Genomic DNA, 111,518 nt, shown 5'->3' with positions numbered 1-111,518 from the left:
GAGATAACAGAACCAATCACAGGATACATGGTCCAGAAAGCGAACCTTCCATGTGTCCGAGCTGTCATGTAAGTAAGAAGAAGAGTGCTGGATGTACGTGTTAAAAAGAAAACATATGATGTTCATAATTTGGTACCTCTACAACAGAAATATAGTCTGGAAAAGTGATTGTTGAAGATTAAAAATGCTTTTATTGGCCTGTTAACAACATACCAGGTCAGGCCAGCTTGTACTTTTACCACAAAGAGTTTGAAAGTACTAATGATGCATTTGTTTGTCATTCCTGCAGCTTCCAAACAGAAAAAGGTCTTTTCTGCAGTCAGGTGAACGCTCCCTGGGTTCACCGCAAGATTATTGCATTCGAGTGAGTTTTTAAGACTGTTGATTTACTCAAATGTTTTCTCATTCACTTTATTCTTCAGTGCTGAATTTATCTCTCAAATGTTTTTGTCTTTTATCATCTTTCCCACAGAAAAGCAAAGGCTCAGGCCACCCCGTCATCTGTGGCCCCCTCGTCTACCGTCTCCCTGCTCTCTATCATCACATCCACTGCCTCCCCGACTTCATCCTCCACTCCTCTTTCCTCCTCATCTGTTCCTCCCTCCTCATCCCCTCTTCCTACTTCTTTCTCCTCTCCTCCTTCCTTCGCCTCCACATCTGAGATGCCTGCTGGTGAAACCTTTTCAGAAACAGATGATGAGTAGGCCTGCAGGCCTGCATCCTGTCCACCTCCACCAAAGACTGAATTTGTCAAGACGTTAACAAAACAAAAACATTTAAAATAGCACTTGAAGATTTTAAGTATGTTAAATTATTAATTTATGTTGAGTATTTAGTTTCTTTCAGTGCCTCCTTCTCTCAATGAGTGACATTATTTATTAGTTTAATTTAATTGATCAGTGCTGACAGAAGTATTTATGTATTTATTGGCAATTTTATTTATGGATGTTCACAAGTTACTGCATAGAACTTAATGATCGATGTAATGTATTTTATTGTTGCTACGCATCCTAAAGTTAAGTCTTAATTTCATGAAATTGTTCTGAGAAAATGTCTTAATGTCTTGAGATGTCTATTTATTTGAAAGCTTGTGATAACCTAAGGAGAAGAAGGAGAAGTTGTGTAACCATGAAACACTGGTCAGAAATAAACCTTACACATCAAATGTTTATGTGTTTGACTGTCTGCATCCTGTCTGACTTCTTTCTGACATGAAAAAAGAAGAAGCTATAAGGGGCGAGAGCCGTATTCCGATAAAAGATAAAAAACTAAACATGCTAGGTGGCAGCTGTGGTTAGTGGTTGGAAGATCAAATTAACCACAATGGAAGAAAGTTGGTGAACATCTTCACACACGTCTACGCACAGGAAAAAAGCATAGTCATTTTTATTTTATCATCCTGCAGTCTTGTCATTCATTTTCCATCGTAGCTGTCCGTTCACACTTGGCAGCTGTTTTTCTCCCCCGAAATTCACAAGCTCAGATGGGTGGACGCAAACTGCTCTCTTCTCTGACTGTCTGTGTCAATACAGTAAATGCCACGGTAAAGGTGACATCATTGACATGTCTCTCTGCTTCCGTTGTCAAGCACCTGCACAAATATTGTATAAACAGTTATTCTAATACTGGTCTTAAATGGTATGTGGTACCTCTGGCTAACAGCAACTCCTGGCCTGCTGTTCTGTGTGGTGACCCTTTATGAAATGGCCGCTTACGAAATTGTCCCCTTTACAGGAAATCGAATTGGGGAGGCTTTGTTCAATAATTTCTGGAACTCTTTGTTATCACAATCCATCTAGCATACAGCATCTAGCATACAGCATCTAGCATACAGCTTCTAGCATACAGCTTCTAGCATACAGCATCTAGCATACAGCTTCTAGCATACAGCTTCTAGCATACAGCATCTAGCATACAGCTTCTAGCATACAGCTTCTAGCATACAGCTTCGAGCATACAGCTTCTAGCATACAGCTTCTAGCATGCAGCAGTTGGTCAGGTGTGTGGGAGTGAGTTGATGCAGCAGTCACATGACTGCAAAACCCAGTAAGCACTGATTCAGTGATTTCAAGGACCGAGAGACATCTAGATGTCAAGGTTAGCACAGGTTTAATTATGGCTGTAGAAGGTTGAGTTGGTCATATCGACATGATGTAAGGCTGTTGAAGCAACCTAATACAAGCTTCACTCATCAACCTTTCCTTTGACATAAAAACATTCTGCATATCTGGTGGGATCACTGGACTCTTCACAGATATATCAGTCTGCTTGGTTAGTCCCCACCTCTCTGCCTCTGTTTTATCATCATAACATCCCATCACCTCTTCATTCACCAGCATCATCCCACACACATTCTCTGTCTGACTTGCAGTCAGTGGCGGGTGTTTCACTGTTCCTGTCTAATAAAGTCTGACATCAGTTTGCTGAGTCACAGAAAAAAACATTTTTCTCTGTGATGTAAATCACATGATTTAAACTACAAAGTCCCAAGTTGCTGCCTCTTTAAATTTGAGCGCGCACATGTGAGCAGTGGAGTCTTCAAGGATACCAGTGGCATTTGAGGTTTGTGTCAGTCATTCAGGGTCATGCCCCCTTTCCAGTAATCTTGCTGGCGTAAGCAGAGTTAAGAGACACTTTTCCGTATTCAGATGAAGCTTCTGTTTCACTTTTGTCTTTGAAGGATTTCTTTCTTTGTTCACTTGACTGGAGCCGTCTCACGTCTCGACCAAGTCCAGAGAGGGTTTTATCTCTCTTCTGTCCTACTATTGTTCTGACCGACCAGCTGTTCTGAGTTTGCCTCATGTATAAAACTGTTTATTAGTTTGATGTAAACTGACCTGCATGTTCTATTCTAGTCCTGTTATTTCATGTCAGTGTTACTTTCTTATAAACTTTTTCATATGGTAGGTCTAGAATAAACTTTTTTCTTTTTTTTTTACATTTGATGTTAATATGTCATTAAGTCTCTATCTCCAGGTGTGTTTACATTCTGTTTATTTCCTCCACAGCAGAGTGTGTGCAAAGCTTATCTCATACGATCATGCCTAATGAAATGCAAATTCAAGGCCCTAAATGAGATGGGCTGCTGTTGTCAATTGCATTTTAGTTTTCACCAGCTGACAGCTTAACATAGACTCAGGATCATTTTGTTTTTAACATTTAGTATAATAAATGAAAAAAAATAAACTTAAAACAATGTCAGGAAATATTCTTACACCTATTTTCCCTATCAAACAAAAAAACATAACCATAAATTTTCTGAATTCAAGTTTTTCTCATTTGCCAAACTGAGACAGCATGATTGCCTTCTTCGTAATACGCTTCATTCAAATTCAACCGAAAATAAATAAAACTCCCCACAACAGTCTTGCTTTGTTTTCCACTGTTCCAACAATAACCAACTCTGGTTTGGCCGAATGAACCCTTACTCACCGAGTTAGATGTGAAAATATTCTGGATCTACACACTGGTGATGACCGATCGTCGTCCTTCCTCTCACACCTCTTCGGTCTCCACCTGCATTGTCTTCATCGTCCCCAGAGTCAGAGTCCTGGTTGGAGCCACTGTCAATCACCTTGGCATGGTTTTCCCTGTTGTCAAATTGGCCTCCTTCAGTCTCGGAGGCTGTGTCTGGTTGCGCCCACACCATAAACACCATCACTCGCTCCAATCTCCCGGTCGGGGCAGTCTAACAAGCTGTCAGGCTAACTGTGTGACTTGCTAATGGCAGCTAGTAGCTTCAGCCATAGATAGTGAGAAGCAGTTAGCGGTTTCCCTGGCAATATGCTGCGCCCTGTTTGTTTGGAGTGACCTTTGACGGTTAGCCACATCTTACATACCGTATCTCTTAGGTCGGAAAACACAAAATCATATTGAGGAGCATAAGAAGCATTTGAGCCCAACTTTGGTCCACTAAGGATCAAACTAAGGTGCTTTGTCTACATTTAATCAAAACACATTTCACTCTTTAAGGTGAGTGTATCACGGTGCTGCAGAATGTTGGTCACTGTCAACCGGAGTTGAGAGATGATTTTAAGAGGAACAATAATGCAATAAGGAATATCTTTAAATATATTTCTTTGTGCGTAATTACTTCCAGTGAAGTCATGAATAATTACAGCCTTTGTGCATGTTTAATTACGAAAAATAAACTGAAAACATAAATGTTGTCTACGTGTTATTTATGACAATGCAAGTAGCATCAACGACCACGATGTGAATCTTGTTCACACCTTGTGTTTGCTTGTGTGTACTGCATAGGTGTGAGTGTATGAGCAAATGTGTCAGGATGTTTCTCAGAAAGAAGTTACCAGATTTGCTGATGGTTTAAATTTGCACAGAGGGGTAGAAACATTTTCTGGTGAGGGGTGGAGGTGTGATAGTATCATGACCACAAGACACATAAACAGCAGCATATACACATACAGGCACGTCATCAGCACAGCCAACAACCAAACCCACCCTAAGGTGATCATTCTGCACTTACTGATAAATAGCCCAACGTCCATCAGCTTGTGTAGTTGCAGCCTGATCAGTCAACCGTTCCACCAGCCAGTCCACTGGTCAAAATGTCCACGAGGATCCTGTCCATCACTCTCCTGCTCTGTGTGTGTCTGTGCTTCCAGTCCTGTGCAGGAAACTGTAAGTGACAAATGATTACAACACATTACACTGAGCCAGGTTTCATTACTTACTGATAACAGATATAGATTTTTTTTTGTTTAATCACTGTAATTGTTATTAATGGCCTCCACTACACCCAGCCGTTTGTGGAGTCTGGGAAATGCTCTGCAGGTTTCTCTTAAATTCTTGTATTTTAACATTTCAGAAGTTTTCTTTTGAATGTGGCGAGACGATTTCATTGCATGTTGCTCTGTGTGTGTCATGTTTAGTGTCATTAGTGTATTTAGTACCCCCTGTACTGACTGTTGTCTCGATGAGGCTCCTGTCGATAATGGCACAATGTTTGGGATTTTCTTGTTTAAGATCAATTCCATTTATTAACTTGATTTTTGTCAGGGAAGGAAAAAAATAATCTGTAAATATCTGTCATTCCTAACAAATTATGACATAAAAGTCAACCCAACAGTTCAATTTTAAGGCCAAATTACTTCAACTTAAACACATCTGTTTATTTGAAAATGTCATTAATAGTTTAATTAATAATCAATTACCTCAATGCAGGATTATATCTGATAACTTTTATTATACAATTTCATCAGACTCTCACATTTTAAATTGCGACACATCACATGATTTCACAGTTTGAAAGGAGCACGTCTTCCTCTAAATTCAGATCAATTCCACATGCTTTTTTGAAAATAACAATATTCAAAATAATGCAAATGGAAAAGAATCAACATCTCAAAAAACTTAACTCAAGCAATGTTTTTTCATCAAACATTGTTGTCCGACTCCCGGACCAGACTTAGTTAATTAACCACCTGCCTTTGTTTGAACTGACTATTCTAATCTTCTTAGATCATCAAAATAAATCTGCTTTATTTCTTCACGTGGAAAAAAGGCGACAAAATGAGGCAGAATGATCCCAACCTGGCCTCAGCGTGTCAGGACATTTCATACGTTCACTGAGTTATGAACTATCTCATTTTCCACAACATGGATATAGATACAGTCAAACAAGACTGTAGTTCAAAGTCTGCTGGTATTGTGTTTTTTACTTTACCTCTGGCTAGATATCTATTTGATCCAGCGCCCATCCTATTGGTCTCTTTGTTTTGTCTTTCTAATGTGACTTTCTGATTCGCTTACATATACTTTATCAATCTTCCACTTTCTGTCATTTTCAGTGCGCCATGCTTACCGAAGGTTTCCACCTCCATGCTGCGTTAATGTCTCCACTGCTAACATCAGCCACTTTGTGACTGGGCACACATATCGTGAACAGTCTGCCCAACCTCCCTGTGTGAAGGCTATACTGTAAGTTTATACATGTCTTTCAACACTGGAACACAAGCATGTACAAACTCCATCACTCTATTAATTAATTTCCTTTTTTTTAGTTTTAACACAAAACAGGGACAGGTCTGTGCTGATCCCAAAGTTGAATGGGTCCAGAAACGTAAGTCGCATCAACACACACACACAAACACAACAGCCTAAACACAGAAACGCTGACGTTTTCTCTCTCTGGTCTGTAGTTGCTGCCAATATGACGAAGCTGTGAAACCTCGTCGCCTCCTGCTGCTGTTTCGAAACCCCCACCACACACACAGAGCAACATGTTTATACACCCTCATATTTCACAGTATTACTCCCCCTGAATGCGCTTCCAGCTGAGCTCAAACATATGTGCAGAAATAGTAATATGAAGCAATAAATATATTTTGCGTCCCAAACCATAAAGTCCTCTTTTTTTTGTTTGTTTTCTCAATTCATGTTTAATTCACAATGATACATTTTGTTGATCATGGGCTTCTCAAAGGTCACGTCAAGTAACTTGATTTCTTAAATGAAACCTAACCCTAGAAATTTACTGCTATCTTGACAAAGAAAGACCCTGCAAATAAAGACGAAGAGATAGATCAGTTCAGACACTTTGGGAGGGATCAACACAGAGTCAGTGGAAAGAGGAAAAACACAGTTCTTTGGAACTGGGTTTTTTTTAAGTCGATTACTTCTTTAGAAGTTGACTTATCATACTCTAATCCTATAATAGCACTTATCACTGTGGGTTTTAAGTGAATCAATAGGAATGGACGTAATGTAACGAAGCAAAAATAGCCAAAAGGTGAACACATTGTCTGTGGAACTTTTTTAAAGCAAGCAAGTTCTTCCAAAGGAGGAAAATGAGCCACCATTTCTGCAACTGTGCCGACTGTGAGCATAAAGCACCAAGAAATCTTCTTCTTCCACTGCGACTCACAATGTTTCCTCTGAAGGTTCTTTCTTTGCTCTCAAAGCTTATTCCACCGCTGCTGTTGCACAGCTGAATGCTTATTGAATAAATATCTACAAAAATTTGTGCTATAGTTATTGAGTTCCTTTGGAAATAGAACATTAAAGTTTACATTACAGTCTGTATATGCACTTTTAAACTCTACTTGAGCTTGAATAATATTTGCATGGTGCTCTGCCCGAGTAGGTGGGGAATAAAGCACTGACATGTTTAACCTTGAATTTTCAACTGGACTTTCGTGCCATCTAGTGGCCGTTTCAGGTGCAAAGCAATTGTGAAATACAAAACTAGAACGTTCTGTGCGTTTACACACTCAGTTGCCAGTTTATTAGGTACATAACTAATGCAGCTCTGCAATACAGCAACCCTTCATTAATTTTCTAAAGTTCATTTTTTGTGATTTTGCTGTTTTAGAGAGGCGTTCATTCAACTGTATGATCATTTTGGAGGCTGTGGTTTGGGGTGCTGTTGAACTGTGTTGCATTATACTGACACGTGTTTCTATCATATTGTTTAATCCATCTATATCAATGGCAGTGGGCTAAATTACACCTCCATAAATCCACCTCCAGCACCTACATACATCCTTGATAAATTCAAATATGCATATAAAAACAGGCAGATGCAAACAGTGCCATAAAGAAACACAATAAATCTGACTTAGTGTATCAGCTGGATCCAGTGTGACCTTTGACATGACGACCTTTGACAACCTGAGAGCAATGAGAGAGACAAAGAAAATAGTTATTACCTCACATTTCTCAGTCATACTGTAAGTATGTTCTCATACACACACAATGATGCATAATGAACATATGCAGAGCAGGCAGACCCACACTGACACACAGATGTGGTGGCAGACAGTGAGCTGTGCTGTGTTTAAGGCCGAACCCACGCAGAGAAAGGAATTCAAATGGAATTAGAGCAGAGAGACGGTGAGGAGATTTGTCTTGTAGCGTGCATATGTACACCTCTCTCTCTGTCTGTGTTAGGTAAACTATTTAGTAACTTTGTCTGTTTATCCAGTTTCACAGGGATGACTCATGTCAAACCAGTAATCCAGTATACTTTGTGTGATGATAAGATGTGTTAAATTCCAGACATTCTCATACTAGAAAGAAAAAAAAAACTCATCTCATAATAGACAAAAACAGGTCTGACATCAAAAGCAGGTATGGCGTCAGAGATGAACACTATCTAGGAATTTGTTAACATTAACTGTGGTGACCCATTTTCACAGTTGAGAAAAGGTATCATATGTAGATTGGTATGTTCAGTATGATCCAAACTCAAATAAAACTTGCAACTCCAATATTTGCCAGGAAGTTTCCGTTTGTCGCTCAACTCGTGACCAATTTAGGCAAACACTGCTGAGTTAGATGCAGGTATCACATTGACTAAAGTATAACAAATTTATTTCTTTACTGAAGCAAAGTTTTTAGAACCAGGACAGCTGAAATAAATGAAACAGTAGTTTAGCTACTACTCTGCACCATCGATAGGAGGCTACCATTCAATATCTATTAATTCAGCTGTTAACTAGTACGTCAAAGCTACATAACTCTCGGCAAGGTAGGCAAATACCAGCCAACTTAACCGAACAGGAAGCTTCCTGTGATCTAATTCTTGCCAAACACACAAAAACAATGCTTCTCTTGAAGGAAAACTTCCAGCTTGTGGCATGTCTTGTTTACGTACAAAATTGGCCTGATCACAAGTTCACCTTGTGATGCTGCTGCACAGACACTCGAGAATCTGAAGCAAACTGTGCCTCTTCTGGAGGTCAGACGATGATGGAAAGATGGATGGAAGGTCAAGAGAGAGGAGAGCAGATACTTGGGGAGGAATAATAAGAGAGTGCAGATTGTTAGATGGATGAAAAAAGCAGATGAAGGCCCTCAGGAGGACAAACATGAAGGTGAAGAAGAAGAGGAGGACAGCTGTCTGTTTATTGTTTCTGGTGAGTAGATGAGTGTGTGTGCTCTTGTACTTGTAGCTTAAATTGACTTCTAGTCCTTCAGAAGGTGAAAACATTACATGCAGACTTCTTCAAAGAGCCATCTGAGACTTTAGATTTTTTTATTATATAAGCATTTTATTTTTTACCATAACGATAAATTGTGCTCATTTTTGGCGGTTTTCTCAGTGTTTTTTTACTTGTAGACTAGTCTAAGCTTAAACTTCTGTTAAAACGTCAGGGAAATCAGTCATTGGGAACATCCCATGTTGTGACATACATTACGTTTTATTTAGTAGGTAGAAAGACAATTAAAAGCAGAAAATGCTAAATCAGTAATCAATTTTTGAAACTGAAATAAAGCAACTTCCATTTTGATGGTCAATCACCACGATACAGTATCCTCCCTATGGTTGAAAAGTGAATATCAAGATCCCAGTATTTCCCAACATGATTGTGGTAGGTAAAGTACTATAGTTCGACTCTTATTATTTTTGAGAAGTAGTATGAAAAAAAGCAGGGACAAATTCTAAATCAGGCATGTCCAAACTGTTCCATAAAGGGCTGTGTGGCTGCAGGTTTTCATTCCAACCAAGGAGGATCACACCAGGCAGGACTCATTTAATCATCTGATTACCAGCTGATTATCAGCTGGTGATAGTTATCACCAGCTGATAACTATCAGCTGATAGTTAGGTGACCCCTTGAAAGGTTGCAACAAAAACCTGCAGCCACAGGCCCTTTATGGAAGAGGTTGGACATGTCTGCTGTAAATGAAAACACAGACCATTCAGCTTTTGGCTTAATCAGACATGCAGGCATCCATCAGCACAACAGCAGCACCGAACAGGTTCACAGCTTACAACCAAATGTTCAGAAGGAGTGCCCTCATTTCTCAAGCCATCAAACAACACACATGTGGATTATATGTCTCTGAAACTGCACACAGAAACAGCACTGTAAATACTGAGATACACGTTCTGTATATTTTTCCAGGTCAGAGACTGACTGCTTGCACAGATGTGCTGTACTCCAACTATTCCGGCCAAATCTAGCATGTGTAGGAAAAACATGCGAACATGTCATTTTATGATTACTTGCAGCTGTTTCAAATCACATTAATTCCTGGCAAGAAATGAAGAAAGCAGACTTTTAAAACACTTCCAAAATTCATGGGAAACCATTTAAAGCCACATATATAAGCTACAGTAGTATATAGATTAAACATAAGCTACTAAACTTCTCAAGTCAAATATGCGACCTCAGGCGTTTCATTTTAAATATTTAAGCTAGCGGTTAGCTAGTGCTAGCAAACAAGTGAACGTGTTTTAGTTGTATTAGCATATAACGCTAGCTAACGTTTTTTAACAGTTATACTATTCTTCAGGTAAACAGTTTTAAGGTCACTGAAGATAATGTTGACATAGGTTAATGATTAATAGATGAACATGGGCGGGACATTCATATTAACCAAATAATGATTTATAAGGCATTTTCTTACCATAATCGATGTACGAAATTGTAGGAAAGTAACGTTGAACTTCTGCGATTAGCACAAAAACTTTGAACTGATTGGTCGGCAAAGCGGCAGTTGGTTAAGGTTGTCCAATGAGGTACCTTGTAGGCGGGACAACAGGAAGTTAACCGAGTAACTATGCAAGCGTTATGAGCTAATTGTATTATGATTATGCAGAAAAATGATCCCTGTAAGTGTTTTACTTAAATATATATGATGTTTTGCATATAGTTAGTGGTGGAAGCATTACATTTTACTTTAAATAAGTAAAAGCAGACCACTGTTAAAATACTCAATACTTAACATGCACTTATCAGAAAATTAAAATTAAAGGTAAAACAAAAGTACAGTCAAGTACTCATTCTGCAGTAAAATGTTCCCTGTCAGTATTTTACTGTTATATCTGATGTTTCTGGGTTAATATTACTGCTGCATTAATAGTCAGAAAAAAAAATTGTGCTTAGGCGCAGTACTTGAGTAAATGTACTTCGTTAGTTGTTCTTTAATGTAAATATTTAACTTTCCTTCCCACCATCGATCAACATTCTGCCTAACATTTAACACAGATCACACAGGCTACATGAATTTTTAAAACCTTTTACAGCAGGAAACGTTTATAATATTTCTTAAACAAAAAGCTGCTTTGGAGGAGAGATTGTTTACAATTTATAATCTTACAATGCAGACGCAAAGCTGATCTGAAACCACTGATAAAGGTAATATGAAAAGGAGTAAAAGAGGGGGAAGCTCAGCCTGACAGATCCAGCCCAGAAAGCATTTCAATCAAGCTTTATAACAGATGATAGCATTTCATCACTCAGGATGAACTCTTTCTGCATCTGTTTGGATAAATGCTCACCTCTCTGAGCTGCCATTAGTCTGTGCCTTAGAAATGTACTTGCCATTTTAATGTATATGTTCCAGGTTATGTCAGTTGGCCAAGTATCAATCTTGCTTGTCTTTGGCTCTGCTGAGTTTCACATTTACCAACAACAGATAATGTCCTCCTCTCAGAAATGTTTGCATAACTCCAATCTGCTGAAAAGCTTCACAATCCAAAGTAAATACGACCCGTCCCACAGGGAAAATAATGTCTCGCAATGATAGATAAGTTTCACACTTGAGTTTGTTTTGGTCTATTTACCCGTGAAGCAACATGCTCGTTTCCTCATTGACCTCTGACCTCTGATAGCGCGGGTCATTGTGGGCTGTCAAGTCCAGATAAACACACACAGCAGCGATGGCTTTGCTCTTGGCCAATGGAAACGTAAACACTAGTGAAAGACAGAGAAGTGTCTGCAGATACAGAGTCTGATCCAGCGGATTTCTAGTTTGTGGCAGGAGTTAAAAATATATATCTCACTCCAGTAAAGAGAAAAATAAAGCCCTGCTGCTTTACACCCTGATGAACTCAAAACATGGCGCCTTTTTGGTAAAATGCCTGAGAGAAAAAAAAAAATATTTTTCTCTCTCAGGATGTAGTCCACCCTGAATGTTGACAACGAAATATTTCAGTTTATCTCAGCATCATAGAGAAAGCCCCCATAAATTTCATAAAACACCTCAACCTGAAAACTACCTTCATGAGGGTAGACTGTATTGCAGGGTTGTTATATTAGACTGTATTATTTTTATCAAAATGTACCTAATAAACGCTTCTTTTTTGGCTATTTTCTGGAGTATAGACGAGGGCGCAGAGTCTATTATTTTCCTGAATAGTACACCTCAGAGTGCACTATGGTCCTCATGTCACTGCCACTAAAACAGGAGAAAAGGTGAGTGTGTTTGTCAGTGTAACTGCTTAGATTAGTTTCACCAGGAAGATTTAACTGATACCGTTACACGTTCGGTATTGTCTGGGTACGTGGTTTCCATGGATACATGCAGTTTGATTTACCTTATGCACAGTGATGGAATGTAACTAAGTGTATTTACTTAAGTACAAATTTGAGGTACTTGTACTTTGAATCTTTTCATTCACTTCGTACTTCTCTGCTACACCTCAGAGGGAAATATTCCGCTTTTTACTTGACTAGAATCTGACAGCTTCAGTTATTTTGCAGAATTTTAAGAATTGTGCTCACAAAACCTATTAAATTTTATTAAACTATTAAGCTTTGTCATAAATCAAACTACCAAACAGTTAATACAAGTACAAGATACAATTAGTTGATTAATTAGTTTAAGCAATTGATAGAAAATTGGGACCTATTTTGTCATTTGTCAAGTAAAACATTTCATAGCTTCGCAAATGTGAAGATTTGCTGCTTTTCCTTTTAATTATTTCACTTTATTTAATAAGGTTTTTGAGGTTTGGACTGTTGGTTGGACCAAACAAACACTATGACGGTGTCACTTTGGGATCTGGCCCATTGCATTGACATTTTTCACTATTTTAAGAATTTTTCACAAAACAAACAATCAATTGATTAATGGAGAAAATAATCAGCAGACTCATCCATGATCAGACCAACAGAATAATGAACAAACATGACTCAGTCTGTGATAAAAGCTTTATACATAAAACACACAGAGTCACAGGTTTCACAGCTGTAAGCTTTCAAATGCGTACAAATGTCCCTCGACCTCACGCACATACAAAACCATCAAGGCAAGAGCGGCTTTTGGCTGTTCAAAAGCAGAACTGAAATCCTGCTTGTCTTACTGTGACTCAACACACGTGTCCAGAGTACTGCACTTCAATACACCGAATTTCACACGATCAGTTTCCATTCCAGGATCCTGATGTGATGGACGAGCCTCCCTGATAACAGTATGGAAAATCTCATTCAGTATCATCAATAATTCTCTTGTGTTGAATACTTTTAGTCATACCGACTGTTTGTAGATGAGCAAGATTCTGGTGGAAAACACTTAAATCCAAGATGGTTGAATTCAAAGACATCAGTATAAGAATAATAACAGAGAAGTACACTGTCAAACCCTCAATTTAGCACAAACATATAGATGAAAATAAATAAACATAAAAATAAATGGATAATCATGATTTACATGAGCCACAGTGACCTGTATGTTTCCTGAACTCCCAGCTGTAAACCGCTCCTGTTCTCAACATGTGGGTCTGGACCCCCAACAAGGGGCTGCAAGATAAATCCGAGAGGTTGTGAGATGATTGAACTTATTTTCAGATTCCCTATGAGCTTTTTTCTTGTGTGCATCTGGATAATTTCATCTGAACCGGGGGGTCGCAGGTAGAGGCTGCTTCATTTGAAGGAGTCACAAGCCAAACGAGCTGGGGGCCGCTGGGGCCGCGTCTGACTTAAAACGAAAGGAGACAGCAGTTTAGATTTCAGATGGACGTCACATGAAGTGAACGTGGCATCAGGCCAGCGGCTCCCTAAAACTCACTCTAATCCAAAAAAACAGTGATAAATTCATGATTTTCAAAATAAGTAACTTTCCACCACATTTAATTGTTTGGTTATTAATAAAGTAAAATAACATAGTTTACTTGTTTTTGGTTAATGTTTCGTGTTTTGAAGCATCTTCTTCCAAACAAAAAAAACAAAATTACATGTAGCCACCAAACAGAACTTATATCTCCCAGCTGAGAATATGTGTGTTGTTTATTTGAGATTCTTTACTTGCAACTTGTTTACTTTTCAGAAAGTTTAATGACATGAAACTAATCGTAATTAGCTGATGCATGTGTGATTTCAGCAGGCGCTGGTTCATGTGTGTCGTCAACCGAAGACCACTGTGAAGAAAGAGAACGCAGTCCGACCAGGACTCGTTCACCTCGGAAACGCCTGCAGGCCCCAGGTTCAGTCCCTGCAGGCCCCAGGTTCAGTCCCTGCAGGAGCAAACGATATGTGAATACGAGCTTCAGTCCTGTGCGTCAGTCCCTGGTCAGAGCACGGTGGTCTCAGTCTGCAGGATGGACTGGGCTCTGGAGTTCCTGGGACACTGGGCGGAGTTTTCGGTTCCGTTTCGGCTGACTGACGTGGCGTGCAGCCTGTAGTCCCGCCCCACGTAACGCTTGAGAGACAGACTCCTCCACGTCCTCCTCAGCTCGCTCTGGACCTTTTCACACACAAACGAAGGAGAGTTCAGCGTCTGTGAAGCTGATAATTTACTGATCAGAATAACGTTTGGACGGCTGTGTGTGGACTCACCTCGCTGTTGAGGAAGCAATAGAGGACAGCGACAATTAGACCCTGAACACAACACACACATACACAACTGTGACTGATTTAGCATCATCTTAAAAATAAAAAACAAGGATCTGATATAAAGACAAAAATGAATGTTATTAAGCTGAATATCTTCACAAAACCTGAATATTTTAGAGGCCATCTGCACTCGAAAACATTAGGTCTGAAGTCAAGCCTAAGTTAAACCAAAATCCCAAACTTCAGTAAACCCAACATTTGACTTAGGACCAAATTTTAAGGAGCTGAAGACAAATAAATAAGAAAGCAAGGTCTATTTAAGAAATTTTGTTTATCTTAGAAGATGCATGGGTATATATTTATCAATTTACCAAATACTAAGGGGGCTCTGCTGTGGTTACGTCGAAGGTCCTGGGGACAGCCGCCACAACACTGCATCAGACAAAAATGTACCTTCACAGGTGAGAAGTGACACCTGTCACATGTTACCTGGAAGGATCCGAGGCCGAGATCAAAGAAGATCTTGATGTGACTCATGCTTTTGTCGGACGGCTCCATCAGGTAGACGAACACCACATAGTTTACCCCGAACAGGGGGATCAGCAGGAGGGTGGACTTCGCCAGACGTCTAGAGAACACACACACACACACACACACACACACACACACACACACACACACACAACCTAAAATGTAAAAATCAACAGAAGGTCAGAGGTGAACTATGTCCTGGAGTTGTGGGAGGGTACCTGTACTGTGATTGGTCGTTTCCTCCGACGTTGGTGCAGCGCAGTTTCTGCAGCAGGATGCGGATGATGCTGATGAACATAATGAAGTTGATCTTGTAGAGAAGCACAAAGCAGGGAGACAGTCAAGATGTGAATCTGTGAAACTGCCAAACACGACAACTAAAATGGTCTTGGTGATCGTAAAAAAAACAAACAAAAACAATTAGTCATTTAATTAACAACAGTGATAAGATGATGGTGCAAAACTCACGATGACGGATGCTACGATGGGCCAGTTGATCAGTCTGTTGGGGAGAGGGTTCTCATTCATCTCCCAACACCTGAAAATAAGAAAATAAATCAGACTTCTTTGTATTTTTAAACCACATTGACTCATAAGCAAACTAACCAGCTGCTATAAGGCCTTCAACACCAAATTATAAACCTTCTATTGTAAATGTTTTTCTTTTTGAAGTCCTGGCATCATCCTGGCTGCAGTGCTGATAAAGGCCACTAGAGGCCGACAGTCTTCTTGTTCATTAAAATGCTACACAAACACTTTGTAGATGGCAGAACAGGACATGCAGACTCGCCATGTGTCCTCCAGGTTTATCCTGCATATGATCCACGCAACCATGAAAACAAAAGGGATTCCTGAGAGACGGGGAGAGAGGAGAGAAAGTCTGTTTAGATTCTCAGTCTGCCAGACACAGAACGTCCTCACGAGGTGCCAGCAGGAAATATGACGTCTGCACACACGCGTACATGAAACAGCTGGAGCTAAATGGTGATGCATTAGGGAGGAAGTGTTGGTAAAGTGGTGATGGATGTTGGAAGGAGGTGTCAGATGGCAGCAGCTGAGACAGAACTGAGCGAACACAGAGGCCAGATGAGTGTTTACGAGCTGAGCTTTCATCAGTTACGCTGGTCCACTTCAACAGCATGAAGCACTGTCTGTCTGTCTGTCTGCCTGTCTGTCTGTCTGTCTGTCTGTCTGCCTGTCTGCCTGCCTGTCTGTCTGCCTGTCTGTCTGCCTGTCTGTCTCTATGCGAGAGTGTTTTTGCAAGACATTTTGCAATAGATTTGGTCTTGTGAGACAAAGTGGGAGTTAGATGAGAGGATGGATGCCACGTTCAAGTGCAGCAAAAGCAGCTACGCCCAGCACGAAGTTACAGAAAGAAAACAGCTGCATTTTTTACACTTTGTTTTTGTGTGAATCAAACAAATGGAATATAATGTGTTGATTATGAGTGAGCTTTAGAGGTGTTGGTAGAAGGGCTGCAAGAAATGATTAAACTACGTTCACACGACAGACTAAACATTTAGCGTTTTCAGGGTTGTTAGCACTGAAATGCGAAAACAGTAATAAAACAGCTAAATCTCTTCGCAAACAACAAAATTGTTCATTACAGCCAACATATGGCGTGCAGTGTGTTTCTGTGGTAGTGTGCAATGCTGCCTGCCACAGTTTCTTTTTTAATGTTGCCACTGAGGGGCGCCAAAGTCAGAAATTTACAGTTTCTACACATAATGGCTTTCATATTTCCAGTATGTACTGAAATAATAAGTAAATATACGGTCCTAATACTGTGATATCTTTGTGAAAATTATCTGTGGATAATTCCCATGAATTCAATTATATTCAGACAGGTTGTTCTAATTTCCAGATTTCATGAATTAACTCTGTTGTCAGAACAAACTAAGAAGGACCAAGTTGTGAAAAACAAAAAAATACTAGACGCTCCTGTTGAGGTGCAGCCTACCCCAGCCGATGAGCATGTAGATGGAGAGGCGGGTGGAGTAGTTGTGGATGACGAGCAGCAGGGTGTGCAGGTACAGACCCTCCACCAGCAGCCAGAAGAAGTTGGCCATGATGAAGTAGTTGAAGAACACCAGGCTGGCCTTACAGCCCACCTACGGCAACAACAGCAGCACCGATGAAGCAAGACGACGACTCGCTCAAAGCAGTATTTGATTCAGACATTTAGGAAATGATTTCGTCCAATGATTGTCCAAATGATTTGGCTTCTTGTGCTTCTTGTACAGGTGACAGTAAAACTTCTCACACACCACCTGCTCACACACAAAAGGCAGCTGTTTGAAAAGGCTTTTGAACCTCAGTTCTCGGCTGCAATTTAAGACATGTCTGTGTTTTGTGTTGAAGTGGTTTGTTTTGTGCTGACTGCAAGCATTGACGACGTTCTACCACTGACCACAGTAACATCTGGAGGATTCAAACCTGAAAGTTTACCTGAAAGTCCAGATTACCTGGACTTTCAGATCAACTTGTTCTCAAAGCTCAGACGCTATAGCAACTTAACCTGCACCTGCATCCCTGTGAGCCTGCACCATAAACACCATAGATTTCAAGCTATGTAAACCAAGCTAACTGATAACAAACACGGATTATCCAGTAATCAATCAATGTAGTGTTACACCTGCAATCAATGAAGAATTAACCTTTTCCCGTCAACCGTTACCACTATTCAGCACTTTTGAGGATGGCTCGTCACGGTCACAGGTTGTCATTTGTCATTTGTGATTGGTTTCCAAGCTTCACATAATATTGGCTGGATGCCACAGAGAGGAAGGTGCGGCGTGATGTTAATCAAGTTCATTGTAGTTCAGGTAGTTCAGTTCTTCTCCTGCTGACTGGCCACCAAAGCGTTAGCAGCTGGTGCACCCATAGAGCTCATTTTACAGGTACCACCTGTGCCATCAAACCACTAGCATGAAAATGACTGAGGTCAATCGGAGAAAGAACACACAGGTGTAAAAATAAACCAGGTAAAATGTAACACAGGGTATGAAATGTACATATACATGCATATGTATGTATGTATATACATATAAAGTATATACACATTTATAAAACGGAAAGGTGAATTCTGGCAATCTGATTGGCTGTTAACTGTGATATAATGAGCATATATCACGCCTACCGTTCTAAAAAGCCTTATCACAGCAGATCACTCCGCTTCGGGGAAGCAACAATGTTTCCATGACGACAATCAATCGCGTGAATCGCGGACCACGGACAGCTCCCTTAGGCTATAATGACAGTCACAGGATCAGCACCTTGACAGCGACTGAGTGCTCTACAGGCTGATCGGTCACTGATTGAACAGCCTCACGGAATTGATAGTTTACGATTCTTCACTATTCGTTGAGGCAAGTCATCTGGCGCTTTTAAAGTCATGATATTCATTGAGGTTTTGGATGGATTCTTCCGGACCACTCACTCATAGTTAACTGCGGGGGGGCCTCGCATGTTTACGTTACGGGGCTGATTGACAGAGAAGCAACAGCGTCTCCATGACAACAAACTGTTAGACAGCAAAAAGTTGCTGCGGCGTTTTGACAACGTTAACAAATAGACAAAATTAGTTGAATTCACATGTTAAAGGTTAACTTTCACCTGCAGATAGGGTTGACAAGGGTAGAGTTGATTGAGCAGTGACTTTCTCTGAAAAAAAGGCGAGGAATAGACGACAAGCAGGGCTAACGTACGGAGAGGTGGGACTATTTTTTTCACAGAGGGGCCATTTTATTAAATAATATGTAATTCTGTTTAATTAAAAATGACATGAGAATTATTGTGTATTCTTCTTCCATATTGCCATTATTGGTAACCGTTTTATAAAAGCAATACATCACTCCAGTCCGTGATATGTGCTCATTATATCACAGCTAAGGGGCGTTCTTCGGCCCGACGAATATGTTGCACAATATGTGCAATATCACTGTAATATGCAAGTGTCTCTACAGGGTGGGGGTTAAAGGGTTCAGACAAACTGTGTTAGATTATATTAGAAGGCAAATTGTCATATTAGAGTTGGAAATCAACAACAATGGAAATGTTGACATGACAGGTTCTCTGTAGAGAAGTCAAATCACTGAGCACACGTCTCACCAGCGAAGGCTGGATGCTGCAGTCTGCGGTTTCCTCTTCTGAGAAGAGCAGCGTGTCTTTGGTCAGCACGGCCACGGCTCGCAGCATGAACGATACAAACAAGTTCAGATGGATGTAGTTCCTCGTACAGTGGAGCTTCCTGCACGCACGCACACACACACACACACACACACACACACACAGAAGAATGCTGAGAAGTGTGTTTATAGAGGGTGTCGGGGTGTGAATCCAGTGAAGGATGTGGTATCTAAACATGCTGATAGCAGCCGAGTGCACAGCTGGAGCTGATCCAGACTGAGCTGCAGCGTCCATCGATCTCACACACTTCTACAACAAGCTGTTATCAACCGCAGAGGAAGAACCAGGAAGAACTACTCCGGATAAATTCTAAGGTTGAGGCGTTTGCACACCGAATGTTGGCGCCACGCACACATGCTTGACTATAACTGTCGACCATCAGCTTAAATGTTTATTGAAATAATCCTAATTTTCTGTATTTGGTTGCAAAGAAAAGAAACTCTGCATTTATGAACGAACTTCACCTGGAGGAGCAGCATGCGTGGTATCTAGTTTACACTGCGAAAAATATATTTTGAGAACTTATTTACCTGATCAGCTGTTATCCATCAGAAAATGGTTTACAGCAACTGGTTCAGGACAAAAATTAAAAAAAGAATTCTAAAAACAAAAGCTTCAGGTATAAAAAATGCCATAAAGGAGTCGGTCTTGTCTCAGTTTGAACACCTTGTCTCACTGGTTTAACTGGTGTGTGTGACTGGTGGACAGATAAGCGTGTGTGTGTGTGTGTGTGTGTGTGTGTTTACCGGAACAAGCAGATGATGATGCTGCTGGTGAGCAGAGTGATGAGGGACAGGCTGTGGCCCAGAGCAGACAGTATCTTCACCACCCTGTAGAACACCAGCTGCACACACAAACACAGAAAACACAATCATGGTGCGCTGAATGAGGAGAAGCTGTCAAACGTAACCACGTGAAGCGGAGAGGGGGGCTGAACCGCAGCGCAGATTCTGTGTTAAAACTGCGTCTCTGGGTGAGTGAAGCAGCCGCAATCAAAGCACACCACTACCAGCTGATTCCCCCGCTCAAAGAGAGGCCATTTAAATGTCAAAGAGGATCGTTTCACTGCATCCTTTCACTTTATTCAAGCCTTGTTTGTCGATTGAAGGCCGCTGATCTTCGTGGTGATGACCAGAGAAGGTCCTTGAATGCATCAATCTAATATAAACATACATTCTAATTAGATAAGCACTTTAATTAAAGATTAAGTTAAAATGGTTCATGGTTTCTGACAGTGGCAGAAGAGCTACTTAGATCTTTTACTTCATTACAAGCAGCAATACCACAGTGTGAAAATACTCCGCTTTCTCTTCAGGAAAAGTACAAAAGTATGACTATCAATACAAATTTAAAGTATTAGAAAGTAAAAGAACTGCTTTTACTACAAATGCTACCAAATAAATGCAGTGGAGTACAGTGGAGAATATTTGCCTCCATAGTGTAGTGGAGGAGAAGCAGAAAGTAGCATAAAACCTCAAAATTACAGTACTTGAGTAAATGTACTCGGCTGCTTTCCACCACTGGTTGCACTGTAGGTAAAGGCAGACAATTAGAGCCACTAGGGGGCGCTGCTCTCAGTTTCTTTATCTACACATTAAATAAGGAAACGACTGTGTGAATAATTCTTGTTTACTCCTCCAACAAGCCGACAAAGCTGCAGCCTGATAACTGACAGGATCTGGAGGAGCCTCATGCGGTCATTTAGAGAATAATAAACACCCGGCAGCCAATCAGAAACAAGGATTCTCAGTGCACCTGAAGCTGCTTTATACCTTTGATAAAGCACAAACAGATCTACTTGGGAGTTTTTTTTAAATGCTTGGCCAAAGACGTGTTTGTGTTTGATTGATTGTGGATGAGTTTTGCTTTACTCCCTTTTTAAAATAAAATCTCATCGCTGCCATAAAGGCAGTTCAGTGATTTCCAGGCTCTTTTTCCCACACCGCCCAACAGCGCAGACACTGACGGATGCACAGGACAGGACCAGCAGCCGTCGCCGAGCTCCTGGAGCCTCCTGTGTCTTTTCACAGAGGGGAGAGGCCCTTTCACAATAAGAGCAGGATCAGGATGAGAACCTGGTCCGTCTCAAAACGGCACAAACTCTTTAGGCCGTCACCCAGAGATGGATCTGGACTACAAGGTTGTGTGTTCACTGTGTGTGTGTGTGTGTGTGTGTGTGTGTGTCGGTGCCTGGCGTTCAGCGCTCTCGTCATCTATAAACAACATTCCCCGTGTCTGACACACCATCTGGCCATTAAGTGGACATTGGCACTCACATACACTGTCTGTATGTACATTCAGGCATGCACGAGCACGTGCACGTCAACACACATCAACCGTGAGCCTCTGCACTGAAACACACACGCAAATTAACGCAGTCGGACAAGAAAGAATCTTAAATGTTTGTGCTTGTGACGACCCCGTCCTCATCCATCACACCTGGACGTCAGCTCTGAATCTAAACTGAAGCTTAAACGAACTTTAACCCTGAAACCAGATCTTACCCGAGACAAAGCGTCTCGCTTTGCAATGAGATAAGAGGAAACTCTACACACACACAGACTTATTACTTTCCTTCTCTTCCTACATTTATCCCTCTTTCCGTCTCTTCCTGTTGTTTGTTTATCCTTTCATTCTCTTCCTACTTCTTTCCTTCTTTTCTCGCTACTTTCTTCTTGATTTCCTTTTTTCATCCTTCTTTCCCTCTCTTCCTACATCCATCCTTCTTAGCTTTTTTCTACTTTTCATGCTTTCTTCTTCTTCTTTTTCCTCCTTTAGCTTTCATCCTTTCCTTCCTGCTTTGATCCACCTTTCTTTTTCTTATTTTCATCCTTCTTTGCTTTTGTTCCTACTTTTCATTTTTCTTTCCTTCTTTTCTTCCTACTTTTCATCTTTCTGTCCTTCCTTCTTTCATTGTTGATGTTTTAAAGTCTCGGCTACATATATTTTTTGTACTTTTGTATAGTAAAACTCTAAAGCGATGTACTGATAGATCTTCTGTTGGAAGTATTTTTCTCCCTGTATCATTGGTACTTTCAGTGAAGTGGAGGGTCTCAGCACTTCTTCCTCCAGCCTCCACAGAAGCAGACGGATATCTGAGGCTACACAGACCGTCACAGCCTGGCATCAGCGTCTCATTCCTGGGGTTGATTCTCAGGCCGTCTGGCTGGGAGCTGATGACCTGCTGGCTCTGGTCTCACTGCCTTCTATGTCCAAACAAACTTCATCTATAAACTCTGGCTCGCTCGCCCTTTCTGTCTTCCTCGCTGACACCAGAGAATTAAAGCCATGCTGAACTTTAGGTTGAACGGCTTCCTGGTCTCGGTCTGGTGGACTGTCTTTATCTTCAGCTCCTGTGTGCTGCGAGGTGTTTTAAATTAAGGCCGAGTCAGAGGAATATGAAGACCATCGCTGTAGTTGTTTTAGTGTGGCATCACAGCCAGGGCTAAACATGTTTTCTTCATTCTATAGACAAAGTGACTGTTAACCCCTAAACCACAGAGGAAGGCCTGATATGGTTCAAAGTAATACCCAAAGTAATTCATTCCATTGTGCTGCTGCATGCAGAAAAAGGTCTGGCATGAGTCCTGCATGCTGGATTCAAGCCGATGTTGGGTCGAGTCATTTTGGCTACCTGAGAAGTTTTTCTCTATCAACATTTTCATAAACTGCACTGACGAATGTCAGAGAGGAACAGGTGGATCTTCCAGGGTGCCGCAGACGTTATGAGAGAGGTTTGTTATAGGAACAGATGTGTTGTGTAAAGAAGAAAAGACAAATGATGTGTTCAGGGACTCTCCTGTCTCCCACAGGTCTGAAGCGTGCAGGTGTGTTTAGCACAGAGCGAATAATTTACATTCTCGGCTCTGAAAGGGCAGATTCTTCCTCACTAAACTGGTGCACAACTAATCTAATTCATTTCCTGGACGATGTCTTCAGGTGCTGTCACACCTTTCACACTAACCTAAAGTTGGACTAGTGCAGTGCAGTGCTTTGTATCTGGACCCTGGACCTCCTTCAGGACCTTCCTCCTGCGTTTAAGTTCCTGCTGAAGCCCCAGAAACATCTGACCAATGAGTGAACGTTCTCACATGACTCACTTGGATTTTTCTCTGAGTGAAACCAAACCAAAGCCAAAACGCTCCAAGTTCACCAACTCATCAACCGATTCAGGCCAGAGCAAACGAGCTACAGGCGCGAAAATGTCCCTCAAGTGAGCACATCTTTACAGTTTCATCAGCTGTTGACCGAGTGGAGCCGAAAGCTGTCCTTTTCATTGAGGGAATCAAAAGAAACGTGATTGGTTGACACTTCGGTGTGTTAAAGGTGCTTTCAGGGCCAACGTCATCCCGTCCAGTCTCCAGCGTCGATGTGTGAACGGGACAGTAAAGCTTGTCGAAGACTCGTCCAGCGCGAGTTGAAGATCTATTCTGTCTGGCAGTGAGAGCGTTCAGAGATGAAGATCGGCTGCGTTTGATGTATTGAGGTGTGAACGCCTGCGAGTGCCGGCGGTGACATCTGGTCCCTGCTGAACGCTTTCCAGACGGAAAACCTCCGTCTCTTCAACAGGAAACAAATAGAGGCTTCGCTGAGAGTCAAAGAGCAGGAATCCCACACCTGAGGGCTCTGGAGAGGATCACAGTCCAGCTGAGTGTGTGTGAAATTCATCTTACTGCTCGACTGTTTTCTGTCACACAGCTCAGATGTGTGTACACTACATTTGTTTCTGTTTATTAGCGGACTGTTAGAATAACTAACTCGCCTCCTCATAGCTCTTTGTTTTTCTCCACTTTTATCAGTTGGCTGCTTCTTTTCACACTTTGCAGTTCAACAAAAACAATCAAAACCATCAGTCGGCTAAATAAACCGAAGAGGTCGCTCATCCTGCAGCTGTGCGTTCAGCACGGGCTGGAGACCCGACGCTGCTCGACCAAAAGCAGAATTCATGCTCACGAGATTAAAGCGTCGCCGCTTCCAAACGCTTGGTGATGTCTTCTGCAGCCTGTTCATCAATTATTAAAGATTTAAGCCTAAAATTGTGTTTGATTTGTGTGCTCCAGTGAGTTTTAACACACACACACACGTCCACCATCCTGTTCTTCACACAGTAAGACACAGTATGAGCGGCCGCTGCACCGCTTTGTTCACTGACAGTTCCAAAAAAGTTTATTCAAACAAGCCAGATGCATCCAAGAAGAGTGAAAGGCAGCGTTTCTTTGTGCGTCTTGACTTGTAAAATGTGTCACAGCAGCCTCAACATGTAAAAACCTGCTCCATCGATAATAAGACAAGCTCAATACAAAGGTTAATAGAAATGTTTGCAGATCTTTCGGCAGCAGCCATGAGGGAAACCCACTCAACAAAATTTCTGACATGCCAGAAATCCAAAGCAACGTCCAAAAACCACATTGTTTGCGAATTCATCCGGTGTCACGACCTCAAACGAAAACCGATGGGGCAGAAATTCATCCTGATCCTGAAATTAGACGGGGCCGACCATTGGCCCGTTTTTTTTTTCAACACAGCAGCACTCGTCAACATCCGCTATGCGGGCCATCTTTTGTCATGGGAAATGACAAAAACTGTCAAACAAAGCTCGATCCATAACATATAAATAGTCACAGCTGTGTGTAATGACAGCTGCTGTGGTGCTGCTGGAGACCCTCATTGATGCGACAAAGCATGCAAAATTTTTACCATTCTTTTCATAAACAGGGAAGAAGAAGAAGAAGCAGAAGAAGCAGAAGAAGAAGAACTGTGGCAGTGGAAACTGATGTGTTTGCATAGTTTTATGCAACTGAAATAAAAAATGCTGCATTCAGTGTTCGGTCCCATGCCGCAGCAGAGCCGAACTCACATTCCAGCACTTGTCATTATAGTTTATGTAAGAAGGCTCATTTGTTTTCTTTGCACAACAGTCTAATGGAACACTGGCACATTTTTCTATACAAGGAAGCATCACACAAACAGCGTCCCGATCGGCTGTCTGATCGGCACAATATCAGCGGTTTCACGTTAATGATGCAGGTTCGGAGGCTGAGCTCCATCTCAGCATCATTTCAGCTGTAATTAGAGTGAACCGAGACATGAAATCGTTATCTGAACTATTGGACATGTGAGCGATTATGAAAGCAAGATTACAGGATGCACGCGTCCTGTTTGAAAACTGCAGCAAGCGCTGGGTGGAGGAGGATCTTCAGTGTTTATAGACACGGAGTCCAGCAGCGATGAGAGAGAAAGACGCTGTAAACAGAGAAAAACAGGGATGTGACAGAGACGTGAAAAAGAAAGATGGTTCTCGAAAGGAAAATACACAGCGAGATGTTTGAGATGCTTGCTGAGCAGCGACGTGGAGCTGATGAATGCTGGATATTTGTCTTATGTCAGATGAGTTGGTGTTGAACTGGAAAGTTATCACAGCCTTCATTTGTCTTAAATTTTACAAGTCGGAGGCACTTTGTGACTCAAATGATTGGAAGATTTTGTTCTCAGTTTTCAGAAAAACTCATTCGTACCTCACTTATCACAGTGATCCAGTTTTGCTGCATCATCAGCTATTTTGCAATAACGACATTGATGAAAGATGATAAAATACTGACGAGTTAGCTGTTAATTGCAGCAACAGATAAAACCACACTGGGTCTCGGGTGAGGTTTAGATTTTTCTTATGTCTGAAAATGAAAAAACTTGTCTTCATGATACTAATTTGTCACAAAAACAAGAGATCTGCTTCTCCTTGGTCTGAAGTGTAATTCTATGGGGTGTCACGAGACATTAAGACGTCATACAGAGACAGACCACCAGGCCTTACAGACAAATATGAGTGTGTGGGATGAATCAAGGCACAATAATGGGGCCGGATATTCTCTTAAACCTGGATGTTACTTGGTTGTTTAAAGCTCAGTATAAACCAAAGGCTCCTGGAATGCAGCCGCGACTACAAGCAATAAGAGGGAAGGTAAGAAAATAAGCTCTGTGGCATCACAGCGGACGCCTCGGGGCGATAACCCAGATTCGCTGCTCTTTTTTATTTCCACAACCACCTGCAACATTCACAGGGCCGCACGTTCAGCTGTGTCATCCTGCTTCATAATCCTCTGAGGAGTCGGCTGCAGTTTGACTTCAACTTGTGTCGACGCAGATATGGGAACAGACGAGGGCGGATTAGAGAGCAGAGAGCGCCAAGACCAGGAGCTGAACCCAAGACCAGGAACTGAACCCCACAGCTCAGCTGGAGGAGTCGAGAGCTTAAGCCAGTGTCTCGCCACAACAGATACCGCGTGCAGGCCCAGCTGTTCTCCTCTCAGCTCTGGATCCTCAGACCTGCTCCGGCAGGAGAGCCCAGTGGACTCTCTGTGTGGCTAACGTTAACATGCTAACATGCCTAGAATCAGAACCAGCTTTACTGGTACACCTTTCTCACCTCTGTGCACGCCCACGATCTCTTAAAACTTAAACAAACGAAAACAAAAACCTGCGCAGGGCGAGACGCGACTAGACGTCAGTGAGTTTTTCTTTGTCATGTCAGCGGCCTGAATCTCAGACAAACACAAACACAGTGAGGCCGGTCTGCAGAGAGAAAGAGGAGCTGAGTCGAGCGATCGGAGGTCAAAGGTCTGTCAGCCAAAATCTCTCCGTCCTGTCTTCGCTCACGTGCGATCTGCCCTCCTCACCCTGAGCTTCCTGTTCGTTTATCTCTGTCAGAGCGTCGTCTTTGAGCAGATAAACGTGTGCAGGGATGCTGACACGCGACGCCGATCTGAAATCAGGTCGCCTGCTTCACCGCAGCGTGCGAGCGTTCCGCTGACTGGAAGCTGTGCGGATACGAACGTTAATCTGATGATCAGAAGTGACAAAATGAGCTTCGCAAAGGCGATAAATGCCTCAGTTTTTAAGGACAGGTTCGCATTTTGTGCACAAAGTGTAAAAGTTGTGCAAACTGCGATCACGCCTCCTGTTTATGCTGCTCATTAAATGTGTTTCCACTGGAAGCGACGGGGACAAAACCCACAGTCCTGAAGTCAATATGATGCTGCAGCGCTTTTTTAGGACCAGCGAGCAAAACCTGTTTCAGCAAAACCCTGTTCACTTGCCTATACTTGATACTGCACAGCGGCTATGTGCCACTTCTCATGCATAACCATGCTGATGAAATAACTGACTCATGATATCGACGCCTTAATATCAATTATTTTGTTATCTCCAGATAACAAAGCTCAGTCTCCTGTGATAAAATATTCATTTATCTTGTTATCTTGAGAAAACAAATGGCCCATTTCTCTAGATAGCGAGATCATTTACCACGAGAAAACAACGTCATAGGCTTCATAAGAGCGGACCTCAGGCACACACTGCTCTTTGGGATCGGTCTGAGAGTTTCAAAGCCTGTGAACCACTGTAAGCATGCTTAAACCGATGCATCGGTCAATCATGACAGTCGAAATAAACTGCTCTGGTTGTCACTTCACCATCTACGCCCTGATGGATGGCCCTGATCTCTGAGAAACATGAAACAAGAGGAGACAACTCTGTGTTTTCCAGGTATCGCATCAAGTTAGCAATAATAAATATGCAACGTCCTGTTACACTTTCAAAATAAAGCTTGCTGAGAATCATTTCAGGGGGCGTTGCAGTGTGGTTGGGTTTACACGGTTAAGGTTTGGCTCAAAATAACTGGTTTCACACCTGGACCTGGACTCTGGTCTCTTATGTGCGCTTGTTTTTCGTTCTGAACCTTCCATCCCGCCTGTGAGAGCAAACTAAATTTCACTCGGAGAAATCTGCTGGATTGAAGTTCGGCTCAGCAGTCGGGGAAACAAACATGCTGCATTATTTTGAAAGCAGGAGCTGAGGAGGGCTGCAGGTCACGTTCACCACACTGACCCCTCATTATTCTCTAATACCGACATGAGCTGAAGGACGCGTAGGAACAAAGTTTCACACTGAAACTTGTCCTCGGTTGACTTTTGAGAATCAAATACTAGCCAGTCTGGAAACTGGGTCTGTGGTCGGTTTGCTTGCCGTCGAACAAATAATTCAAAGTGGGTCAAGACGGAGATTTGATCTTCTAACGCGTCTCAACCACAAACTGAAAATGAAGTCTGTGATTTTTGCACGTTTTACCCTCTGTATTGATCTTGTGACTCAGAGTCAGTCAGACACACACACACACGCACAAGCACACACACACACACACACACACACTCACCTCGTTGGGCTCGACTGTGTTGTCTGACCAGCAGGCAGTGGTGATGGTGGGGTAGACGACAGACCAACCTTCCTCTGTACAGTTCCTGCTGAGTTTACCTGAGACACACACACACACACACACACACACACACACACGCACGCACGCACGCACGCACACAGATTTTAGACACTTCCAGAGCTACAATTACAAGCAAACAATTAGTCAATTCAGTCATTGGTTGAAATTTCTTTAAGTTAAGACAATTTTATTATATTATTATTATTTTATAATATATTAATTTCAGGCAGGTGTTTCATTAACAAGCACTTGAGACTACATTTCCCATGAGTCCTTTCTTTTTAAACCTTCATATTAAAGTCAGAGTGTGAAGAATTATTACATCTGAAAAATCTTTCTGCATCATCCTGAATACATTTACTCGAGTACTTCACTTTAGTACAAATTTGATGTACTTGTACTTGAGTCCACATCCGTCCATTTCTAAAAATGTTTCCGATGAGAACAAAGCTGTGGATGTTCATTAACTTTAAAAACTATGATGTAAGGTTAAATATCTTGTTTTTGCAGGATTCACACAGACAGCGACAACCAATCAGCTGTCTGAACTCAGCATACGACAAACAGCATGAAAACATATTTAAATCTGAACTCATTAAACATATTTACAATCTCAGTGTAAATAAAGTGGAAGTATCAGGGGACTGGAGACGGTCGGCCATACTGGAGGTCCTCAGCTGTTGGCAGCAGCTGCAGCAGATTTCTTAACTGTCTTATTGTAAATACAGTTGAATTGTGCTCTACGGCAGCGTGTTTGTTAAGGCGGCTGCAGGCCAGCTAACAGTCTGTCCACCTTAAGTGAGCTGAAGCCCAACAGCCAAGAAGACTCAAATCACTGGAGAACTTCCGACTGCAAACATCCACAAGTTATTATTATTATCTCTGTGGACGATTTCTTCTCTTTTACTCCTACTCTGACATGTCAACAAGTTTAAGTAAAGTTTTTATATCAATAAAAAGCGACAGCTCCCATTCACAAAGAAACTGTCCATTAAGCACTGAGCTGCATTCACTGAGGCTCATTTTATAGCTCAGTTTACAGCAGTTCATCCGAGGTTTTCTCTTTCTCTTCCTGAAAACTGATCAGCAACTGAGCTATGTGGAAATCTCCACCTCACAAACCACAAGATACAAGATCACATCAGATACACCAATCTGCACGTTTCCCAACATCCTGTTGTTAAGACTCACTCACACAGAACTACCCAAAATGAACACGTCCCGTTCTCACGAGAGAACGTGGAAGGTGGATTTTCTAATCTCTGAGCAGAGACAGGCTAGCTGCTTCCCCCTGCTTCCAGTCTTTACGCTAAGCTAAGCTAACGGGCTGCCGCCTGTAGCTTCATATTAAGCAGCTGCAGTTCAAGTGGCCACTGACAGACAGGACGGTGATTTTTGATGTGTGTGGTGCTGATGACCTCCGTCTCTGGGGGGGGGGGGGGGGGGGGGGGGGGCAGAGAGGTGGATGGAAGAGCCTGCTGACAGATGGGGGAAATCACAAGGAAAGTCGTCCAGCCCAGATGTTGTCAGCAGCCCCGCGAATAATTAGACCCATTAAGTGAATGAGCCCGAGCGGCGCAGCAGGGAGGAGAGGAAAACACGGCGATGAGGAGGTGGACTCATATCACAATATGATTTTAGCAAATGGCTAAAGAACAGAGACAGTGAGGGATGACGGGAGAGGAAAGGGAAGCAGGAGGAAGCAGAGAAGAAGAGGTGGAGGCCTGTAGCGTGCGCTGGTTACAGAGGAAGGAGAGGATCAAAGCTGGAGGGACGAGAGCCAATCAGCATGATGGATGAAGCAGAAAGAGGCGACTGAAAGTCGAGAGCTTGTGAAATTAGCTGTGAAAAGAGCAGCTGGGAGGAGGGAACCCGGCTGAGGTCACGACTGTCCAGACAGATTCGGTCCGAGACCGAAAAGCTGCAGCAAAACCGCATAAAAAACAAAGCAGGAAGGATGTTTTTTCAAAATAAAAGTCTGATTTGAGCATCATTCTCCAACATTCCCAAACTTCCTGAACCCCAAATGTCTTCAACTTCCTGCTCACGTTTACCCGTTAAAGACACAATTTTGCATATTCCCCAATAGTCCACTAATGTCCACTGGTGTCCACTAATGTCCACTAATGTCCACTGGTGTCCACTGGTGTCCACTGGTGTCCACTGGTGTCCAGATGTGAACAGTTGCATCAGATATGACAGGGATGCTGGAAGGAGGGGAGGAAGACTCACCGTGTTTTCCAAACAGGTGCAGGAAGGGGGAGGGGCAGGGGAGGGTCATCACCTCGCCGACCGCCGCGCTCTGCCAACAAGACACATTGTCCCACTCGCCGCGGCATCCTGACACACACACACACATTAGAGATATAAATTAGACTGCTCACGACTTCCTGTTTGGCCCAGCCATTTGCTTCAGACTCACTGATCCTGTGCCTGCTGCTGAACAAACAGTCGGCATATAAATCAACATAAAAGCACTCTCGTAACCCTCTGAAGTTCTGACATCAGACATCAGATTCATTTAGCACCTGAACACCCCCTCACTATAACTTTGTCTCAGAGTTACAATGAAATTCAGATTAGTTTGAACAACTATTTATTCTTAAAAGACCAAAGTGCAGCTGTAGATGTTGGTATTACATAAATACTTCAAAAGTCAAAGTACTAGTTATGCAGTAAGGCTTATTTTAAAATTATCGGATTCTAATTGTTGATGCGTTGATTCTTAACGTGTACATCACATTAATGTTGCAGCGAGTGAAGCTGGAGCTTATTTTAATGACTTTTTATCTTAACTAATAATAATATAGTTATTTGTTGATTATATTTTACATTATTGTATATTTGTATTAAATTAGTGGAAGTATAAAGTAGCAGAAAATGGAAAAACTCAAGTAAAGTACAAGTACCTCAGAATCGTACTTCAGTACAGTACTTGAGTAAATGTACTTAGTTACTTTCCACCACTGATGAGGATAAGCTGCTGCATCGTAAACATGAGCTGATGACGTCTGACAGGAGAATCTAACACACACACACACACATACGCACGCACGCACGCACGCACGCACGCACGCACGCACACGCACACACGCACACACACACAGGCGTGAGAAAAACCTCACAGTCCACAAGCTGCAGACAACAAATATAAAACGCTTTGTATTATCACTGTGGTGAAACATTCAAACACACATGACCTTTGTGCGTGTGTGTGTGCGTGTGTGTGTGTGTGTGTGTACCTGTGATAGCAGGCGTCTGTTGCTGTAGTTGTGTCTGACACTCTCTCCTGGCTCTCTGCATCTCCCAATAGAACTGGCAGTGAGGAAACTTTCCATTAACCTGTCGGGACGAGAGGAAATAAATATTATGAATATTATCTCCAGCATGAACAAACCTCCCGCGTCAGTCAAAAGTTCAGCCCGGCTCTACGTGTCTCAGGCCACATGCTGCTATTTGATAAACGTGCTTCAGTTTTCTGGATCAAAGTCCACGTGTCTGCGTCTGTAAGTTAGTCCTGGAGCCTTCGGGAGGGGACCGAAGATGAATTATTCCTTCACATCAGAAACTCGCACCCCTGCGCACTCCCTGCGCACTCCCTGCGTTTAACTCATTCCCTTTTTTGGATTTTTTTGAAATTAATTATGTGTCCCATGTAGCCACCGACAACACGCCGTATCGCCATCCCAGAGAGAACATGAGAGATACCTTCAAATCTCAGACAGAGGCTGAAATCAAATGTTTTAAATCCCCCCCCCACACACACACACAAAATCAAGACAATTCCTCCATCTCTTAGTAAACAATGAGTATATTGATGCCGTGGAGTCCGTTAGTTGGCTGTGACCTACAGTGTTTAACCCTCGTATTGTCTTCCCATTTACTCTGCACCTTTTGTCTTCCCGGGTCAAAATTGACCCGGTCTGGTTTGACTGCTTGTAAAACATGAAGTATAAAATAATCATCAAATTCTGTGTTGAACCTTTTTAGTGAACTTGTTTCCAACACATCAACATATATTTTACACTTATTTTTCTAATGTATGATATATTAGATGCAATTTGTAAAAAAATACGCTTCATTTTTGATTAAAAAACACCATAAATTCTGATTATTTTGACTATGGTTATGATCTGAGGCACATAAATTGATGTATTATCACAGACTGGTATATGTCAAAGTTTAGTCAGGACACTGTTTTGAAATAACGTAAATTTTTCAATGGCAGAAAATAGTCACAACTGTTGTCCTCCTGGGTCAAAATTGACCCGGTGTGGTTTCACTGTTTATAAAGCATGAAGTACAAATGTGTGTGTGTGTGTGTGTGCGTGCTTGTGCGTGTGTGTGTGTGTGTGTGTGTGTGTTTGTACTGGAAAGCACAATAGTTTGATCCATTATACCACTTACACTGGCCGGGTCAAATTTGACCGGGAAGACCACAGATGCTATAAATTTTAATAAAACACACATAATTCAAAGAATATAGTCATAATTAATTTTACTTGCAAAGAGCGGAACCATCCATGTCATTTTCAAGAAATTATATGAGAGAAAACCATAGTTATGATATGCAAACACTTAAAAACGGGTCAAAATTGACCCGAAGACAACAGGAGGGTTAAGCCTGTTTTTGCTTATTTTTGTAAATTTGCACCATTAAAAGTAAGCTGAATCAGCTGTTAGAGGTTCCTGTTTACAGTCCACACGTGGACGTGCTTGAATGGAGATAAGGTGACACATGACAACGATGACCAATTTCACACCCTCACTTTTAAAAACTTGACTCAAGACTGGCTCGTTGTTGAGCTTTGGACTGCACCACATGGTCTTCACCAGCGGACTGAGTTTGTCGCGGGTCTGCAGATCTCCAGGACTTGCTCTGACGGACAGTCTGGTCTGTCTCCTGTTGCTGAGGACAGTTCAGAGCAGCCAAACAACAGCCAGAATCTGACACATCTCATGTTCCCATCAGATATAACTAACAGGATAAGTTTCAGATTTTTGTTCCCGCTCTGCAGCTGTTTGGCTTCACAACACTTTTTTCTACAGGAGCTGTTTGTTGAAATTTAATGAACATCTTACTGGAGCTACAGGCGTGACCTCAGTGTGTTTGCTTTTCTACCGACTTTAATAAAGTTTATGTGACGTTTGAGAGCAGACAATGAATTTTTTCATTTCGGGGTGAAAAAATTCCCGAACAGTTTTCATTTTGCCTCTCAGGCTGCTGAACTTCATTAACTGTTAGATGTAATCTAAATATTTTCTGATCACAAAAACACATTTTTCAAGGCGTCGGGTTAATAAACACAGACTAAACTCCAGCTCTGACTTCTGGTGCTGATGCTGACCTCAAGTCCCGAGCCAAAAGTCCTGGCAAGCTCTTTGTGTCGAGCAGCGGCAGAGCCGAGCGAGCCGAACAAAGTGAAGAGAACTGTTAATTGGCCTCGCCTCGTTAGCAGCTTCTGGACCGATGCTGCTGCTGCGGGACAAACCTGCTAACTGAACTTTCGTGCTGCTGATGCACGATAACGTGGAGGGTGTGTGTGCGTGTCCTGGTACAGCTGACGGCAACCAGGGACACACACTCAAACAGAGTGTAAATCAAGGGCGGCAGAAACCATCTGCACAAAGAGAAACACACTCAAACAGCATGAGTGCACGCGTCAAGTTGACTTCATTGATATACTGCGAGTGGGCGTGTGCAGGGAGGTCTGTTTACACTGAGATACACTGCCACTCTCACAGCATGTCAGACCTGCCAGTGTGTTTATAACACACACACACACACACACACACACATGCATACACACACAGCACAGTAAGTTTACGTTACTTCCTGTTCATCGTTCGGCTTTAACCTATATTGTTCTCATTGCAACCAAACTAAACAAAAACCAACAATTTGTTTGTACGTCTCTTAATACTTTCTGACTTCTTGTCTGTGGCTCTCACCTCCAAGCCCATAAAAAAATCATAAAAATCTTTAACAGGAGCTTGCAGATATAAGGTTTAGTAGAAAAGAGATTATTTCTACAGCTGGTCCAACCATGTAGTTTTTGGGACTATTTTTGGTGGCGGATTAATCCACATTTGGGGCCGTAGTGAGTATTGGGATGAGAACGTGTTAGTGTACCAGTGCGGCTCATTGATGGATTTTTATGAATGGAGCTCTATGGCACGACACACTAGTACTTCGATACATTCACTGGTTTTGGAGACGTTTTCCCCTCAGGGAGCCTTTTCCTCCTTGTAATTGTTCCCAGTGCATGTTGGACTCCGGCAGGGCTGCCCTTTGTCACCGGTTCTGTTCATTATTTTTATGGACAGAATTTCTAGGCGCAGCCAAGGGCCGGAGGGAGTCTGGTTTGGGGACCGCATGATCTCATCTCTGCTTTTTGCGGATGATGTTGTCCTGTTGGCTTCTTCGAACCAGGACCTCCAGCATGTGTTGGGGCGGTTTGCAGCCGAGTGCGAAGCGGCTGGGATGAGAATCAGCACCTCCAAGTCCGAGGCCATGGCTCTCGACCGGAAAAGGGTGGCTTGTCCCCTCTGGGTTGGAGGAGAGCTCCTGCCTCAAGTGGAGGAGTTCAAGTATCTTGGGGTCTTGTTCACAAGTGAGGGAAGGATGGAGCGTGAGATTGACAGGCGGATCGGTGTGGAGGCAGCAGTAATGCGGTCGTTGTACCGGTCCGTCGTGGTGAAGAAGGAGCTGAGCCGAAAGGCAAAGCTCTTGATTTACCAGTCAATCTACGTTCCTACCCTCACCTATGGTCATGAACTTTGGGTCATGACCGAAAGAACGAGATCTCGAATACTTAAATGAGTTTCCTCCGCAGGGTGGCGGGGCGCTCCCTTAGAGATAGGGTGAGGAGCTCTGTCACTCGGGAGGAGCTCAGAGTAGAGCCGCTGCTCCTCCACGTCGAGAGGAGCCAGCTGAGGTGGCTCAGGCACCTTTATCGGATGCCTCCTGGACGCCTTCCTGGGAGGGTGTTCCGGGCATGCCCCACCGGGAAGAGGCCGGGACACGCTGGAGGGACTATGTCGCTCGGCTGGCCTGGGAACGCCTCAGGGTCCCCGCGGAAGAGCTGGAGGAAATGTCTGGGGAGAGGGAAGTCTGGGCATCCCTGCTTAGACTGCTGCCCCCGCGACCCGGCCCCGGATAAGCGGAAGAAAATGGATGGATGGATGGAATTTGATCTAACGTCATCATGCATGAACGCATTTTTCTAAAAAGATATTTCATAGTTGAAAAGTTTGGTGGTGATCTGGTGCGTTCAAGTGCTGGTAGGAAAAACTTCAATCCAGGGCAGCAGCACAAGCTGTTCAGTCAGAAAATCAAAGTCTGACAATAAATCAACAAACATTACCGTTAACAGAGATAATACAGCAGAAAACAAGGTAAGTTTGACACCTTTTAGTCCCAGTCAGCAGTTGCCTGTCTAATAATTTCAATTTCTCTACAGGAAATGTTTTCTTAATATTGAATGAACATTTTATCCTTCAGTGGTTTTCAGCCAATTTTAATGTGTGAGATGATAAATTTAAAGGTTTATTTTAAGATGGAGGCTTTGGATTGTAATTTCATTTCCTCTCTGAGGCTGCCAAACTTCAATAAGCGTCACAAAAAAAAAGGCTCCACAACTTTGTTCCAGCTCCAGGATGATGACTACTGATGTAAGGTCCAGGTGTGCCTCAAGGGGGCGCCGTGATCTTCACTGGTCTTACAAATTTCTGATTTGGATTCATGTATTTCTGCTTTCTGCTTCTCAGAACAAAAACTATAAATAGAACGTGGCAAAGGATAAACCGTTTGATCTTATTTAATCCACCGCCGTCTAACAAACAACGTAATCTCTGTGGTCTAATGAGCTCTAATACACACAAATACACACAGATCCATTACGGACAAAATGTTACGGATTAAATTTAGAAGAAGAATATATCTGTTTTTTTCCAGTTTGTAATCCTGAATCTCGTCTTCATCCAAAAACCACCAATTAGACGTGATATGTTTACAGAGAACAGTAAAAGCACCACAGTTTGTCTCAGTCGCTGATGCTGTTCTAAAATACAAAATTAAAAAGTACAATCTGTCTTTATCAGGATGAATCGACGGCATAAAAAAAGCTAATCTATTGTGCAACATAAGATATATTAATAGATTTGTCACATTTACCATTATTCTTGTTCTATTTGGTGAAATCATGCTGTACGTTTTGGAACTACAGCACCAATAATGCTTTGGGGGATGTAAACAGGAAGCATAATGTTGCCATGGAGTCAGCGTTTTGTTTAGCCTTTATTTTTTTCACGTTTTGGGAAAGTGGCACACTTAAAGCATGCCGAATTAGCTGTTAGCAGTTCTTGCTTGTAATGCACCCATAGATGCACACACAACTATCACTGAATTACTTTGATACTGAAGAAAAGGTAAAAACGTGATGATTCTCAGGCAAATTCTGCAGTTTTAAGGAGTGTCTCTTTCTGTATGACTTGCAAGCAGATTCATGGATGAAGATATCGCTGGGCAGTGTAAGTCACGCTGAATCTACAAATATGCTTCTCATGTCTGTTCAGATTTGACTGAGTTATGTTATAAACCAACAAATCAAAGTCCACTGGTCACTGAGAAAGCAGAGAAATGCTTCCTTAATGTAGCAGCCTGAAATTTGGTTATTTCACAAGTCAGAGGCACCAGTCAGAAGCAACAAATCAATGCATCCCATTTATGTGATTATTATCCCGTTCAATGTGGTGGAACATATCCCAGCATGCATTGGGTGAGAGCTGGGCAGTCCCACAGATGCTGAAAGCTGCTTATGCCCTGAAGAGCCAAACACGAGTGAAAACCAAACCAAACTTGGTTTAAAAATGAACGTTTTTTTAGTAGCCTCTCAATGACTATATTTCAGTGTGTGGTTTAAATGTGTGCCGACTTTTGCATCTTTATCTACCTGCATGTCACTAAATCACACATTTAAACCCCACAAAGGAAGAATCCACGTAAAAATTCTTATCAGCTGAGCTCAAACAGGAATAACTGAGCTGCAGTCACGGCCCAACTTGAGCAAATCCGATTGCTTCACTCCTCGGTGTCGACGTGCACAGAGTGATGCAGGCGTCTCCTGACCGGCAGCCAGCTGAGCGACTCGCTAGCATCAGGTTTTCCTCATCCCTCTCCTCTTTAAATGCCTTTAAATGTGAATCGGCCCAGTTGTTCAACATGGGAGCAGTTTACTGACGTCACTCTGCAGGATTCAGCAGTCGGTCTGCAGAGTGAAACATCTAAAACTTTAAAAACAAGGATTAAATCAGCGCCTCAGAGCTCAGCTTCAACCATCGCAGTAAGGATGAATAACTCAATGATTTTATAAATGTTTGTGAACGTGTGTATAAAAGTCACAGAGAGCAGAGTCCTGCACACAGATCGATTTACAGTAGAAGTCACTCACCTTTAGCAACAGTACACACACACACACACACACAGAGAGAACATTTACACCTGTTGTCCAGCAGAGGTAATAAAAAAAACATGTTAAACATTGTACAGTTTATAATCTTATACACAGATACATAAAACAGAAGGGAGGAACATTTGCAATCATTTACAGCTGTTCTGCTGTACACTTATTTACCACTTCCACCCTGTCTGGTCCTGCTCTGCTCCAGTCCTGGTCTCCTCAGCCCTGCCCCCCCCTCCTCCTCAGACCTCCCCTCAGCTTCTCCCCTGATCCTCCCTGCTCCCTCTGTTTGGTCCCGGCTCGTATTACAAATCATTTGCCCTGTGATTGAATACCTCTGATCTCATACCTGCCTCTGTGGCTGCACCTGGGTTCACAAGTTTGGCCCCTTTAAAAACTCACTGGCGCTTCACTAAATCTTCCTTTATTTCTAATGGAGATGCAGACCCAATGTGCCGGGCTGAATTTTGGGTAATTTTGTACAAAATGAATTCAACAAAATACTTTTTCAACCTTGAAGCTACGTAAGGGGGGAAGTGGAAGCGGCTGTCACTGTTGAAACATGCAGCATTCTTTAAAGGTGAACCGAAGCTTTTAAATGTCTGTTTACGTCTGTGACGTTTGTAAATCCAGTAAAACAGCACAGAAAGGCCTAAATGTCAAATTATCAGTCACACAATTTAGGTTTTCCAGCTCCAGCTGACACCTCTGTTGTGTATGTGCACACACAGCAGGATCTGGGGTTAAAAGTCGCAGGTGATACAGGATACTGATGGTCTTTATTCTTATGTGCAGCGGTGAAAATCTGTTTTTTCATATCAGGAAGCTCTTCAATGAGCCACTGTTCCTCTGACTTGAGTAGATTTTTTGACGTCACCTTTACAACATTTCCACAGAGGTAACATTTGAGTTAATCATCCACTGGAGTCAGACTTGTCTGCTGTTGCATAAAGGATCAGTCCGGGATTTTAAGCTTCTCCAAAACACGATAACTAAATATAGAGCCGAGCCAACGGCGTGAATCAGACCAGAACATTAAAAATGAACCAGCAGCAGCCAGAAAGTGAATCTATAATTCATGTTTTCACACAGTGAATGAACAGCAAACTTTCTCACTGGTGAGAGTTTACAGGCTGCAGTTTGAGCTGATTTACAGTCCAGTCAGTGTCAAAGGAAAGACGCTGAGAGCAGCAGAGTGCACGTGGAGCTGATAGAAAGAAAATATGAAAAAAGCTGCAGAAACCTTCAAGAAATACACTTCAAATGGTTCAAATATACCAGTTTATACCAGTATCAGAGGAAATAAGAATAAATGTAGAGTGATAATTACAGAAATACTTTTAAACAACCTGTAAACTCACACTGAACACCAACAGAAACACTTTGTCAAGGTCTCACATGTCGTTTTAATCCATATTTAAAGACTAATAACAGTATTTTAACAGAATAATCACACTGAGCCTGGTGATAATGGTGATAAGAACGGGACTGACCGTGTGGATGAAGGTGAAGGCCAGCAGGAGCAGGGCGAGCCGGTGCGTAAAGGACATGGTCGCATCTCATCCAGCGGAGGGTTGAAGCCACCTGAGCAGCAGCTCAGCGCTCATCTGACCGCCATCCTGAGCAGGAAACACGTGAGGTGAAACGGCACCAAGTCCGCCAGATGTGTGGTTTTAATGCGCAAAAGTGACGCCTGTTTCTCCGCTTTTGATCCGCGGCTTTACGCACTGCTTCATTCAGCGAATCAGAGACCAAACAGCGTCAAATGCGTCCCCAAAGTACGAACAATCAGCCAACAGCAACAATAAAACACCGAATTCACACCTGAAACAGTCCAAAGTGACACCAGTTGGCTCCCGTCTTTAGAACTGATCCAGGAACGACACTGCGGGGCGACGAGTCCAGCGTGCGCAGCTCCACTGAGGCGGCGGTCCGGCTCAGTCCACTTTCTAACAAGTGCGCGTCCCCGTCACACGCGTCTTTCTGGAGACACCCCGGACCCATGCGCGCTCCCGCCGACAGACCTGAAGGAGCTCGTGAGTTTTTTTAATATGAAAAGACAGCAGCGACACCGTGTGGCTGGAACCAGAACTCCAGACAGGATCTGAAGTTCAAACCCTGGTCCAGAGGCCCTCGAGCTTGGCTCCAGTGGTCCCAGACTCTGATAAACACGTGAGAATGAAAGAAATGACTTTACTCAGTCAGATATGCACAGTGGTGGAGGAGGTGTTCAGATTCTTTACTACTGTAAAAGTACTAATACCACACTGTACAAATACTCTGTTACAAGTAAAAGTCCTGCATGGAAAACGTACTTCAAGTATTCCTTCAGTAAAAGAGCTGAGTCCTTCCTCCACCACTGAAACCAGCTGCTGTTTTTAACTCAACTCTTTTGTTTTGCCTGCTTGTGTAACCTCAGACTGAAATAAACCAGAAACCGTTTACTGAGTTTACTGAAAGTGATTCGAGGCAGATGAAAGGACGGAGCTCAGAAAAGAGAGGAAACTCCATCCATCACCTGAAACCAGCGTCTGACCCCACAGATCATTCAGTCGTTTATGACTTCAGGTGCGTAAATCAGTTTTACTGCAGAGTTTCCGTCTGATCAGGAGATCAGAAACAGATGAAACAGAGAGAAAGTCTCTTCATCAGAGAGGAAGAGAAGGGACTTCATGTAGGAGCTGCCAACATTTGTATGAATCATCTTGTCTGTTTTATTTACTCGCCAAATTCTTGAAAAGTGCTGCATAAATAAATCTGGCCAGTCACCTGGAGGTCCATTTAGTGACTCTTCCTGAGCTTTTCGTTCTCATCAGCTGACCAAGTTTGCTTAACTGTCATGAAACTGAAGATATTAGAAACATACTTTAAAAATCTTTGACAAATAAGTTCGTCAGCTGATTTCATCTGAAATAAGTATCATCATATTCTGTGTTTTCATGCTTTAATGCTTGAATAAATGATTTTTAGAAACTGATAACGGCAATTAAAAAAAACTCAAGATCACAAGTTTGTTATCTAACTAAGAAAAACAACAATAACAATGATGATAATAACAATGATGATGATGATGATGATGATGATGATGATGATGCAAAGCTCACTGCTTTGGTATCCTGAGCTGAGAGGATTGTGGTTTTTAAGGATTTGGTATCACTGAATGACAGAACTGTTCTGTAGGAGTTTGTGTTGCAGAAACACACTCACTGATGTGGCTCTGTGTGTGTGTGTGTGTGAGACGCTGTCAGCTGATCAGATGAAGGTCTCACCTGTTTGTGTTGGACAGAAAGAGGAAGAGGCTGAGGAGCAGAGCTTCGTCCAGGGATGAAGGTCAGAGGGTGTTTCTGTGATGTTTCAGCATGTTTCCACGTGTCACGTGATGAACACTAGACGACATGTGACCACAATGGATCACATGTGAGCACATCAGATCACAGATTACACTGAATTTACCAGCAGTAATGTTTAAGAGTTCAGTTAAAGTAGTTAAAGTTTAGAGAGCAGCTCACTTTGACTTTGAAGATTGAATTTAATTAGATTTAATATAAAGTGAACAGTAACGCTGAGGTAGAAGGTTTCCTGCAAATGAAGGCCGAATCGTGTATTTTAATAGAAGCTGTGACTTCAAATGTGATGTCATTTATAGTTTTTTTACTCGCTAGCATGCTAACAAACATCAGCTCGTTAGCATTGTCCCTGTAAGCATTTAGCTCAAAGTGCCACAGAGCTGAACCCTAGTTATGTCTAATAATGTCGAAATGTAGTTTTTGGTCATAATACAGGATTTATAGAGAAGACGTTCTGATAAATTAAAGTCAATTAAAGATTTTAAATCACAGCAGCAGTTTTCTTTGTGTTCTGTATCATCAGTGTTTGTGTAGAACATCCTGGTAAAAATGTGTCACCATAAGTTTCCAGAAGCATCAAGACAAACTTCTCACATATAAAAATAATAATAATAATAAACTAGTCTGAGTTTTAGCCAATCAAAGCACTTTATTGCACTGTATAGTGTGACGGTGAGCCAATAGCAGGCTCTTATAAAAGTGTCATTTAATCTTTTTATCATGTGTACAAAACAAGTCACACACACTTGTACCGTACAAAATCAACACTATTTACATACAATATACACACACACATACACACATGTAACACACACACACACACACACCATGCAGTCTCTCTCCCATCCAGCCCTGAACACACAGACGAGTTCTGCGGGTCTCTGATGGGATTTCCTTCTTATCGAACATCCTCCACCTCACACTCTCTCACACTCACACTCACACTCACACACACACACACACACACACACACACACACACACACACACACACAGGGACTTAAACATGACCGCTACGGTGCTACCGACAAACCCAAACCGCTATGTTAGCCAAACAAGCGCTAAGCAACTTCTGATATGCATAAAGTTTTTCTTTTCTTCTGATAAAAAGATGCTCAAAGACGATGAGACAAACAAACAGAGAAGAAGAGCGATGAGGTGATGTCATCAGATACTTTATCCACAGGGATGTAAACGAATGATGCTGAATTCCTCTAAATAACGTCGACACTCTGAATAAAAGTCTCTATATAACCTGCAGCGTCACAGGTTCCAACAGTGCTGATAATTCCCATAATTCACGGCGAGCCAAGAGTCTGGGGATAAACGGATATTTTTGTTGTATTTTAGTTGAATATTTATCTGTAATCGTACGTATCTTCACTACACGTGAGGACTGGTTTGAGGCAGTGCACATCAGCTGGTAACTGTTGTACCGAAGCCCAGAGGAGATTCTTCACTGAGGATTCCTGTCAAACAGAAAAAAGCCTGTTTTTGTTGGTTTGGTGTGAAAAAGATGAGAAGGAGAGATTTTTCCTTCTGACTGTGAGCTGATAAAAAGACATTTCCGGATTATTTCTGACCTTTGCAGTGAATTTTCCTGCATCACACTGCTGCATCTTCTCTGGGCCAAAAGCAAACATGGAACAAATGTGGGATTTCAGATTCAGATGACGTATAAAGTCTCATGTGAAACACTCGAATCGCTGCAGTGAAGAAAGTCCTGCCGCGCGTTATTGCTACAGTATATGAGCTTTTTCCTATAAACTTCATCCTCAGTTCTTTTCTCTCACCGGCCTCTAGATGTCGCTGCAGTTCATCAGCGTTTACGTGCATCTGGATTGGAACTGTGTCACATCTGGCCTCGCTTTCACCCTCTGATTGAAATGAATAAATAAAGGCTGCTGAACGTTCAGCTCCCTTTGATTTCCCCATAAACTCCCTTTAAATATTTCTTTTATATTCACACAGTGCACTTTGCTTGACGAGATGCTTTGGATGGGCTGAATTTCACAGGTTTACTGAAGGTTGACCGGTGCCATGAAAAATGATGATTATTGTTATAGTTTTGCTGCACTTCTTCTTTAAATTAACTTTATTTAAAGACATTGCACTTACATCGTACTTAAAATTGTGGTGGTTTTTTGCCTTAAAATAGTCCCGACAGGCCACAGGAGAGAAAAGCTGTTTCTGTCCTTCAACCGCCCAAACCTTAAACCAACAGATTTCTTTCTGAGACGCTTCGGACGCTGAAAACACATCGAGTTGTTGTTGTTTTTTTTGTTTTTTTTTTTTGGATGTTTTCAGTTTAAAATTTTACTGTCTCATAAAAAAATGTTTCTTATCTGTTCGTCTAAGGATAAAATCTGTTGCGTGAATCACATTAAAACTATGTAAAATGTCCCTGCCACACATTAACACAGAGATATGAACACACTCACAGACAGAGACACACACTCTGCACGCGCACACACACACACACACACACACAGGGTGCAGGTGGAGAGAGCTGCATATAGGGGCTACTATACCTCATTGTGTTTTAGGTACCTCTCCATATAGATTATTATGTCTATGTACAATATTTATATTTTTACAATAATCTGGCTGCCCCTTTTCTAATTGAAATAATACCACAAATCTGGGATTTTTTGATTCGACCAGTAAAACGAGATGACAGATACAGTCTCTAGTATTTCTCTCTCTACTTTTACCTCCTGAAAGCTCTGAAAAGCGACACGCGGCGCCCCGTACACAGTGTTCCCCTAAGGCTTTCTACAGTGACGAGCTCCTGGTAACGGTCACGAGATTGAACGGGGGTGTAAAAATGATCATACCACCACTAAGCAATCAATCAGCCAATCAACCAACCGGCACAACACGACTTGAAAGAAAACGGACGATTTAAGACCACACCATATGCAGGTTCAAAAATACAGTACATCTTGATTTTGGGAAATAAATGAACAACAACGGCGATATGCACGGCATACAAACGCATGCTAGCTCCCTCTCTCTCTCTCTCTCTCTCTCTCACACGCACACGCACACACACACACACACACACACACACACACACTCAGGCTACATGTTGTAGGCCACATAGATGGGGTCTAGCTGGTCTTGTAAGAAGCCGTCGCGGAGGTGCATGCGCTGTTTCTCGCCACGGGAGTTGATGGGGATGACGCCGATGTCCGTCACCACGACGACGCCCACAATCAGGTAGTGCTCCTCCAGCACCGCCTTGGTCACCATGGGAACCAGGTCCAGGGCTTCCTGCTCGGAGCCCTCCAGCTCCACCACCACCACCAGCAGGTTGGTCCAGGGGAAGACCGCACTGAGGAGGACACACAGTGATGTTTTTAGCCACCAGGGGGCAGCATGATACAGCTGATATATGATCACCTTGAGGTTAATAAATATTCAAGAACTCCATGTACTCAGTTACTGCGCTTTCTGCTCCACTGCATTTACCTGACAGCTGCAGACTGAGATTTTTCATCAGCATATAAACATGATGCATTGTTAAAGAGAAACAACCTGACAGCATACGACCAACATATAAATACTGATTACACGTGAATGCACCAGCAATAATAAAATCATACACAATATATATAACAGCAACAGGGTCCACTGACCTGCATTAACACTTATGTAAGATGCTGAATGCAGGATTTCTGTTTGTCTGTGTTTTTATATTGTGATGTTGCTACTTGTAGTTTAAAGGTTGTATTGTTTAAAGAGTAATTAAATAAGTTATCATTATATATACAGTATACAGTATGTACAATAGAGAATTCCATCAATAGCAGAAATGTTGTTAGATAAAATCTTTCAGGAGATCTATAATGATGGAGTAAAACACCTCTTTTTTTAAAAAATACTTTCTCAAATAAAGTTTCAGGAAATTGACTATAGTTGTGTCAATATGTCTCTATATAGTGTTTATTAGTCTTTGAGCGTGTTTTGTGTTTTACTCTCCTTTAACGAGACCTACCACTCCATGATGCTCTTGTGGGCGCGGATGACGGAGGTCTCGATGTCGATGGGGTGGTACCTCATCCCTCTCAGCTCCATGGCCTCCTCCAGAGCTCCCACCACGAACAGAGCATCGTGTCTCTCTGTTGGAAATCAGACAGAGACGAACAGAGCGGCCATGTTGGTGCCGGTGTAGCAGGCGGAGGCAGCGAGCTGAGGAGATGTGGTCAGACAGGAAACTAACCTCCGTTGGCGTCGGTGAGCTCGGTGCGGCGGAGGAAGCCCAGGTAGCCGGTCCTGGCCCAGACCGTCTGAGTGTCTCCAAAACTGAGTCTGGAGTTGAAGTGGTCGGACTGGAGGACCTCCTCGCCGTAACCGCTGTAGTAACCGCTGCCGTTATGAGCGCTGTGGACCCAGATCTGCAGGAGGAACAGAGGACAGTCCAGATAACGTCCCGCTGGCACAGACAACATCCTGGAACTGTTAGATTTGACACTGTGTGTTCACGATGCTGCAGGAATCCTAAAAACATCTGGAGCTCAATGACGGTCCAGCTTACATCTAAACGAAGACCAGAAGACCAGAATCTAAACAGGATCTAAGACGCTCTCAGATCATAAATATGAAAATCTTTCATTCAATCAATGACAAACTGTTTTTATTCTGTTTAAAACCTCGATAAAGCAGGTGACTGCAAATAAATAATAAAACTACAAATTGGGAGAGAAATAAAGGTTCAGGGTGCAGCTCAATTAAACTTTAAACTCTCACGAGAGGAGAGAGATGTTTGCCTGAACTCTTCCTCCATCTCTGATTGGTTCTAAAAGCATCACCTGAAGCAGGTGAGCGGGTCTGATGGACAGCCGGGAGCTGAATGTGCTCGCTGTGAGTCGCTTTGGATGAAAGTGTCAACTAAATACGAATAATGGAAAGTAATGGAAGGAAGGAGGGAACGAAGAGCCAAAAGGCAACAGGAAAGATATGAGAAGAAAAAATAAAGGGTTAAGAAAAGGAAAACAAGAAAAGAAAGAACAAAAAGAAATGAATAAAGACAGAAAAGATAAGAAAGGAAAGAAGGAAAAGAAAGACATGAAGAGGCAGACAGGAATAAAAGAAAAAGACAAAACAAAGACGGAAGGACAGAAGAAGAGGACGGAGAAGAAAAGCAGGCAGGAAAAACCAAAGAAGAAGAAAAGCAGTTCATATCTGTGACCTCTCCGAGGTGCGAGTCTCCCAGCGGGCCTTTGGTCTCTGGGTTGGCGATGATGATACGAACTCCAGGGAGGATCTGAAAAATAAAAAGTTGCCATGGTTACCGCTTCTCTCTGAGTCACGTCTTTGATTCCAGCATGAACACAACGAAAAGAGGAGACCAGCTGTTTACATTTAACACACAGTTACACTTTAAATTCACCTCCCCAGCGTTGATTCCTTCATTAAAGAAGACGGGAGACAGCGAACACAACACGGCCGCAGGTTATTAGATTGAATCCACTGAGATGTCTCCACATACACAACCAGCAGAACCACAGTGAAACACCGTGTTCAAGAAGCTTTACAAGAAAAGATGGAGTGGCTGGTAAACACGACGTTCTTTTCCTCCCTCCTCCCACATACAGTGAGTCAAAGTAAACAGCGAGCTGATCGATGACCAGCCTGAAACATGACGTCCTCTCTTTGTGTGTCGGTGTGGGGGAAGAAGAGACACGGACGTCTCATCGAGCTCCAGGAAAAGATCCATCAGTCGCTTTCATGTTGCTTCAGGCAGCGACAAAGAATCACGTCCCTCACAGATCAGGACTGGTTTTAAACCGGTACAGCCCCGCGTCCTCCATCAAACAGGAAACTTCATCTGTTGAACACGAGGCTCTGCCATCTCTTCAGCATCACGTCTAAGCTTTGTTAACTGACGTCCAGTCGCTCGGCCTGAGGAGGAAACTGACGCCACTAAAAGGTCAAATTAGTAGAATTCAGACTGCGTCAGTGAAGCTGCACTTCTGGATCTAAACAACACGGCCGGACCGGCAGCTGTGAGGCCGAACTAATACACAGACGTGATGTGAGCTCACTGGAACAAGTACTCAGATCTTCTACTTAAGTAAAAGTACCACAAATACAACAGTGTACAAATACTTTGTTACAGTGTACAACACTTAGTGCTCATCACTTTAATGTTGCAGCTGGTGTAGGTGAAGGTACTGCATGTACTGCTAGCTGCTGAATTATATTCTTATATTAATCTAAAACATGACATCACATTTAATTTGTTGTTTATTGTTTGTGCTAATGTGAGGCTGCAAAGTAAATAGTAACTAAATACAGTGAAATATAAAGTACAAAATTTGCCTGTGAACTGCAGTGCAGCAGAAGTATAAAGTACCTGAAAATGAAAATACTCAAGTACCTTAAAGCTGTACTTAGCTACACTTGAATACTTGAGTAAATGTACTTAGTTACTTTCCACCACTGTGTGAGCTAAATGCTAAAACGCTCACAATGGCAATGCTAACATGCTGGTGCTGAGCAGGTACAATTTTCACCATCTTAATTTAACATTTTAAGTTAGCATGCTAACTTTTGCTAGTTAGCTCTAAATGCGGAGCAGAGCCGAGGCTGATGGGATTGTTTGCAGGTGTCAAAGCAATCCAACAGATCTCATGTCAGTCGATCCAACAGCTGACTGTCGGCCTCATGGTGGCGCTGAAGGTAAAGCTGAAGCTTTTCAGGGGACTTTAATGCTTTTCTGGCAGCTTTCATGTATGTAGCATCATGTAGCATCATGTAGCATCATGTCCCGTTTTCATTACTGAGATGTAGTTTTCTGTTTCACGTCAGAAAATGTTGTTCTAAAATCTATGAACACAAACTGCCTCCTGCTTTCTCTCAGGTTGCCTCTCGTGTGTTCAGACTTTGTGCAGTGCTGTCAGGTCTCCTCAAGACCTCGCTGATGGGAGTTCACTTAGTTGCTAAGAGATCTGTGATGAAACTGAAACAAGTGCTGCTCAGCGATCAGATGAGTGCGATGTAATTTGCTCCTGGATTAAAGCAGCAGATCTGAAGAGCCGCAGGAGGACGCGGTGTTTAGTGAAGCGGAACTTCGCTGCAGAAAGATGATTTTTTAAAAAGGCATTTAAGACACTTCTTGTCTTGTGTGACGACAGAAACGAACAGAAACAAACAGTACGAGCTGCGACCGCACGTTAACCTGGACGCTGCCGCAGTTTGAAAAAGAGCTCTATAAATAAACAGACTGCTTCTACTGAATGTGGGCGAGTCGCATTCTGCAGGTTATGATATTTTCTTCCTTCGCCATCTGTCAGGATGTAATGAGTGGTCCATCCTTTATCTGCCTATCCTCTGGAGGGTTGGGGGGGGGGGGGGGCTGGACCTGATCCCAGCTGACGTACAGTGAGAGGCGGGGTCATGGACAGCTCGCCAGTTCACACCTGCCATTAACATGAGTGATCTGATCACGAGTGCACAGCAGAGACACGTCGCTGTTCACACACATGCTAACAGCTAGCATCAGGACACATTAGCATTTATACCGCCAAAAATATGCGGTCACATGTGTCCCAGACCACCTCAGCAAGTGGTTTGAATGATCAGGTCAATGGGTGTTGTCCTCAGAGCTGTTCACTTGTGATTGGATGCTGATGTCAGGTGTAAACAATCGATTAACTTGCATGTCTCTGGAGTGTGTGAGGAGGTCTGAGAACCCAAAGGGAGCCACAGACAGAAGAATAAGTGGACGGAGCTTCCAGGCCTGAAAGCGAGGCCAATGTGGAACCACCTTGAACCTGCATCCTTTCTAATGGCCAGCAGGGGGCGACTCCACTGGCTGCAACTAGAAGACAGTTCGTATGCAAGCTTAGGAGAAAATTATTCTAATTACCATTTGATTTATAAAGTTTCCTTTTACCTAATGAGTCACTTCTTCAATTAGCTTCAGCCTCGTCATGTGAAAATAATGCTGTTAGTCCGACACAATGACAAACTTAAAGAGCAACTCAACAGCAGCTGAGCGGTTTGTTTTAGCTGATCTCGCTGCAGTGATGTTGAAGTGGGCTTTACGGTGTGGCGGGACACTGCGACACTGTGTGTGGACACTGTGTGTTTTTACCAGTGAAAGAGGGCAACCATCTGATGAAAGTGACGCGATCCTTTCTTCACCCACATATCTGCAGGCAGACAGGGAGGGTGGATGTTTCGGGGCTCGTCGTGGACTCAGACCTGCTGTCTGGTTTGACTCACTGAACGTGGGAGGACGCAGAAATAGTCCAATCTTCTGTCATTCAATCTGCTGCCATTTTAGTTTTAGTTTCTTCACTGTGAGCATGAATTTCAGCAAAAGTTACATTTCACCAAAATCAAAGTTGAATTTTGGTCTGATCCTCCTCAGGTCGTACACATGATATCTTGCGCTGATCTCAGATGAAATCTGATTAAAAAGATGTTTAACTGTGTCAGTTTTGGGCTTTCTGACATTGTGGGAACTCCTGAATCACTCACCTTGCCGGACTCCATTAGCGGCAGACTGTGAGGAGAACCCCTCTCCACCAACCGAACCCTGAAACACACACAGGTGGAGGCGTCACGGTTTGGAAAATGACACGGCGAAAGCCGACGGGACAGACTGCGTTACCTGTCGTGCCGCAGCGCCCTCATGTCCACGTACACGGTCGTGGGGTCTGGTCCTGAAGTGCCCTGCAGCCGATCACAACACAGACACAGTGAGCATGCGATCATCACAGAGTGACAGCACACCAGTTTCATCAGAGATATAAAATCTACCAGTTCATTTTAGCACTGAAGTGTTTTCTGATTTTGAAGCGTTTCGTTGCAGCGGTCCGTTTAAAGTGCGTCAGGTTTCTGCAGCGTTCGCAGGTCGGCGTGCAGCAGCTGCAGCAGCAGCTCCGTCTGTTTTTACCTGCAGGCAGATGGCCAGGTTGACCCTGCAGCCGAAGGCCGTGCTGACAGATCGCGGGTGAAGGCCGAGGTCTTTGAAGAGCTTCGAGAAGGAGTGCGTGAGCGACATCCTGGGCCTCTCCTCCGCCACCACAACGCAGGCCCGGACCCGGGACAAATCCAGACCCCGAGCCTGGACCAGAGGGGGAAAAGAAAATCTTCACAACTCTAATCTGCTCGGTTAAAATGTCTGATTCTTTGTAGCCGCTCAAAAGGCAGTTTGGACATGATTTTAGGGTTAAGTTAAGAAAGAGAAACACAAAGGTGTGTACTGTGAAAAAAACAAAGCCAGTAACTAAAGAAGCATTTGTACTTTTCACTCCATGTTCAGCCTTCAGTCTCCATGGAGACTTAAAGACAGATAATCACTAAAATTAACTCTGCAGCCTCAATGAGTGACCAATCAGAGGCGTCGGTGACTTTGGCGCTCAGACGTGGCCTCGGGCTGAGCAGACAGAGACAGATGTGAGTTTATTACCGCTGAGCCAGAGGACGGAGGATGGAGGATGGCCGCAGTCAGACAGACTCAGGCCGTGGCTGAGGTACTAAGAGGAACAAGGTTCAGGACTTCAGGAACTACGAGGCCACAGGAACTCAACTCAGGTTCTGAACTTTTCTGCATTAAATTAGACTGATGGCATGAAAACATGTAGAGTAATAAACAGATGCAAAGCAGAAGAAGAATCTGCTGAGTGGTTTCTGGTTATTTTTATTTCTGCTTCAGCAAAGTAGGTTTTGTTGCTCCTGTTCGGTCTCTTGTTCGCTCCTCTCGGTTCAAAAGTCTCTGTCTGTCTTTTTTTGGACTGATGGAGCCGACAACATCCCATCAATGCACTTCAAAAGAGCTCCTTATCCTAACACTGGCACTGGAGTGGCACTCGTACCATCAGGACTCAGTGTCACTGAGTCCTGATGGTTCCTCCACTGGAAAGTAGCTCCCCCCGAAAAGAGACTGTTTAAAATTTAGGCCTGGAAAAAGTTTCTTTGTTCGAAACGTTTCACAAAGAACTACAAGACTCAGGCAGACCAGACTGATGGCCTGGTGTGAGACCACGTCAGCAGCAGGGAGCTCAGGATCCAAAACCCGAGCTGGGTTCCTCCAGTCAAAAGAGGGAAATAAATATCTGCGTTCCTAGAAATGTTCCTGGCTTCCTATAAAACTTCCTGTGGTTGAAATGTGAAACATGAGATCGGACATGTCGGTGGCATCTGTGTCTCGCTGACCTTGAGCGCCTCGGTCTGCAGGCCGAGTCCTTTGGTGCAGAGCTCCATGACGCTGTAGGAGCAGAAGGTGTCTCGCACCCTCAGCTGGCTGACGGCCAGCAGCCACAGCGCCGGGTTGGACTCCAGCTCCACCGGGGGGATCAGGATGGACTGGTGGCCTGAATACACACTGCAGACAACACAACACACGCTGGCTGTTTTAACGCTCACACACAATAACTGTTTGTCTAATTAACGGCCGGCCCGTCGGATCGCGATGCCGCCGTTCATTCTAACGATCAGGTGTAAATGTGAGTTATCGTTGCTTTAAAGTCACTGAGGAGACCAGATATTCTCATACTGAAGGTGATTTGCAGTCTGTTTTATTTATAAGACATTCAGCAGCAGAAATCTGCTCTCGCCAAGTTCAGAATTTATGAGCTGAGGATTTAAAGCTCAGCAGACCTGCGATCTGGAACAGGAGTGAAAAGATTTTCACAGATAAACATCATATAAACACGACAGTGGTTCTTCTCATTAAAGGACGGATGATTTGGGGGGGAACACGTTCCGGATATTCCACAATAACAAACGACTGACATTTGCATCCTTGTGGCGATTTTAAAGAGCGTGCACCAGATGGCCAAAAGTAAATAGACACCAGGGTTGAGGTCGGGGCTCTGTGACGGTCAATCTGGGAAAATCTTTTCTTTATGAAGCTGGCTCGGTGCATGTTAAAACAGAAAAGCTGCAAAATGCTGCACTGAGTTCACCAGCTCGTCTCTCACTGTGTGTGTCTGCTGTTTGCTGCTGAGCAGGTGGTGCTCAAAGGCTTTTTACAGCTTTTCTCTGATAAACAACGAGCTGAAAGTCACCATGAAGCTCCGTAAAGCTGCAGATTGAGATGATAATTCTCATTAACACCTTTAATTGGAGACTTGGCTATTATAAAAATACTGATTACAATTTCCACTTTAAAAAGGCACAACAAGTAAACTACATTTGAGTGGTGTGTAAGACGATGAGACGCCAACCTGCAGAGACACCAGAGGACAAAGCCGAGGCCGCAGTACGGGTCCAGACAGATGGCCACCTCTCTGGACGGGTACAACTCACACTGCAGCTTCACCGACCGGCAGAAGGCCCCAACTGCATTATGGGACATCTGGAGAGAGCGAGGGAAGGACAGAGAGACACAACAACACACACAAACACACACACACACAGACAAACGAGGAACAGAGTGGAAAGACGGGAAGTTAATCTCAGGGAATTCCTCTCTTGAAACAGGTGGATGTGGTAGATGCAGTTTTTCACTCTCATCCTTTATTAGACTTTGTCTTCTCTCCCCAAACACTTTATGCTCTGTATGTAAATACATGCATCTGCTGGCTGGTGTTTACTTCACACACTGATATGAAAAACGCTCTGAGGTCTCCACAGCGAGCTTTTACTCTGCTCTCTCCCGCTGTATGAACTGTACACTGTGTGTCGACTGGTGCCGTAATGAATAAATGGAACGAGGAGGAAGTCTGTCCGGGCGACGCGACGCGAGGCTGTGAGCGGTTTGTTCGGGCGTCGAGGATTAACGCTGAGCTGACCTGAACTCCGGCCAGCATGCCGGTCGTGGACACGCTGAAGTCCAGATAGGCCAGGCCGTCAGGGTTGGTGGGCTTATAGAGAGCTGGAGGCTTCTTCTTTGGCAGGTCATCTGCAGCACACACACACACACATTTTGTTTTAAGACGACAGTCTGAGTTACATTCATTTCAGAGACGCAGAGCTCACGCTGAAGCCACAGTGCAGCTACAGCAGCAAAATGTCCTGTTCGTCATAGATGTTTTAGATTTCTGAACATCTCGTGCATGGACACAAACAGTAGCCCCATTAAAATGAGTCTAAAACGTATATTTTCAAACATTGTTCAATGTAATTTTTGACTAAACGGTCACATTTTTATCCCCTCGTTTCTTCTGGAGGGTTACACATCACATGACCAACAATACAGGAAGTAAATCTGAGTGCAAGCCAGCCTCTGCTGACCCGTGTGTGGGTCGACAGAGAAAAAGTCTCTGGTTTGCTGTGCAGGTTTGTGAGGGTAGAGGAGGTTTCTGTGAGCCGTACCGGTGTCGAGGACAGGCGGCCAGTTCCTGATGTCCACGGTGGCCGTGGCCTCCTTAGAACGCAGCAGCTTACAGATGACCGCCGTGGTCATCACACAGGCCGAGTGACTGACCTGCAGGGAGAGACAGGAAGCATCTTTAGGCTACGGATATGATAATCATTTCATTTCACTTGTTAAACTTTAATATTGGACAAAAAACTTCTTAATGCAAACAAGGAAAGTCAAAGAAGGAAGACGGCGTTTGACAAAAAGGTTTGATGTGATTAGTAGCAGCAAAGTCAGCAGAAGCTGATGCTGAAAGCAACGTTAGCGAAAAAACTCTCGACCTCAACGATCATCTTGACGGTGGGCAGGGTGGTGGAGATGTTCTGAGGGTGAGGCGGTCGCACCGTGATGGGGACGCAGCCGGCGTACAGGCTGCCGTAGAAGGCTGCAATCAGGTCTATGCCTGCAGGACACACACACACACACACACACACACACACACAGAGGCGGAGAGGTGTGGACGATCAGTTATCAGTTCAGCTTCAAACCAACATCTTCATCGTGCATCATCCTGACCTGGTGGGTAGACCAGAGCCACGTGGTCTCCTTCCTGCAGACCTCCTCTCTCCATCAGCAGAGCCGCCACTCGCTCCGCCCTCTTATGGAGCTGCAGGCAGGTGAGAGAGCTGGACACCGCCCCCTGGAGGAGGGGAGGGAGGGAGGGAAGACTGTCTTGTTACAAGTCAACATTTTATTGGATTTCAGGTCATATTTGTACGTCGAGAAACTGATCTTCTGTAACATGAGCTGAAGTGGGTGTTGTTACCCGGGAGCTGAGCAGGGTGTAGAGGACGTGGTCTGGTGTGGTCTGGGCTCTCCACTGTAAAACCTCTGACAGGAACAGGAACTGAGGAACACAATCAGAGGTGCGTTATCACAAACACCCTGCGTTGTCTTTTTCTGTACCGCAGATCCAGATCTACATTCACCGTGAATTAAAAATATGCATCAAACAGCAGCACGTCACGTAAAACTACACGCAACACGTACGTACGTACACAGTGGAAGTTTGGCTAATCCACGTGTAAATAAATCTTTAGTTTTATTCATCATATCGAGCGACGCTGCTGATGGTGCATGACTTCTTTCTACTGCAGCATCTGCTGTCAGTGCATTAAAGGAGTTTAATCGATGTCACAGACAAGTGGAATTTCAAAGCAGGTGAGAAACGACCTGTCGATGTGCCGGAGAAGAGCCGGTTTACTGCCGCAGTGACGGAAACCTTTTCTTTATCGCGCTGTTGGAACAGTGATTGGCCTGTTCAGAAGGTTTATCGGCCGTTTGTGATAAATTAATATGAACTCCTGATGAAGTGAAGACAGTAGTAGTCTAAAACTTCAACTTTTCAATCAGTGACTGATTAATCGTGACAATTACATCATCTATGAAAAGTGCTATAGTATTCACTTGTCTGTGTGTGTGTGTGTGTGTGTGTGTGTGTGTGTGTCACCTGGTCATTGTCGTCAGTCTGTCCCAGATCTCTGCCGCTGGCCTGTGCGATCCTCTTCCCTGACACCAGATTCCCCACCATCACAGAGGCAGGTCCGATCTCTGCACACACACACACACACACACACACACACGCACACACACACACACACACAGCATCAACTGCCAGTCACAGACACACTGGCAGACGTATAAAGACTTGTTCGTACTGAAATAACAACGCTCCCACCTGGTTGTTTCTGCCGGGGTTTGGGTAGGTTGGTGACGCAGGTGTGGGGGCACATGAGGACGTTGCAGGGGTGCAGCCCCCCCTCCAGGTACAGCTGCTTGATCTCTGACAGGTGGATGCCGCCCAGAGGAGTCTTGGGCAGAGTGTTGGCCGGGACCAGAGCCAGGCAGAACACACCCACCCCGTGGATACTGTCAATGGCCTGAGAGAGAGGGGACAGAGGACAATAAAAGGACAGTTTAGAGGGACAGGCAAAGGACAGTTAGAGGGTGGACAGAGGACAGTCAGAGGACAATAAGAGGACAGTTTAGATGGACAAACAAAGGACAGTTAGAGGGTGGACAGAGGACAGTCAGAGGACAATAAGAGGACAGTTTAGATGGACAAACAAAGGACAGTTAGAGGGTGGACAGAGGACAGTCAGAGGACAATCAGAGGAAAGACAGAGGGACACACAGACAGAGGACAGTTAGAGGACAGATGACAGACAGATGACAGTCAGAGGACAGTTAGAGGACAGTTAGAGGACAGTTAGAGGACAGATGACAGACAGATGACAATCAGAGGACAGTTAGAGGACAGTTAGAGGACAGATGACAGACAGATGACAATCAGAGGACAGTTAGAGGACAGATGACAGTCAGAGGACAGTTAGAGGGACAGTCACTAGGACAGACAGATGACAATCAGAGGACAATCAGAGGGACAGACAGATGACAATCAGAGGACAGTTAGAGGACAGTTGACAGACAGATGACAGTCAGAGGACAGTCAGAGGACAGTTAGAGGACAGACAGATCAATAATCAATCTTTCTGTACATTGTGACACGTTTCAGCTCTCAGTGTCTCTGCTGTGGTAAATAAACAGTTTGAGCAGAAATTGGACCTAAAGATGAAGTAAAACTTGAATCCTAAACTTCTCAAACAGCTGCAGTGAGTGTACCGACTTGTCCTTCCTCCTGTTGACGCAGCGGTAACACAAGATGCTACAGCAAATGCCAGATTGTTACCATGGAAACCCTTTGGTTCACAGAGAGTTTGCGTTGGCCTGTTTTAATCCTGCTGGAAAAGAAGCAATCAGGCACAGAGATGCAGCCACAGTGTGAGAGGTGGAGTACCTGCAGCACGCGGCTCATCCACTGGAAGCTGTCCTCCTCTGTGGAGTCGGGCCTCTGCTCCGCCACCACCACGATCCTCTCGTCCCTCAGCACCGTCACGGAGAACACCGCTATCCTGCGGGGGCGCGGGAGGAGAACATCTCAGAAACCCTCATTTTCAGCCAACTGTAGCTGCTCCTGACTGTAACACTAGCTCATGTGCCGGCTGACTGTTAAATGATACCACATCCTCACCTCGACAGCATGAGGCGAGTCAACCAGTCACACACTGACATTATAACGCCGGGGAGTGCAAAGACTTAGACTTGACCATAATGAATATAAAAAATAGCATCAATAATTCAAAACCTATTCATCAAAACACTGCGAGATCTGAGATTTTAGATTTTTAACTTCGTCTTTGATTAAACTGTGACGGTTACACGTGGAGAAAATAAGTGGACATCGGCAATGAGCGAGAAGACGAGCGGCGGGAACAGTTTGCGAGGACACAAAGAGCCTCAAACATCTGATTTACAGCGAGATCCTTTCAGATCCTCAGCTTTGAAGCGTCACATCAGAGAAGAGCAGCGGGGGCCGGTCGCTTTCAGACGGGGGCTCCACCTCCACCCACGGAGAGTGTCAGTCTGCTCCACTGCACCTTTACAGCAGATGTTAATGCAGGTTCAGCAGTGTACAGGTGTGTGTGTGTGTGTGTGTGTGTGTGTGTGTGTGTGCGTGTGTGTGTGTGAACACCCGGCTGATTTGATCCGAGCTTCCTGTCAGCAAACAGACGCCACTTCAGCGCCGGCAGTAATAAAACATATAGACAAACAAAGAAAGGATGGACACACACACACACACACACACACACACACACACACACACACACACACGTTTTTCCTGCTTGCAGTTAAAATGTTGAAATTAAAAAGTGTGATTTCTTGTGGATAAGTTGAACAAAGTGATTCCTTCTTCGTGAACTTCGGCGTCGACGTGAGCTGGAACTGAAATAGCTCCAGGAAACGTCGTCAGACTCTGTCATCTCGAAGATGGATTTCCTCCTCGGTGGCCGTGGACGTAATTAAGCTGCACTTTATGACTTTCTGGATTCATCCACTATTGCTCGACTTTATTAGATTTATTATGTGCGGGGGTGCTGCTCATTCATCAGGGTGACAGTCAATGTGCCGGTATTGGACATCTGGCTGGATGTCAACCGCTGTCGATGTTAGAAACTCTCCACGTGACTCTCGCCGTGACTTCTAAACGCTCCTCCGGGTGAGCGTATAAACTCCACGGTCTCTCGCCCACAGGCCCCTCCCACCTCCCGCTCACCTGCCCCTGTAGACGAACTTCATCGGCTCCACCGCCAGCGCCGTGGCAACGATGTCGTCGGCGTTGTGCCTCCGCCCGCTCACCATGATGAGTCCGTCCATCTTGCCGGTGATGAAGACGAGGCCGCCGGGGCCGACGAAGCCCAGCAGGCCGGTCCGCACGAAGGCATACTCGCTGATCAGCCCGCCGCTGGAGCTCACCGGATAAACCTGCAAACACGCGACCAATCAGGTTTCAGAGAATTTCTGACCAAGTGGCCGAGCAGGTTGTGCAGAGGCTTCAACTCTTCATCTCATTCGACTACAACAAGTTCAGGAAACGTCTCCAACAACGATAAAACTAAACATGTGAGACAGTTTAAAATACCACAGGTAGAAACACCAAACGTCCATTTTTAATTCAGGAAAAAGTCGTTTTTCCCAAAACAAAGTGAAGCCGTCTGTTAATTAGAGGAGAAAACTAAAATGTTTTCTGCTGCGAAACACGAGACGATGCTCTGAAACAGAACGAGGACGGCGTCCTCCAGAAAAAGTCAAATCAACATGAACGACTGGAGATGTTAGCAGTGCTTCAGAGAGAAAGCAATAAGAGCGATTAGCTTCTCATCCTCTTCGCCAATTTTCTAAATTAGAGAGAATAAAAGACTAAAATATTCTCCAGTCAGTCAGGAACTGGAGGAGCACAAGGTTTGAAGCCCACAGGGATTTATTCCTCGCTTATTGTGCTTCACTTTAATGGATCATAACATGTCGGGTTGGGATAAATCTGCAGATTCACTAAACTTTATGTGCATGTCAGCTTCCGAGCAACAACAAAGGCTAGAATGTGGCCTTCAACAGAGGAGGACAGCCTGCTCACTGCTAGCCCTGCTCACTGATGCTAGTGGAAACATGACACACACACACACACACACACACTGTACACACACCTCAAAGGTGTTCTTGGTCATGCCGGTGAGGCCGTAGTAGGAGGTGCCGGTGGCGATGGAGCAGACGCAGAGCTCACCGATCTCGTCTGTCTGACAGAGCTGAGGGACGCCTTCTGGTTTTACCACACATGCCAGGCCTGGGGGGGGGGGGCAGAGACAAACAGAGAAAGAGAGAGACAGAGAGACAGACAGAGTTAACACCTTCTCTTTCCTCTGTTTCCTTGTGACGATGCTCACAGAGTCCCACCTGGACCAGCATCCAGTCTGAATGCACCTGATTGTGGGAAAGAGCCCGTCGACATCACAGCCCGAGCTTAAAGTAGGTTGTTCTAACCCAGTTATGGCGTCTGCTCATGTCTGTGTCAACCCAAAACCAGGTTACTTGAGGATCTGGATCTGGGTTAAGAAGAGAATCTAAAGCAGTGGAAACAGTGCTACCCTGTGAATTCAGCTGTGTGGTGGAGTGAGAGGGTGGCTGATCAGTGACTCACAGATCAATCTGTTCAGTTTCTACATTTCAAATCTCATTTCGAGTTCACCGAAGCTAACAGATTACCGGCTCCCTCCTCCAGCCCTCGTGTTGGCGTGGGTGTAGTTCCCGTAGTGAACACTGGGCGGTGTGAGCTGGCAGCGACAGGAAGTGAGTGTTGAGCTCAGAGTGTGTGACGGAGCTGTTTGATTGGCTGTGGCAGCCCCTGTGATTGATCAGCACGTCCCTTTCTGCAGGTTTCTGCCTTCTTTGTGGATTATAAGAGACAGATCTTCACTTCCTCACCTGTGAATTCTGTTTGGGTTTGGACGTTGGTATAAATTAATTTACATTACATATTTTAAGCAAAGATTTACTGTTTCAAGCTCCTGAAATATGAACATTTCAGTCTTTTTCTGACACTTAACTGAATGTCTGTTGGACGGACTGTTTTATTGATCTACAATGAATTGAGAACATAATCTGCAGACTCACTGATGATGAAAATAAACGTTAGTTGCTTGCCTAATAAAAATAAATGGAAGCTAAAGGCTCTAAGGTCACCGGTGTCCGTGGCGTCTTCATCAGGACGTGAACAGATGATTTATTACGTCCTGAAAGCTTTTTTATGCTCTGTGTGACTTTGTCCCCAGAGACAAACCTCAGGTGATTAGAACAGACTGCAGCACATTAAAAACTCTGTTCTTCTGGTTTCAACGCTGACGGCTTTGAAAGCAGAAAGCAGAGCTCACTTCACTGGTGCAGTCGTGAGGAGAGGAAGCGCTCCCCAAGTTGGACACTGATGAAAAGGAGACGCTGCACATTCACACTCCCTTAAAACTAATTTTACGATTTAATGGACTTAATGGATTTTTTGCCATCCGGTGCATGACGACGCTGAAGGCCGAAAGTTTAACTCTTCAGAGGAGCAGAGGGAACAGGTGCTCATGTACTTACAGTACACGAGAAAACCTGAACCACGAACACACCGCAAACACTCAGCCAGTAAACAGGACTATTATTATCTGTTAAATGAGCCTGAATGTCACTGCAATGTCAGAAACATGACCTCGTTCACCTCGTTTGCTGATTCAATTTTTAATTTTTGATGCTTTCCACACATTTAAGTTGGTCCCAAAAGAGCTTCGAGGCTCCTATTTTACATGTTTTAGTGTCTATTTAATCTGAAATTAAAATAAATAAATAAAAAGCCAAATACAAAACATAAAAACCACATAAAAGACAAATGTAACTTTAAGAAGATGAACATGTGGCAGCGAGTTTCCCGTCGTCCTAACACACTGTGACTGCATCCAGCTGGCTGTAATTTATTTATTATGAAGAATCATTATTCATGTCGGAGCTTTGTAACAGTGTTCACCCTCTGCCTCTCCAACAAAGAGCCGCTTCAACCCTCAACATGTGCATTAACAAATACCCCCCCCCCCCCACACACACACACACACAGCGCGTACCTCCCGGTGCGACCGTGCCAACGTCCTGCACGGTGAGCACTGACAGACGCTCCTCCGTGTCCACCCTGACGACCCCGTAGGTCAGACCCTGCATGGAGAGGACGCCTCGCCCTGGAGGCTGGCTGCTGTCCTCCACCGGCCTGAACACAAAACACACACACACTGGACTGTCACTGACACACATCACACACACACACGCAGCGACAACGAGCCTGCTGTGCAGACATGTGCGCACATGCAGTGTGTGTGTGTTATGTGTGTGTGTGTGTGTGCGTACCTCCTGATGGCCACCGTCAGGGCCTCGGGGGAGCTGGCGCAGGGACAGATGACGTCGGCTCTCAGGCCTTTGGTCTGAAAGACGTTGAGGAAGGCATCGCAGGAGGAGATGGACCCTGACGGACAGAAACAGACGCAAACCGTCAGACAACGTCGGCGCAGGTGTCGAACCGCTTTCGTCAAACTCCTGACGAGGTGACAGAAACCAAACGGACGTTAGCCGAGCTTCTAAACAGCTGCGTTTCATTAAATGAACTGGCTCCCCGAATGACATTAAAATCACTCAGAGGAACATTTTGTACAGACGGTTTCCAGCATTTTATCCGAAACCGCTTCTGCTGCAGACTTCTTTCTTTCGCTCGCTGCTCTCCAGAAATCCAGCGGCTCCTGGTTCAGGTTACATCAGGGCCGCAGTGCAGTCACAAGCAGAGGCCATCCAGAAAAACTCTCACTGGCAGTGGTGAAGTGTGATGTAAGAAGAACTCAAATGTCATGCTTTGATAAAAAAAATATATATATATAAAAATGTAAAAATCCTACTTAAGCAAAAGCAAAATGTGCTTAAAATATCAAAGACCTGCTTGTCTGCAGTGTCTCAGAGCTTCAGGTATTATTTTATGCGACATTATGCATTAATGTGTGAGCAGCATCTTACTGTTGAGCCGGTTATGGTGGAGCTAGTTTTAACAACTTCATACACAGTTACTGTAACTACTTTAGTCCAGTGATTCCCAACCCAGGGCCTGGGCCCCTCCAGAGGGTCACCAGATAAGTCTGAGGGGTCTCTCATCTATAATCTCCTTTCTGTGAAATATTGGACAGTTTTGCCTCTTTGAGCCTCGAAATGTTATTCAAATGAAAACATGTGAGGGGACAGAGGGGAAATCTCTGTTTGGTGGAGCTACTAACAACTTACAGACACCTGAAACGTGACGAGGGCCCAGACGTGCACACGTGTTCACTGTCAGAGGTCACAGGGCTGGAAACCACTGTTTTAATCTTTGTTATTGTGTTCATTATCCATATATTCATCAAACTAATTAATCACTGCGATGGATTATCAACATCAAGCAAGTGTCTGCAGGCTGATGCAGCGCTGCAGTGCAACCAGCAGGCGGCCTCGAGCGTAGAAAGGAACTTGTTGTGGTGCAGAGAAGTAAACAACATGTAATTTGCAGTTAACGGGCTAAAAAATGGAAAACTGTCAGTGTAACTATAATTTCCTGGTTTCTTGCTGTTATATTTCTAACTGCAGTCGGACTGAAAACCATTTATTGTACCAAGCGCGCGTAGTCGGACACATTCTGCTCTATTCCTGTAAAGTGACCCAGTTTCCTGACTTCCCAAGAGAGTTTATCCATCTCCCTGACATTCTCCATCTCAAACACTCCTCGCTAAACTCCCCCGTTAGTGAAAGAGCTCTGCTGCGGGGGCCGAGTGTGACCTTACAAGGGTTTGATCCGTCGGCCACCAGCAGCATGCGCAGCGAGCTCAGGTTGATGTCCTTCTGGTCTTTGTGGGCCACCAGAGCCCAGTGCATGTCTCTGGACTTCACACACGCTACCTTGGCTGCAGGGGAGACACACACACACACACACACACACACACACACACACACACACACACACACACACACACACACACACACACACACACACGGACAGAACATTAGCATTTAATCCGTCTGACAGGCAGGTGAATGGAGTGAGCTAACTGAGCTGAGTGGCAGGTGGAGTGTGTGTCTGACCTTTGTACTGGCAGACTTTCTGGATCCATGACAGAGGGTTGACCTTCATCAGCGAGTAGGGGACGCTGATCACGTGCATCATGTTCATCACGCTCTGCAGGACACGCACGCACACACACGCACACACAGGATGGCACATTAACATTTAAAGCTGAAAGCGTTTTTGTCCGTTCTTTAACTCATTCAATTATTCGTTCAGATTTTAAACTGAACATGTTTCTGACTCTACTCCAGCGAGTCCAGAGCTAAGAGCAGCTACGAAGCTTTAAAAAGTTAGATTTGTACTACTCTTATCGTTTTCACTGCAAAGACTAAATGGATTGTCAAGCTGCCTTCAGGTGAGGCTGAGAAACAAACAGGAAATGAAGGTCATGGCCTCTAACCTGGCGGCAGGTCTTACCGTCAGGATGCCGTGCCACAGGCCCACATCTTTCTTAAAGTCTAGGACGTTTACTATGGTCTCCGCTGCAGGGAGAGAGGGAGAGGAAAGGGTTAAATGACTGAAGGCTGTGTGTGTGTGTGTGTGTGTGTGTGTGTGTGTGTGTGTGTGTGCACGTGCCTACCCTCGGTGTAGCTGCAGGACTGGGTGAGAGCCTGGCAGTGTGTGAGCAGAGCGATCCTCGTCACAGTGACTCCCAGCACGCTGCCGTCTTTACAGGTTTTATACTGAGAGACAAACAACAGACGGATCAGCGGCGTCAGAGCTGAGCGAGGCGACGCGATTGGTTCATCTTCAGCTTCTTAAAATACGTCACGGAGGGGGCTTTGATCATTTCAAAATGTCAGCAAGTCGTTAAGATGTGGACACAAGAAGTTACCTGTTAAAATGTTAATCTAACCAAACTAAGTTAAGGTGAGTGTAAACTCGCCTAAAGTAAGATTAACTGTGTAAAACTGAGATCAACTAAACCAAAATTAACTCAACCTGGTCCTTGATGATGTCATCAGATTTCTTCTTCTGTCCATAATGCAAAAATGTTTAATTTAACAAAGATTTAGAAGCTGCAGTTACCAAAAACCTGACGATTAGTTTTCTGTCGATCCATCAACTAGCCGCCCAGCTCCTGTGCATCAGGGCTTTCTTTAATCTGGGGATTATTTTCATGAATTACGTTTTTTACATTTGAAAAGAATGATATTAAAATATAAAGAAATAAAAAAAAACAAGTTGAAACTGAACTTCAACAGCTGTCAAAACTAATGTTTAGATTTCTGTTAATCGTATAATTGCTTCATGGCCTGATAATGTCAGCCGGTTTGTACATTAAAGCCTTTCAAGCAGTATTTTTATGCTTTATTTAACTAAATTAAAATTAGGTGAGATAAAGCTGAACAGAAGCTTTGAAACCAGGTGAAGTTTTGGTTGATTTTCACAGTGACGAGTCAGTTTAAACAACTTATATTAAAACAGATCTCTTTGTATTGCTTCATAGGCAAATTGTGATCCACGTACAGATTCAGGTTTAATGCATAAAACATAACTACTTCAGTTCTTAAATGCAGCACAGAACGTCAACAGCCGGGCTGAAGTCCAGCGACGCGTTCTCGTCGTGTGTGTCACTCGGCCTGTTTTTCGCTCACCTCGATGTACGCTGTGTCGTTGTTCGCATCTTTGATGTGAGGGAACCAGTCTCTGGGCGGTTTGGAAAGGTGCTTCGACTCTGTTACGAACCACAGCAGCTTGGGCCAACCTGCGGCGAGCGTGTGAGACACGGAGGGAACAAGTTTATTCACGTGAATCAATCCATCGACATCTCTCTCCGTCCCCTGAGCGTCCCCTGACCGAAGGGATGAAATACTGTTAGCGGGTATGCTGACCTTACAGCAGGTGGCTCTCTTTTAACCTGGCGACATCGCCATGGTAACTGATGTTGACACACCTCTCCTGCTCTGGAGGAGGTTCTGTTCAGAGTTTCTGATTTTAACCAGCTATAAAAAGCTCCCCCCTTTCACTAAGTCTTCTCATGACGATATTCTCTCTGAGAAAACGTCACATATGCAAACTGCTGAGCTGTATGTTAGTGTATCACTGAATGAAGCCGTGTTATTACAGCAGAGGAACTGGATGGAACCTTCAGGAACATTCAGCTGGTGATGCAGGAAATCATCTTTTCTGTTTGCTTCAGGTGATATTAACACAGCAGATCATCCAGACGCTACAAACTAGAGACCACTTTGGATTCTGTTTTAATGCAGTTTAAATACGCAGTATGAAGTCTGTGCAGGCCGTGACAGTGACGCAGTGGTTAAACACTTACTGTTTACTACCTAACAAATGGACCCGATCAGAAGCTTTCTGCCATCATTCCTGCCAGTGTTCCTTTATGCCAGTCATGTCCAAACTATTCCATAAAGGGCCGTGTGGCTGCAGGTTTTCGTTCCAACCAAGGAGGAGCACACCAGGCCAACCAATCAACATCAAGGGATCCCTTAGTTATCAGCTGAAAAGTGAGATCAGCTGATTAAATGAGTCCAGCCTGGTGCTCCTCCTTGGTTGGAACGAAAACCTGCAGCCACACGGCCCTTTATGGAATAGTTTGGACATGACTGCTTTATGCTGTTCATATTCTTCATTGTGCTCCATTAGACGACCTTGTGCCTGAAGTCGGTCCATTTTTTGGGGAACTTGACTTTTTATAGGAACGCACAAAGAGCCTGATGAAGAAAACCCGCGTTAACAAAGAAAGTTGATCACCACCGTCGTGATGCCACGTCTACTGCACATGTGTCCAGACTAAGAGTGGGATCCCTCCTCTGTGCTCATCCTGCGGCCTCCTCCATTGTGCCCTCTGACAGGAGTGTTCCTCGCCCGGCCGACAGTCTGAGGACAGAGGATGTAGTTTGCTGTACAAACTCTCAAATCCCCTGAGGCGCATTTTTGATTTGGGATATGAGGCCGTATAAATAAAATTGAATTGACTTGACTTTGTTAAGCGTCGTCGTTCTTGTCCTGCTGTGTGTCTATTAGTGTGCAAGTTCATTGAGAGAAACAAAAACCAGATTCACATTCCTTGTACGTGTTCACATGCCCAGCCAATAAAGCTGATGCTGATGGAACACGAAGCTGGAGCCATGAGAGTAAGCAACGCTTCCACTGTGGAAGAAAGACGCTAGAAACTGTAAAATATGGATGCTTCGCACATATGATGACCCAACAATCAGCACAGTTTCAAGGTGGACGCCCAAGATTAGAGTCACCAGCTCAGAATGTGACCAAATGTGAAACATGGTCACGATCTGCCTTCTGCTCTGAGTTAAGCTGCTGAATAACGGCCAGGAAAGTGTTTCTGCAGGACATTATGACGTCACAGGGAAGCTGACCTTTGACCTTGCGGATGTAAAATGTCATCACTTCATCATTTGGATTTAGAATTTTTGAGCTACGGCCAGAAACGTGTTTGACCTTCGACCACCAAATTCTAATCAGTTCATCCTCGAGTCCGAGCGAACGTTTGTGCCAAGAAATTCCCGGAAGGCGTTCCTGAAGGAGACATCGTGTTCGCATGGATGGAGAGACGGACGACATGAAAACATGAAACATTCACACCTGAAGTTAAACATTTTAAACACACAAAAAATATGATGTGATTTTGTTGACAGGCGTCTAAACTCATTGTTACCTACAAAGTTTTTCTGTTTCTAATAATTTTAAAGTCTGTTTCAGACATTCAAACTCTCTCTCTCTCTCTATACGGCGAGTGTTCTCATTATGTGCAGACAGACAGACAGACAGACCACCCCTCCCCCACAGAGAAACCTCAGGCCTTTACAATCCACCCATGATTGATGATTTCCCCTCTCACCTTTGAACTGTGGGATCTCTCCTGTTGCGCTCTTGGGCAGACCCTTGTGGCAGGCATCACTGGTCAGCGCCACGGTAACGCCACAGCTGCCCAACAGGAATCCAATCTGCTGACTGCCGGCATCCTATTGGACGATAAAGGGTGGGGGAGAGCGGGCGGTGACCTCCGTGCTCACTTTGTCTTCGCATATATTATAATGCTCTCCCTCAGGTTTTTGCTTTCAATAACTGAATTTAAATGCTGGTGCAGGAATAACTGGACTCCATGTTTCTGTGGCGTTTCATCCACCTCTACAGGAACATGACACACGCACACACGCAGCACAGGTGTAGGTGACAGAGGACGCGTTGGCTGCACCGGCTGCTGCACTGCTACTCCGGCCCAACAGAAATTTTATGGAAAATCCTGCAGCACAAATGTAGGATGGGGGAAGGGGTTCAAGAGCGGCGGCCAACGTGCAGAAAAAGGCATTTTCTGCTGCAGCAGTAATCGGCGTGTAACCATGCCGACCCTGACGCCGACAGCGCTGCAGAGACAAGCAGCCGCGTCGCATCGAGGCTCCGGAGCGAGCACAGCTCAGCTCAGATGAAGAAACAGTTAAAAAAGTAGAGCATGCTTTTTGCTTCCTCGTGGCAGCAGGAAGCTTTTCGGACTTCCATCCTTCAGACACGTTAGGTCCCAGGAGGCGACGGCACCAAGATCAGCGGCTGTAACCTCAGTGATGACAGCGCGGCTTTGTCGGCGGCGGGGCAGCAGGAGGGCTTGTTTCTAGCTTGTCAGACTTGTTGGGTTTCTGACACGTTCTTCTGCTCGCTGCGCAGACAGGATTATTTCCTCAGACGTACTTGTCGCTGGCGAACAGCTGCGACAGAAGAGCCGAAGCATTGTTTCAACAGCGTGGGCCGTCACTGAGGTGGCCACACAACCCCAGCTGAAATGAAACACAGCAGGAGTTCGGAGCTCCTGGGTACGAGGCGAAAGGCGGACGTGGCCGAGGCAGAGAGGATTAACGTTACACAGCGGTGCTGTAAAAAATGAAATTACCTGACCTCCCATTGAGAAACTAATGCTGTGGAATAATCTCAAACTGAAAACTAATGGAAAGGGATTAGACAGCAGCAGCAACGGCTACAGATACGTTACAGGCAGCCGGGGGACAAAAACAAACATTTAGCTGGATTTCATGACGTACCTTGCGACTCAGGGGGACCTCTATGGGAACGGGGACCACCTCAGCCAGCAGGCAGCCGTAGAAGGCCACCATGAAGGCCACGGGGTCGTTGTTAGGAAACACCAACGCCACCTGGGAGAGGGAGGGGAGACAGCAGCAGGTCGGCCATGATGGAAACGAGAATCAGCCCAAAAAACATCAGCAAAGCTCACGGTAAAACGGCAAATCCAGAGAGAAAAACTCTCTGTTCTGTGTTTAAGATGGTGTTTTACGAGTTTGTTGGATGGACGATGTTCTAACCTAAACTCTCCGTTCTGAGTCTGAAAATCATTTCTTATGTAATTAAGTCATCAGAAAATTAAAAATAAAAATGAATCATACGTTCAAACAGGTTATCGTATAATTAAATCTGTTTAAAGGAACAGTTTTTAAAAATACTCTTATTTGCGTTTTTGCTCAGAGTTCAATGAGGAGCTCGACAACACTCTCACACCTGTCCATTCAGTATGAATCTGGAGCCTACAGCCGATTAGCTTAGCTTAGCATTGTTACGGCCCTAGGCCGTCACCTCCTCCCTCTGTGAAATGTGGGTATTTGTCTGCGTGATATGCAAATTTTGATGTGCAGGTGCCCATCTGTCATTGGACTCTGCACTCGGCTCGACCCGCCCACTGCATCTCTGGTTGGTCCGCACCGGTTCCTGCATCCAGTCGGCCAAAATGGCAAGGGATCTTAAACCACCGGCATCCAGGCCTTCGCGCGGCTGTGTGTGTGCGACACGTTTTGGACACAGCTCGCCTCCAGACCAGAGGGTCTTTTTGACTATTGTGTGTAGCGATCGTGCTTGGTACCAAGACCCTCTTTAGCATTTGTTTCTTTTACTTTTCTTGTGTGTGTACAATTCTGAACTGACCTTTGTTTCTGGTATTTTGGTTGGATTTTGGTTGATTAGTTTAAGAGTATGGATTGTAGTGTTTTGAGTTGTTTTCCTTTAACCAAAGTTTTGTGTTGTTCTTTTTATTTAGTGTAAGTCCAGACCCCTTGGTCTGCGAATTTTTGTTACTCATTATCTCTGAGTTTGTGTCATCATTTACCTATTAAAATTCTAATTTATCTTGGCCACCTACTCCAACTGGGTTTTATGTTACATTCCCTTTTACCCTAGCGAGCTGGGTCGTAACAAGCATAAAGACTGGAAACAGGAGGAAAGACAATAGAAGGGGTATTAATTAGTGAGATTTAGAGGTTCATGTTAATGATGCACAGAGCCACTTTATGCTAAGCTAAGCTAAGTGAATGCAGAATGTAGCTTCATATGTTGTGTCCTGACATGAGAGTGGCATCAATCTCCTAATCGATTTCCAAAAATGAGCTCTGAACTCTCCCTTCAAACATAAGATTATAGATTTCAACACAAAAGCTCACATTTATTAAGGCGTCGTCTCAAACACAAGAAAGGAGAAACAACTGAAGTGAACACAAACAACATATGAACAATAAATAAATGACGAACAACGCTGGCCAAACGAACCAACGACGCTGCTGCAGTGGAAACGGGACAAAGACCAGAAAGCAGAAAGTGTGCGAGGCGGTGGAGGAGCGTGACTCACCCGATCACCCGGTCGCACCATGGGCTCCTGCTTGCTGCCCAGTTTGTGGAGGATGTTGTAGGCCAGCTTGATGCTGCGAGACCACAGCTTCCCTGCAGGGAGCAGGACGCAGGATACGAGGGTGTGAGAGGGAGAGAGAGCTCACAGGATATGAGTGTGTGTTCTTCTATTTTGAGGACGCAGAGTCGATAAAAGAAGAAAGAAACTGCCCGAAGTGATGACACTTCAGAGTCGTCAGCAGTCAGGAGAGGTCACCAGAGACTCAGTTCTGGTCTATCGTGGATTATATTTAAAGGTAAGTGTTGTCTAACGCACTCTTGGTGGACAGAAGACATTCCCTGCTGGAACTCGAGCTTTTCTGATTATATTTCCCTGCACACCTGAGTACCATTATGACAGATTAACCTTCAAAAATACAGAAAACCCGTCCATGTTCACTCACACATATTAAACTTCTGGTAAATACTGAACATAGACTCAGGCTGGGTTTTAACTTTCAATAAGTGTCACTATCAAGTATTCTATTTAGGAAAAGCTCTTGAACAGCTGTTTTGTATTAAGATCAAATTCATTGAGTGAGTTTTGGATTTTTTTTGCTGGACAAATAAAAAAAAGGCTTTGGCATCTGCAACAGTACTGAATGATCCAATGATCCCCAGCCTGATCCGTGTTCATATGGACCATCACAGAACGTGTGGGTCCTCTTCACAGCTCTGCTAACTCCAAACAGGTCGTGCTAACCGAGAACCCGTGGAGACTTTTAGCGACCCATCACGGTCTAAATGTTGCTTCAGAGGCCTTGATTTTGGGAATGCTAAAATTCAAACATTTGGAAGCAGAAACAGATGAAAAACATGAAATAACGACTTCAGTTTCATGCAGTCCGTCACAGAAACCCTGTGACTTCGTTTGAATGTGCGTGCGTGATGAGTGTATGTATGTGTTGACGTGCAGCATTGCAGCACCACAGGAGATGCACAAGCCCATAAAAGGCTCATTTTTGAATCTCAGATCTCTGGAAATTTTGTTTTTCTTAAAGTTGAAGCATCCGGAACAACTACGACTGAGTGCAATGCAATAAATGACCGGCTGAACTACGGGGGCGTCTGGTTACCATATGTGAGGACGTAGAGGGGCTTCCCTGCCGTGTCCAGGCTGGTGAGGCAGGGGGCTTTAGGGGAGATGGTTCCCCAGCGTTGGAGCGCAGCCTCCAGGGACGGGGGCCAGTTGGTGACCACCCCCAGCGCCTCGCCCCGCACTGGCATCATCTCCGCCCCCTCCGGCCGCGGCTGATTAGGGTCCGGCTGCTGGACTGGAGATGAGGACACAGATAATGTCGTCAGTGAGCAGCTCACAAACCTTCACTGCTCACAGTTTGCTGCCGTCTGCTCGTGAAAACAACACATGGAAGCGTTTAGCCGAAGCCGGTGGCAGCGAGACAGCTGCAAAGAAGTTGTAATCACACTCAAATACACCGATAATTAATTAGGCGTACGTGTTATTAACACAGATGCACTGTGGGAATTTGCAAAATGTGTGATTGGACAGCTGATTCCCTTTAATGTGCAGTTTAGACAGCAGGAAGGCTGAAAGGAGGCAGCAGAGGGGAAGGATTCAGCCCTGAGCCATTGTCATAAAATGTTGATCCAGAGTGAATGAAACACTACATTAACACCAATCTGCTCCTTTCTATCTATATATCTAACTTTTTTTCTGAAATACAAGACGACAATTAAAGAGCAGCAACTAGAAATGAGATAATGTTAATAATCTAAATAAAAAGATTTAGATTATTAACATTTTATGCAGTTAAAACTTGTGAAAGCACATATGTTTCCACACTCTTTCTGTCCTCATTTACAGACTTTCCAGCTGAACATTAACAAACAGAAAAGATAAACCCTCTTGTTCATGATGTGGGTGATTATTACTAATATCACTGATTAATATCCAACAGAGCAAAGCCTGTGAGCCAGTTCAGTGGGCTGCAGTGCCCACGCCTCTCTCTCTGCTTCACCTATCCAACATAATGTTTCCGCTCGGCGCTCTGTCTAAGCCGTCCAGCTCTCCCTCTGCTCGACGACTGCTGCTGCTTCACTGCCCTGCAAGCATCGCTCCGACCTTCATTGTTGCTGATGTTTTGCTTTATTCGGCACCACCACCAGCTCAGCATCCACCTGCAGGCTCTGATTCAAGCCCCAGGGGGAAGATATCCGCTATCATCGCTCCTCAATCTCTCTCCCTGTGCACGAGTGAGTGCTGCAGGGAGTGATGAGGTGGTGAGCCAAGAGGGCAAACATGCAGTAACTACACTGCTGCGCTGCATCGACATAAATAAATTAACGTTTCCATGCGAGTTCAGCGACTAAACTGTATTTAGCTCCATGTTCCTGAACTGAGTCTGTTACAAGTAAAAAATATGTGAGTATATTCAGGAAAATGTACTTCAAGTATTAAAGTAAAAGTACTGAGTGCTGTAAAACGTCCCTGTGACTGTTTTATTATCACTGTTAGATTATTGTTATTGTGTGTTCATGTCAAAGCAGGATTTTCAGCTATTTGTATCAGACTGCAACAATGCAATGATTCTTTTCATTCTGGATCAATCTGCTGATTATTTCCTCCGTTAATCGATCGATCGTTTGGTTTGGAAACATTGTGAAAATAGTGAGAAATGTGGTGACGATGAGGCCAAAGTGACGCCTTCACAGTGTTTGTTTAGTCCAAAGCTCCACATTATTACAAACACATTCAGATCATTAAAAGGAAAAATCAAAAATCAAATGATTTTACAGGAAAAAGGACTTATATGATGATCACAATAGATGCCAATCAATGTGCTGTCAGTCAACGAGTGATTAATGGACCTTCAGCTGTGTTTCTATGAACTATGAACGTCACATTTTATAAACTCTTCATATGTTATGTTTGTAAAAGTCTGTAAAGCTGTCAGATAAACGTAGTGAAGCAGAAAGTGTCACGAATAGAAAAGACTCAAATCAGGTGCAAGCACCTCAAATTTGTACTCAAGTACAGTACTTGAGTAAAAGTGCTTAGTTACACTCCACCATTGTGTGTGAATTTACTTGCACTCATGGGTGCAGCGAAACGCTTCGGCGCTGGGTTGGATCCCCTTCGACAAAAGCTTGATAGAATGAGGTGAAGTGAAGGTGCTGCTAAAGGAAACCACTGAGAGAATCACTCATGCCTCCCAAGTATGAAGATAGATTGGATGACACACTGTAACTTAAATCAGACAGAATCATGAGTCATGCAGAATCAAAGACGGTTTCTAACCCTCCAGAAGTTCATCAAAGTCATCGACAAAGAACTCTCGTAGTGGAGGTCTGCGAGGCTGCTTCAGCGTGTTCACGAGCTGCTGGATTTTAGCTGACACGCGACTGCTGACTGGAACACCTGCAAAAACCCCAGACACATACACACGGGGTGAGGGTAACGCTTTGGGCTACTGCCGCACAGTGGAAAAGGAAAGCGGTGGCCTGGATTGCTCGCAAGACCGCCCTCGTTATCTGATCAATAACAATTCAAACCTCAAGTGTCGTTAGATAGCGACTAGACTCTGTCCTGTGATCAGAAGGCGGCCGGTTCAAACGTCTGGACGGCCTCACGGAGAAGAACTGAATAAGAAACGCTGTGTTTCTTGAGCAAAGCCTTCGATTCTCAGACAATGTTTGTTGTGAACGGCTCTCAGTTTTCTAACTGTGACTGCATGATTGTGAAGCATGCTGAAAAAGAACAGAGATGCTTAAAAACAATAATAAAAAAAAAAAAAGTCCAATCTGTTCATCCAGGGGAGTGACATGAACAGACAGTCTAATTGGTCAGTTCTCTAAGGCGGTGGTCCAATTTGAGCTCACCTCCTGATTAAGGAGTTTCTATTTTTAGCTGACTGTCTTCAGCATCTTTATTCTGAGGCTCCAGTTGGGAGCGGGCTAAAGGTGTGACAGTGCCTCACACGGCGGAGGACATGGCGCTTACCGTCACCCGTCTCCATGCGCTCCGCGTTGCCGTACTTCTGCGTGTTCCTGGCGATGGTTCCCATATTGGCCATGTGGTGCCGCTCGGTGTGGGAGTGGGACGAGTCTGACGAGTAGCCCGTCACGTCCGGGGGGGCCGAGTGATTCTCTGCCGGGAGACGGGGGGGGGGGGGGCAGAGCGAGGCGGACACATGGAGAGACAGACAGACAGCCAGTGGTGACTCATTGTTCATATTTATCGCTGCGCTGCTCGTCAAGTGCCTCGTTTAATTGCTGTTATGGAGAATTAAACACAACGCGATGGTCCTTTTCTTTGTTAATCTGGGTCACATCCCTCACACACACACACACACACACACACACACACACACACACACACACACACACACACACACACACACACACACACACCAGTGAATGAGGTCTGGCATGGTGGGACATCTATTCAACACAATACCTGCTCCAAAACAACACTTCCTTTGTTTACTCAGAATGAAATGAAAGCACATTTTATGACACAAAGTGGAGAATTTCTGCACAAAACCTGCTTTTACTGATTTATTCTACACAAACATCCAGAAATAAACAACAAAGCAAATCATTTTATTATACGCTGCTTGTCAGTGACTTTTAATGTTCTTCACATCAACAGCACGCAGCGTGCAGAGCGCATTCAGACAGCTTTAAGAGACGCAGGATCATAAAACTCATCACATGTTTGATCTGTGATCAAAACGCTGCTCTAATAAATCACATTAACTGACGGCTGTCAGTCGAGTGTTCAGATCTTCACTCTCACTTCGGCTGCGGCTGTTTTTCTGCTAATATTTGACATTAATTCTAAGAACTGAAGGTCGTGTTCATTGCCGCTGATCTTTACGTCAGGTTAAAACACTCTGTTGAGTGTTTATCTGCTGGACTTACCGTCAGACTCCAGCGGCGGTGGCCACAGCATGTCAGATCCGAACTCGCAGGATCGCCGCAGAGATCCTCCGTTCTCTGCGACGCTCAGAGCTCCCTTCCTCTTCAGGGACAGGTGGCCGATACCTGCACGCACACATACAGGTGTATAACAGCCTAAAGGTAACAGGGAACAGCAATTCATCTCAAGAGGTGGGTGTTCGAGTCATGAATGAAAGCAGACTGGAGGTCTTACAGGAGACGCTCTGAAGGATTAAAACCAGCAAAACACCACAATCACCATCATTATTGTGCTCATTTATTCTTTTGTCACATCCTAATTCAAATCTAAATGTTGCCCCATGTTTGACTGTTGTGACTCTTTGCTCTTTTATCTAATATCATTCATTTATATTTGCATATATTAACATTAACATAAAACATTTAGATGTTAATGCTCAGGCACTGAAAAGTGTTGCTTCATATATCAGTAATGGAAAATGTTAAACAATAGTGTGCAGCATTTACACTTTTAAAATGTAAATATAATAATGTGATAATGAGGCAGACATTAAGAATCATGTGCATCATGTGTTGTGTGTGCACTGCAGATGTGCAGGGATGAAATCTTTCTTCACTTTACTGCTTTGACTCTTTTTCTGATCCTCTCCAAAGGACCCACAGCCATTAAAAAACACAACACACGCACACCCCAGCCCACCCAGAACCACGCAGGTCTTACCGTGGTGCGACTGCGACAGGTGGCTCTGTTGGTGGTGCGACTGGCCCAGGTGCGTGTGCGCCAGGTGCGTGTGCGCCAGGTGCGAGATGTGCGTGTGCGCCAGCGAGTCGGCCAGCCGCCCGGCGTTGCCGCTGCCTCCGCTCTGCGTGGACGAGGAGGAGGAGGAGGTGGAGCCCAGGTGGGCGGGGCCTAACTGCGAAGGGCGGCTCATCCAGTGCTCCATGCCGGACATGTCGTCGCCCGGCCCCGCCTCCTCCTCTGAGCCGGACGACGAGTCTGAGCACAGGGGGGACAGGCCTAGTGAGAGTCAGTGACCGCCATTATTCGTTAAGAGAGAACACACAACATTAACACAACATGAGCACACGAGCAAGCGGGGCCAGCTAGCAGAACTGAAATGTATACTAACCAAACAGGAAACGTCCTTTCAGCATAAAACAACATTATTATTTTTTCATATTCATTCTTGCTGAGAGTTAGATGAGAAGATCGATGTCACTTTACATTTCTAGATATAACATAATAATGGGTGAGCTGCAGAGGTGTTTTTTAACGTTTGGACAGAGCCAGGCTAGCTGTTTCCACCTGTTTCCAGTCTTTATGCTAAGCTAAGCTAACTGGCTGCTAGTTCCAGCATCAAATTTACCGTACAGATATGAGAATGGTATAAATCTTCTCATCTAACTCTCGCCATTCTATTCTATTTCTTTAACACAGCATAACCCTGCAAGACAGAGCTTTACTGCTGGCACAACTCGAAAGTCGAGTTGTAGTTAAAGTTAGTAATGTGAATAAAGGTTCTGGCACAAATCAGCAACATAGAATAAAAGATATGTTAAGTGGCTTTAAAAGATTTGTAAAACTCTTCCTAAAAACTCTTCTTCAACAGGTTAAAGGGAAATTAGACTTCTGTAAAAAGCAGCTTTGGTCAAATCTTGAGATAAATATTACTGCAAATATTGTCCTTTTGGATTTAATGGAATAATTTGGCTTCAAAATAGCTGCATTATGTTGCATAACTGTCTGGGATTACATCACACATGCACATTTCAACCAACATGAAGGTAAGAAGGTGATGGAAAAGTTCATCATATTCAGGTGAGTCCATTCAAACAGCAGATCGTCAACCTCAACTCTGATGACGGCTTTGGCTGCCTCCTCGTGTTCCCTTTCAAAATGGGACTTCAAAGTTATCCAACATTCACAGTAACTACATCCAAGTTTGACTCATGGATTCATTTGCTTTGCACGATGATCTCATTTGACCTGCTGCACACACGCAACCATGTGGCTGAAACCAAGCGCACACTTCTGTTCTCCGCATTGTTGTAAGCTGACACCAGTCACAGATGCAGTCACTGGTTTGGGGTCATACACACTATATGGCACGTATGTGAAAAGTACGCGGACACCTTTAATCAGTACTTTGTGTATTTTTTGTCTGGGGCAGTTTTTCTTCATATGGACGAAGCCCCTCAGTGCCAATAACAGAAATGACAATGTCTCCATGCACAAAGCAGCTCCATAACGAAACGCTGTCCCAGTCTGGTGTGGAAGAACTCGGGTGGCCTGCTCAGAGCTTTGACCTGAACCCCATCCAACACCTCCAGGATGAACTGGAGCACTACAGGTGAACCAGACCTGATCACCAACAACAGTGTTGGACTCTTGCAGCTGAATGGGAGCAGCCAGGTTCTACAAATGTGATCTTAATGCCCACAGTGTAGGACTACCACATTTCAGTGCAATATCTGGGTGTCCACATACTTTTGGCAAGTAAGTGTAGAGCCAGTCAGGGTCAGTAAGTTCACTTGAAGATGTTATCCACTCACAGAATCCCTCAGCTAACGTGAGTCCAGCTTCCACATGTGAGCCTTGTAATGACACGCAGATCTGGACTGAGGTTTTAAAGTTAATTGTCTCTGCTCAGTGAAACAATGGTTCAAAGTCACCCAGCAGACCCTGATTCAGCAGTCAAGCTTCAGGATGTCAGAGCAGACTGCCGGCTCTCGAGCTCGCACACCCGAAATGTCAATAATTAGTCAGCTCACGTAGAACAGCCACAAGAAGCAATTTAGTTAAAACTGGCTTCAGGCTGCACTTCGGAAAAGAGCCACAGAGACTGAATTTAGTTCTTTAAATAAGAGTTAATCATCTGAACACAGAGGAGCAGGCCCAGTAGAAATCAATGTGAACAGAGGTCTTAAATTTAAGTAACATAAAAGGCAGATTCACTGGACTTCCCATCCAGACTTTTCCACAGCAGTTTGTGTTGTCAGAGCTTTATGAAAACGGTCTCAAATTTGCATTTGTGAGTTGAGTGAAGCTCTGGGGAGACGTCAGGCCCACCGAAGAATTTCCTCAAAGGTTAAAAAGCAAATTACCGGTGAACAAAGTTCTAACATTTCCTTCATTAGAATTCAATCAGCTCCCAAATTATGTCATCAACTCTGATTATGTTCAATCTAATGAGCTCGTATTGGAGGTAAAGGTCGATTTCACCATCCAATAGCAGCCAACTTCCCGCGGTTACAGAGGGCCTGAAACATTTGAAAAAGCAGCTAATAATGATTGTTTCTCGTGGTAGGACACATTTACAGTAGCTGACTACAACGTTACAGCGTCTGTGGTTTGTTTGTACTGTCTGTCAGTGGGTTTGCATGCCTCAGGAAATGTGCTTGTTTGCAGTTTTTGGCGAAGTCAGTGTGTAAAAACCGTCTGAGAAGCAGAGACGCAGCATTACAACATAATCCTGTCTGGGCACAGGGCGGCCTCTCTGGGGGTCACATTTTAGGCTTAGTACAACCCAGTTCAGCCCAGATAACCAGGCAGAGTGAGTGTGTGTGTGTGTGTGTGTGCCTGTTTCACTTTCCAAGCATTTTAAAAATCATTTCAAAGTCACAGGAAAATGATCAAACTCTTTTTGGTTTGCTTGGTGCTAAACTGCCTCCAACAAACATCCACCTGAGCAGGTTTTCCAATCCTCAACGTTAAACTCTCACCCCCGGCTCACCGGCAGACTACCTGGCTTCAGAAGGTGGTTAGGTGTTTGCAGGTGTGTGTTTTGGCGTGTGTCTCGTCACCTGGAGGCGTGTATGCATCCATGGAGGTCTGCACCACCAGCGAGCGTCTCTTGGAGGGCATCGGCACGGCCACCTTCCTCTCCACGTGTCGCGCCAGCACGGCCTGCACCGCCTCGGTGTGGACGTCTGGCAGAGGGAGAATCGTTCACACACACGGGCAGCAGGAAGTCTCTCCGGCTCAGCTCACTGTTTTACTGCGTCTGTGCATTTTTGTGCTCTTTGAATCAAGCAGGTTGGATTTTTAAAACACTTTTCTGCTGTGGAGGCAGAACTAATCTCAGTGGCCGAGTTTAACCTCAGTGGAAGGAGCCATTTAACGCAGAGCCACATGCTGCAGAGCCACATGCTGCAGAGCCACATGCTGCAGAGCCACATGCTGTAGCTCGCTAAGTGGCAATAAACAACAGTGAAATGTGAATCCAGTAAACTCTACATTTAGCAAGCTAACGTATTTATGCTAAGCGTCGGTGGAAGCTCAGCAGAGCTAACTGGCTCCGAAAGGACTCCACTGCACCAAAAGAGCAAATTTCTCCTTTTGCAACTGAATTAATTTTAATTAAATATATTTGACTGCGGTAATCTACATTTTAAATCACATGAACCCATCAGAGAGTACGTCTGCTTATTTCAGGTTGCATAAGATATTGGCCATTAAAAGAAAATGTGCAAGCATCAAAGCTGGGGAGGGAGAGAGCGATCAATAACAGCAACAGATCAGTTAGCAGAGGTTCGGTGAAAACATGTCTGTGGCTCTGGAGGAGCTTTGTCGACAACCCTCATGTTGAATATTACACGTTTTTAACAGTGAAACCTGCATTACACCTCAAGTTTGTCTACAGTTCACATGAAAAGAGCTATCGATCTTTAGTATGAGAAGTTCTATGACTCATGAGGGGATAAAAAGTCTCTGCTCCATTCATTCTGAATCCTCATTTACTCGAGTATTCCTTTAAATAACAGCACCCGGACAGTTACAGTATATTTTTTGTGTTGCCGTTAATTAAGCAAACCTGAAAGCTCCACTCATTGAAGAGCCCGTATCACTAAAACATCTACGTATCTTTGCTAAAGGGAACGTTTCTTCTCATGTTATGTTTAATTTAGCATCTTTTCTGCAGCAGTGACGTAGCTGCGGTGGCTGTTCTGCAGGTGCAGCTTCTGTACCTGATCGGTAACGTTCGTCTCTGGTGCCGGACGTTCGCCGCCGGTGGAAACGGGCAGCAGAGGGAGGGCCGAGTGGGGGCCGATGAGACATGGGCCCCTCCATACCTACAGAGGCAAGCAGACAAGCAGGCGGACAGACACACACACGTATATATATATATATATATATATACATACATATATATAAAGACACACACACACACACACACACACACACACACACACAAATGCACACACGTTTCACAAAAGCAATAAATAGAGTGCAAAAAAAGGGAAAAACAAACATGGAGATGATTTGATTCGGCAGAAAAATCATATTTTTCTGACTTCATAAACCAAAATAATTGAAAAATAACACAAAAGGAAATTATAATAATGTGGCCGCTGTACCGTCGCTGTAGGACACACGTCTCCCTCAGCACTCGTGACCCATAAAGCTACGTCCCTGTGATGAATGATACAGAAGAACCCAGGTTGTGTGATGGGTGTGTGCGTGTTTCAGTCGTGTGTGGAGGCAGCGACGAGGAGCGGGCGCAAGCTGAGCTCTGGGGAGTCTTAACCTACATTCACTAATGGCGACGGCTGAAGGCTGAGTCGATAGAGTCGAGTATCAGCGCAACTGTGTTTGTCATGACACCAGATCGATGGCCTGGTGGTGGTGTGGGAGTATTTTAGCTTGGTGGGGGGGGTGGGGTTGTGTGTGGGCAGGTCAGAGGTTGCTAAATTACCTCCAGCATGTGGAACATATGCCCTGATCAGCTTGTGCCTCTTCTTCTCATAACCCTTCTGAGTGATGTCCCCTGCAAACAAATAGAAATAGATAGAGAGTGAGAGAGCCAGCGACGGCGGCGCGGGCTGACTTTATTAATTTATTCAGAAAACATCTTTTATTGTTGCTTCAGTACTTCTTTACTACAAAGGCGGTGCTGGTGGCTTATTGGACAAACACCACCTCAGTCTGAATCTGGTCCGAGACACCGAGTCTCGTGTCAGCCGACCTCTTCTGTCTCTCCCAGTCTTTTAACGTCTGTGTCTAGACTGTTAATTAAAGATAAAAATGTAAAACGGAACTCAAACAACATAAAATAAATGGCGTGATGAATAATGATGGAAAGAGGACAGAAAGAAAAAAGAGTGATGTTGTGATGAAGGGCTTTGAACAGATCGTTCAGTTCCTCTCTCGTCCTCATGGTCAGGTCGTGTGATGGTTCATGTCTTCAGTATTATAATGTTGTCAAAGTGTGTCTCTTTTGTTCTCCAGCTCATTTGCTGGAAACATGAATGAAGACCAACATTAGCAAAAGCTGCTCTGGTCTACATGTCTGCTTTCTTATGTCAGGACGCGTCTAACGCTGTAAAAAGTGGCATCAAAGTGAGATAAAATATCTTAAAGGATAACTTTCGTTTTTTACAACCTGGACCTTATTTCTAGCATCAAATACGCCCATTTACTCCCCCAGACAACTTTGGTGGCATTTGGAGTCATTTTGAAGAAATTAGCCCCAGAGGAGCGGCACGTATATCCGTATAATGCGAGGACTCGGGGCATCCATGCGCAGCCTCTATATAACACATAATCTGCAGAAACTCGTTCATATTCCAATATTTTGTTCTGATATGCTGGTGCTATTCCCCTCTGAGCCGGCGGTCGGCTAGTTTAGCTGTAGTTTGGCACAGCTCTGGTTCGTTATTGCGTATTCGTAGCCGACCGCCGCAGAGTCAGCCGTGTTGTGGCTGGCTGCTCGCAGCGCGCGGCGTTCGGTAATGACATCATCCACGTCAGAGGTAGTTGTCTAGAGACGCCGGATGTTGATAACATGCCACCACGGGCTCAGAGGGGAATAGCACCAGCATATCATAACAAAATATTGGAATATGAACGAGTTTCTGCAGATTATGCGTTATATAGAGGCTGCGCATGGATGCCCCGAGTACTCGCATTATACGGATATACGCGCCGCTCCTCTGGGGCTAATTTCTTCAAAACGACTCCAAATGCCACCAAAGTTGTCTGGGTGAGTAAATGGGCGTATTTAATGCTACAAATAAGGTCCAGGTTGTAAAAAACCAAAGTTATCCTTTAAATCAAGGCAACGTATGCTTGTTTTTTTGTCTGACAGCTGACATCTTCTTACCAGGCAGGTGACCTCAATGATCTTGATAAAATGCGATCATCACCTTCTTACTGAGATTCTATCACTGGTTCTGAGTAACTTAATGCTCGAAACCAGAACTTGCAGAATTATGAATCTGTTTGATCGACACTGACAAGAACAAAGCTCCTTCGATGAAGTCAGAATTTCTTTGTATCCAGACACATGTGCTTGTTTTCAATCTGCCTGTGGGTCTTTGAGACTAGAGACTCTTAAATCTTGGTAAGTGAACATTTCCTGTTCTGTTGGCAGATCATTTTGCTTATTTTAAGCAACATTTACCCAATTTTATTGCTTTTTTTCCTCTTGTTAAGATGGACTCATCCACTCAAATGAAAACCTAGAAGACCAAAAATGACCCCATGGAGTCAGCGTGCAGGACGAGCTCGCCGAGATGAAAACGTGGAGTGAGGCTTGACATGTTGCAAAAGGACTGGGAATAATAGAGGGAGCTCGTCGTGGACTTCCGTCCCACAGGAGACGATGAGGGTTAGATTAATGAGTATGTTTGGTGTCATTGCTGTGTTTTTACTGAGATGTCGAAGACGTCAGCCGCCCAGTGTTTCCAGCACTCTGCTTAAAACAAAGTGCTGTCAAATGCGGTGGGATGCTGCCGTTAGCTGTCACTGCTGCTTCAGTCACTCACAGGATCACTGAAGTCAACGTCAGCCGAGACGCTGCACCAGAGGACTCGCCTCGCGTCGTTGGAGGATGAAAACACTGACAAAACACTGCGTTCACTTGACTTGGGTTGATAACCCTTAGCAGCAGCAGACCTGTGTGAAGACCATGTGAAGTTCTGCCACATCTGAACTACGGCTCACATGCTGATGCGAATGGTTTTTAAAAGTCAAAAACTGGTTATTACTGTAACTCCAGTTTGACATGAATGCAGCGTAACAGCCAGACAGAGCTACCCGACTGTCGCGTCTCACTTTATGTCTTTAGAGCTAAAGAATGAATTCATTTTTTAATATTTCTGACAATGAGCTTGGTGCAAACTGATCTCTGTTGATCAGGTTTGTGTTTGTGAAATTGTGGCTTTTGTTTATTGGTCTGTTAGTAAGTATTGGTGCTAATGCTTACTCCGCTGTCCTTCCTCTGTGCGCTCTAAACAACCTCCTGTGGAGTTTCCCAGGAAAGACCAACCAGACACAAAGAACATACAAAGGTTTCCATGAGCTGCCTGCAAGCTGAATGGCTTCTGTTTTGCACCAATCATAGATTTTTACATCGTTACTTTAATAAACTGCATGATAACGAAGAGGCATTACAGCGTCAGCAGTAGTTTTATATGAAAACTTGACTCTTAAGACTACTAAAGTGACAACAGCAGAGTCTGCTGGACGGACAGACAGAGGTCAGTGTGGAGGGGCGGCCATGGAGAAGCTAATTACAATCTCTAAGGGGGGTTTTTGCTGCCTCGGCAACCATTGACATCCCCCTCACAACCACCACCACCACCTGTCAATCACAGCACCCCAGGATCCTCGCAGCAGGGCTAATGTGAGCTAATACCTCCTAGTTTGTCCCCATTAAATGCTGCTAAACTGCTGTTAATTGGTGATTTTTATTTGATTGCCACGGAGATGTTTAACTCGCCAACAACGGGGCGCCGAATCAAACACGACGACGAAAGACACGCAGCGAGACAAGAGCGGGCACGTCAACATGCTGGTGTGATAATAAGCTAAAAAAACAAGACAGCTGACAGATGTGCGTCTTACCACACTTTAAGAAACATCCCTAAGTGAATCTAAGACGGAGCGAGTCTGTCTGTCTGCCTGCCTGTCTGTCTGCCTGTCTGTCTGTCTGTCTGTCTGCCTGCCTGCCTGCCTGTCTGTCTGTCTGTCTGTCTGTCCTTCGACTTTCTCAACAACCGTCCATCCGATCCACTTCACACTTGGTGGGTGTGTTGCTGAGGACTCAAGGAAGTGTGGTGGCGAGTGTGAGCTCTTGAGATCTACGGTGCCTATTAGTAGTGCGTTACTACTAGCCAAAATAAACACGAGGTAATTTATTGACGGGGGAAACCTAGCATCTGCTGCACCACCAAGGAGCATGCTGGGTAAAGCTCGCTCTCTGTTGCTACAGTACATCCAAGAGCAGTCGAAGAAAGAGAGATCAGAGCTGTTTTGCTAAACTCAAACATTTAAGGCATCAGCGATTGAACTTTCTCAATGAAAGCTTTTGTTCCTGGAAATAGCCTGCCCCCAAATAGCTTTATACTGTAGCCTGTTCCCAAACAATTAGAAACTGTAGCCTAGTCCCAGTGTTTAAGGATAAGGTCAAAGATATCGTAAATTTTCATTGATGCAATGAAAAGACCAAAACCAACCATGTTTTCGCCTGTTTCTCAGTAGCTTCCAACTTTCCTACTAAAGGCATAAATAGTTAAAAATGGGCCACAAAGAAATTATTTTATGGTTAAAAAAGGTTCGGTAATCTCCTAAAACCGTTGTTGGGACTACTTTCAGCGGCGGATTAATCCACATTTGGTGCTGTAGTGAGTGTTTGAGGCAGCAGGACGGGGTGTGTGTGTGTGTGTGTCAGAATAAACTTCAGTGTGTGTTCATGGTGATGAAGGAACATGTGTGAGGCTCACTGAAGTGTTCCTGGATGACAGCGGAGCTCTATGGAACAGAGGAGCTGTGATACACAAACTACACCTGCTAGTAGGATTAATTGATTGGTTCTGGTCTTTTCATCCAATCCTATCACAGCTATCTGCCACGACAGACTCCAAACATATTTCTGTTTAAAACAAGTGAAAAACATCAAAGGTGGGAAAGAAAAGATCAACTTTTTTCCGATATCTATCAGCTTTTTTTCAAAAACCTTGAATCACCAGTTGTATTTGTTGTTGCTCGTGTTCTGCTTTATTTGAAGCTGTTGTTTCATCTGAAATGAGTGAAATTATCACACCTGAGTGGTGACTCAATTACTCCATTTGCGAAAAGACGAACTCAGCTGTTTGCACACAGATTGTGTTTTTGAGCGTACAGCTCGAGGGCACGGTTGCAGCTGTGCATCTCTTGCAAAGAAATAAATTACGGCTGCTAACAAACCTCGTCTCCTCGATACAGTTTTCAAGATCCAGTTTCCAAAAGAGGCATTTCTCAGAGAGAGAATCATCTCTGGGTCGGCCTCGTAAACAAAAGATTCCTGGAGAAGCCTCCGGACGACAAATCAAACATCACATCTCCACTGAGCACACAGCGATTCACTTCCTGCAGCCCGGCCAGTTATTCCAAAATCAAACGTACAAATGTATAAAATGTAAACATGTAAGTAAAAAGACAACATGGAGGCGGGTCTGCTGCAGAGCTGTGCTGCTTCTGAAGAGGAGGGAGTGAAATATGGCTGAGAAACAGACAGAACAAGTGTCAGATATCCACGTTTTCATGAGCCAGAACCACAGACAGACAGACAGACAGACAGACAGACAGACAGACGCAGGCAGATATATGAAGGATAGAGAGGACTTTTAAAAACAGAGCGAGAGACGGGGAACGACAAGAGTCTGCATTTCACAATCTGACCGTGGAGGATGGCCAGAACATCTGGGTCCAATCTGCTCATCTGTGCTGCTCTGTGTGTGTGTGTGTGTGTGTGTGTGTGTTATATCTGAGGCCTTTTCTCAGATCAACCGCAGCACAACAACATTCCTGCTTCCACTCTCTCTCTCTCTCTCTCTCTCTCACACACACACACACACACGGTCCACGGGGAGACGCCATCTTCCACTTGCAGCACAGCAGAGCAGGGAGGGAGTTGCCTAGCAACGGTTCTCCTGGAGAAGGCCCGAGACGGCCATCTTGGATTTGGAGCGTCAGATGTGAGAAGTGGGCTAATGATACCTGCCAGGGTGAGTGCATATGTTTGTGTCTGCGGTGTGTGTGTGTGTGTGTGTGTGTGTGTGTCATACCAGTCTGTATTGGCAGCCTAATTACTTCCCTGCGTCTCCTTGCTCCCTCTCCTCGCTGCTCTCTGACACTCGGCTGTTTTAATGGCACACAGCTGAGGGAGAATCGATCGCGGCTGACTGCAGATTGGAGTTTTTCCGCCCGCTGAGGTTGTGTAGCCGGAAGGTCTGAGCTTTCAGCGCCACTAAAAAAACTCTCTGAAAACTCATTTTGGCGAGTTCACCACAGACCTGTGATGTGGTCTGTAGTAAACACATCACCCCTGACTCTTCTGCTTTTTTCCTCAGCTTTACCTTCAAGTACACTTTCCAACCTCTCCTCGTCTTCCAACAGCTTTCACGAAAAATACCCAGAATGTGACGCTTAAAACCGAAACTGCCTGAAGCACATTTCCTAAAGCACAAGCTGATGTCTTCATATCTGTTGTTTAGTCCATCCGAGAGTCCAAAGCCCAAAGATATTTATCACAGAAGTCCAAGAAAACCAGCACATATAAAGACAGGATGCTATTTTCTCGACTATCGTTTCTGTTTCTCTCCTGACAAACATCAGAAATAAGATTATTAGTTTCGATTACTCTGTGATGTTGGAAACATCGTGCAAAAAACTTTAAATAAAAGTCAACTGAAATACAAATACAGGACCTGATGAAATGCGTTTAACTTTTCCCAGATTTCTCTTTTTTCCCTCCTAAATTTTGAGTTTAAACTTTTCTGATAATATTCAAAATTGAACAAACGTCAACGAATTTGCTGTGACACAAGATTATGTGTCATCAAACGGCTCCTCTGCAGGACAGCCTCCATACGCGGCTCCAGCACAGCGGGCGAAGCGGGTCTGACGGAGGCGACGCTCACGCTCCTCGTGGCTTTTTCTGACTCCACGTTCAGCCACGAACTCTTCTGCGAACTCGCGTCTTGTATCTGCCGATGTGGTTGAACTTCTGACAGTTTGTTGAAGTGATGAGCTCCTGGCAGCACGCTGCCTCTGAGGACGGCTGTGTGTGTGTGTGTGTGTGTGTGTGTGTGTGTCTGTGTGTGTGTGTGTGTGTGTGTGTGTGTTTTTCTGTTCATTCAGCTGAGGCACTGTGTGTTATAATTGGGAAAAATCTGGATTTCTATACAATAAATTGCATCCACATTTTGGCAATGTGCGCTTGCTGTGTGGGTCATGTGATAGCTTCCTGTCCAACAGCTGAATCGGTTTTTACCTAAAGGCTCTCTTTCTGGCACTCGGCTCGAGCTGAGGACGTTTATGGACGGACGAAAGCACAACGCTGTAAAGGAAAGAGGTGCGCTGGATTTATAACACGAGACAACACTATGTGGCAGGATGATCACTGGAAGCCTGAATTAAAAACAAAACTCAATGAACTGCCCAGGCCTGGTGGTGAGTCTGCAACTGCAACAAACTGAACATGGAGGTACAACGTGGCGGACTCTGTGGAAGACCTGCTGCTATAAAGAGCTCAATCAAAGGTGACAAAGAGCTCAATCAAAGGTGCCGTCAAGCACTTCACCTCAGAGGAACGGCTCCTTCAGCTTCAGCTCGGCCAAGTGCCAGAAAGAGAACCAAAAGAACAAAAACTGCACCACACGAGTCGAAAAGGTGGAGAGACGAATTCAACAGAGAGCGTCACACCTAAGAGGAAGAGGTGATGCTCTGCAGTGTCTGCCGGGAGCAACCCGACTTCTCTGACGAGTCAGTGGCATTAGCTAGCTAGCGTTAGCATCTGTGTGATTCACTGGATAACAATAATGTTAGTGAGTCAAAACATCCAAAATATTAAATTTACTATCAAGAAGAGTAGAGAGAAGATCCATCCATCCATCCATCCATCCACCCATCCATCCGTCCGTCCACCCATCCATCCATCCATCCATCCACCCATCCACCCATCCATCCTCCACCTTTCCTTTTATCTCTCGCTGCTTGTTTCTGCTGTCTTATTCCTCGGCATCCTGCTTTTATTTGATCTCTCCCTCTTCCTTATCACATCATCATAAAAAGAAAGTCCACCCACTAAGCCACCATGGTAACTAAATCTACCTCCAGCAGGCCCTCTCTCACTCACACACACACACACACACAGAAACACAGATGCAGCATGCGTCATGCGTTGGGACCTTGGGCTGTCACACTCACATGCAGCGACCCGTGTGGACTGTGGAGCGTCCACTGGCTCGACAACGCATGTGTCCACAGCAGAGCCAGGGGCCACACACACACACACACACACACACACACACACACACACACACACACACACACACAGAGTTGGCAGCCAAGTGTCACGTCCACATGAGCATCACAGCAGAAAACGAAGGCGTCCTGGTGGATCAGTGGGTTATTTTCTCAATTGTTTAGTCCATAAAATGTCAGAAAAAAGCAAAACTTGTCCATCCCAGAGTTCCTCTGTGTTCACGGTGACGTCCTCAGATTAGGGATGTCAACAGTCAGTCAACCACTGAGAGTACTTCAGTTCTGCATGTTGGTCTATAGGGTAAGCTGCATACACACACACTCTGCTAACACACAAACCGCTAACAGCGTCGCTTAGCCTGGAGCTAACAGCTCCTTTAGCCTGGAGCTAACAGCTCCTTTAGCCTGAGGCTAAATGCAGTATGGAAAACCTATGAGGAAAACAATGAAGCTCCATCTGGCAACACTTCCTCCAGAAAGGTAAAGAAGTTAAATGTAAACTCCTCAGTTTTATAGAAATTTTAGCACCAGGCTGCACCACATTAGCACCCAGCTGCCACGTCTGAGGACGGCTCGCAGCCAAAGATCACATCGCTGCTAGCTGGGAGGAGAAAGTGTGACGAGCGCTGGTCTGAGGCCATCGTCCGGCTTTCAGACCCATATGCTGTCAGTCAGTGTGGAGGAGGACGAGGGATTCGAAGAGCCGGTTCAGGCCCTCGAGAGCCGCTGTGACCGAACGCACTGAAAAACTTGATGGGCTAAAGGTCAAGCTACCTAGCACAGATAAGCTAGCTCTGCTGGACAGCTCTCACAGGCTGAAGCTACATCAAAGCTAAGCTACGTGTCACTGCGTCCAGTCAGCCGGTTGGCTACTCATTTAGTTTGACCAACAGTCCAAAACTCAAAGATTTTTAGTTTCCAATAATATAAAACACAGAACAGTCGGCTAAAAACAGCAAATATTTGGCTTTTTTTTTTTTTTTTTTTTTAGAAATTACATAAACGGTTCATTGATGATGGAAATGATTGTAGACGATCGAAAAGGTGATCAACTAATTGTTGCTGCTCTACGATCAATAATTTGTTCTACCAAATGTAAAAATATGAATAAATACTTTAAAGTTGCATACTTGCACAAAAAATAATCAAATAATAATTGATTAAAAACGAGACAGAGTTTGCTGTGAGCGACTCGTCGAGCAGCATAAAGTTTTGATAAATAATCAATCATGAAGATCATTTCTCGGCTGGCGACAGAACATTTGCTGGTTAAAGCTGCTACGTGATGCTTTTTGTTTGTTTTCTGTCAGAAAAATTAGCAGTTTGATGTCATTACTGAGGCTTCTGATAACTCGTGACGCGTCTCTGTCACTGCTTTTGACACACTTTACAGCAAACTGTTCATTAATCAATCATTATCGAGGATAATCGTATGCTGCAGCCCTGCGAGCTGCTCTTTGCTTTGTGAAGCGACTGCTTGGTGTTTTCACTCGATGCATGACGCTAATGGTTCGTCGGTTATAAGTTCAACTTGATTTTACAGGTGAACTCACCTGATCCATCACCGTCTCGGCACTAACGACCCCTCTCTCCACCTTTCCGCTCTTCACTTTCGTCTCATTAAAAGGTGAAACACACGCAGACAAACTGTTTCTGAGCTGTTTTGTGAAACCGGCGTCTCGGTTTTCACTTTGAGATGTCGTCTAAATCGTAACACCGCCATCAGGGCGAGACGTGATGTTTGCCCCGCCGTCAAATGTGAGCATCTGCCGTCTTACAGGAGTGTGAAGTGAAGCTGTTTTGGTTGTGGATGTTTGGTTGATTCACTCAGACACTACGTTTCCCTGTTCGTGGACTGAATGGTTACTAGCTGTGGGCTGCAGGACTGGACTCCCTGAACGAGAGTTAAACATCTTCCAAACATCATCGGGAGGAGCAGGAAGGACGCTCTGCTGCTTTCTGGCTGTTTGCAGCAGCCGTGTGATCACAAGATACAAAATGTCTGCGAACATGATGAGTTTGGGTTCAGGTGAATCATCTGTTTATGCAAATTAATATGCAAATTAGCCCAAAATGGGATTAAATCTACCTTTGATCTGTTTGAATTTCAGACAGATTTTACCTGTCAGATCTCGGCTCTAATTGGCTGCCTGACCCGACTCCACTTTATGGATCAGATTTTATTGTTTTGTATTGATAATAAAGAGCTGATGAGGACGTGCAGAAGCAAATCAATGACGCTCTGAGTCTGCTGTTTTTCAACCGACAGTCCGTGAAGGCAACATGTTATTCAACCTTCTTGTTGAGTTTCATTAGGAAAAAATCTATTTCTTACACATTATTATTAATGAAATTACACGCCTGTTTGATCGTATGTCGAACTTGTTGTTTCAGTGGAAGCAGAGTCAGAGCGCTTCACGAGCTCTGAGGAAGTTTAAAATAATAACGATTAACTAAGGAAGCAAAATCACGATATTGATTTTCAGTCAATCAGAAAGTTTTCTCCTGTGAGCAGTCACATTCTACAGCACGCCCACAGAGCAGCCCACAGCCGACTCCTGCTCATTGTCGTGTGATGAAGCTCAACAGGCGTCCGATGGAGACGGACGTCATCGCCAGCGAATGACTGACAGCTGCTCTATTTTGATAACACACCGACGCGGCCCTCGCTGAGCTGTCAGCCTCTTTGTTTCTGCTTCCAAACGGGAAACACGCAGCTTTTGTTCTGTTAAATTTAACGTCGACTGTCAGGGCGGCGACCGAACCTCCATACTCATCTGACTGGAGCTGACTGAGACGCGTCCGCACAGGAAACCGTCGCCAAAAGCTGCCATCATAGTCGCAGTCTTGCAAACTTTTTTATGAATAGCCATATATTCAAATGTATAAATGACAATTCTAGTATTTAATTCAGGCAAAGTTCTTCTGCAGCTGCTGTTTTCAGTTTGGCTTCGTGTCTTTTTGTGTCGTAGAAACGCGTTTTTAGAACGGCAGACCTCAGAGATAACCAAAGCAGAAGCAGCTTCATCCAGCAGCACAATCCAGCTTGATTTGATCCAATCTGACGTCTTCACATGTCTTTGTTTTGTTCATCCAACAGTCAAAAACATATTCAATTTAGAATGACACAAAACAGAGACAATCTCATTTGAGAAGCTGGAAGCAGAGAATGTTCAATATTTCTGATTGATAAAGGACGAACAATAACGTGATAATTTTCTGGCTGATCACTGGAGCTTGATTTTCCAGGTTCATCATCAGGACAGATGCTGAACAATAGAAATGAACCCAGATCCACTGAGCACTAAACCGCCGATAAGAGCAGCAGAGTGCCGCTACGACAAGTCAAGAGAACTTTTGAAATGTCACAGAAAGAAAGAAAACGTGAATGTGTGTGAACTATGCGTGTTTATATCAGTGAATTAACGAGGCTACACAAAGCGTTACAGCTGCTTTACACATGGCTGTAACCAACAGAGAAGAAGAAGAAGAAGAAGAAGAAGAAGAAGAAGAAGAAGAAGAAGAAGAAGAAAGAGTCACCTCAGGGTATTTTTCTTCTTCTTCTGCTCTCAGTGGAAGCAGCTGATCAGTCATGTGACTTAAATGTTCGAGATATCAGAACTACGTTGAAAAAGGTGTTTCCATCTCTCATGAAGTGCATTAACTGCTTTCCTAAAAAGGCAAAAACACCTCAAATAAGCGCAAAAACTGCGGAAGTTTATTTAAATTTTACTGTTTCCATCGACCTCTTCTGATGCGAGACTTCAAAAGTGTCATTAAAATACATCGATTGAATACTCAACTATACACTTGATGTGCTGTACGAACAAGCTGCATCCCACAGCAGCTTCACAGCAGCTAGTGTCGTTCATCGAGCTTTAACTAATCAACTCGGCGCAGAATAATTAATCATAGATTATTCATGAACATCACCAGTAAAGATGGGGATTTTTTTTGCAGCGTGAGGCGCTGCAGATAGAAAACACAACGACACTGACCTGAAATGCACTGCTTCAGGCCTCTCGTGCACGCTTCGCCGTCTCAATGCACAAAGAAGTGCGAAGAAGTATGGACAAAAATTACCACAATTACCTTCAGTGACTCTTAATAAATATTCAATAGACAAAAACAAGCTTTGACACGACGTGAAACATTTAGCAGAGGGGAAAATGTGCCGTCAGTTTCACACCTGAGCGGCACTTTGTTGATTAAATACGCACGTGTGGACAATCCCTCGTGTCAAAGTTCAATATTAATACATTCGACAGAGTCAAAGACGCCAAACATAAACCAGATAGATAGATAGATAGATAGATAGATAGATAGATAGATAGATAGATAGATAGATAGATAGATAGATAGATAGATAGATAGATAGATAGATAGATAGATAGATAGATAGATAGATAGATAGATAGATTCAAACCCTGCTCATGCTTCTTTTTGGAAAAACAATGCACAAAAAAATCTCCTGAGGACATTAAACACACCACAAGCATCTACTACAGGTTCATCCTGTATGAGTTAAAGAGCTACTTTGTGGTCTGCTGGACATCTCAGCGCTGCAGTCTGTTGCAGTTAAAGAGGACGTCCTGTACGAGTCCATCGACAGCTCCGTTTGTCCCCGCAAGTCACTCTGCATAAGAGCGCCGGCTAAACGCTCCAGAACGGCGTCTTAATGCCTAGAGGTCACAGTAATACGGCGGAGATGATGTGATTTAGGCGACACTAAGCGAGGGAGCGGGAGGGAGGCTTATCTGCCAGAGCTCAGCTGATTGCTGAGTTTATCTAATAAACAGGTGGAGCGCTGGTTCGTCTCCTCAAAGGCGAAGAATAAAAAGTTTCATCCCGCAGTGCGACCCATCAAATCTGACAGGAAATTGTTGCCTGAGGTTCATCACTTTGAATCTCAATCGCAGCGAAGGCTCCGTGTCCTCAAACACTCTGTTATTTGGAGGCGGAGGTCTTTGTGGAGTCGAAACTTTGCTCATCCTTCAGAATGCTCGTCTTACTTCCCCGCCAGCCGACGTTTCGCACTCTGAGACATTTTCAAACGTTTGACACTTTTCTCTCATGAAGCAGCGCTGAAATGATTCTGATGATGAACTCCTTAAGTTTGTCAACAGGCAAAAACTGATTTCAGCCTCTCAAACGTGCAAATGTTCTGCTTTTCAAATCCAACGTCAGGATCTCGATCTTTCACTTTTTAGGTTTTCGAGAAGTTATTTCATTTTATTAAAATCACCAACAGGGCACTGAAGTCTCATTTTTCTGTATTCACCTCCTTAAATATGCAAATTTGCTGCTTTCACAAACGGTTTTTCTTTCTGAGAGTCAGGATCTTTGACTAAATGCCAAGAAACATCTTGATCTTTATTTTGCATGTTTCCAACGTGTTATTTAACTTTTTGCTAGATTTACTGAGTTACAAAGTGCTAAACTGCTAAATCTGCCTTCTTTAAACAGGAGGATTTTCTGCTTTCTCTGTTTTATATCATTATTTCCATAACTGATGAATGTGCAAATGATTTTCTCCGTTAATCTGTTTGTCGTTTGAGAAATGTCAACTTTAACTTCACAGTGCTCGAGGAGACGTCTCGTAGAAAACACCTGCAAATAATCACATTAAGAAAACAGAACATGTGGTTTTGGGGCATTTCTGCTAAACTAAAACAGACTTCAGTGATTAATTGATTATCCAAATGGTCGACGGTTGATTTTATCAATCTGCCGAACAATTAATCGGCTAATTGTTGTTTGATAAGAAGACATCAATCTGAGCTCGTGATGAGCTTTTCTTCCTTACTATTTTATGACATTTTATCGACGAAACAATCAATCAGCTGTTTAAAAAAATACGATCAGGACCAGTGTAAAACAAGCTAAACTGAAAAAGTCTTTCCTTCCCGATTTCAAGCCATCCATCCCCCCCCCACTCAGCACACACGTTCTCACCCTCAGTTTTCCATGAGCAGCAGTGACAGACGCACACACTGACACGTCCATCACACTATCAGGAGACCTGTCAGGCTTCACCCCGCTGTGATCCACCAACAACAGTCCAACACGCTCACACACACACACACACCTGAACGTTTGGACTGGTTCATGCTGTCTGACGTTTGGGCGTGACGTTTCCACTTCCTCCCGCCGTGTCCATCATTAATAACATCTGCCAGCAGCAGGTTCTGCTCTGATAAACACTCTCGGCTGGATTAGGAGCTCCAATAGGCCTGCAGCTGCCACAGTTTTACCTCACTGTGTGTGTGTGTGTGTGTGTGTGTGTGTGTCACCGCAGTGAGCGAAAATAAAAGCTTTTATGAATGATGGGGCTGATCAGAAGGAAGAGGGGCAGTTTGATGTATCGAGGTTCGACTGCTTTCAGGGATTTCAAAGGCCAGAGCTGATGTTTCTGGATTAAAGCTGCAGAATCCTGATCGTCAGACACTTTTCAGGCTTAATTATTCTGCATTTGCCCCAGAATTTAAACGTTTAAACCTCAAACGTTTAGTCTTCATCATCCCAGAGACCCTGAGACGGTATTTTTTAGCTGCACATCACTGCAGGTGAGGCAGCTTTCACTGCAGGTTTTGCAGACCTGACAAAAGTGACAGACGGGCGAAACCGAATCAACATCTTCTTCCCCTTCAGCCGCACAACATCTGATTTTTTGCCGCAAAGCAAGGCAACGTAATTAAGCCTCGTTTGCTGCTACGAATCACAATCAAGACAAATCGTGCACACCTTGGCACGAAACACATTTATCCACAAGAAACGGACAATTCAGGCAACAAGGTGGCTCGCATCCAGGATGGATCTAGGCTTCCTCCCTCACAATGTAGGCCTTCCCGAGCCTGTATGAATAAAATATGCCATCTCCATTATATAAGGCAGAAATGCCCCCTTCCTATCTGAGAGGGGTTATGTTGAAACAACAGCAGGGTGGATTGCAGTGATTGAGATTCAATGGGCCGTAGAAAGACAGTGAGAGTGTTTGTTGTATCTGTGTATGGAAAGAGAAGAGAGGAAGAGGTGGGGGGGGGGGGGGTGAAAAATATTCCCAAGCATCCTCCTCATCCTCAGCTGCTCTGCAGGCCCCAAACACAGAGGCAGGAGGCTGAGATCACGGGCATCAAAAGCCAAACTGCCCCTCTGTGCTGCTCGGTCACGCAGCGTTGCATCGCGATGCTATTATTAAATCCGACCACACGCACGCATGCACGCGCACACACACGCAGGTAGGCTCGGCTGATTGTGTCAACATCTCAAGGTCAAACAACGGGTTGGCTGTCGGACCCAAAGCGGGCGAACGGGCCGGTCGGGTGTGTTTTTTTTAACGGCACCGCCGCCGAGACAAAGAGCAGCGTCCGAATCCCGCAGTGTGCTCCCGCTCTGCCCTCATCCTCTCCCGGCTACAGAGAGCTGGCCAGGCCGGTCCCTGGCTGACAAACATCTGGATGGGAGGAGCGGGAGGGGACGAGAGGAGGAGGAGGAGGAGGAGGAGGAAGGGGCCGCAGGAATGAACGGTTAGATTCCGTTAGTAGGAAGGCTCCCGGTGTGGATGGGGATGATGATTATGATGGTGGTGGGGATGAGATAACGGGATAACGAGGGGAAAAGAGGAAGAGGAGGAGGAGGAGGGGGGAAGGAGGCTGGCGCTTTTTTTCGCCGCAATTGTATTAATTTCTTACCCTCTGACAGCTCCAGCTCCAGCTCCGCCAGCCGGGCTCGGATCTCCAACGGTATCGGCGACGCCTCACGGTCCGCCATTCGGCTCGCACCGTAGAAAACACCTCCCCGGTTCAACCGCTGCTGCCGCCTCCGTCACCGCCGCCGCCGCCGCTGCTGCTGCTACTCCTGCCTCCTCCTTCGCTCGGAAAGGGAGAGCTTCTCCTCGGCGGAGGCGCGTAAAGACTACGAGGCGTCGAGGGAGAACAAAGAGGATAAATCTGGGTCTCGTTTTAACGGAGGCCCGCCATGGCGCCCGGCTCCTCGAATCGCTGAAGACCCCGGTTGCTCGCTCGCCTCTCTACGCCGCTGTTGCGGTGGTTGTGTCGGTGGTGGTGGTGATGATGATGATGATGAGGCTCGCGCAGCCCCACACTCAGCGCCGTTTGCAGCTTCTTGCCGCTGGTGTCACGTGACTCCACGGTGGAAGGAGGGAGGGGGGAGGAGGCGGTGCAGGTCATCACCGGCAGGGGGCGCGGCGAGCAACCACACCTACAGCACAGGGTGACGGTATGCGCCGACACCTGAGGCTGTTTTAACATGCGACACAGTCCGTCTGTAGACACGACGTTCATGCTGTGGGTCTGTTAAATAAGTAAAGTTTTTGGGCTGAGAAAATAATGAAAAACTGAGTGAAATTAATCAAAATCAATAAATAAAAAGTAGCTTAATAGCTTCAATATCAGCTTTATTTCAATTTTGTTGTTGAATTGTTCCAATTCACTTGGTTTGTTTTAAATTATATCATATATATATAATATAGATATTTTTTATGAAAAGGTTTTTTTTAATAGACGCCTTCAGAGTTTTGTTCTAAGGAAAGTTTCCACTTATGGAAGTTTTCTTTCAGTCACAGCTTGTGGCCTTCATCAGCATCAGCATCAGATTCCTTGTTTCTCAGCCACTTTCCCTAAATTTTCTTTTCATCTTGTTTTTTTCAGAGCACAGTCTCATTGTTATCTTCTCATTTGAACACAATCTAATGGTGCAACAACATTAAGGCCTGCATACAAAAAGAAAATTTATCTTTTCAAATCAGTTCAACTGGGACTCCCACTGTACAGCGAGGCCAATCACAAGTCGTGCTTCCTCTGTGGTTGACTTGGGCTAATTTTGCCCAGCCTCTTGCTGGATGTGTAGATTATGCGCGGATGTAGCGGAAGAACAGTCAAAGCAGACAGAAACGTATAGTTCATGGATAAAGTTCACACGATGCTGTGGTGGGCTTCCTACACAGCAGATTTATCTTTGTTTTTGAGGCCGAACACCATCTGCACAGTTGTTTTTACTTCAATACTTGGTCAGTGTTCTTCTAGTTTACATAATGCCTGTCTTCTCCATTGCTCTGGCCATTGCCTTTTAATGTAGTCATTTTTAATTCAACATCTGCATGTGGAAACTAAATCTCAACAGAATAATGTGATTAATTATTAAAGGTCAAGCAGCCTTTGATTAAGTCCAGTATGATTGAACAAGCCGACTGTGGCACTGACACATAAGTGGGCATCAATTTGTCCTTCTAATAAAGTGTATTTCATTAGTATTATTCATCACATTCATTAGGCCTATAGCCTTCCAGGAATCAAATCATCCTCATTGTAAACAAGTGGTGGGGCCACATAATGGAGTAACGACCGTTATAATGAGACCCATCTGCCATCTGCTGGTTAGAAGAATGAACCACATCTGAGGGTGTGAACATCGTCTGTTACATGTTCTTCTTGAACGTGAGAGGGCGTTCAGTGCTGTGACTCTGGGTGTGATGGCGCAGCAGAGAATGTCTTCCAGCATATTGAGCCTATTAGACAAATAACAAATATCTGAAAAATGAAGAAATACCTTTTATACAGATGTATAACTGGAAAAGAATCAGCAGTGGTCGAGTGAAGAAAAGCTTTGATTAACCACACTGATGAGCTTTGCATCAACATGTAAACACAAACTACATATTTTAACTTCAAAGGCACTTCTTTAATATTTGTTCAATATGTACATCTGTACAGACAACATGTGCCACAACCATGCATGCTCTTTCTCCACAGCAACTGTTTTACATTTAAAATGTTCTATTTTCAAGAGAAGAGCAGTGGACTCAGTGCAATCAAATTCAAGTTCCCTGTGCTGCGTCAGTTCTTGTTTACGGACACTGAGTGACTCCACCCAGCCAGAACATGACATGAGCCTCCCTGCGTCCAGGACATTGGACCTTATGACACTGAAGTGCATCAACTAAACTCTTCTCTCTCGACAGGTGAGACAAAAGCTTGAACACACAGAAGCACTCCTGTCTAACAGAAATAAAAATATGACTAATTCTAAAATGAAATAAAAAAATCATGCAGAGATGAAGTATTGATGTTCAGTGCTCTCAAGGGGAAGTAATCACTAACACATACTGGACCTCGCTCATTACAGGCCTGGACATGTCACCGACGTCTGAAAATGGAAACTGTGTGAGGAGTGCTAATATTTAGAGAACAGCTACATGTGTGCCCACAGCAGCCCTGTATACTAAAGAATAGCAGAAACGTATAAGGCAGAACATCCTGTACAGAGCGAAACCATCAAACACACAAAAACAACAGGAAAAGAAGTGCCAGCGCCATCAGCAAAACAAGACGAAATCAAAATGGAGCCTGGCTCTCAGTAACTGGTCTGAACTCTAAACCAAGACATAAAACTAACATAAAGAAGCAGATCGACATTTACCTGTTCTCTCCAGCTTCCTCTCTGCAACTGAAAAGCTGGCTTAAACATCCTGAGACCCCGGACCCTCACCAGCCCACCCTGTCCTGAACCAGCCGGCTCTCAGACCCCCCATCCAGTACATACTTAGTAAACAGTGAATGTCAGCAGTAGTAAATATGCAATGAGGACAGTACAATAATAGACTTTCAGTTTATCTGACACCAAAAGACATAAAAAGGTCCTAAGTGTCTTTTTCTCCACCCCGGTCACACAGCTGGTTTGGACACTTGGCCCGGATAGATCGGGATGTGCTCTACCTCTGAAGAGACCTGGTCAGCAGGCAGCTCATTGGACGATGCCCTCTGGCAGATCTCGGCGTAGCTTAGCTTCTTGGACTCCTGGCCAATCAGAGCACAAGGTGGGGTCAGAGTCGCTCACACCTTTCCTCTCCTGCAAAGTAATGTCTTCAAACTAAAATACTAAACTACAGGTAAACACAGGTGTCATTTCATATTCACCCCGTCATCAATGCTCATAAAGAGTCTTATCAAACGTCCACATATGAATCTGACATAAAGCCAGAGGTCCATAACAGTGGCATCAAAGTCTACTGACATAAACAAAAGTCAGGAAAGTCAGACCTCACCTGTTTGAAGTTTTTTTTATGTACTTTTTGCTCTTTTTTACTGCTGTAATAGATCTTTGAATACTTCAGATAAGTGCAACATAAATCATTATAATATAAATTATTATTGTTATTAATACCATTACTAGTTACTACTACCAAATAACAAAAATTGAAATTACATGACTCTGCTGATATTACAGGACGTATTGAAATATATTCTGAGCTAGAGGAGAAACAATTCAACAGCATAAAGTAAGCAAAGCTGTTGCTGAACAAGTCTTACTGTGACTGCTTCCTGTGTCAGCACAGCCGGTTTGGCCTCATCGGTCGTCTCCGTACGCTCCGTCACGTTCCTACAGAGACCGACAGAACCGTCTCACTACACACAGCTCGGACCAAAGCTGGCACCATGACAACTGGGAAGTCCACACATGAAATGCTCTCACAGTGCGGCGAGCAGAAGGAAAACAACTGGAGCAGCTTGTGCTGTGGCTGCATATGTGATCATGTTATCAGTAAAAGTGACCAGTAAAGAACCTAAAAACAGAACAGCTGCTGTTCCAGGGATACTCACTGCTGGATGATTGGCTGAGGCTCTTGTGACATAGGTAGTACTGATGCTGACGGGCTGCTGCTTCTGACTGGACTCTGATGAACAAAAGACGGTTCAGTGCCGTGCATGTGTGTGTGTGTGTGTGTGTGTGTGTGTGTTCATGTTAAGCTTTTACACAGTCTGGGTTTTAAGTATGAGACTCAGTGACCTTGTGGTGGAGAATGAGCCTCATACAAACAGTGTGTGTGTGTGTGTGTGTGTGTGTGTGTGTGTGTGTGTGTGTGTGTGTGTGTGTGTGTGTGTGTGTGCCAGACAGAGAGACACTTAGTTACCTTGCCATTAGCTGCAGGTACCGTTGCTATGGCAGTGTTTGCTGGAGGAAGAGGAGGGAAGCTCGTCAGCCCGAGCTCAGGAGGAGGTGATGGCTGATGAGGAGGCGACTGACTTTGTGCGTTCTACACGAACACACACGAACACACACGAACAAACACGAACAAACACGAACACACACACACACACGAACGAACACACACACACGAACGAACAAACACACACGAACACACACACACGAACAAACACACACACACGAACAAACACACACACACGAACAAACACACACGAACACACACACACACACACACACACACACAGAGTCAGTCAGTCAGTCAGTCAGTGCATAGTCTCAACAAGGTGAACTGTACAAACACTAATAATGCTCAGTGTCTTACAGGGTAGCTTCCGGCAGACTTGTCCCATGACCTCGGGTTGTCTCTCCTCCTCTGGCTCAAGTTTCCCCTCCTTCAGGTCAGAGACACACAGCAGAGCAGTGATGTCACTGCAGCTCAGGGTAAAGGCTGATTTACAGAATACTGTACTCCTGCATTAAACCGTCACATGACCCACTCTGTTTCAAATGTGTCTGTGCGGTTGTAGGCATGGGGGGCTACACGTGTGCTCCTTTCAATGCAGTAATTGTGTATAGCTGCTGCTTCTGAGAGCAAACCTTCTTCATTGTCATTAACAGAGGAGAGACTCGACAGCTGTAAATCCCTCCCTCCATTGCAGCACCATGGCTGTAACTACAGCAACCTCTATTTTCTATTTGTGAGCTTACATTGTCATTTGTTTATTTTCTCCACTGATTCGTGTTACCTTTCATGCTGCTATGGCCTAATTCCCTTTCTCTCAGAGGTTTTTCCCACATTTTAATCTACTGTGCAGGTGTTTCCACACCTAACCTGTTTGATCCGTTTCAAGCAAACTAACTGCCTGTTTGGTTTTGTGTGGGATGGGGTGGAAAAACCTGCGGACCTCGACTCCAGCTGCAGATGTTGTGAAAGCTGATGTATGTTTTTTGCAGCATTACAGTAAAAGCTGCCTCATCCTGTTTCTACCTGTTCACCATAATGACACATGGAGGACAGTAACGCTCAAACCAGAAAAGATAAAGTATTGCATGACCGGTCATCAGTCTTTTGAATTTGAATTCCCCATGTGGGACAGTGTGGCACTGATGATGCAGGATGACATCATAAAAGGAAACAATGTTTAACTTTTTCCTTGGTCTGGTACTAATGAAGTGAACTACAGGTGTAAAAACAAACAATGTCCATTCACGTTATTTATTCTCATAATGAAGGATATCACAGGACCCTTCTGAAAACTGAGCTGATGGTTCGTTACCTTCCCCTGTCGGAGCCGGGTGACATAACTTCCTTGTTGGACTCTGTCCTTCCACCTCTGCTCTGACGGCGCGTGTTTCCCCGCGACCGCCCTCGACCCGGCTTTGGAGAAAGGGGGCGCTCCGCTGGTGCTGGCACTGACGAGTGTGAGGTATCATTTTGATTGGACTGCCAACGGTCGCCAGAGCTCAACCACCTGGAGCCCCTCCTGGAAGAAAGTCATTATGAATGCCTGCCAGTGATAATTCACACCAAGAAACAGGCTGACAGCCATTACAAATAAAATGATTAAAAATGTTTTCACACATAATAAATGAGAAGTTTCTTTATTACAACAATAATTCAATGAAAAGACAGAATGAAAAGTAACTACCTCTGCCTTTGTGGGTTGTAAGGTTTGAAGTTGGCAGCTGCTGAAAATCCATTCATGAAGTCATTCATCAATATTGGAGGCTGCTGACAAAAACAAAAACAACAGCTTTGTCACACTGCTCAGTGCATAACAAGACCCAAAACAAGACAAGGCGGGACCACAGAGGTACGGTTCACACATTCAGTGAGCCAGAACCAGCGGCAGGATCACCTCATCCCTCTGTCCAGTGTCGATGGCATAACAAAGCCACTTCCTGTAATAACGATCTCTTCTTGGCACAACTTCCAGTCACACAGTTTCAACATTAACGACACACATTAGCACTCACCTCTCCACATTCCTGGTATGCTGCAGCAGCTGAAGCCCACACCTCATTAGTGAAATCGTACAGTTGTTGAGCTGGCAGGTGGGTGGGACAGTTCTGCTGGTAGGTGCTTGCGGGGAAGTAGGAGCTGTAATGACTGCTGCACTGGTCCAGCTGGGCAGGTCTGTAGCCATTTTTGGGAGCATAGGAAGTGACTGCCATGGTTTTGGCCTTTATCCTCACCATGATTGGCTTTCCCTTAAACACCCGAACCTCTTCTCTGAGGTACTTGTAGGCCTAATGATGTGCACAGTCGACAAGACAGTTAACGTGATTGTATTATTTTGCTTGCCAGCTGTCAAATGGTCTTACGGACACACTGTCGTCTATTCTGGTGAAAATATCCAAACTACTAACATTGAAAGCAGGACTACAGCGATCAGGAATAACAACATCACACGTTTGGCTGTATTTCACCTGTTGTGCGTCGGTTTCCGTTTTGAAAGTGATGAACCAGTTATCATTGCTCACAAACTCACAGCTCACGAACTTGGGCAGGCCCTCACCGTCAAAGAGAGCCTCCACCTCCTGCACAGCAGGGAAGTTAAACAGTCAAATACAGATTTTACATTTCAAACTCCTGCACCAGGAAAGAAGAGAGGAGGGAGAGACAAAATAGAGGAGAGGAGAGGAGAAGACGAGAGGGAGAAGGGAGGAATTAGGTAGATATGGCGGGTTCTTGCCTCTTGAGGTGTGCTGTCGGGGATCTCACGCAGGATGACCACACATCGACTCTGGCTGGGCCGGACCTTCTTTCCACATGGAGCCACCTGAACCAGCGGCAAGGCTGCAAGAAGGTACATCTGTCACTCTCAACCTTACCTACCATTAAATGTTTCTCCAGCCTCCAGACTAATTCTAGTTACACATCACTCTGTCACTCACAGAGGATTACCATCATTTGGCTGGTGGTAAAAAGTGTCAATCTGATACACATGCTGAGAAATAAACACTAACATTTCAAAATGTCGGAGATGAGGTCCTGGTCTGTGCTGATGTTCTTGATCTTGTCGAGGCTGGCCAGAGTTTGGATGGAAAGATACTGGTCGCTGTCCATCTGAGAGTTGAGGTACAGGTCGCTGCCGAGGTGCTCCCTGTGGACGGAGAGAGGACAACGATCTCTATCGAGGAAGGTTTGGAGAGGTTACAAAGTTTACGACATGTCACACATGATGGACAAAACACCAACAAAACAGTTCAGAAAAAGGAAAAGGGCTCATGTAAATACAGTGGAAGAGGGGTCAAATGATAGTGCCCAATGACAGTTAGAAAACCACAAAGTACCAAACCCAACAGGGTATTTTCACTGTTTATCAGCTCATATGATCACATATGACTTCCTCACGACAAACAGTGTGTTATGAGTTGTTACCTGGTCAGACAGGACTCCAAAACCGTCTTCAGCTGTTCTCTCATCTCATCTGAAATCAAAGGAAGTAATTATCATATCTGAGCAGACAAAGTCAAACAAAACAATCTAAAAAAACAACAACAACAAAAAGAAACGGTGGTCAGACATTAATACAGTTCATACCTGTAACAGGTGGGTCACTGGGCTCTCCATTAACTGTAGGTGCTTCGGCAGCCAGTGTCTCATACTCTAGTGTGCTGGGATTTGCCTCAACCTTGGTCTCCGTCAGGCCAACGTTCTCAAGCTGGAACTCTGGTATGTATCCTAAAAATCAACCAAACAGCATCTCACCACACCGGGACTATAATGTGCATGCAGACAGTAACATTTATTCAATGCTGTGTTTGTCTTGTTCAAAGAACAAGTTACAAACTCTTCAAAACAAAATACCTCCCAGAATGGAGTGAACATTGATGAACTCTGACTGCAGACTACCTTCAGGATTGGACAGATCGTTGGGGAACTGCACCCATGGCTGCTGAGGCTGCAGGTAGGCGGGGCCAGGGGTGTCCAGGTTAAAGCTGTGATTGGTCCACACCTCTGCATCAGGGTTAAGGCTAGGTGCGGCAAGAGGTCCCTGAAACGAAAAGACACAATGTGCAAAATATAATCCAAAATGAAAAGTTAAGTCAGAAATCAGCAAAATGTCAACAACAGATGAGACAGCAGACAACAGCTTGTGTTCAGATGTTTCATGTCAAGATCAGACAGAACATGTTTTCTCATTAAACCTGATTCAATCAAAAATCTAATGCTCAAATGCATAATTAAATAATCAATAAATTCCACATAACAAAATGCTATTTAATCTCACTCAACCCTAAAACAGTAAAGTGGGAGTAAACATCTTCTTGATTAAATGTGTTTTTACTCTCAGGAGTAATCTCATTACAACTGATTCAACTTAAAGCTCAGGTGTTGCCACGTGACCCACCAGCTGACTTCACCTTCTTATATCAAGGCTGGTTTTACAAAAAGTCTGTTGTGGCTTTTTTTTTCATTTCTTATTTCTTCTTAGAAATGTGTGACAATTCATCAAGGACATCTGTGCGAACAACCACTACTCGTTATATAACATATTTAAGACACTGCCAGCCTTCATTCCAGCAGTGGATGCTTAGCATTGACCTGTTCAGTGTGTCTTTAGTCTGCACATGAACGTGCTGAGATGCTCCGAACCTCAAGCCAAGTCGTTCTTTCCCCGACAGAATATTGCTGCACTTTTGCAGGTAAGACATTAAACTGAATACTCTGACTGAACCCAGCTGTCTCACATGTTGAGTGAACACTTACAGACTTAGTGCAATCTGTGTGCCAGTCCCACACACAGGGTCCCTGAGGCATCACAGTGCTGTAGGGGTAAGCGCCCAGCAGAGCCATAGAGGGCTGGAGCTCTGAGACCAGGGCGGGGATCTGCTCCAAGTCGGCGCTCGTCTTGCTTTCGCCCTGGAAGTGCTCGGCCTCGGACGCGCCCTGGGCCCACCCCCTGCAGCTCTCCTCCAGACCAAGCTTGATCCAGGGGTGGGGATAGAGGTGGCAGATGGAAGAGTCTGCGTCCTCACCCAGCAGCTCAGACACCATCTCCCTCATCCCACCTTCCCTCTCTCCCTCCTCTGCAGCTGCTGACGGCTCCTGACAGTGAATCTCGTATGACGGGGTTGAGGCATGAACATCGATCTGACCGGGGTCCACGGTGATCATGGTAGGGTCCTCCTGGAAGCCCAAAACCAAGGCTTCGTCGTCGACATGTCTGAAGTCATTAGGAATCATGTACGAGTCACAGATGCTGGTGTCAGCATAGAGCTCGACACTTTGGGACAGAGTCTCAGTAGAAATAACGCCAGCTTCTGGAGGAATATCACTGTAAAGTGCAGGGTGCTCCTCCTGTGACATGTGGATCTTCATCTCATTCGTTTCCTCATCTGTGTCCCCTGCAGCTGGTTGGCAATTCAGATCTTCATGCTGAGGGCTGTCCTGTGTGGACGCCTGAGGTTCCTCGCTCTTTATCCGACTGCTGGCCGGGGACAGCCGGTCACACAGAGAGTCGACCAGCTGTGGAGATTCAACAGGATGAGGATTGGTGGTCTGCTCTGTTGAGAGTGAAGTGTCTGGAGTTTCTGTAGGAAGTGCAGGGTGCTCCTCCTGTGACATATGCATATTCATCTCATTCATTTCCTCTGAGTGAATCTCATTCAGTGACTCTCCAAGTTGAGGTAGGTAGTCATCAGTGTCATGCTGCAGGCTGATGTCGGCTTTAGGGTTCACACAGTCAGAGGAAACACTGGAGGTGAATAATTCTGAGGGTTCAGAGGCGGTTTGAGGAGTGTGGGAGTGCGGCTCTACTGTATCTGCAGATTCATGCTTGATTAGCAAAACGAGTGGCAGATCAATCTGAGTCTCCTGTGCAGGTGATGTCTCACCTTCCTCAGAAGATGTGCAGGGAGATATGGAAGAGGAGGGCGGAGTGGAGTCACTCTCAGCAGGAGGAGGTTGTGTGAGCAGGCTATGCCTTGAATCTTCAATGCTGCTCTTGGGCTCCTCTAGGCTGTAAAGACTGATGCTTGTATTTACAGCCTCACAGTCGTCACCGTGCTCTGACAACAGGTCACATTTCTCATCACTTGTCTCCAGGTGAGAGGCGTTTTCGGCCGTTTCAGGTAAAACAACTAGAAAATCACCTTTCTCAACGTGTTTGCTGTTCTGACGAATCTCTACTTTTGGATTTTTGTTAACCTGCCTGCCACGTCCACTCGAGAGGACATCCTGACAAGGTTCCTCAGAATCACGTTTTAGAGACACCACATCAGGACTGTCGAGCTGTTTGTCAAAGTCATGACACCCAGAATCACTGAGCTCAGAATCAGTAAACAGAGGTGTGACATCTTGACTAGGAGACTTAATGCTGCTCAGTTCCAGTGTTGGACTGTTTGAATGAACATCTAATCTGTCAGATAAACCAGAGTCACACTGGTGAGATGTGGTTTTTACGTCTGAGAGAGGAGTCAGATTAGCGTGGCAGGAGAAGGCAGTCAGTTCAATGGGCAGTGATGACACAGCTGAGATGGTGGAAAATGAGGACACGTCGGTAAGAGTTGTATCTGCCGTGCCGCTGTGACCGACATCAGCCTCCTCAATGTGGCTTGTGCAGGTACTCACAGGGAGGGCCGCGCTCTGCATTGGGGATGTATCCACCTCAATCCATCCTTCAGAAGGAGGTGACACAACCGCCTCCTTGTGCATTAGTGTGAGGTTGAGGTCGAGCTTTGAAGAACTGGGGCTCGGACTGGAAGCATCCAGTTCAGGAGTTTCAGTTGCTGCTGGTTGTGAACTTCGGCTGTGCTGCTCTGTCAACAGGTCAGACTCGTGCAGATGATCGATAAAGTCAGAATACCTGCTCTGATCAAATTCTTCCTCCTGAAATTCAACCACTGTTTCCTCTGTGGCACTGAAGAGTCCTTCTGCTGCTCTGTGGTCCCCTAAGTGCACACTCTCCACACACACACACTCCTCTGAGCCCTCCACTGTCTCACCCTCCACACGTGCACTTTCATCCGTGTGTGACATCATCAACATGTCATCCTTGGACTCCAGATGTTTGAAGTCATTAGGACTCAGGTATGAGTCACAGGTGCTGGTATCAGTATGGACCTCAACGCTCTCAGTAGAAATAATTTTCTGAGGAATATCACTGTAAAGTGCAGGGTGCTCCTCCTGTGACACGTGCATCTCCATTTCATCCATTTTCTCATCTGCGTCCCGTGCAGCTGTCTGACAACTGAGATCTTCAGGCTGAGGGCTGTCCTGTGTGGACGCCTGAGGTTCCTCGCTGTTTACTGGACTGCTGGAAGGGGGCAGCGGGTCACACAGAGAGTCGACCAGCTGTGGAGATTCAACAGGATGAGGAATGGTGGTCTGCTCAGACAGTGAATGGTCTGAGAGTTCCTGTGACAGGACGGTGGAATGCTGTCCTGCAGCATGTGATTGTGCTGGCGCTGGTTCCTCATCATGTGACAGGCTGGTCATTTCAGATTCTGTGACATACAACTGCTCACCGACTGTGGCTGCCTCTGTGTGTGACTGGCTGGGGGCCGGAGACTCCACTATGCAGGGCAGAGCAGCTGTTTCTGCTTCAGCTGTGTGTCCAGCTGTTTGGGATTGGCTATGGACGTGGTCGTGTTCAAGGTCATCGGCGTCAATGGAACATATGCTGTAGAAGCTCTGGGTCCTTGTTTCGAAACCCTGACACAGCGTTGTTGTCACGGCACAGACCTCCTCGCCTTCCTCATCCTTGTGTTCAGCTTTGGGGGAATCCCGCCGCCTCCCCTGACACGCACTGACCGTCGGCGGCTGGTCATCTGACACCTCACCGACTGTGATGCTGCCCTGGCAGGTACCAGAGGGCAGCCCGACGGGAGCTGTCCAGCAGCTTAATGGTTTGTTCTGCTTCTGCCCATCTGGGAGCTGACTGAACCACACAGCCCTGAGTGTGGCATTCTCCAGAATCTTCTGTCTGACTGGACTCTGTGTGGGCACTTCCATATACGGAGCCGGTCCACAGCTGGGCCTGGCAGCATGTGTCACGCCTGGCTCTGTGTCCGTGTTTGTATGTATGTTTGTGCTGGTTGTGATAATAATAGCCCCCTGCTCTTCGTGAGTGCTAGCCGGTGTAAGATCCCTCTCACTGTGTGTGGTGCCGTCCCTGTCGGCCACAGCCGCCTCTGTCCAAACTTTGCTGCTGAGTTCCTTAGGCGTTTCTTCCGGAGGCTTCATCTGGGCTGCTCCATCTGCCACACACTTCTCCTCTTCGTCCAAGCACACATGCTGAGCTACAGCGGCGGCGTGTTGCCTGACCTGCTCTGTCACCTCGTTCAGCCCATCGTGCAGCGGGGGCTGTAACAGACCGCTCCTCTCATTCTGAAGGCCGGGATTGAGCTCCTTACTAAAGCAGCACCCCATCTTCTCCGGCCTAGAGTGGAAATAAAACACAACACTGCTATGGCCAAACCCACGAAGAGCCTACACAACACGAGACAAAATCATGAGCAGCTCCTCACGATGGCTCGGCCACATGCAGAAAGAGAAAAGACCCTCTGCTCCCCCCTGCTTCGCCCCCTTTCTCCCTCCCCTCCTCCCTTTCTCCTCCCCTGCCCAGAATAGCAAATGTGAAGGAGCTCACATGTCCCTGCCACTCAACAGAGTGGTGTGTGTAATGTGTGTGTGTGTGTATTTGAACGTATGCGGGAGCCCTAGTTAGGCTACAGTTTGAGAGGGGTCAGCACATGGCCCAGCAGCCACCAATCACAGAGCAGCAATGCAGCAGTGTCCACTCCTCCCTCTCCCTCCCGGAAACTCCCCCTTCCACCTTCTTCCCATTCACTTCTCTTTCCCTCCCACTGATACATTTCACTTTGACTTACATCAGTTGTGCTCTCACTGCTTTAGTTTCCCACCTCCAACACCCCCTCCATCGCCCCCACCCCCACCAGCCCCACCCCTCGGACCCAACAATCAATCAGAATAATCTGTAGTTGTGAATAAGATAAAGAGAGAGAAGCACTGGCCTAAAGAGAATTTAGGAGACGTCAGTCAATCATCTGTTTCAATTAATACATTTACATATCAATTTTCTGTCTACTTGACACACACACAAACACACACACACACACACACACCTACTGCAGAGGATCCCTCCTGTGTTGTTGCTCTTTCTCAGGTTTCTTTTTTTCTCAATTAAAGGTTAAGTAGTTTTTCCTTATTCAAATCCAGGGTCAAAGAATAGAGGATGTTGCCCGTTGGGACAAATTTGTGATTTTGGGTTTTATAAATAAAACTGACTTCAACAAAATTTGCTTTCCAGACTGAAATCTGACAAAAAAGTATTTTCCAAACAGTGAGAAGACCAGACTAGACTGCTGAGAAGCTCTTTTACTTTAGGTACACAAGTTCTACCTGAGTGTCTGTGTAGTAAGGACTAATATTACAGTACCTGGTAGAAGTAGTAGCATGCAGGACTCAGCGCTCCGTGCATTAACTGGACCTGTAGATCAGATGGATACAGTGGATTCTGGTCTGACGTCATGTGACACGGGCTGGTGGGTAACTGAACGAGACGAGTGCTGCTGCTGTCGATGGTCGCCACGGAGACTGGCAAGGGGAGCAATGGAGAGAAGGAAATGAGTCACAACAGCAGCTGGCATGAAGGAAACACTCCAACAACAAGTTCAGTCAATATGGACTAAAACTGAAACTGTCCGGATAAACTCTGCAGATTGAATTGCTGGAAACAAGAGTCAGAATATATATGTGATAAGCACAAATAATGGGTCCACTATTAACTACTTAAATAACTACTAATAACTAATTAAAGTTTACCAGAGCACAGAATTATGGTTTCAAATGATATTTTTACACTGACAAACAGCTGTATAATCTAAAGTAAACTAATTAATATATAAATTAAAACACATTCAAAGAAAGCAGTTCAGCTCAGTCTGAGTACTTTAGCTTGTTGGGAGATTTGACGGATTGAACATTTTTCTAAGGAGTAATTAACACACTTTTTATTGATCAACAAACACCAGTTTCATTATCATTTCAATAACGCATTTATTCCTAAACATTTCAAACATCGGCATACACATTTACAGTAAGACAATAATTAATGCAGAACAAGTGTGGTGACTGGAGCCAAAACCATTTCATTTTCTCTAATTAAAACTAGTTTCATTAGTTTCTGTCAATTAATCAATCGAAAGAAAATAAAACTATTTTGCTAAACATTTAAGAAAATGTGAGTAATTTTTGGGTTTGGGTTTTTTATAGTTTTAAACTGGATATTTATTGTTCTGTAGTCTGTTGGACAGATAAAAAAAGCTATCTGAACGTGTCCACTTGAGCTTCGGGCAACTATTACAGACATTTTATTATTATTTCTGACCTTTTAATGATCTAACAGTAAATCAAAAATATCACCAGGTTAAGATGATCATGAAAATAATAGCTGCAGTCCCAGTGATATAAAACACAGTTTCTCTCATTCATAGTGCTCACATTTAACAAGGGGACTACAGTAACCCACTACAGTCATCAAGCAGCACAATTGGAAGAGATAAAAATCACAAAACTCTACAAAAACAATTAACTTTAGAGACATTCTTCTTTTTTGAAGACCAATAAATCAAAGCAGACTGCATTACCAAGGCCATACCAATGTATTTAACCATTAAACCAATTTTTTATATAAATGTTTAGGGCAACCTTTATCATTTCTACCCATCAGGTTGATATTAACCTTTATGAGAGTCTAAACATTGTTTCACATACTCGTTAAGAGATAAACTGACACTAATTATATCACAACTGCAAAGCTTCTGACTGACTAACTTCCTTTCAATATGATCAAAACAACTGAATTCACCGTTTTTGACCTGTTCAGTTACAAGGAGACTAACTGAATGGCTCAACATCCACCGCACAAACCTGACCAAAGTAGACAGGCTGACAGTTAGCTTCAGGTTAACATTTTATCATTTGTCACCTCGCTGCTCATTTCATAGCTATCAGGTAAAATTAGCTGAGGACCATCACACTGAAACTCATGTTTCATTCATTTCTGGTTGGTCCCATCTTAACTGACACCAACTGTTGTTGGAGAACTATATTTCAAACCTTCCCAACTTTATTTCAGTGTGTTTAAAATGTGTATTTTACAACCAGGAAACTAAATTAGCAGTTCAACATCCACAGAAAAACCCAGTGTGGTCAATGTTACAGCAGATCCATGTAGCTATATGGTACACTTCTTATGTGATTAGATTAGCTTAGCTTAGACAAGCTAACATTTACTTTTTTTATTTGAGATGCTGCACATAGTCAGTACCACGCTAAGTTAACACTTGCTGGTTAAATTAAACAGCTAGCAAGCAACTAACTTTCTAACATTCAACTTTATCTCATTCAAAACGACTGAAAACAGGCACTTTAACCAGCTAACGTTACATATTAACATAGCTAACAGTCTATAATTAGCGTTAATTAGCTCTGGTTTGTTGTGACTTACCTTTAAGTTGTCCGGAGTTTTTTAAGGCAGTCTTCTTAATGACCTCGACTGTTTGCGTTTGTCGGTGAGAAAACCCTCCACGAAACACCTCTGCAAGTGTCGGTGAAGTTAACCGAGCTGTCACCCTCCTATCGTGCGGAATTTAAACGCATTTCTAGCGCACAACAGCACCTAACGTTAACTAGCGGTTTGCCGTTAGCTAGTTAACGTCCATAGATCGAACCATAACAATTCCGTTAAAAGAGGCTAACGGTTACTGCTAGCTAAAGTCAATGCTGAGCTATCATAGCTTAACTTCATGTCGTAAAACGCGGGTTGCGTGAACTCACCTGTCACCCGCCCTCTGCTGCGTTGAAGTCGGGCTTGATTTCTGCCTTTCTTTCTCTGAGGCTCTCTCTTCTTTTGCTTCCGTAAAACCGCCCGTTAACCTTATTTTCCCGACCACACACAAACTCTGTAGTCACTATGGAAACAGTGCGTTTCATAATAAGACACTATTATCCTAAATTTTATTTACAGTGACTTACACCTGCAGGGCTGCGGTGGTGATGGTGGGGGTTCATTTATATTTTGTGGCCTAAAACCTGCTCAATCGTTATTTACCATGTGTTAGCCATGTCTTTTTAATCT

At 44.5% G+C, this 111,518-nt stretch overlaps 2 protein-coding genes and 1 pseudogene across 2 annotated transcripts; 1 reads left to right on the top strand and 2 right to left on the bottom strand.

The window, feature by feature from the left end:
- The first annotated feature begins 4,470 nt into the window (after positions 1–4,470).
- Positions 4,471–6,978, top strand: ccl34b.4 (chemokine (C-C motif) ligand 34b, duplicate 4). Its single transcript, XM_041961771.1, has 4 exons — positions 4,471–4,641; positions 5,811–5,940; positions 6,024–6,082; positions 6,162–6,978. The coding sequence occupies exons 1-4, from the start codon at positions 4,569–4,571 to the stop codon at positions 6,185–6,187; spliced, it is 288 nt and encodes a 95-aa protein (XP_041817705.1). The 5' UTR covers positions 4,471–4,568; the 3' UTR covers positions 6,188–6,978.
- A 5,933-nt stretch (positions 6,979–12,911) lies between these two features.
- On the bottom strand, positions 12,912–39,903 carry LOC121623872 (vasoactive intestinal polypeptide receptor 2-like). The gene is made up of 14 exons (XM_041961370.1): positions 39,798–39,903; positions 39,467–39,592; positions 31,755–31,854; positions 30,745–30,852; positions 28,453–28,550; positions 19,991–20,088; positions 19,167–19,305; positions 17,017–17,167; positions 15,847–15,907; positions 15,525–15,594; positions 15,275–15,366; positions 15,015–15,153; positions 14,529–14,570; positions 12,912–14,436 (listed from the first exon to the last, which is right to left on the bottom strand). The coding sequence occupies exons 2-14, from the start codon at positions 39,521–39,523 to the stop codon at positions 14,263–14,265; spliced, it is 1,329 nt and encodes a 442-aa protein (XP_041817304.1). The 5' UTR covers positions 39,524–39,592; positions 39,798–39,903; the 3' UTR covers positions 12,912–14,262.
- Positions 39,904–42,300: 2,397 nt separating this feature from the next.
- Positions 42,301–95,627, bottom strand: LOC121623716 (annotated as a pseudogene).
- Between the last annotated feature and the right edge of the window lie 15,891 nt (positions 95,628–111,518).

Source organism: Chelmon rostratus, chromosome 20 (assembly GCF_017976325.1).
Source record: "Chelmon rostratus isolate fCheRos1 chromosome 20, fCheRos1.pri, whole genome shotgun sequence".
In the NCBI taxonomy this organism is placed as follows: domain Eukaryota; kingdom Metazoa; phylum Chordata; class Actinopteri; order Chaetodontiformes; family Chaetodontidae; genus Chelmon; species Chelmon rostratus.
This window is presented reverse-complemented; position numbering and strand designations above follow the sequence as displayed.

What these genes read in the sequence shown, in the direction of transcription:
- ccl34b.4 (XM_041961771.1), top strand. Translation starts at nt 4,569, where the DNA reads ATGTCCACGAGGATCCTGTCCATCACTCTCCTGCTCTGTGTGTGTCTG. An exon ending in CCAGTCCTGTGCAGGAAACT is followed by an intron (nt 4,642 to 5,810) that starts GTAAGTGACAAA and finishes TGTCATTTTCAG; the next exon opens with TGCGCCATGCTTACCGAAGG. An exon ending in AGTTGAATGGGTCCAGAAAC is followed by an intron (nt 6,083 to 6,161) that starts GTAAGTCGCATC and finishes TCTGGTCTGTAG; the next exon opens with TTGCTGCCAATATGACGAAG.
- LOC121623872 (XM_041961370.1), bottom strand. Translation starts at nt 39,523, where the DNA reads ATGTCCTTTACGCACCGGCTCGCCCTGCTCCTGCTGGCCTTCACCTTC. An exon ending in ACACAGTCGAGCCCAACGAG is followed by an intron (nt 20,089 to 28,452) that starts GTGAGTGTGTGT and finishes TTGTGTGTGCAG; the next exon opens with CTGGTGTTCTACAGGGTGGT. An exon ending in TCGGCCTCGGATCCTTCCAG is followed by an intron (nt 14,571 to 15,014) that starts GTAACATGTGAC and finishes TGTTGTGTTCAG; the next exon opens with GGTCTAATTGTCGCTGTCCT.